The sequence below is a fragment of the Erinaceus europaeus genome (genome assembly GCF_950295315.1).
Source record: "Erinaceus europaeus chromosome 6 unlocalized genomic scaffold, mEriEur2.1 SUPER_6_unloc_3, whole genome shotgun sequence".
Taxonomy (NCBI): domain Eukaryota; kingdom Metazoa; phylum Chordata; class Mammalia; order Eulipotyphla; family Erinaceidae; genus Erinaceus; species Erinaceus europaeus.
Genome location: NW_026647136.1, coordinates 286,509 through 430,687, shown reverse-complemented (window position 1 = coordinate 430,687; position 144,179 = coordinate 286,509). Strand labels below are relative to the sequence as shown.

Sequence of the window (144,179 nt, the reverse complement as noted above, 5' to 3'; positions counted from 1 at the left end):
CAAGGAAGTAGAAAAATAATAGGAAGAATTAGCATCATCAAAATGAATATGTTATCCAGGACCAAGTACAATTTATTTTTATTTTTAAAAGTTTTTTATAATCTTTATTACTGCATAGAGACAGAGAGAAATTGAGAGGGGAGGGGGATGTAGAGAGGGAGACAGATACAGAGAGACACCCTCAGCCATGTTTCACCACCTGTGAAGCTTGCCCCCTGCAGGTGGGGGTCAGGAGCTTGAACCTGTGTCCTTGTGCACTGTAATGTGTGCTCTCAACTGGCTGTGCCATCACCCTGCCGTTCATTTTTAATACTTTGAGGAACTTCCCATTTGCTTTATCTAGAGCCTGGACCAGTTTACATATCTCTGCATAAGGGATCCTTTTTTTTTCATACCCTCACCAATAACTGCTGTTGCTGGTCTTTTTGATGTTGGGGATTTGGTAGTGTGATTTTACTTATTTATTAAATTTATTTTAATAAATAAGTGGAGATATGAAGAGAAAGATATGACGAGAGAAAGACTGCTCAGGTCTGGCTTATGAAGGTGATAAGGACATGAAACTTAGACCTTGAATCCTCAAAATATCAGTCTTTTTTATAACCATTATGCCCTCTCCCCTATTCAAGATTTTTAAAAATAGTAATTAAATGAAAAAAAGTGATCCATTTCTGATTTTATTTTACATGTGTTAAGGATAAGAATAATGAAGCTATAGAAATTTCCTTAGGTGATCTTAATTATTTTAAATGAAAAATATCATTTGACCTAAAAAATAATTGAGATGTAGTTGTAGTCTTACTTTGTTTGATTTATAGTACCCTTCATTCTCATTATTTGCCCGAGATAGCTCAGATTCAAAATGAAGTATCTTATGCCTTATAAGTTACATACAGACATGCACAAAAACCCACAGTTACCTGTAAGATGTATGTAAATTTTCTACCATAAGAAAAATCAAAATAATTGTGGAGTTTGGGGCTGTTGGCTATTTGGCTGTTGACCAAGACTAAAGTTGTTCAGTTTAGGAAATTTTTTCCCCCAGTACTAAGAGAGGAGCTGCCGCTGGAGGGCACTTAGCACTTTTTTTTTATTGTTTGACAATTAAAAAAAATATCAGAGTCTAGTTTCCTTGCCTTTCTTTTAAAGAGAAGACATTTTTCCCCCTCCTCCGGAGTTATTGCTGGGTTTGGTGCCTGCACCATGAATCCACCACTCCTGGAGGCCATTTTTTTCCCACTTTTTTGTTGTCCTTGTTGTTGTAGCCTCATTGTGGTTATTATTATTACCATTGTTGATGTTGTTCATTGTTGGACAGGAAAGAGAGAAATGGAGAGAGGAGGGGAAGACAGAAAGGGGGACTCCCCTGCAGATGGGGAGCCGGGGGCTCGAACTGGGATCTTTATGCTGGTCCTTGCACTTTGCGCCACCTGTGCTTAACCCACTGCACCACCACCCGACCCCCAGAGAGAAGACATTTTACCAACACTACAGATACAGTTATCTTCTCATTCAACTGCATGAGTTTGACCTCAGGTTATTTACCACTTTTGTCTCTAGTCTTTGCAGTCCATAGAACTCAGCTCTTCTAAACACCCCCCACCCCCGGGAGCCCCAGTGATTTCACCTACAGGTTATTTAGGAAACCGGAGTCTATGTATCTGCTGCTTTCTGACTTGAACTGCCTTGTCTTCAGCACTCAGATAATTAATAAAGGAATGCTGCCTCAGGTGTTACTGTGAGTCTGGTTTTGAGAGGCTTCCTTGTGCCCGTATGAATGAGATACTCTTTCTAGAGAGCTTACACAACAAGATTTCTTTCACTGCCCACGATGACATCTTTGGATTGCTCCCAAATCTTTCCTGCATCCTAAAATTGTCTATTTCTCCCTCCTTGAATATATGTGGATATATATATCCAGGGTTATTGCTGGGGCTCAGTGCCTGCGCTATGAATCCACTGCTTCTGGAAACCATTTCCCCCATTTTTGCTGCCTTTGTTGATGCCCTTGTTGTTGGTATTTTTATTGTTGCCATTGCTATTGTTGTTGCTGCTGCACAGGACAGAGAGAAATCAAGAAAGGAGGGGAAGATAGGGGGACAGAAAGACAGATACCTGAAGACCTACTTCCCTGACTGTGAAGCAACTCCCCTATAAGTGGGGAGCTGGGGGCTTGAACTGGGGTCCTTACGCAGGTCCTTGCGTTTCACACCATGTGTGCTTAACCCACTGCACTGCTACCGCCTAGCTCTCTATTTTCTAGTTTTAAGGTCTTCCTTGCAAGTATATGGGTATGCTTACATGCTGTTTTTACAATGAGTGGTAATTTTAGGAATATACAATATCTCATCTTAAAATACATTTTCAATTTAAAACTCATCCCTGGAGATGATTAATACGTGTATTTATATACTATTTGCATTTATGTTTCGTTTGTCTCTTACTTTTTTTTTGCCTCCAGTGTTGTTGCTGGGGCTCAGTGCCTGCACCATGGATCCACTGCTCCTGCAGGCATTTTTTCTGTTATTAGACAGGACAGAGAGAAATTGAGAGAGCAGGGGGAGATAGAGAGGAAGAGAGAAAGATAGACACCTGCAGACTAGCTGATTGTGAAGTGCAGTGACCCCCCCCTGCAGGAGGGGAGCCAGGGGCTTGAACTGGGAACCTTGTGCAGGTCCTTGCACTTTGTACTATGTGCGCTTAACCTGGTGAAGCACCGCCTGGCCTGGCCTTTACTCTTTAACTAATATTAAAGTATGGTTTTCATTATGATTGCCACTGTCCAGTCAGTAAGGTGGTCCTGACTTTAATCTTGTGATACAGCTATTATCACTATCATTCAAATTAGCAGTTGAAATTGCAGCACGAGATATGTTTTTAACCAATCAGACACTGAAGAAATGTGACCACTAGCTAATTAAAGATTGTGTTCATGTAATTGGCAGAGCTGCTCTTGCTGACACTGAAGTTGATTTCACTCAACTGTTAGACTTTCTGTAGATTCTGACTTAGAAAGGTACATCAAAACTCTGGTGACTGGTATGTGCCAAATAGGTATTCATAGGCTTATTAATATTTTCTCAGTAGTGTAAAGCCACCTGTATTCTAAGGCTCATTGGATCAGTCAGTCAGATGTGTACCATACTGGTAGGATCTGAAGGTTCACAAATGAGTAGGAGCACAGCACAGCGTCTGCTTGATGACTTAGCTTCCTACCCACAGCAGCATGTCCTGCTTAAGAAAGGCAACTCCCCAACCTGCAACATCCTGCTGACCAGGCAGAAGGGAAGATAACCAAAAGTCGCAACCCCTACCCCCCTGCTTCCTCCTGCTATGGCTTGGGAACACTTTTTTTTTAACTAAACTAACACGATGCTTGTCACGTAGCCCCCCTGCCCTAAACCCTATATAATCTCAATAGAAACTATAGAGGGGGTCAAGCATTTCTGACCACCACTGCGTGGTGGCTCAGGGTGTTCGTCCCTGGCGCCAGCTAATAAAGACTGTTGATTTTACATCACTCTGGTCTCTTGGTAATTTCTGTGGATTACCGGACCCTAACACACGGAGGGCGCCTAGTGGGGTGCCGCGGAGGTGCGACGGTCCCTCCTCGGCCCTGTGAGCCCAGTAGCCGGGAGACCCATGGAGGGGCTGACCAGCAAGAGGGCTACATGCTGACTGGGACTCGGGTTCTGGCGCCGGAGGGGCAGCTGCGGTGGTGGTGGCGGTGGCGGTGGCGGTGGCGGTGGCGGTGGCAGCACATTGCATCCCCCCAACCTCCCTGGTCAATTCCCTGTGGTGACGCTCTCTGGGACCCGCGGGAAAGGAGAGGTGTGGGGTCACTGGTGTAGTGTGGCCTCGGCTGCAGCTGCTGGGGTGGGGGGAAGGTGTGCGCCAACAGGGGGTGGCTGATGCCCTGCTCTCCAAGTGCCAGCTAGCGCGCCAGGCTTTCTTAGGGGTGGTTGCTAATCGAGGGGCTACCAGGCGCAGGATTTTATAACCAAGCCTTTTGTAACAAAAGCAAATTAATATGTAAAATATGATAGATTCCTTGTGCAGGCACCAATACCCAGAAATAACCCTGGTGAGGAAAACAAAACACAGAACGTAAAAAATAAATAAATAAATAAACAATGATGTTGAGAGAAAAAAGTTAAAAGAATCTGGAGGAGCTGGGCGGTAGTGCAGCAGGTTAAACGCAGGTGGCACTAAGCACAAGGACCGGCCTAAGGATCCCTGTTCGAGCCCCAGGTTCCCCACCTGCAGGGGAGTCCTTCACAGATGGTGCAGCAGGTCTGCAGGTGTCTATCTTTATCCCCACCCCCGCTGTCTTCCCCTCCTCTGTCCATTTCTCTCTGTCCTTTTTAACAATGACGACATCAATAATTACAGTAATAACTGCAACAATAAAAATGAACCAGGGCAAAAAAGGGAAAATAAAAAACATATATATTTTTAAAAAGCACATTTAAAATATCTTGGAGTTGGGCGGTAGCCCAGTGGGTTTAGCACAGATGGCACAAAGCACAAGGACTGGCCTAAGGATCCCGGTTTGAGCCCCCAACTCCCCACCTACAGTGGAGTTGCTTCACGGGCTGTGAAATAGGTCTGCAGGTGTCTATCTTTCTCTCCCCTCTCTGTCTTTCCCTCCTCTCTCTATTTCTCTGTCCTATCCAACAAGGGCAACAATAACAACAACAATAGTAACTACAACAATTAAACAAGGGCAACAAAAGGGAATAAATATTTTTAAAAAAGAAGTTAAAAGAATCTTTAAATCTGTAGCAAACAGGTAAACAGTAACAATTCAGTGTACATATCCTTGTAGACACTATATGGAAGCCAATGTGCAGACATCAGAGGAAACAACACTGCTGTTTGGGGATGGTCTAGATGTGAAGTGATATAGTCCCAGAATGAAAAAAATGTTTCTGGACTGAGGTTAGTAGTCTTTCTTAGTTACGTAGCCTTTCCTCTCTTTGTACACATTTGAGAATATTAATAATAGGGTCAGTTATTATTAAGAACTTGAAACAACAAGGGCAACAAAAGGATAAATGAATAAATAAAAATTTAATAGAAGAATTTGAAGGCATCTTGTAAATTAACAAGTGTTATACATATATGTATATATATATAAGATTTATATAAATATAAAGCAAATTCAGGGCCTGGCGGTAGTGCAGTGGATTATGTGTACACAGTACAAGGTGCAAAGACTGGCCTAAGGATCCTGGTTGGAACCCCTGGATCCCCACCTGTGGGGGGGTCACTTCACAAGTGGTGAAGCAGGTCTGTAGGTGTTGCTCTCCTTTTCAGTCTCTGTCTTCCTGTCCTCTCTGTTTCTCTCTGTCCTATCCAACAGCAATAGCAATGGCAACAATAACCACAGCAGTAACAACTAGGACAAAAGAATGGGAAATAATGACCTCCAGGAGCAGTGGACTGTAGTGCAGGCACCAAGCCCCAGCTATAAGCCTGGAGGCAAAAAGAAGAAATCTTTTGTCCATTCTCCCAGAGGGATAAGGATTAGGGAACCTTCCAGTGGAGGGGAGTGTATAGGGAACTCTGGTGACTGGAATTGTATGGGATTGTACTCCTCTTATCCCACAATCTTCTTAATCATTATTAAATCACTAATTTAAAGAAAGCAAGAGAAAAAAATCTATAAAAACACAGAAGCACACTATCTGCTAGCTACCTTCTTAGTAACTTTCTGAAGCTCCACATTCATTCTGTAGTATATTTAGAAAAGAGTTTAGCTTAGCTAGCTTAACAAAAATACTAAAGAAAACATGTTCTCTATACACTTGGTGAGGGAGGAACATTGCTTGTTTTTTTTCCTATTTTTATTAGTGATTTAATAATGGGTTTAATTGTTTTGTTGTTATTGTTGAGTCATATGATTGATTTATTGTCATTTGTGATCAGTCTCTTGTCAGTTTTGTGACATCCAGGTATCTGCTCCCAATTTCCAGTTTACCTTTGTGTGTGTGTGTGTGTGTGTGTGTGTGTGTGTGTGTGTGCATGTGTGTGTGAAGTTTTCTTTTAATGTGTAGAAGCTGTTAAATTTGATATAGTCCCAGTAATTTAACCTTATTTTAGTTTTGCTTACCCATAGTGTGATGAGTCTCCATATAGAGCCTGATGTTAAATTGTGGATGTGTTTCACCAATGTTTTCTTCTCTATATTTTTTAGTCTCAGTTCTAACAACAAGGTCTTTGGTCCATTTTGAGTTAATTTGGCATATGGTGTTAAAGGCTGGTGCAGATTCATTTTTCTGCAATTGACTACCCAGTATCAGCTATTGAAGAGGCCTTCTTTCCCCCCACTGAAAAGGTTTTAGTCCTTTATTAGTACACACATAGGGGTTTATTTATGGAATTTCAATTTTGTTTTGTTGGTCTATAAATTGGTTTTGTTACAGTGCTATAACTTTTTAATTGCTATTGTTTTGTAGCATCAATGGAAGTCAGGAATGTTATATATGCATTGTTTGGTTTTTGCTAGACTGCTATGGTGCTGACTCCCCTCTGGACATCTTTAATAAAATATTTTCAATAAATGTGAAAACACATACTTTGGGATTCATAGTGTGATTATTAATACATGATTTTTAGTTTCTATACTTAGCATATTTAAGATTAAAGTAGATTTTTAAATTAATTCAACTATAAATAATTAAATGTTTATATGGCAAATTTAGTAAAAATGTAAAACCAAGGTCTCTTTTGCAGTCTTCTCCTTGGGAAACAGAAGATGGCTTGTCATTTTTTTTTATTTAAGACCTTTATTAACAGATGCTTGCAGCTTGTTGCCTTTTTTTTTTTTAAAAAAAATCAAGTTGTAAACTTTTATTACAAATTCAAAATGAGGTTCTTAAAAATCTCAACTTGACCAGATATGAAACAATTTAAAAACCTTTAAAGGTGTATTGAGAAAAACCAGGCCTTTTTTTTTAAAAAAAAAAACAAACATGTTTGACATTACCAAAAAGAGACATCTTTAGGTAAAAATAATAAAAACCCCCTTGCTGCATAGATAATGCAGATAGTTCTGGTTATCTGGTCAAGGGGCAAACAGCAAGCACTTAAGGTCTTCAGCTCATTCCTGTTGTTGAAACCATATCTGCTCCTTACATTGACCATTTTACTGTTCCCATAACCTTCATTGCCTTGATCTTCTTGTCCCTGCCAGCAGGCGCCACCGATATGAGGCTGCCTGGGCAGCCGCTCCCTGTACCACTACCCGTGGCACCAGGCTTGGTGTCGGTGGTGCTGAGGGCGGGGGCGGCCTGCGGCTGCTGGGTCTAGGCCACTCTGCTCATGGTTGCCATGATGGTGACTGGGGCCAGCTGCTGCAGCTGCAGCTCCTCCCAGGGTGTGATGGCAACTAGGAGGCGGTGCAGGGCTCTCTGGGGTCCGCTCTCAGCTTGTCATTTTTAAACCAGGTTCTAGTAGGAATGAACATGTCTGGCTCCACTCAGAAACATTTCTTTTTAATATTTACTATGGTTTTCAATTTCCCATCCTTTCCCATCCAAGTTCAGCTCATTAGCAAATCTTAGCAAAGATCTTGTTTAATATTTTGGCATCTATGTTCATCAGAGATATTGGTCTGTAGTTTTCCTTTTTTGTTCTGTCCCTATCAGCTTTTGGTATCAGGGTGATGTTGGCTTCATAGAAGGTGGAAGGGACTATACCTGTTTCTTCAATCTTATGGAAAAGCTTAAGAAGTATGGGTACTAACTGTTTCCTGAAAGTTTTAAGGAGAATGTTGTTTAGTTTCCAACTTCTGTGACTTTTAATAATCTTCTGTTTGTTGTTAAATGTTAGTTTTACTCCACTGTGGTCTGAAAGATACGTGGCATGATTTTGATGCTCTTGAATTTATTGATCCTGTCTTTGTGGCCTAATATGTGGTCTATCCTTGAGTATGTATTATGTGGATTTGAAAAGAAGGTGTATGCCAGTTTTTTGGGGTGAAGGACTCTGAAAATGTCCAAGAGGTCTAGTCTGTCTATCTCTTCATTCAATTCTCTTGTATCTTTGTTGGTTCTCTGCTTTGTTGATCTATGTGTGAGAGTGGGGTATTGAAGTCTCCCACTATTACTGTATTATTATTGATGTATTATTGAAATTCTTTCAGTAAGCACTTGACATATTTAGATGGCCCCTTCACTGGGTACATAGATGTTAATAATTGTTATGTCTTCTTGGCTGATTGATCCTCTAATCATTATGTAATGTCCTTGCCTATCTTTTGTTATTTTTTTTAACCTAAAATCTATAGTGTCTGAGATGAGAATGGCTGTTCCTGCCCTTTTTTGTAGTCCATTATCCTTTATGATAGTTTTCCATCCTTTCACTTTAAGTCTGTGTTTATCTTGTTGTGACAGATGTGATTCTTGCATGCAGCATATGGTTGGGTTATGCTTTCTGATCCATCCCCCCACTCTGTGCCTTTTGATGGGTGAGTTTAAACCATTGACATTTATTGATATTATGGATTTAATGTATTGTAGTGCCATTGTTCAAATAAAAATTTTTGTTTGCTCTGATATATTGCAAGTATTTATAGTGATGTTCTTGTTTATAAGAGGTCTTTTAGAACCTCTTTCAGGGCCGGCTTGGTGATGGTTGCCTCCTTTAACTGTTGTTTGTCTAAGAAGGTTTTGATCCCTCCATCTAGTTTGAATGAAAGTCTAGCAGGATATATTATCCTTGGTTGAACCCCTTTTTCATTCAGGGCTCGATAGATATCTTGCCATTCTCTTCTGGCTTTTAGAGTTTGATTGGAGAAGTCTGCAGATAATCTTATGGCATTTCCCCTGTATGTGACTTTTTGTTTCTCTCTTGCAGCCTTTAGGATCCTTTGTTTATCCTTACTTATTCTCATAGTGACTATGATGTGTCTTAGTGTCTTCAGGTCTGGGTTGTATCTGTTTGGAACTCTCTGGACCTCTTGAATCTCGATGTCCTTTCTGTTATTCAGGTCTGGGAAGTTTTCTTCTATTATTTCCTCTAGAATGTTTGCTTCCCCTTCCTCTCTTTCTTCCTCTGGCAGGCCAATTAAACGAATGTTACTTCTTTTGAGATCATCCCATATGTCTCTGTTGTTGTTTCCAGTGTCTCTCAGTCTCTTTTTGAGCTCTTTCACCTCTTTCTTAGTTTTCTCTAACTTATCCTCTGTCTGACTAATTCTGTTTTCTGCTTCTGTTAGTCTGCTTTCCCTTGCCTCAGCTTTTTTCTTCATTAGAGCTATTTGAGGTTTCAGTTCTCTAATTGCCTCAAGATGATCAGTATTTTCCTTGGGGGTCTCAACTTGTTTTCCGAATAGTGCCATTCCTTTCCTCCAAAGTTGTTTTCATTTCTGTCATTAATAAGTTTATTATTGCTTGTATCCTTTTCTTATCTATGGTTACTTCTGGCTGATTTGTAGTTTCTTCTGGGCTCTTGTCTTCATTCATTGGAGTAGCAGTTTTATTTGTTTTTGATCTACCCATTTTTAATGTGTTTCTTTTTTTATGCTCTGTTTTTCCTCTTTTGTTGTGTCTTCAGTACAATTAACACTGTACTAAATACCTTTATGACAATTGCACTCACCAACCTCAGGAATTACAATAGCAACTGTAGCAAGTATTGAAGCAGTTTAATCACTACCAGTTAGCCAAACAATATCTCCAGTCTGTGAAAAAATAGTAACCAAATCCCAGTGAAGAAGAAAGAGTAAAAAAAAAGGGATAACAAGAATAGACAGTTATGCAAATCTACTATCCACTGTATATTCTAGGGGTAACAAGAGGGGAAAGGGAACTAGAGCAGAGATAGACACATAGAGAGTCCACTCTGAGTCAGATTTCTTCCCCGAAATAATTCACAAATTCATAAAGGCAAAGAAGAAGGAAGGAAGAAGTGTATGACAAGATAAAAAAAGAAACAAGAGAGAGAAAAGATAAAAGATAAAAAAGAGCTGTAATTAAAGAGCAGTGAAATGAAAGTTTTTTTTGATTACTTTATTTTTAATTTAATTTTTTTAATTAGCTAGGAGAAGGAAGGCGAGAGTCTGTAGAGGAGGTAGGAGTAATGAGACAAGTTCCTCCCACAATAGATAAGATGCCCACTACCCTAGCAATGAAAGATACCCTAAGAGTTAATTCTGATCAACCTAAAGGGGGGGGAGATATATGCCTTTACATAATATTAATAATAAAATAGAGCAGGGTAAAAAAAACACCCTGTCCCAGATTACCTCAAACCTCGTGAGCAGAGGTAGCTGATTGTTAAGAAAGAAGAAGAAAAATAATAATAAAAAAACCTCAGGACTAGACAAGGATAGCTGGGATAGACAATTATACAAATCTATTATCCACTGTATATTCTAGTGGTAGCTAAAGGAGGAAGGGAAGTTGATCAGAGATACTCATAGTGAGAGTCCACTCTGAGTCAGATTTCATCCCAAAAATAATTCCCAAACGTGTATCAGTGAATTCAGTGAAAGCACACTGTTTGGTGATGTAGGGGATGGGGCCTGTGGCTTTGGAAGCCACAAAAAAAAGAGAGAGAGAGAAAAGAAAAAGACAAGAAAAAGAACAGTAATAAAAGAGCAGTTAAAGGAAAGAGTTTTTTACTTGTTTATTTTTTATTATTTAATTATCTATGTGGGGGAGGGGTGGCTACTTAGAAAGAAAAAAGGCCAGAGGTTTCAGAAGGGAATAGACTTAGAATGAATGGTACTCCCTGGTGGGACAGGAATCTTGGTAAAGAAAGAAGCTCAGCAGAGGAGCCTGCTAGGAGGTGGTCCCCCGGGATTGGTTATGGGGGGGGTGAGGGGGCGGAGGTTCGCTTTGGGAATAATAATTTAAAAGAAAAAAAAATTTTCCTTTTTTTCTACTCTATTTTTAACCCAAATTAAGTTATAGTCACCTCCTTGGTAGGCCTATTTTAGTTGTATTCCAAAGGGATATATATTCCAAAGGGATATTATATTCCAAGGGATATATATTCCAAAGGGACATTATATTCCTACTGCTTTGTCCTCCTCTCACGCAGTCTCATCGTGCAGGTAGCAGGGATGGGTCTGGGCAAAGCCCTATTTCTTTTCCTGGCTCTGAGATTTTGAACTTTACATCCTGTCTCTAGATTTTATTCAAACTTAAGTCTGTCTCTAAACCCTAACACCATCAACACAAAATGAGTTGAGTTAGATTCTTTAAATTTATTTTGGATTTGAGTCCCCACCACACCTGCAGAGGAAAAGATTTGTGAATGGTGAAGCAGTGCTGCAGGTTTCTCTCTCTCTCTCTCTTTCTCTCTCTTCTCCCTCTTTACTTCCCATTTCCTTTTTGATTTCTTCTGTTACTATCCAATAAACAAAGATAATAAAAATATTTTTATTTTTTAATTTTTAAAATATTTATTTCCCTTTTGTTACCCTTGTTGTTTTATTGTTGTAGTTATTATTGATATCCTTGTAGTTGGATAGGACAGAGAAAAATGGAGAGAGGAGGGGAAGACAGAGGGGGAGAGAAAGATATGCAGTGAAGCAGGTCTGCAGGTGTCTATCTTTCTCTCCCCCTGTCTTCCATTCTTCTCTTCTTCCCTTTGTCCCAGCTGCATCCACAGCAGCACCATGGAGCCCTGAGGCCCGCGCCCTGAGACCCTGTCGCCCCCTGTCACATTGAGTAGCATAGCATCGCATCACCTCCAGGCAGCATTGAGCCATGCCGCGTTGTGTCGCACCCATGGGCCCCAGTGCTGGGGCCTGGGCCCTGCGCCCAGAGCGCCCAGCAAGAACTGTGCGGAGTCCCTGTGTGGAAGTACTGCTGGGGACTCCCCAAGGTGCTGTGCCAGACAGCAGCCAGTGGCCAGGTCCATAGTGCTGGAGCCCATCTAGTGAGATTCCTCCAATTCCAAGTAAGTGGCCCCTGGTTCCTGTGCCCTTGAAGGCTTGGTTGTTGTGCCCACCTGGGAAGGTGCTGGGTGGGGTGAGGGGCAAAGTCGGGGTACAGCCGCAGAGGGGCCAGCACCCCCGGACCCAGTACCCCGGGACAGGCGCACCCCTTAGAGGTGGCTGCGCACCCCCCCAAACCTCCAGCACCCAGCGGCCTTGAGCAGGGCGCTCCCGGAGATGGAGCCATGCGCACCCCCAGGGGAGGTGTCCGCGAGCCCCCAGACCCCGCACCCCTGGCAGGGACACCCTGGAAGGGTGGCTGTGCGCCCCCAGATCGTGCTGCTTTTGGCTTCCGTGAGCATGAGCGTAGGGACCCCGCCGGAGAGTCTGGGCAGCCGGCCTTCCCTTTCCTTCTACCTGGGAGAGGGGTCCTAGGTCCCTGGGCCTCACCCAGCGTGTCAGTGCTGGTGGCACCAAGTGCCCCGAGGGTGAGGACCCGCCAGTGCAGCTGGAGTCCAGGCAGTGCGCCTCCCGCCCACCCCAAGCACCCTGGCAGGAGGGGACCCCGGAACCCACCGACCTGGCTTCAGGGGCAGCCAGGTCCAGAAAACTTTCCGTGTGTCCGCCCACCCGAAATGTGCACCCGCTGTCCTTCCTCTCGGTGTGGCCCACGACGAGGTCCTCTGGGTACGGCTGTTTGGAATCCTGAACTTCGAGTTTGGTCTGGGGAAACATGGCGAGCCAAGCTCCCAAATTAGGGTGAAGGAGGCTGGGGCACGGGGTGCGGGTCCAGGTTGGGGGTCTCCTCGCACTACTAGAACTGGAGTGTTTTCTCTGCCTCTGTCTCTCTCAGAAGAGACATGCATTTCAGAGGGGTGCCCCAAGCCAGCTGGCTCCAACCCTTGTTGAGCCCTGGGCCCGGGCTGTGGATTGGGTCTGGGCTGAAGGTCTGGCACTTTGCAACCTGCTGGTCCTGGAGGGTACTGCCAACACCCACCCCCAACCCCCCTCGTCCCGGTGGCCTGGGCCTGGCAGGGCTTCGTGTGTGGTCGGGGGTGGGCAGGGGTCGCCTGGGGTTCTTGTGTCTGTGGGGACAGTCCTGGGGAGACTGCAGTCTGCCTAGTCACACAATGGGGCAGCCAGGATGCTGGCAGGTGGGAGCTGCACTAGGAGCCCCACAGAGCCAGGCAGCAGCCGATCTTGGAGCTGGGTAGGAACCGCGGTTTTTTTAAAAAAAATGAAATTAAAAAAAGGAAAAATGTTATTTATTAATACAAAAAAGAGAAGCAGAGCATGAATATGGCACATGCAAATCTGAGGATTGAATTCAGGACTTAATTCGTACAGAGCCATTGCCCTAGCCATTCTGCAATTCTAAAGTATATATAGGTTATTTTATTTTTGTTGTTGTTGTTGTCACCAAGGTCTCATTGTCTCCCTTTCTTTTTTTTTTCTTGTCTATTCTTTTCCACTCTTTTTTATTTTTATTTATTTTTCCATTTTGTTGCCCTTGTTGCTTAACATTGTGTGGTGATTAATGTCGTTGTTGTTGGATAGGACAGAGAGAAATGGAGAGAAGAGGGGAAGACATAGAGGGGGAGAGAAAGACAGACACCTGCAGACCTGCTTCACCACCTGTGAAGGGACTCCCGGGCAGGTGGGGAGCCAGGGGCTAGAACCGCGATCTTTCCTCTGGTCCATGAGCTTTGCGCCATGTGCGCTTAACCCGCTGGGCCACTGCCTGACTCCAACTGTCTCCATCTCTTAACACTTTTTAAGTAAGATTATAATATAGTCCTAGCTTCCGTAGTACATATACTAAAATTGGCATGATACATAGAAGATTAGCATGGCCCCTGCTCAAGGATTACACACAGATTCATGAGGCATACCATATTTTTTTCAAAAAAAGGATTATAAAATATATGTACACACATATAAATAATTATAATCTTTTAAAGAGCCAGTTAATGCAACCTGGGAGGCGGTTCAGTGGCAAGAGATCTGGATTTGTATGTGTGGGATCCCAGGTCTGTCTGAACTCTGGTTCTACATATGCTGAAGCTCTTTTAAAAGATTTATTAATCAGTGAGGGAGAAAGGGAGGAGAGAGAGAGAGAGAGAGAGGAAAAACACTATAGCATCAGTCTGGAACATGTGATGCTGGAGGTAGAATTCAGGACCTCATGCTTGAGTCCAAAACTCCAACCACTCTGCCAGCCTCCAGGACTGCAGATTGACTTTTTTGAATAAAATCATGGTAATATTGTTCTCTTAACTGTACATATTTTAAATAATACAAAGTCTTTTTAAAATTTTTTCTCAAATATTGTGCCTGGGGATCAATCCCACCCAGAACCTTGCACCTGCATGGGACAGCTGAGAGGCCTCCCTGCCAGTCTCCATTCTGTATCCTTTAAGAGAGGGAGACATGCAAAGCACTGCTCCTCTATGCAAGGAGTCCCGCCCATTGCCTGCCTGTGTTTTCACTTGCAGTGTGGAGGATCAGACCCCCAGCCACATGCTATGCTATGTTTTCTTTTTAAGAAACAGACAACCTGCGCCTAGATTTAGGCGGGTAACTGGACTCAACAGTAGGCCAGGCCCATTTAAAATCCAAATTCAACAAATTTAGAACCAAGGCAAAGGAAAGAACAGTCACTATAATTTTTTTAAGACACTAGGTAGCTTCTTTGCATTGGTCTCTCTATATAAACATGTTATTTTCAACATCTCTGTATTGATGATTGAAGTGGGTCAAGCTGACTTAGTTCTCCTTGAGACAGACAACGTGTGTATCTACATTTGGGTCACAATACCCTGCTGTATGTTGATCTTTGAAAGTAAATGAATGTGCTGGGGTGGGATTGGGAGGCAGAACTTGGAGAAAGAATCATCCTCATCAATAGGTGTTGCTACATTCAGCCTTCATATAGGAAACACCTCAAGATATCAGTATCAGAGCAACCATTTACAAGTATTTTTTCAAGATTTATTTTACTTTACTTGTTTATTGAATAAAGACAGAGAAACTGAGATCGTAGGGGGAGGTAGAGAGAAAGACACCAACAGCACTGCTTAACCGCCTATGAAGCTTCCTTCTTTACAGGTGAGTCAACAGTTATTACATCTTAAGCTAGGTATCATTTCTTCCTTTCTTTCTCTCTTTTTCTTTTTAATTTCTTTATTGGGGAATTAATGTTTTACATTCCACATTAAATACAATAGTTTGTATTTGCAGAACAATTTCCAGTTTTCCATATAGCAATCTATGTATCATTTCTTTTCTTTCTTTTTTTTTGTTGTTATTGGATAGCGACAAAGAGAAATTGAGAGAGAAGGGGGAGATAGAGAGGAATAGAGACAGAGAGACACCTGCAGACCTGCTTTACTACCTGTGAAGTGACTCCACTGCAGGTGGGGAGCAGGGGGCTTGAACTAGGATCCTAAATGGTCCTTGCTCTTTGTGCCATGTGGGCTTAGCCCACTGTGCTACCTTCTGGCTCCCTTAGGTATCATTTCTAAAGCCTGTTAAATCTAAAATGTTCTTAACCTTTTGTAGTAATTTCCTGATTCATGTTTGCTTGTCGTAAATATCTTGGTTCTGTTTTGTTTGCCTTGTGGGAACTCCCATCTGTCTTTGGTCTTGGTAATTTTCCAGGGCTTGTAGTTGAATGCCAGCAAGGACGCTCCCAGAAAAAAAAACAAAGAAATCGCTCTGCATGTGCTTCGAGATAGGCTTTACCAGAAGATTATAGAGAAAGACGTGTCGACAGCAAAATACCAGAAGAATGCAGGTATATATGTACATTTAAATAAAAGAAAAAAAGAAAGGTGGGTGTCAGGTGGTAGTGCAGGAGGTTGAGTGCAGGTGGTGCAAATCACAAGGATTGGTGCAAGGAACCAGGGTTGAGTTCGTGGCTCCCCACCTGCAGGTTGTCTCTTCATAAGTGGTGAATCAGGTTTGCAGATGTCTTATCTTTCTCTCACCCTCTATCTTCCCCTCCTCTCTCGAGTTCTGTCTGTCCTATCCACAATGACATCAATAACAATAATAATAACCATAATAATGATAAAACAACAAGGGCAACAAAATGGAAAGGAAAAAAAATGATTTATTTATTAATGAGAAGGTGTGAGGGAAGAACTAGAGCATCACTGTGACCTATGGAATGCCAGAGATTAAACTCAGAACTTCATGCTTGAGAGTCCAATGTCTTATGCACTGCACCACCTGTCAGGACACTGCGGATAAGATTTATTTAGTAGAATAACTTAACAACTGTTCGAAGAGTCATTCTGCACATGCCTTACATATGGGAGTCCCTCGGATTGATTCCTGGCACCACTGAACAGCAACACAGACACAGCAAGCCAAGTTCAGTGGATGGTAGATCTATGCTTAGGTCTCTATCTCAAAATCATAAGCATTGAACTGAGAGGTAGCTTATTGGTAAATTGCATACTGCACATTCATAAGGCCCCAAGATTGATCCCCAGCATACAGAAGTTCTGAGTGGTGCTCTATCCATAAAAATAAATAAACGAAGGGGTCCAGAGCTTGCTCCCCCAGTAGAGTGCACATCACATCACCATGCTTGCAGACCTGGTGTTGAGCCCTAACACAACATGGGAGCACCAGGCATGATGGCAGGTACTGTGATGTTTCTCACATGCTCTTTATCCCACTTTTTCTATTTCATTTTTAAAAAATTTTAAAGTCAATTTTCATTTATATATATTAATATATTTAGTTATTATCGGACAGAGACAGAGAAATAGGGAGGGGAGGGGGAGATAGAACAGGAGAGAGACAGAGAACCACCTACAGCCTTGCTTTACCACTTGTGAAGCTTCCCCTACACCCTGCAGCTTAGGACCAAGGGCTTGAACCTGGTTCCTTATGCACTGTAATTTGTGTGCTTAACCAGATGCACCACTGCTGGCCCCCTGTATATTTTATTCATTTATTATTTCCTGGATAGAAATTGAGAGGGAACAGAAGATCTAGAAGGGGAGACAAAGAGAGACACCTGCAGTGCTACCTCACCACTTGTGAAGCTTCTCCTCAGCTGGTTGTATCTTGGGCTTGAACCTTAGTCCTTGTGCATTGTAACATGTGCACTCCACTGGTTACACCACCTCCTGGACCCCATTTTTTCATTTTTAAATTTAAAAGGAGAAAACAACTGTTGACAACAGTAGAATTATGTAAGTATGAAACTCTGGTGTAAGTATGAAACTCTGGCGTACTAAAATACATCAATATATTCATCTTTTTGTAAAGGTCACTTTGTGAGTGCACATGTTATAGTGTGAGAGGACCAAGGTTCAAGCCCCTGATCCCCACTTGCAGGTGGAAGCTTCACAAGCAGTGAAACAGTATCTTAATGTGTCTCACTTTCTTTTGCCACTCTATCTCCCCTTTCCATCTCCATTTCTTTCTTTCTTACCAAGCAAAAAGAAAAAAAACTTTTTAAAAGGTTTCTTTATATTAAAAATGTTTTTTCATTATTCTTGACCAAGTAAAAATCTCAGGACATATAGAAAATATACTCCGCTGTGAATAAGAAATAACTTGAATGTTTAGGCTCTCTGTGTGTGTGCCAGAAGGGGTTTGCTAAGAAGTAGTGGTTTTTAAATGCAAATTCCTATCTTCAAGTCTACCTACTGATGCTCCTCTGCAATCTGAGACCATCGCAGGCAAGGGATAAATATATTATTTGCACTGTCACTTACACTACAGAAGGCTAAAACAAGCGTAGGGAAAGTGGAAAGGCCAAAAGTAGGGAAAACTAAGATATCTAAATCAAAGTGACTTGTGACAGTTATTATAATGCTTACTGTTATGCAGCCCAATTTTCCTAAAATGCTACAAGGTTTACTGCAAATAACTCAAAAACATGGCTATTTTGGGCTTCCAACTCCAAAATTCTCTTTCAACCCCATTCAGGTTTTACTTTTGTTTGTAAAGAATTATTTATTAATGAGAGAGATAGGGGAGAGGAAGAAGGAGAACCGCAGCATCACTCTGACACATCTGATGCCGGAGATCAATCTTGAGACCTTACACCTAAGAACCCCAAAGCTTTATCCACTGCACAATCTCCCAGACAGTGGCAGCCTTTATTTTTATTTTTTATATTTATTTTATTTATTTATTCCCTTTTGTTGCCATTGTTGTTTTATTGTTGTAGTTATTATTGTTGTTGTCGTTGTTGGATAGGACAGAGAGAAATGGAGAGAGGAGGAGAGATAGACACCTGGAGATCTGCTTCACCGCCTGTGAAGCGACTCCCCTGCAGGTGGGGAGCCGGGGTTCGAACCGGGATCCTTATGCCGGTCCTTGTGCTTTGCGCCACCTGCGCTTAACCTGCTGCGTTACAGCCCGACTCCCGGCAGCCTTTACTTTTTTATAATTTAAAATATTATGATACTTTGCTCACTTAAGAGGCAAAATATTTATACAATCTGAAGAGAACAAGAGTATACATACTTTGCTTATTTAAATGATACATACACTTTAGTAGAACTTATACATTTGAATAAAACTACATACATATGTAATTCAAAATCTAGTAAATAGAGAAAATGAAGTGGGGGGAAAACCCTTTCCTGACCCTCGACCTTAGACTCTATCAGTAGTATGGTGTTTTTAAATGAATTAATTTATTTTCCCTTTTTAGTTGCCCTTGTTTAACATTGTTGTAGTTATTGATGTTGTTGTTGTTGGATAGGACAGAGAGAAATGGAGATAGCAGGGGAAGACAGAGGGGGAGAGAAAGACAGATACCTGCAGACCTGCTTCACTGCTTGTGAAGTACCTTTCCTGCAGGTGGAGAGCTGGGGGCCAGAACCAGGATCCTTCTGCTGGTCCTTGTGCTTTGCAGTATGGTTTTGGCAGAGCTATTTATTTCTGAACCCACAGGGAGTCGTAATAAATTTATGTAATAATATGTTTTATTTTACAACTTGAAAGTATCTTAATTTCCATAAAAAATTTCATAAAAATGACCTTTAAACCAATTTTCTCTTTAGAGAGTTATGATACAAATCCTGAATAGAAACAGCTTGAGAAAGAAGTTTGAGTTAACACATTAGTAAACTTGCTGGAGAACGGACTGATGGGGGTAAAATATAGCTTTTTAATTATTTTTAATTTCATGAACTACAGAAGGGGGTAGAGGGGCCCAGAAGCAGCACTCTAGCATATGCAGTGCTTGGGATTGGACTCAGGACCTACAATTTAGAAGCTCTAATTTCTTCCATGCTGCAACCTACCCATCTTCAGAGATATTTTTCTTTTGTTCTAAAGATCTAATTTATTCATTAATGAGAGAGAGAGAGGAGCAGGGAGGATCTGCACGTTACTCTGGTATATGTGGCACTGGGGATTGAACTTGGGACCTCATGCCTGAGAATCCTATACTTTATCCACTCTACCTCTTCCTCCCAGTACCACTGATAATTTGGCTTTGATTGGAATTGGAACTACTGAAGAAGCACTATTGGGTGCTGGGTGGTAGTGCAGTGAGCAGGTTAAGCGCACATGGCACAAAGCTCAAGGATAGGGGTTGGGATCCCAGTTCGAGCTCCCCACCTGCAGGGATGTCACTTCACAAGTGGTGAAGCAGGTCTGCAGGTGTCTGTCTTTCTCTCCCACTCATTGTCTCCCCCCCACCCTCAATTTCTCTGTCCTATCCAGCAACAATGATAAACAAAAAGAACAACAAAAGGCGGCGGGGGGGGGGGTGATGGCCTGCAGGAGCAGTGGATTTGTAGTTCAGGTAGAAAAAAAAAGAGAAAAAGAAACACTATTACTCCATAAGTAAACCTGAGAAAACAAGAGTCTTAAACAATTAAATTCCTTCCACTCTTGCTCTTTGTCAATTGTATGTGCCTGACGTTCAGAAATAGAAATCCTTAGAAAAGAATTTGCGGTGCCTTTTCCATTGTAGTAAAGATAGTAATTATATTAAAATGTGAATTCCTTTCTATCTCTGCACAGGTTGGAACAAGAACCTAGTCAGAAAGAATCCAGACCTACAATTTCACCCAGAATAGTGTCACTGACCACAGGGTAGGATATGAAGTCCATGATATTAAGGTAATATTACTGAATGTGCTTACTGTATCTTTGATTTATTAAGGAATCAAATTTTGGGGCCTGGTTTATTAAGGAATCAAATTTGGGGGCCTGGTTTATTAAGGAATTTGGGGGGCTGGTTTATTAAGGAATCAAATTTGGGGGCTCTAGCCGGTATCCTTAGGCTGATCCTTGTGCTTTGCACCACCTGTGCTTAACCCACTGTGCTACAGCCCAACCCCTGTTAATATTCGATTATCTTCCTTTCCTTCTTGGCTTGGTCCCTTTATCTTGCTTGTAAATCTGTCATCTGAACTGAGAAGGTTGAAAGAGGAGGGGAGGGGGCCCACTGAGGTGGAAGGATCCAGGGCACATGTATGCCCTGCCCACTTCACTCCCAGGTCAGACTGGCTTCCTCTGCCCCCTGGAGCCTGTCTGTGCATGTGTGTGTGGGGGGCTGGGGTGTTTACAAGTGTTTCCTGATGCTAGAACAGTCTCGTTGGAGTGTGACTGCTAACTGCTTTTTGGCAAGATACTATTTTAAATAGTCCTGGGGTCCTGATTGTGGTACACCTGGTTGAGCACACATGTTACAGTGCACAAGGATCCAAGTTCAAGCCCCTGGCCCCCATCTGCAAGGGGAAAACTTTTTGAGTGGTGAAGCCGTGTTGCAGGTGTCTCTGTCTCTCTCCCTATCACCTACCTTCCCTCTGAATTTATGGCTGTTTCTATCCATTAAATAAATAAAGATAATAATAGAAAAATTAATTTACATGACAGAAGTCTACATCAAATTGGCATTTGAAATAAGAAAGCTCTTTTTTGAGGTCCCCTGTTACAGAGCACATGAGTGGAAACAAACTGCTACTGGAAAGCCTGTTTTTAGTAGCTTAACTTTTTCCTTTCTTTAATTTTCTTTTCTTTTTAAACTATCTTTATTTATTGGATAGAGACAGCCATAACTTGAGATGTGATGGAAGGGGGAGAGAGAGGGAGGGAGAGACAGAGACACTTGCAGCCTGCTTAGTCACTTTTGAAGCTTTCCTCCTGCAGTGAGGATCAGGGGCTTGAATCCATGTCCCTGTGCATTGTTGTGTGTTTAACCAAGTATACCACTGCCTGACTCCCCCCTTTTTTCTCTTGGCTTTTCTTTCTTTGTTTATTTTTCCTTTCTTTCTTTCTTGCTTTTGGGCTTATCACCAGGTTTCAGGGCCAGCACTATGAATCCACTGGTGCTGGCAGCCATATATTTATTGATTCATTTACTTATTTATTTTGGCTAAGACAGAGAGAAACTGAGAGGGGAGGGGGTATATAGAGAGGGATAGAGACCTGTTTCTCTGCTTGTGAAGTGTCCCTCTGCAGGTGAGGAGCCAGGGCTCCAACCAAGATCCTTGCATGGGTCTTTGTGCTTTTATACTATGTGCACTAAACCCAGTGCACCCCCACCTACCGCACTGTCCCATTTGCATTCCTTTATAGGTGAGAGGAAATACAAAATAAGAGGCAAAATCTTCACCGAGCACTTTGTTTAGGCCAGAAGAAACTCTGAAAATGTCTCCCCTCAGCTTAGAGGGAGAGGGGAGTTTCTCTGCATGTGATGCCTCTTTTTTTTAATTATTTATGTCTGGATTGACTGATTGATTAGATAGAAAGAGAAATTGATAAGGGAGGAGCATATAGAAAGGGAAAGAGATAGAGACACCTGTAGCTATATTCCACCACTTGTGAAGTTTTCCCCCTGCAGGTAGGGGGCCAGGGGCTTGAACCCAGGTCCTTGTGCACTATGATTTATGCACTTAACCAGGTGCACCACCACCTGCCCCTATTTTTTTTGCTTTTAAAGAAGCTTCCACTGATTTTTTTGCATACAACTATCTATATATGCTATTCTTTTTTAAAGGTTTATTTATAAAATGGAAACATTGACAAGGCCATAGGATAAGAGGGGTATAATTCCCACCACCAGAACTCAGTATCCCATCCCCTCCCAATGGCTTTCCTATTCTTTAACCCTCTGGGAGTATGGACTCAGGGACATTATGGTGTGCAGAGGTAGAAGGTCTGGCTTCTGTAACTGCTTCCATGCTGAACATGGGTGTTTACAGGTGGATCCATATTCTCAGTCTGTCTTTCTCTTTCCCTAGTGGGGCAGAGTTCTGGAGAAGTGGGGCTCCAGGACACATTGGTGGAATCTTCTGTCCAGGGAAGTCCAGTAGGCATCTTGGTAGCATCTGAAACCTGGTGGCTAAAAAAAGAGTTGACATATAAAGCCAAACAAATTGTTGACCCATCATGAACCTAAAGGCTGGAATATTGCAGATGAAGATTTGGGGTCTCTGTTTTGAAGATAGCTAGTAGGCCTATTTTTAAAATGTTATATTCCAAAGGGATATATATTCCAAAGGGATATTATATTCCAAGGGATATATATTCCAAAGGGACATTATATTCCTACTGCTTTGTCCTCCTCTCACGCAGTCTCATCCTGCAGGTAGCAGGGATGGGTCTGGGCAAAGCCCTATTTCTTTTTCTGGCTCTGAGATTTTGAACTTTACATCCTGTCTCTAGATTTTATTCAAACTTAAGTCTGTCTCTAAACCCTAACACCATCAACACAAAATGAGTTGAGTTAGATTCTTAAAATTTATTTTGGATTTGAGTCCCCACCACACCTGCAGAGGAAAATCTTTGTGAATGGTGAAGCAGTGCTGCAGGTCTCTCTCTCTCTCTCTCTCTCTCTCTCTCTCTCTCTTCTCCCTCTTTACTTCCCCTTTCCCTTTTGATTTCTGCTGTTACTATGCAATAAATAAAGATAATAAAAATATTTTTAAATTTTTAAAATATTTATTTTCCCTTTTGTTGCCCTTGTTATTTTATTGTTGTAGTTATTATTGTTCTTATTGATGTCCTTGTAGTTGGATAGGACAGAGAGAAATGGAGAGAGGAGGAGAAAACAGAGAGGGGGAGAGAAAGATAGACACCTGCAGACCTGCTTCACTGCCTGTGAAGGAAACCCTCTGTAGTTTGAGAGCCGGTGTACTTAACCCACTGTGCTACCTCCTGACTTCGCTTAGATTATTTTTAAGGAATTTGTATTTACAATTAAATTTTGATTTGATAGAACAAGGCAATTCATACAAGGAAGGGAGATAATGGAGAGAGAGAAAGACACGTACAGCTCTGCTTGCTTGTCAAGCTTAACCCCACCCCCTAGCAGGTAGGCACTGGGGCCTTGAACCTGGGTTCTTAGTCATGGTTATGTGCATGCTCAACTGAGATCACCACCACCTGTGCCTATTTTAAAATTATTAAAGAATTTCTTAAGAATCCCCTCAACACTATATCTGTTCTATTCCAGCTTAGGTCCATGATTGGTCAACAATTTGTTCGGCTTTGTATATTAACTCTTTTCAACCACCAGGTTCCAGATGCTAGCATAATGCTGACCAGACTTCCCTGGACAGACAACACCACCAATGTGTCCTGGAGCTCTGCTTCCCCAGAGCCCTTGCCCACTAGGACAAGGGAGAGACAGGCTGGGAGTATGGATCAACCAGTCAACGCCCATGTTCAGCGGGGAAGCAATTGCAGAAGCCAGACCTTCAGTCTTCTGCATCCCACAATGACCTTGGGTCCATACTCCCAGGGTTAAAAAACAAGAAAGCTATCAGGGGAGAGGATGGGATACAGAGTTCTGGTGGTGGGAATTGTGTGGAGTTGTACCCCTCTTTTTTTAAAAAATATTTTATTTTATTTATTTATTCCCTTTTGTTGCCCTTGTTGATTTATTGTTGTAGTTATTATTGTTGTTGTCGTTGTTGAAAGTTGTACCCCTCTTATCCTATGGTTTACTCAATGTTTCCTTTTTATAAATAAAACATTAAAAAAAAGGGAGTTCGGAGGTGGCGCAGCGGGTTTATCGCAGGTCGCACAGTGTAAGGATCCTGGTTCGAGCCCCCAGCTCCCCACCTGCAGGGGCCTGGCCTCACAGTAGGTGAAGCAGGTCTGCAGGTGTGTCTATCTTTCTCTCCCCCTGTCTTCCCTTCTTCTCTTTGTCCCAGCTGTGTCCAGCTCAGCGCCATGGAGCCCTGCGGCCCTCGCCCTGAGGCCCCGTCGCCCCCACGCCGCATTGCGTTGAGTTGCGTCGCACCCATAGGCCCCAGCGGGGTCTGAGACTTGAGCGCCAGGCCAGGACTGTGCGGAGGCTCCCGGTGTGGAAGTACTGCTGGGGAGTCATGACGGTGCTGTGCTGGACAGCAGCGGCCATGTCCATCGTGCTCGGCCCATCTACTGCCATTCCTCCAATTCCAAGTAAGTGGCCCCCGTGCCACCCGTCCTGGAAGGCTCGGGTGTCGCGCCCGCCCAGGAAGGTGCTGGGTGGGGGGAGGGGCGAAGTCGGGGTACAGCCACAGAGGCGCCAGCGCCGCTGGACCCCTTACCCCGGGCCAGGCACACCCCGAAGAGGTGGCTGCGCCCCCCCCCCCAACCCCCAGGATCCAGCGGCCTTGAGCGGGGCAGTCCCCGGATAACGGCCATGCGCACCCCCGGCAGGGGCGCACCCGGGGGAGGTGTGCGCGAGTCCCCAGACCCCACACCCCGGGCAGGGACACCCTGGAAGGGTGGCTGCGCGCCTCAAATCCTGCTGTTTTCGGCTTCCAGGAGCGCAAGCACAGGGACCCCGTCGGAGAGTCTGGGCAGCCGGCCTTCCCTTTCCTTCCAGCCAGGAGAGGGGTCCTGGGGTCCCAGGGCCTCGCCCAGCATGTCCATGCCTGCAGCTCCGAGAGCCCTGAGGGTGAGGACCCGCCCGGGCAGCTCAAGGCCAGGCAGTGAGCCTCCCGCCCACCCCAACCGCCCGGGCAGGAGGGGACCCCGGTGGAACCCACCAGCCTGCCTTGGCTTCGGGAGTGGCCAGGCCCAGAGAAATTTCCACGCGCCCGCCCATCGAAATGTGCGCCCGCTGTCCTTCCTCGGTGTGGCCCACGAGGAGGTCCTCAGGGGACTGCTGTTTGGAATCCTGAACCTGGAGTTTGGCCTGGGGCAACATGGCGAGCCGGGCTCCCAGACTAAGGTGAAGGCCTGGGTGCGGGGTGTGGGTCCAGGTTGGGGGGTCTCCTCACACTTCTAGAACTGGAGTGTTTTCTCTGCCTCTGTCTCTCTCGAAGAGACATGCATTTCAGAGCTGTGCCCCATGCTGGCTGGCTGGAACCCCTGTTGAGCCATTTGCCAGGCTGCGGGTTGGGTCTGGGCTGAGGGTCTGGCACTTTGCAAACTGCTGGTCCGGGGAGGCCACTCCCAGCGCCCCCCCACCCCCTACCCCTTTCAGGAGGCCTGGGCCTGGCTGGGCTCCTTGTGCCATGGGGGGTGGGCGGGGGGCGCCTGGGGCTCTTGTGTCTGCAAGGATAGTCCTGGGGGGACTGCAGTCCGCCTGCGCACAACAGGGCGGCCAGGGCACTGGCAGGTGGGAGCTGCAATAGGAGCTGGGCAGAGCCAGGCAGGAGCCAATCTTGGAGCTGGGTAGGAACCGGACAGGAACTGTGGTTTAAAAAAAAAAGGAAATTAAAAAAAAGAAAAAAAATGTTACTTATTAATACCAAAAAGAGAAGCAGAGCATGACTATGGCACATGCAATGCTGGGGATTGAATTCAGGACTTAATGCCTACAGATCCACTGCCCTAGCCATTTTGCAATTCTAGAGTATAAATAGGTTATTTTATTTTTTTGTTGTTGTTGTCACCAAGGTCTCATTGTCTCCCTTTCTTTTTTTTTCTTTTCTATTCTTTTCCACTCTATTTTAATTTTTATTTATTTTTCCTTTTGGTTTCCCTGGTTGCTTAACATTGTTGTGGTTATTAATGTCGTTGTTGTTGGATAGGACAGAGAGAAATGGAGAGAGGAGGGGAAGACAGAGAGGGGGAGAGAAAGACAGACACCTGCAGACCTGCTTCACCACCTGTAAAGGGACTCCCCGGCAGGTGGGGAGCCAGGAGCTCGAACCACAAACCGCGACCTTTCCTCCCGTCCTTGAGCTTTGCGCCATGTGCGCTTAACCCGCTGTGCCACCACCCGACTCCAACTGTCTCCATCTCTTAACACTTTTTAAATAAGATTATAATATAGTCCTAGCTTTGGTAGTACATATACTGAAATTGGCATGATACAGAGAAGATTAGCATGGCCCCTGCTCAAGGATTACACACAAATTCATGAAGTGTACCATATTTTTTCAAAAAAAAGTTTATAAAATATATGTACACATATAAATAATTAAAATCTTTTAAAGAACCAGTTAATGCAAGCTGGGAGGTGGTTCAGTGGTAAGAGGTCAGGATTTGCATGTGTTGGATCCTAGGTCTGTCTGAACCCTTTTTCTACATATGCTGGAGCTCTTTTAAAAGATTTATTAGTGAGGGAGAAAGGGAGAAGAAAGAGATATATATATATATATAGAGAAAACACTGTAGCATCAGTCTGTAACATGTGATGCTGGTGGTAGAATTCAGGACCTCATGCTTGAGTCCAAAGCTCCAACCATTGTGCCAGCCTCCAGAGCTGCAGATTGGCTTTTTTGAAAAAAATCATGGTAATATTGTTCTCTTAACTGTACATCTTTTAAGTAATACAAAGACTTTTAAAAAAATTTTCTCAAATATTGTGCCTGGGGATCAATCCCACCCAGAACCTTGCACCTGCATGGGACAGCTGAGAAGCCTCCCCGCCAGTCTCCATTCTGTATCCTTTAAGAGAGGGAGACATGCAAAGCACTGCTCCTCTATACACGGAGTCCCTCCCATTGCCTGCCTGTGGTGTTCACTTGCGGTGTCCAGGATCAGACCCCCAGCCACATGCTACATAAAGCATGTGCTTTACCCCCTGAGCCGCCTTCTGGTCCTGAGTTTGATTCCTGGCATTGCATGTACCATAATGATGCTCTCATTCTCTTTTATGAATAAAAAAGTTATGTTATGTATGTACTTGCATAACAATTCCCAGTTTTCCATAAAGCAATCTATGTATCTTTTTTTTGTTTGTTATTGGATAGTGACAGAGAGAAATTGAGAGAGAAGGGGGAGATAGAGAGGAATAGAGACAGAGAGACACCTGCAGACCTGCTTTACTACCTGTGAAGCGACTCCTCTGCAGGTGGAGAGCAGGGGGCTTGAACCAGGATCCTAAACGGTCCTTGCTCTTTGTGCCATGTGGGCTTAGCCCACTGTGCTACCTTCTGGCTCCCTTAGGCATCATTTCTAAAGCCTGTTAAATCTAAAATGTTCTTAATCTTTTGTAGTAATTTCCTGATTCATGTTTCCTTGTCTTAAACATCTTGCTTCTGTTTAAGTTTGCCTTGTGGGAAGTCCCTTTGGTCTTGGTAATTTTCCAGGGCTTGTAGTTGAATGCCAGCAAGAACGCTCCCAGATAAAAAACAAAGAAATTGCTCTGCATGTGCTTCAAGGTAGGCTTTACCAGAAGATTATAGAGAAAGGTGTGAGGGAAGAACTAGAGTATCACTGTGACCTATGCAATGCCAGAGATTAAACTGAGAACTTCATGCTTTAGAGTCCAATGTCTTATACACTGTACCACCTCTCAGGACACTGCAGATAAGATTTATTTAGTAGAATCACTTAACAACTGTTCGAAGAGTCACTCTGCACATGCCTTACATATGGGAGTCCCTGGGCTTGATTCCTGGCCCCACTGAACAGCAACACAGATACAGCAAGCCAAGTTCAGTGGATAGTAGATCTGTGCTTAGGTCTCTATCTCAAAATTGTAAGCATTTAACTGAGAGATAGGTTAGTGGTAAACTGCATACTACACATGCAGGAGGCCCCAAGTTTGATCCCCAGCATACAGAAGTTCTGAGTAGTGCTCTATCCATAAAAATAAATAAACGAAGGGGTACAGAGCTTGCTCCCCCAGTAGAGTGCACATCACATCACCATGCTTGCAGACTTGGTGTTGAGCCCTAACACAACATGGGAGCACCAGGCATGATGGCAGGTACTGTGATGTTTCTCACATGCTCTTTATCCCACTTTTTCTATTTCATTTTTAAAAATTTTTAAAGTCAATTTTCTTTTATATATATTAATATATTTATTTTTTATTGGACCGAGACAGAGGAATTGGGAGGAGAGGAGGAGTTAGAAAAGAGAGAGACAGAGAAACACCTGCAGCCTTGCTTTACCACTTGTGAAGCTTCCCCTACCCCCTGAAGCTGGGGACCAGGGACTTGAACATGATTCCTTATGCACTGAAATTTCTGTGCTTAAACAGATGCACCACTGCTGGCCCCCTGTATATTTTATTCATTAATTATTTCCTGGATAGAAGTTGAGAGGGAACAGAAGATGTAGAGGGGGAGACACAGAGAGACACCTGCAGCGTTGCCTCACCACTTGTGAAGCTTCTCCTCAGCTGGTTGTATCTTGGGCTTGAACCTTAGTCCTTGTGAATTGTAACATGTTCACTCCACTGGTTACATCACCTCCCAGACCCCATTTTTTTCATTTTAAAGTTAAAAGGAGAAAACATCTGTTGGCAATAGTAGAATTATGTAGTATAAAACTGTTGTACTAAAATACATCGATATATTCATCTTTTTTTAAAGGTCATTTTGTGAGTGCACATGTATAGTGTGAGAGGACCAATGTTCAAGCCCTTCATCCCCACTTGCAGGCAGAAGCTTCACAAGCAGTGAAACACCATCTTAATGTGTCTCACTTTCTTTTTCCACTCTATCTCCCCTTTCCATCTCTATTTCTTTCTCTCTTACCAAACAAAAAAAAGACTTTTTAAAGGTTACTTTATATTAAAAATGTTATTTCATTATTCTTGACCAAGTAAAAATATCTCAGGACATATAGAAAATATATTCCATTGAGAATAAGAAATAACTTGAATGTTTAGGCTCTCTGTGTCTGTGCCAGAAGGGGTTTGCTAAGAAGTAATGGTTGGGAAATGTGAATTCCTAGCTTCAAGTTTACCTACTGATGCTCCTCTGCAATCTGAGACCATCGCAGGCAAGGGATTAATATATCATTTGCACTGTCACTTACACTACTGCAGGCTAAAACAAGGGTAGGGAAAGTGGAAAGGACAAGAGTAGGGAAAACTAAGATATCTAAATCAAAGTGACTAGTGACAGTTATTATAATGCTTACTGTTATGCAACCCACTTTTCCTAAAATGCTACAAGGTTTACTGCAAATAACTCAAAAACATGTCTATTTTGGGCTTCCACATTCTCTTTCAACCCCATTCAGGTTTTACTTTTGTTTGTAAAGATTTATTTATTAATGAGAGAAATAGGGGAGAGGAAGAAGGAGAACCACAGCATCACTCTGACTCATGTGATGCCGGAGATCAAACTTGAGAACTCACACCTAAGAACTCCAAAGCTTTATCCACTGCACAACCTCCCAGACAGTGGCAGCCTTTATTTTTTTTTAAATTTAAAATATTATGATACATTGCTTACTTAAGAGGCAAAAGATTTATACAATCTGAAGAGAACAAGAGTATACATACTTTGCTTATTTAAATGATACATACACTTTAGTAGAACTTACACATTTGAATAAAACTACATACATATGTAATTCAAAATCTAGGAAATATCGAAAAATGTAGTGGGGGAAAAACCCTTTCTTGCCCCTTGACCTTAGACTCTATAAGCAGAAAATATTAGAGTATGGTTTTTTTAATGAATTAATTTATTTTCCCTTTTTTGTTGCCCTTGTTTAACATTGTTGTAGTTATTGATGTTGTTGTTGGATAGGACAGATAGAAATGGAGAGAGGAGGGGAAGACAGGGGGAGAGAAAGACAGATACCTGCAGACCTGCTTCACTGCTTGTGAAGTACCTTTCCTGCAGGTGGAGAGCTGGGGGCCAGAACCAGGATCCTTCTGCTGGTCCTTGTGCTTTGCAGTATGGTTTTGGCAGAGCTATTTATTTCTGAACCCACAGGGAGTCGTAATAAATTTATGTAATAATATGTTTTATTTTACAACTTGAAAGTATCTTAATTTCCATAAAAAATTTCATAAAAATGACCTTTAAACCAATTTTCTCTTTAGAGAGTTATGATACAAATCCTGAATAGAAACAGCTTGAGAAAGAAGTTTGAGTTAACACATTAGTAAACTTGCTGGAGAACGGACTGATGGGGGTAAAATATAGCTTTTTAATTATTTTTAATTTCATGAACTACAGAAGGGGGTAGAGGGGCCCAGAAGCAGCACTCTAGCATATGCAGTGCTTGGGATTGGACTCAGGACCTACAATTTAGAAGCTCTAATTTCTTCCATGCTGCAACCTACCCATCTTCAGAGATATTTTTCTTTTGTTCTAAAGATCTAATTTATTCATTAATGAGAGAGAGAGAAGCAGGGAGAATCTGCACGTTACTCTGGTATATGTGGCACTGGGGATTGAACTTGGGACCTCATGCCTGAGAATCCTGTACTTTATCCACTCTGCCTCCTTCTCTCAGACCACTGATAATTTGGCTTTGATTGGAACTGGAACTACTGAAGAAGCACTATTGGGTGCTGGGTGGTAGTGCAGCGGTTCAGCACCCATGTCACAAAGCTTAAGGTTAGGGGTTGGGATCCTGGTTTGAGCTCCCCACCTGCAGGGATGTAACTCCACAAGAAGTGAAGCAGGTCTGCAGGTGTCTGTATTTCTCTCCTACTCCTTGTCTCCCCCCCACCCTTAATTTCTCTGTCCTATCCAGCAACAATGATAAACAAAAAGAACAACAAAGGGCGGGGGGGGGATGGCCTCCAGGAGCAGTGGATTTGTAGTGCAGGAGGCAAAAGAAAAAGAAACACTCTTACTCCATAAGTAAACCTGAGATAACAAGAGTCTTAAACAATTAAGTTCCTTCTGCTCTTGCTCTTGTCAATTGTATGTGTCTGACCTTCAGAAATAGAAATCCTTAGAAGAAAATTTACAAGTGCCTTTTCCATTGTAGTAAAGATAGTGATTGTGTTAAAATGTGAATTCCTTTCTATCTCTGCACAGGTTGGAACAGGAGCCCAGTCAGAAAGAATTCGGACCTACAATTTGACCCAGAAGAGAGTCACTGACCACAGGGTAGGATATGAAGTCCAAGATATTAAGGTAATATTACTGAATGTGCTTACTGTATCTTTGATTTATTAAGGAATCAAATTTCGGGGCCTGGTGGTAGCACAACAGGTTAAGCATACATGGTGCAAAGAAGCCACCTGGCAGCGGTCCCAGTTCATGCAGATGCATGTGGTCCTGGTGATACTGCGGGGCCCATCCATGCTGGCTCTGGGCACAGCTCAGTGCCCCCCATCTGTGCAGTACTTAGGGGCCGGGGACCCACAGTGGACCACAGGACAGCAGCAAGACCCCTGTGTCGCCCTAGTTACAACATCTTCACTGGAGTGACTGTCAGTATCACCTAGAGATGCCTGCTAGCCATATGCTGCTGGGCATTTCAGTGTTTGTTTTGCCTTTCTTTTATATTATTTTTATATAGTCTCTTTTGTTGCCCTTTTTTATTGTTGTTGTATTTATTAGTATTGATGTCATCCTTGTTAGACAGGACAGAGAAAAATTGAGAAAGGAGGGGAAGACAGACGGGGAGAGAAAGACAACTGTAGATCTGCCTCACTGCCTGTGAAGCAACTCCCCTACAAGCAGGGAGCTGGGGGCTCGAACTGTGATCCTTCAGAAGGCCTTGCGTTTTTGCCCCACTTGGCTTAACTGGCTGAGCTACTGCTCAGTTCCCTTTTTCCCCGCTTTTTTAAAAAAAATTATTTATTTATTCCCTTTTGTTGCCCTTGTTTTATTGTTGTTATTATTTTATTTTTAAATATCTATTTATTCGGTTTTGTTGCCCTTTGGTTTTTTTTGTTGTTGTTGTTGTAGTTATTGTTGTTTTGTTGGGTGGGACAGAGAGAAATGGAGAGAGGAGGGGAAGACAGAGAGGGGGAGAGAAAGATAGACACCTGCAGACCTGCTTCACTGCCTGTGAAGCGACTCCCCTGCAGGTGGGGAGCCGGGGGCTGAAACCGGGATCCACATGGTGATCCTTCTGCTTGTGCACTTGTGCTTAACCTGCTGCACTACCAACCAAATCCCCTGTTGTAGTTGTTGTTACTGATGTCGTCATTGTTGGATAGGACAGACAGAAATGAGGAGAGGAGGGGGTCGGGCGGTGGCGCAGTGGGTTAAGCGCACGTGGCGCAAAGCGCAGGGACTGGCGTAAGGATCCTGGTTCGAGCCCCCGGCCCCCCACCTGCAGGGGAGTCGCTTCACGGGCGGTGTTGTAGGTCTGCAGGTGTCTGTCTTTCTCTCCCCCTCTCTCTGTCTTCCCCTTCTCTCTCCATTTCTCTCTGTCCTATCCAAGAACAAAGCAATGTCAACAATGGCAATAATAACCGCAATGAGGCTGCAACAACTAGGGCAACAAAAAGGGAGAAAAATGGCCTCCAGGAGCGGTGGATTCATGGTGCAGGCACCGAGCACAGCAATAACCATGGAGGAAAAAAAAAAAAGAAATGAGGAGAGGAGGGGAAGACAGAGAGGGGAGAGAAACATAGACACCTACAGACCTGCTTCACTGCTTGTGAAGCAACTCCCCTACAGGTGGGAAGCCAGGGGCTCCAACCTGGATCATTACCCCCATCCTTGCACTTTGAGCCATGGGCGCATAATCAGCTGCACTACCACCCAAGTCTCCTCTTTTCCCTTTCTATATGCACTGAGTATGTGCTTGTCTCTGAAGGTCATGTATACCCTATGAGTTTTAGTCTTTTTTTTTTTTACCTCCATAGTTATCATTGGGCTTGGTGGCAGCACTAGGAACCCACTGCTCCTGGAGGCTATTTTTACCATTTCATTGCCCTTGTTGTTGTTGTTGTTGTTGCTATACCTGTTGTTGTTGGACAGGACAGAGAGAAACTGAGAGAGGACAGGAAGACAGAGGGGGAGAGAAAGACAGAAACCTGCAGACCTACTTCACTGCTAGTGAAGCGACCTTCCCCACACACATAAGGAAGTGGGGGCTCAAACTGGGATCTTTATGCCCATCCTAGTGCTTTGAGCCATGTGTGCTTCTCCCGCTGTGTACGGCCCAGCCCCCGGTATTTGCCTTTAATGACTTTGGTGTACCTTACTAATAATGAGACTATTTCTCATATAGACTCAGAATAATATTTTGATCGGACTTTTCAGGAAGCATTTCTTTAGATCATGTTCAGAGTTATACTTCTCTTTTTAAATATTTTTCATGACATGCCCGATTTTATATATATGGAGACAGAGATAGAGGCAAAGGCAGGGACTGAGAGACAGAGAGACAGCTTCCCAGCATATACAGAACCTATCTGGCTGGAATGATCACCTAATCTGGCACTCTCTCCGTCTCAGGAGATGTTCTCATCCCTACTCCCAGCCTGTCCTGGGACCCTCTTCCTAGTAATTGCTACCTCTGCATTTTTCCTAGTTAACATTAATTTTTGATCATTTGAGAGTTGGTCTCTATTCTTGTAAGTTGCTCACACTTTCAAGGTGTTTCTCTCCTCCCCCCTACATTAAGGAGCACTTTAACTGCTATGTGGATACAATATATTTCCTTGCAAGGGAGTATTTGAAACTATGATCTGTATTTAAAGTTGATTTACAAAGTGCTGAGTTTGCTAGAATATATATCTGTCATTTACAAGGAAACAGTCACTGTGCAAGAAGAAATACAGTGTTGACAGTAATGTTTCAAATATATAGTGTTCTTATGCACTCTGTCCAAGAGTTACTGAAATCAACAATGTTTACTCTCAAACTGTAGTCAAGTCTGTGGAGCTAAGATAATTTACATTTTTACTTGATTCATTTTTTGTGAACCTTTGGGAAGATAAAGACAGGTTTTCTTCAAGTATATCCTGTGAAACGTGGGTTGTAACCCCAGTTTTTTAAAAATTATTATTCAATGTTGCACAGCATCAGATGTGTCTGACTTCTAAGGAAAATGAGACCCCAGACACATTGATGGGTGAGTGTGAAGATATTTAAGTTGGGATGGTTGGATTTAAAATAGCAGTTACAAACTCTCTCAATAGCAGCTGTTTAGTATTAAGCTTAATTGTCTTCACACATTTCATCCATCCTGACCAGCCCTTACTGTGGCACAAAACTCAGACCTGCCTTGCTAAAAGTTTTCTTTAATACACTAAAGAATATACTGATTTGTACATCTGGGGAACAATATAGTTGCTGGGTCTTTCTATTTGTTTTGTCATCTCAGTGTAATCTGTTTTAGGTAAAATAATGAAAATAGAAAACAGGCATTGTACAATGTAAAGGCATCAATACCCCTGTCCCAAACTCACCTGTTCCCAGTGTCTATTTCATCCCATTTTCCATGTTTTCAGCTACATGTTCTCTGGGAAAAAAACAAAACTCAGACCTGCTCCTCTGCACCTCTAACCACACTTGATGGTGTTGTTAGCCAGAGAGGTGAAGTCTCCTATTTTTTTCACCAAGAAGTGCTGTCTTGAAAAAAATATTTTGAGGGAGAGGCTAGGTGGTGGCTCACCTAGTTGAGAGCACATGTTACAGTGCTAAAGGACTCAGGTTCAAGCCCCTGTTCCCCACCTGCAGGGGGAAAGCTTCATGAGTGGTGAAGCTGTGCTGCAGGTGTCTCCCTCCCTATCACCCCCATTCCTTCTCAATTTTAGGCTGTCTATCCCATCAATAAATATATAAAGATAATAAAATATTTTTAAATATGTATATTGAAGGGGCTGGCAGTGTACCTGGTTAAGCACACATAGTACTCAGAACAAGGACCCATGCAAGGATCAAGTTTCAAACCCCACTCCCCACCTTCAGGGGGGTCGCTTCACAAGAGTCGAAGCAGGTCTGCTAGTGTGTCCTTCGTTCTCCCTCCTCTCACCTCTCAATTTCTTTTTTTTTATTTTTTTTATATTTACTTATTTATTCCCTTTTGTTGCCCTTGGTGTTTTATTGTTGTAGTTATTATCAATGTCATTGTTGGATAGGACAGAGAGAAATGGAGAGAGGAGGGAAAGACAGAGAAGAGGAGAGAAAGATAGACACCTGCAGACCTGCTTCACCACCTGTGAAGCAAGTCCCTTGCAGGTGGGGAGCCGGGGCTCAAACCGGGATCCTTTCGCTGGTCCTTGCATTTGGAGCCACATGCGCTTAACCCACTGTGCTACCGCCCGACTCCCACCTCTCAATTTCTGTATTATCCAATAAAATGAAAAAATAGGCCACCAGGAAAAGTGGATTCTTATTGAGCCCCAGCAATAAATAACCCTGGAGGCAAAAAAAGGAAAAATCTGTTAATTGATTTATTCATTTACTTCACTAATCATATATTTCTCTCCCCCCTCTGTCTTCCCCTCCTCTCAATTTCTCTCTGTCCTGTCCAACAACAATGACAGAAATAAAAATCAATAATAACTACAACAAAGATAAAAAACAAGGTCAAAAAAAAAGGAAAAAATACCCTCCAGGAGCAGTGGATTTGTAGCATAGGCACTGAGCCACAGCAATTCCACGGGGGGGGGAATTAAAGAAAAAAAGAAAAATAGAGAGAGAGGGGGACTTTTAAACCTACTTCACCACTCATTAAAAATCCTTCCTGCTGGTGGGGAGTAGGGGCTCAAACCCAGGTCCCTGTGTATGGTAAGAGCACTCTCAGCTATGTGCATCACCAGCCATGCCCCACTCTAACATAGTTATCTAGTTGTCTGTGTTTAGGTTGCTTCCATATTTTGACTTACCAACTATATATCTATATAAACATAGCTGTGCATATGTCTTGGGACTAGCATACAATTAAATATTAGAAATTAAAGTACATATATATGTTTTTTAACAGACTATTATTATTGGAAAGGGCAGAGAGAAATTTAGAAGGGAGGGGGAGGTGGAGAAGGCGAGAGACACATATGCACCTGCAGCCCTGCTTCACCACTCTTGAAGCTTTCTCCAACTCAGGCGGAGATCAGAGGCCTCAACCTGGGTCACTGTGCACTGTAACATGTGGGCTCAACCAGATGTGTCACTACCCGGACCCTAAAAATATATATATATTCTTTATATATTTTAAAAATATTTTAATTAATATTTCTTTATTCCCTTTTGTTGCCCTTGTTTTATTGCTGTAGTTATTACCGTTGTAGCCGTTGTTGGAAAGAACAGAGCGAAATGGAGAGAGGAGGGGAATACGGGGGAGAGAAAGATAGACACCTGCAGATGTGCTTCACACCTGTGAAGCAAACCCCCTGCAGGTGGGGAGCCTGAGGCTCTAACTGGGATCCTGATGCCTGTCCTTGTGCTTTGCACCACGTACACTTAACCAGATGCACTACCAGCGGACTCCCAATTCTTTATATTTTAATGAGAGAGATACAAAAAGAGAAAGATCAGAGCACTGCTCAGCTCTGGGTTATGGTGGAGCTGAAAATTGATCCTGGGACTTCAGAGCCTCAGGCATGGAAGCCTTTGACATACAGAACCATTATGCTGGCTCCCCAGCAGGGTCAGTGGAAGATAAGGAAGTTAGATGAGTGACATGCCTGGAGACAATCTGAGTATTCAAGACTATGGGAAGTTCTCAAAAATTGAGAAAAGTGGGCAGTTAGTGTGTCACCCAGTAGAGCACTTAAGTTGCCATGTTGGTGACCCGGGTTCCAGCTCCAGTCCCCACTCGCTAGGTGGGGATGGCGGAAAGTTTTAGAAATAGTAGAACAGTTCCGCATCTCGGTTCTTCATCTTTGTCTCTACATACATTCAAAATGAATAAATAAAATAAAGACAGCTGATGATGATGTTAGAGTCCTGTAGGTAATAATAAAAATAAGATAAATGATATATTTATTATATATGAATAAAATAAATTAAATGAAGACAGCTGATAATGATGATAGAGTCCTATAGCTAATGAGCAGGAGCCGTAGCATTAGCAACAACAATGAAACATCAAAAAGAAAACGACACATGGGCCTTTAGAGTTTTTCAAATATTATGAATAGGGTACAGAAAAAGTACAGGTAGTCAATAAATACATAAAAAGTACAGGTAGTCAATAAATACATAAAAATATTACACTTGTTATTAGGGAGGTGCAAAAGAAACTATAATGTTTATTGTATTTATAAGTAGCTTAAAAAAAGTGGGTCACTATTGAAAAGTTACTGTTTTTATTGTTGTTGTAATTATTGTTGTCTTCGTTATTAGATAGAATAGAGAGAAAAGGAGAGAGGAGGGGAAGACGGGTGGAGAGAAAGATAGACACCTGCAGACTTGCTTCACCGCCTGTGAAGTGACTCCCCTGCATGTGGGTAGCTGGGGATCCTTACGCCACTCCTTGCATTTCACGCCATGTGCCCTTAACCCTTGCGCTATTGCCCAACTCCCTGTTTCTATCTTTTTTTTTCCTTTCAGAGAGTTTAAACTATTAAAAATGTATTTATTCCCATTATTGCACTTTTTAATTTTTTATAGTTATTGTTGTTGTTGACCTTGTCAGATAGGATAGAGAGAAATGGAGAGAGGAGGGGAAGACAGAGACGTGAAGGGAAAGATAGACACCTGCAGACCTGCTTCACCAATTGTGAATCAACTCCCCTGCAGGTGGGGAGCTGGCAGGTCTAACCGGGATCCTTACCCCGGTCCTTCTGCTTTGTGCCACCTGTGCTTTACCAGCTGTGCTACTGCCCAACTCCTGACCTTAAACTTTTATAATTATCAGGTGTGGTCCTAGTGTACACAGGTTTTCATTTTTTAAATTTTGACAAAAGCATACTCTGATATTTTAGAAAATGTGTGCTTTTTATTTTGGAAATGCGTACTTGCTTGTTTAAAAATGTCACTTCTCTTGAAAGAATGTTGGGTGTTATATTTTCTAAAGTTCTTAGTAGGCAGTGTAGTACTAAGTTTTCCTAAAAAGAGAAAGGGCAGTCAGGTTGAACAGTGACCTTCGTTTCCCCAGGATGCCAGTTTTGACCTGTGACCTTCTGATCTACATGTGGTGTTCAGATGCCAGTGTCAGCATAATGAGTGGCTATTCCATGACCATTTGTCCCCACAATTGGTGACTGTCTGGGAAGTGCTGGGCTAAGGAGTCTTTAAAAGGCTAGTAGCTGAGGGCCTATGGCAGTAGAGGTGTCACCTTGAACTTTGCAGTGAAATGTGCTGATCACAGTAACAGCCATCCAGAAGCCCGAAGTGCGCCATCTTTAGTCTCTGCTACTGTCTCCTCCTGGGCTGACTGTAGACTCAGCCATGTCCTTGCTCTGGCACATGGAACATGAACAAATGGGAAGCAGGCAGAGACCTCAGTGGCTGTCTGGCTATGGTATGGGAGCCCTTCTTCGGCACTGAAGAAGCTAGGTGCCACCCTGTGGAGATTTGGGGAACAGGCAACACACAGAAAATAGATCCAGTTGAGCTATGAGCTGCCTGCAGACACGTGGGACGTCAGCTAATGCAGAGCTGCCCAGAGGAGCCCACCAAGGTTTCATCTGAGCCCTGAGCAAAGAGAGGGGCCATATAAGGTACAGAGTCAGGGAGTGATATTTATTATAGTAATACAATCAACAAGAAAATACAATAAAAGACTCTATAACTACATACATACAGTGAAAGGAATAAGAGAGAGATTTCTGTGAAAAGACCTTCAAAGCAGGATGTAAGAAGGGATCAAGGAGGATGCCTCAAATGAAATGAGCTGGATGTGAGATGTTGACATTTTTCATTGTGACCCCACTAGACAAAAAGTTTAAAAGAACTGCCTTAGTCAGAGGGCTTCATGTCTTCCACCAGGAAGTTTACACATAGATGGCAGGACTGAGAACTAACTCAAAATCCTGCAAAGGATTAAGAAAATAATTGTTCTCAGTTGGATATCATAAAGTAACAGGGAAAAGAAAGGGTCAGTTCTAGAAAGGGGAAGCTGTCTGTCGGCATTTCAGCAGACACCCAGGTGGCCTCACTGATTATAGATTTGCCAGGGGAGCCCTGAGCCATTATCAGCTGAGTAGGTTGTAGGTAGGGGGCTCTCTGAATCCTATTTGGAGAGACCTGAGATGTTCCATCACTGAGCCTTTCTGGAGGTGTCACTCTCCCAGATTGGAATTAGCAGTCTGTCTTACTGTCATGCCTGAAATGAAAAACAGAGAGCTGTCTTAGTTAAATCACATTGTCATATACTAGCTTCTTCTTGATTCCTGAAGAAATAAGTTAAGCCAAAGAGAGTATTTCTCCATGGAGATAAATATATGAAAGGGCTAAGTGGTGCCCACCTGGTGAGCACACATGCCACAGTGAACAAGGACCTAGGTTTTTGCCCCTATCCCCACCTGCAGGGGGGAAGCTTCAGGAGCCGAAAAGCAAAGCTGTAGGTATCTCTCAATTTCTCCCCCACTGTCTCTCCCTCCCATCTGAATTTCTATCACTAGCAATTAGGTAAATTGAATTATTATCAGAAGAGTTAAATATATTAAAACCTAGTCAACATTTCCTCTCAACACAGCAAGATTCTGCAGCCTCCACCCAGAATGTGCTGTCACCAGGAGAATGAGTCAAGTCCTGCCATTGATGGGATGAGATTCTCTTGTCCTGTTTTAATCAGCCAGAAACCTTTGTCTCACACAGACTAGTTGCTCGAATTAATCTCACATGGCCTAAGCTCACCCAGACTCATGGTGTAGATGAGGTGTGTCCAGGAGCCTGGTCACCTTTGTACCACTGGCATCAGTCAGGAAGGAGGTGCCTACCTCTAGCAGGATCAGGGGACTTGGATGGAGGGCCTCACTCCTCCCTGTCTTCCTTGTTAAGCTCTGTGTGGCTGCTGGTGCACAACAGGGACATGATGCAGGAGAACTGAGTGATGGTGGCCTTATCCTTCTGGTGTAGCAGATAGACACAGTCCATGATGTCCTCCACTGCCAGATTCACGGGGATGATGGGGTGGCTCAGGGCATAGCTGTAGAGTGACAGCTTGTGGGTGGCCCTGTCTCCACAGCCCATCAGGTATTCAGTACTGAGCTCAGAGGCAGTGAGCTCTAGCAGAGGCAGCCATGAGGGGGCACTGTGCAGACGGTTGAACACAGACCTCTGCCTGATACTTTCCACATCATGGAGGGTGGTGTCAGAGTCATCCCTCTGGTCCACAGCCACCAAGATGCTCTTGTGGTGGCCTCTGTAAACAGAGCTGCCCAGGGTCCACGTAGAGTCACCCCCAGTGCAGAGACCTGTGATCATAGCAGTGGGATTAGCAATGGACAAATAGGGGCCCTAGGGAGCAGAGCAGAGGCAGTGAGAGCATTAAGGACGTGGAAAACCAAGGGGTCGAGCGTCCACTTTCTAACTGAAACCTTTGTAGAGGGACAGATGGAGGTAGCAAACCCAGTTATAAGAGTATGACATGATTCCTGCATATTAGCAGGAAAATCTTTGAGGATTTGAGAAAGGAGACCTGGACTCCCTACTTTTGATTGAATTTGAAGGTGTATATAACTGGCCTTGGCTTTTTATTGGAGAACTTAAGAGGTTTCTAGAAACTTGGAAGTAGAAGTTATCATGCTGTGTCACTATTAGTTCTGGTGTATATTCTGATCCCATTTCCATAGTGAGGCTGGTTTTCAGTATCATGAGCTTGATTTCAAGAGGGGAGAAATGTCCAGAGAGGTGGCACTAGCAGCAAAGTGTTCAATTTCCCTCTCCTCTGCTGGCCCTGACCTGAGGTCTGGGCTTGTGGAGGAACTAACCTGGGGTGTCCTCAAAGAGCTGCTCCAAAAGGAAGGACTCCTGGTGGCTGGAAGCCAAGCCAGAGATTTCCTGATCCTGTGACTGGTCCTTGGTCACCTGTAGTGGAGCCATTCCATTTTCATAGTGATATTCTCTGTCTGTATGGAGAGGAATCCAAAATAGTTACAGGCTGAAGTGGTCGTGATGAGCCCATCGTGACCACAGGATGTAGCTAGAGCATGGCAAGGGAGCTGTGTCTTCCTTGGAGATGTGCATGTTTTTCTGTGGGACTACTGGGTCCCTGCCAATCTCCCCACCCCCTTGGGATTGATTTTCAGTGTCATGAGCTTGTTTCAAAAAGGAGGTATGACTCGGCAGGAGGCATGTACAGGAACCCAGCTGGTCTCCACATGTGAGGCTGTGGGAGTCATGTGCTTCTAGTGGAAGCCCCTCAGTGGCTGGCGTTTGACCCCCTTCATGTTTATGCAGATGTTTGACACCTACATGTAGAGAAACTCCCATCTAGGTCCAGGCTGACCATAAAGAGACTCACCTCACTGTAGAAGATGACACATGGGCCTTCTTTGGACCTTCTGTGCAAAGAAGGCTGTGTCTCTGTGTCTCTGTGTCCAAGAGTCTGACAGGAAACCCTGCCCTAATATTTGCTCAAGAAAAGAGTTGACAAAGTAAAGAGGAAGATGCTCTTATACATCCCTGTGTCTGGAATGCAATGAATTCCTCATGAGGAAGAGCTTTATATAGCAGTCCTGTCTGCCACAGAGAAGTAGAGAAGCAAGGACTGTCATTAGAGCCTGTTAGAGTAGTAGTTGGTCAGTGTCTGTTGAATTCATGGAGGCCTACTGCCTGCACTTTTCCCTGTCAGAAGGTATTGAAGCTAAGCTGGAACCCATTCTCCCTGAGCCTTTGTAGTTAATGTCTCACTCCAGTCAGCCTCTTAGATTGCCCTGACACTCACCTGCAGGTGGCTCTGTGGTTTCTTCCATCCTTGAACTCACAGACCCCTGACCAGTTTCTGCAGAGTCCTGGGAGAGAAAGAAGTCAGGGTCACAATAAGCCTTTGGAGTGAGCAGTGGAAGAACACATTTCCCAGCAGCTCTGTTTCCCCCAGAGAGAGAGACAGAGAGAGAGAGAGAGAGCCCCGTGTCCAGTATCAAACTACTTGACCCCTGGGGGTGACTGTGGTTTAGAATCACCACTGTAGATTTACATGAATACTTGGATTTTCAGTGCATGTTTAGAAGTGTGATGACAAGGGTATTTGGATTCGTTCCTGCATGCTCTCTAGTCTCAGGATACGCACACAGGGAACTCTCAGTTGAGAGTAATTTGTAATTTAAAATGTCAGCTATCTAATCAAATACTTTTAAAAAAATATATCTTCCCCCCACTAGAGGAGAAGAATTTCCTGGTGTTTGAAGAGGCAGGAAACTGGCATCAATGCTGCAGAGTGAAGGCCAACCCTGACATGATGCAGATTTCAAATTATGCAAAAGAAGAAATAAAAAAAAGAGAGAGGGCTAGGCAGTGTTGCAGCTGTTTTGGCACACACCTTACCAAGTGCAAGAACCAAGGATTGGGTGCCACTACCCTGTCAGAAAGCCTTATTATTGACATACTAAGCTGATAATGAAGATGAAAATTAAGGAGGAATTGGTTTGAGATAGGTCATTAAAAATGATACCATTCTAATGCAGTAAAGAATTGTAAAAAGAGCACACAGTATACAAGGGAAATGCAGACAGTATCCATAGGTCAAGTATATATGTAAGTGGATCTTATGAGAATATCATAGTGGGATCTCCTAGCATAATGGTCATGCAAAGAGACTGTCATGCCTGAGGCTCCAAAATCCCAGGTACAACACCCTGGATGACCATAAGCATTAAGCCAAAGCTGAGCAGTGCTCTGGAAAAAAAAAAGAGAAAGAAAGAAAGAAAGGAAGGAAGAAAGAAAGAAAGAAAGAAAGAATCCTCCTCAGGGCCAGGCAAGGCAGTACACCTAGTTAAGTACACACATTACTATGGACAAGGACTCATGTTCTAACCCTGGGCCCCACCTGTAGGGTGACAGCTTCATGAGTAGTTAAGCAGTGCTGTAGGTGACTCTGTCTCTTTCCTTCTCTATCTCCCCTCCCCTCTCAGTTTCTTTCTGTATCTATCCATAGTAAAACAAAGAAAAAAACTCCAAGGGAAGAATATGGTGTCCCATATCTGAAAATGGGGAAAGATTTAAGATGGGAAAGAAAAGATATCCGAGGTCACATGATGGAAAGACTCTAACTGAATGAAAAGTGCATTTACAAATTTGAGAAGATACTCAGATTTACTTTGTTCAAATTCACATGACTCAGTTCTTTAGCCCTCACCTCCTCAATTCATTAAGCATAATCAGCTCCAGGCCCTGCCCCCAAATGGAAGTTCCAATGTATCTCAAGGTTTGTGAGAACTATGAAGTTATCTCTTATGGGAGACACAGGGATTTGGAGTGGGGTGAGCATGGAACTCTACCCGTATACTTGGATAAGCCTATTAACCATTATTCAGTCACTGCTGAAAATGTGGGTAAGAGAATGTCTTAGTTCTCCATAGTAAATGTCTTAGCTATTGTACTGCAATTCCAGAAACCAAATGATACGCAGAGCTCCTGGCTGTCATTCTCTTCTTTTTCGTTTTCTTTGATAGCGGGGAAACGGGGGAGAAAGGGGCAAAGAAAGAGAGAGAAACCTGAAGTACTGCCTCACCACTCATGAAGCTCCCCTGCCACAAGTAGGTCTCAGAGACTTGAACCCAGGTCCTCTTGCATGGTAATGTGCACTCTACCAGGTACACCAATGCCTGGTACTTCCTAGCTTGCTTTTGGTCCAGTAGCATAAAAGTGAGGTTGTTATTTTTTCTTTAATTAGTAGAGTCACCTATTCCAGGAGGAAAAAATCCACAGGGAGCAATGCAAACCACTCTGTATATGCAAGATAGGGTTGCATCCAGTCTCTGCTCCCTTTTTTGTGTCTATAGAGAAGTGTGTGTAAATAGGAAAATACATCCTTCCGGGTGGTATGTGCTTAATTCTTCCCACATCTCTAGACCACTTTCTGTGTAAAGCAGGAACTTGAAATGTAAGTTCTAGTCTTAGAAACACTCACACAGGTGCGTTCTGCCTCCTTTTGGTTGATATCTAGGTAGTCCAGAATGGCGGTATAAATTTTGCTAATAGATTCCACAGTGACCCAAAAGAGAGAAGGAGAAATGAGCTGTTAGACTGTTATCAAATGAACTTGTGTTTTGGCTAATCATTTCAGCATTTTTCAATGCTTTTTCAAGATATCAAGTTTTTTAAGATACATGCAAGACTTAATGAGAATAACAGTATGCAAATATATTTCTGGAGAATGAGACAGATCCCAGAAAACATGTCTGTGGTGTCAGGTCTCTGAGACCAGGGCTGAACACCCCATCCAGAGTCCAGGCCAGAACCTCCCTGGGCTGTAGCTCTGGCAGGTTCATTTGCTTTGAGAACCAGCCCATGGAGAAACCTGCCCTTAAGTCAGGGCCATTTAATACATGGTGCAGGGTGATGTTAGCTCCCATCACAGCATGAAGAGAAGGGGGACAAGAGGGAGGGGCATTGACTGCTTGGACTCTGCATTCTGAGAACTTGAAAATTTGAAATACATGAAATAAGGACATAATCAGAAAGCTCGTTATACCATTGCTCCATCTTCTCAACTGATCTGAAATCCAAGAGAAGGGGAGAAAAACAGTTAAAATGCACATTCACACAAACATAGTATGAGTGTTGGCCAGTGTAAACAGCATCATTGATTGTTATTGGTGGGACTGTGTGATCCAGGAGTCCTGTCCTGGTCACGGTGCTGAGGGGCCCTGCTCTTTGACAGTTTGCTGGGTTGGCAAGGAAATCTTCTAAATGGAGGAGAAATTGTGTTTAGGGCCCTTTGGTGGTGCTGGTGGTTAACTGCACATGCTACCATGCACAAGGACCCGGGTTCAAGCCCCTGGCCCCCACCTGCAAAGGGCTTAGCAGCTACATGTGTTTGCCTGTATCAGAGCCAGTGGGAGCCAATGGAGAGCACAGAGCTGTCCTTGTGGGGGTCAGAGCACCTGTGGCTAATAGACCCCCAGATGGAGCTGTGCTCCCCCTAAGAGTCATGAGGAGACAGGCAGGGCTTGGCTGCAGTCTTACTGAAAAGAGACCACGAAGCTGAGGTCAGCCCAGCCTAAGACCAGTGATGTGCAGGCTCTTGCGGCTTTCCTCATGTTGGGTTCCACCCACATGTCCATCAGGGATGCCAAGTACTTGATTCGGAAGTGACTCTTGTACCTGGAGAGGGAATAGAGCACAGCACTGTTAGCTTGCATCCCAGCAATCTGGGAGTAGCTGGGTTTCTCCTGAGGAGATGGTGGGTGTGTTTCTTTCTTTAATTTTTTTTATTGGGGAATTAATGTTTTACAGTTGACAATAACTACAATAGTTTGTACATGCATAACATTTATCAGTTTACCCTGAGATTTTTTCACATAACAATACAACCCCCACTAGGTCCTCTGTCATCCTTTTCCAGGATGTGTACTCCCCCCACTCCTCCACCCCAGAGTCTTTGACTTTGGTGCATTATACCAACTCCTTGGAGGGAGGTACATACTTTGTATTGGAGATGAGCAGCACGTTGGAATATAGGATCAGCTGCCTTTTCTGCCACTTCCGACCCTTCTGGAATTTGCCAGTGCCCATGAACTGGATATGGCCATAAGGCAACACTAGGATGTTCTCTTCCAAACTGCCCTCCTCCATAGAAGAGCTGCAACACAGCAGACCCACAGAGCAGTTTGTCTCTGGCAGGCAGGACACGGGCTCATTCTGATGTCAGCCCTCACAGAGCATTACAGAGGAGTCTCAGTCCCCCAGAAGGGCTCAGTAGCCAAATTCAGGAGTCTTGAGCTAGACAGAGCTCCAGTGATAGTTGAGGTCACTCAGAGCTGGTGGTAATGGAGGGCTGCTTCAAGGAGAGGGCACAGGGCCTGTCACTTCAGTGTCAGAGGACAAGAAAGTAGCAGAGTCTCAGGACCTGGTAGAAAGGAGACACTAAAGGGAGTGAGGGGGAATGAGGGTATTGGGGCCCTGGTGCTTGGTGCTGGGAGAGGACCTGAGTGGGGGTGAGAGTATTCTGCAGACACCCTGTGTCAACAAATCACACTGTAGTAAATTAACACTGACCCCCAATATAAGGATAAAAAATGTAAGGGGACACTAAGAGGTCAAAGGAGAGAGGATGAGAAATGTTTTAAAGAACCAACTCAGGGACACAGGGCCAAGGCCTGAAGGCAGCACAGTGTCTAAAGCGTTGTCAGAGCATAATCAACCACAGTATCATCTGCGGTTTTAGCCTTTGTGACTCTGCTTCTTTCCCTACCCATTCTTCTACCCCTTTCTTTCCTCTTTTCTCTTCTTTTTTATTCACTCTTCCTCTCTCATAAAAATAATTTTAAACAGATCTATGTGTGACCTATAGGGGTCAGATAGCATCGATCCAAGAGTGTGAAGAAGTCATTCCATTGTGGTCTCAGGTTAACATACACACTTAGATAACAGGATTCTGGAAAACTGACTCTAATCTTCTTTAAACCAGTCATCACTTTGGGGTGGAGGGGGGCAGGAATCCCATGATCAGCCGAGAATAAACCAAACATTCAAATGTTTCTCAACTCAAGAAGTACTAAGCTATTCCTTGGCTGTGCCCGGTGTAAGCCCACAAGACTCTGATGCTAAGGGGTCAAGCCTGCTCTCTGTCGTCAGCAGAAGGGAATCTCATGAGCACAAGTAACTGTTGATGACTAGGGCTGAAGCTGAGATTCTGTCAGTGGGAATCACACAGAGCACCTCCTGGGACCACCCTCCTCCTCCTCTGCTGGTCACACAGGCCATGTGAACAGACTCTACCTTAAGCAGGGCAGCCAGCACAGACACGCTGAAAGCCTCGAAGACTTTCTGGTAGACGCAGACATCCTCTACTCTTCACTCCTTGACACAAAAGTGAGAGCTGGGCACAGCACTTTGTGCACTGTTCATCTCAGTCTCCAAGACTGAAGATTCCACTGTAGCCAGGGATCCTGGCCTGTGATGTCAGTGGTCAAAGGTCAGCATCATAACTGACAGCTGACAGAGTGCCCCTCTAAAGCCAGTTACACCTACAGCTTTGAGTCTTTTAATCTTTTCCTTTTGAGATGACTATAGACTTCCAGGCTTTTATTGGAAATAATAGAGATGCTACAAGCCTAGCCCCTATTTCATGCAGTGGTCATCTAATTATATAATTCTAAACAGAGTAAATATCACTGTAGGATATTCACATGGATGCTGTCAGAGACACACTATTTCCAGGAGCATGTGTGTGTGTGTGTGTGTGTGTGTGTGTGTGTGTGCGCGCACACACACACACAAAGGCAATGTTATCCTCATAAAACCATTTTTGAAAGAATGAATCTATTGGCAAATGAGTTGTGGACATTCTTTGATGTCCTTCAACTCTAGTGTAAAAGACCCACATTCAAGGAACCATTGGAGGACTTGATGTAGCCTAGAATAGATGCCTTAGCTTCTTGGTATGTTTTCTCTTTTATTAATTAATTTATTTATCTTAATGAGAAAGATAAGTGCAATGCTCAGCTCTTGCCTTTGGCAATGGGATTGAACCTCTGAAAGGACCCCAGATCCTCACACATGAAAGTCTTTCACTTTCTTTTTTTATTATTTTATTCATAGTTCACTGGACAGAGATAGAAAAAGTAGAGTGACGGAGATGGAGGGAGAGAGGAGAGACATCTGCAGCCCTGCTTCAAATGCTTGTGAAGCTCTTTCTCTTTAGGGTGGACCCGTGTCTGGAACCCAGCATGTTGTAACTAGTGCTCTGAGCTAGGTGCATCCCAGCCTTCTATTACTTCTTGTCTTAAACAGCTCTGTAGGATGCACTCCATCTGATCACAGACAAGAAACATCCAGATTAACATCAGTGAGAGAATCACTGTTCAGAAAAAACAGGGTGTTGAGCACCAGACAGTGTGCTTGTGTCTGTGTCTGCTTGTGTGGAGAGAGAGGTGGGGAGAAGCCTGTTCTCACTGTCCTGCTGCATCATCTGAGTGCTTGACCAGGCTGAGTGGTTCCTCAGACTTTTCTTTCTTTCTTACCTTCCCTTAATATAAACTGTTTGAAGGAAAATATGACATTCTTACTAATGATGTGATGGTTGAACAATGCTTTTCCTCACTCAGTCCAGGGAAAGTGAGACCGATGTTTGTCTTTGCCATAAGGAACAATTAAAAGATTAAGGAAGCAATGGATCACAAGATTTCCCTCATGCTGCTGGCACACTGGTAAAGTACAGTCAGGTGGCCGTGATGTCATTCACTTCCCTTGTCTGTCAGAGACTCATTGGCACTTCACCTCTAAAAGGTTCAGGCAGATTGGCTTTAGCTGCAGTTTTGGAATTCAGCCTCTTGAGGGCACTCATCACCTACACAGGGAAGCAAAATGAACAAAACTCACTCAGTTTTTTTCTTCAAGTACTTACTTAGAAAGGAGATTCTTCTAACAGATCCATTCACATAATTTAATTGTGAATGATCAACTTATAACAGTGCATAATGTTGAATAAGAATCAGAAATTCAACATACATGTAGATTGATATTAACTGTCAGATGAAGGCAGTCCACAATATTTAGTAAAATGATTTTTTCTATGGATTATGCTTTTCAGAACTTTGGAATTATCCCATTCCATACTTTAGAGATGCATGTGGATCTAAATTTACACAACACTTTTTTGGTTTTTTTTATATTTGTTTTCTCTTATTTTGCCCTTGTTTTTTATTGTTGTTGTAGTTATTATTGTTGTTGTTATTGATATTGTTGTTGTCAGGACAGAGAGAATGTATAGAGGAGAGGAAGACAAAGAGGGGAGAAGAAAGATAGACACCTGCAGACCTGTTTCACCGCCTGTGAAGTGTCTCCAGCAGTGAGGAGCTGGTGCTTGAACTGGGATCCTTAGCCAGTCTTTGCGCTTTGTGCCACATGAGCTGAACCCACTGTGCTCTCACCTGACTCCCTACACCACACTTTTTATGTGTCCGGCATTAACGACCACAATAATAGTTTGAGTTTCCTTAGGACGTTTGGGGTCAGTTCTCTTCCTTGTGTCCAGGGTTATAACCGCTGGGGCTTATTGCAGGCACAGGAATCCACTGCAGCTGGTTGCCATTTTTTTACCTTTTTTTTTTTTTTTTAACTAATTCACTATTTTTTTTTGGATAGGACAGAAAGAAATTCAGAAGAGAAAGGAAGGATATATATGTATATGTATATGTAGAGAGAGAGAGAGAGACCTACAGACATGCTTCTCCACTTGTGAAGCCTCCTTGCTGCAGGGATGAGCAGGACCTGGAAGGACCTTGACCATGTACTGTGTGTGCTTATCTGGGTGCACTACCGCCAGCCCCATAATGAAGTGATTAAATGCACAGCTTTTTACCCTACGGCCTAGAGAAACACCAGTAAGTGCTCTCTTACATCTTAATATGTCATTCATATAGCCATTGAGTAATAACTTTGTCTCATACATTTGGGGCCAAGATTGGAACATGCATTTTTCTTTACATAGTTCTGTCTGCAAAGGAGATTCTGCAGATGAGAAAGAGGGAAAGGATCCAGCAGGAGGCAGCCTTTTCTGGCCTCAAGTTTCAAGATTGAGCCCCAGGGGCTGGTCAGGTCCTGACAGCCAACTCCAGAGAATCTCCACAGGGGTGCTGGGTGGTGGCTCACCCTGATGAGAGCACATGTTTTCATGCCCAGGAACCTATAACAAGTTAGGACAGTAAATATCCAGGAGTCTGGAGTTGGGCTGTAGCACAGCAGGTTAAGCACACGTGGCAGGAAGTACAAGGACTGGCATAAGAATCCTGGTTCAAGCCCCTGGCTCCCCATCGTGAAGTGACAAGGGAGTCACTTCACAATTGGTGAAGTAGGTCTGCAGGTGTCTGTCTTTGTCTTCCCCCTCTGTCTTCTTCTCTCTCCATTTCTTTCTGTCCTAACCAACAACAAGGACATCAACAACAACAACAATAGTAACTACAACAATAAAAGAAGGGCAACAAAAGGGAATAAGTAAATATAAAAAAAAATAAGACAGTAAATGTCCAGGAGCACTGGCTTCCCTATGGCTCTGGTTTTTACAGTTATGTGTGAGAAATAGTCAGATAGCTTGCTGGAAACAGTTTTTCAGGTACTGGCTTAGATAGCAATCCTAAACTCTTGGACATCTGATGTGATGTTCCCCCAAGTTTGAAGGTAGACAGTCTACAGGGCCTGATAGAAGGTTAAGGATGTACTGGTGGCCTTCAACTTCTCTAGAACCAGAATGAAACAGCTTATGTCCTCCACCACTATGTTCTCAGGGAAGAAGGGGGTCTCCTGGATAGTAGCTACTGTACAGGAGCAGTTTGGGGTGGCCCTGTCCCCAGAAGCCATCACAGATTCAGGGGTGAGCTCAAGGCACTGAGGAGGAGTAGATTTGGCCAAGTTGGGACCATGGGCGTGTGGTATATGGTGGAGTGCTTGCAGCTAAGTTTCCATATCATTGATGGTGGTGATGATGTCACTGTTCTGGTCCACTGCCACCAAGAAACTGTGATGGATGGTGTCTGATGACAGATCGTACAAGGGCCGGGGATAACCCACCCTCTCCCAGCAAATAGACCTGTGACATAGCAGTGTGTGTAATGATGAGCTCAAGTGGCCACTCTGTGTGCTGAGAGGAGGTGGAGAGCCAGGAGGCCACCAGGCCCACTTTCTAGTTGAGAGCATTATAGAAGGAGAGAAGGAAGAAAGCCCAACCAGTCTTACGTCCAGGAGGCGAATGATGTACCTCACCATGGAAATACCTGTGCATGGGCTGATGTCTGAGTTTTGCCTTTGCTACTTTTAACAGAATTTAAGAATTCGAAGGTGGAATCCAGATATATTGTGTTATTCATCTTTCACAGGCAGAATGCCTGTAGAAAGAACGCCCTGTCCCTTGACATACAGTCCTACCTCCAAGGACACCTCTATGAGCAAAGACAGAAAGCAGAGAGGGCACTGAGTCTTGTCTCATACTGTCTGTCAGGCTTCAGCCTTTTGAATGGACAGTATTTGTTGCAAGAATCACCAGGGGCCTAGCAGTGGTGCACCTGGAGCCCAGGCACTACCTGGCTTTAAGTCCCTGGACCCTAATCCTGGGTGGAGGGAGGGAGTGTAGAACACCTCCCTGTTGGGAACATGTGTGAGCCTGATAGAGCTTAGGGAGAACCACCCCCATCTTTGGATGGAAGTCTGAGAAGATAACCTCTTGGTAAATCTCTCTCAACCGAGGTGAGCATAAGGGGGGAAACTCAGACTTGGTTCTTTCCTTCTTGACTCTCAGGCCCACAGATACCCCACTACTTCCCTCCATTAACTGCAGGCCACATGGCCACAGATTCACTCATTCAAAGTCACCTTCTGATCACAGAAGAACACATCTTATCACACACTTCATCACACACCTCAGACCCCAGACAAGAGAAATGCCAAACTATATGGCCTTTTGATATCCATCTTCTCTCTCTCTCACCCTACGGGTTTAACCCCTATGCTTCTCTCAAATACCTTTGGATAATTAAGTTGCTTGTGTTATGGAAAATAACTGTCTTGTATCTCATCAATTCCTGTCATACCAACCCCCTACCTTAGGGGCATGCTGACTGTTAAGAAACCTGTAATTGCTGTCATATTGCAACAATAATTACCTCCATTGCTTTTCTATTTAACTCATGTCAGTTTTGCTAATAAACGGACTCTAGGATTCTGGGACTCTAAGGACTCAGATTCTAGATTCACGCTAAGAGTCCCCTGGTGTCTTTTACTTCGTGTCACCCCTGTCGTGAGCGAGAAAGAACCAGCCCGTTACCTTTCCCCTGGAGGACACCCTGCCTGAGAAAGAGAGAGACACCCCGAAACCTCCCAAGTGGGTGAGCAGTGCTGCTGATGTCTGCCTTTATCCTTCTCTCCCCATCTCTGTATCTCTCTGGCGCAGCAAATTAGAAAAGATGACTGTGGAGAGCAATGGAGTCATTGTGCAGCCAAGAGCCCCAGCAATAACCCTGGTGGTAAAAAAAAAAGTCATAATAATAAATTATTTAATTAGACATTTTAGTCTGGCTATACTACAAAGCAAGCCAATACACTTTTTTCAACATATAATTATTGATGGGAGAGTATTAGAATGGTATGGATAAAATGTCTCCTAAGAAATTTAAAAATAATAGTAAAAAACATTCCTGTCTTCCTTAAGGGGAGGGAATGGGATATAGAGATCTGGTGTTGGAAATTGTGTGGAGTTGTACCCCTCCTATCCTATGGTTTTGTTAACATATCCTTTTTTAAATAAATAAATAAATAGAAATTTAAAAAAATACTGGTCAAAAACACTCCTGTCTTCTTTCAGCATAACCTGGCTCTGAGGCAGGTAGGGATGCTAAGACACTGTGGGATGAAATGGAGTTTCTTTCTAATGGGAATCCCAATTCTACCACCTCCCACTATCATAGTAGACTCCATGCCTAATCCAGACACTGACTGCATCACTTCCTAGATTGTCTGAGACACTAGAGAAATCTAAAAACATCCCCAATCCATCCATCAACACAGATACAGCATCACTGTAAACAATTTGAGTCTTCCTTTTAGGTCAGTCTTCCAGGATCTTCTCTGCTTTTTCTTGCCACTCTTGCCGAAATCAGTTCAGTCCATTTTCTCCTAGTAGGTCAACTGTGACAGCTCATCCTTGTTTCTGGACACAGAGGCCAACAGGCCAACAACTTTTGATCCCACAGACAGTTCTGTCCTAGTTAGTTTCTGGTTCAGAAATGTTCCTGTACAAGGAATGGCGACTGGAGCTTCAGAGGCATGTGGCCATTAGTCCCCCCTGGGCATTGCTGGGCTCCTGCCTCTCCTCCCATGGGTGTTAAGCCTGGATATTTTAGGATCCAGTGGGAGGCTGTCTGGGGCAGAGTTGTCCAGCAGCAGGGAAGTGACCATGTCCAGCAGGGCCTCGGGACAGAAGTGAAGCCTCAGCCAGGCCAGCTCAGCGCTGGTGAGAAGGGAGCCTAGTGTAGATGCTGCAGACAAGGCAGGCAGACAGGCTTCTCCCTGCCCTAGAGAGCCCACCTGGCTGTGTCCAGTTTGCAGATGTTGTGGTGCTCATTCATGCATTTGAAATGCTGTCTCCTAAGTATTTCTGCCTGTGACCATTGAGTTTAGTGAACCTGCTGGAACCTGCGGGGACTGGTGTTTTTCCAGAGGTGACCCCAGGAATGCAGGACCTCAGTCTGCTAGGGGAAGAAGCTGCTCAGCTGTGTGGCAGATGGGCACTGACTGAGGTGTTGTGAAAGTAGAAAGCTTAGTTCATGAGGAGAGAAGCTGCTGTCAGCAGGTTTCTTTTTGGCGACAGGAACACTGAGCTGGATGGTTGAGGACTGAGGTGGATTTGGGCAGTTGCGCAAGAACTATCCTTCAGAAGTCACAGGCAGCAGTTGCAGAGGTAGCACAGCATGGAACTGGATGGTGTGAGAAGATGTTGAACATAGATATTTTAAGCACCTGAACAGAGGCTGTGGTATAAAAGCCAGCCATAACAGGATTCATTCAGAAATATTCAGAAGGTAATTTCAAAAGAATAGAGAGTGTGTTGGGCTGGGGAGATGGTACTAGCATTAAAGCTCCAAACATTCAGTCCCAAGATACATGAAGCCCTAAGTTTAATTCCCAATAAGCCATGGCTGATCAGTGCTCTGTTTGAAACAAAAACAACAAAAAAGCAAGCAAGCAAACAAAAACTAAATTAAATAATACTCTGTAGAGGTAGCCATGAGGGGGCTTTAAACAAAGTGAAATCAAATCTCCTACAGCTAATGGTTCTCTGTCACTACCAGTGCCGGCACCTGCCACCTCCTTGCAGCTCTTTGCCTGCATGATTTTCTCTCTTCAGATACTGGCCTACAAGTAGAGCTGCACAGAGGATATATAAACAGATCACCAGTGCCTCCTTTCAAAATACCCAGTTAATGTATTTGTTTCTCTAAACTGGTCGGTAGGCCTGCATCCATGAAAGCTAAATCGTAAAATCACGGGTTTCTTGTTTTTTACTCAAAGAGATAGAATAAAAATATTTTTGAGGCCTACAACCCCACAGAGTCTATTCTTCAAAGCTCTTTCTGGACTTTCTCAGATTGATTTACACTGATGGGACCTTGCTTGTGACTACTGGGGACATTCTAACCTTCCCTTCAGTTATCTTTTTGCCTTTCTGTCATCCCATTAACTCAGTCCTCCAAAGTTTTACAGAATACTTTCTCTAGAAGTCAGTTATAGTTGGAAAGGCTTCTTCTAAACCCTGGAATCACCTTCTCCTATTCCCATATTTCAATTACCAGAAGCCAGGCTCTAAGGACTGCAGGGTAAGCTCTGCACCTTAGTGCTTATTTTGTTAATTCAATATTTATGTTTCTAGAGAAGGAAATTGAGAAGAAGGAGACAGAGACTCCCATATCCCTGCTTTAGAATCTGTGAAGCTTTCCCCCTGCAGGCAAGGTCACGGGGCTTACTCCCTGGTATCCTTAGGCACTGTAGTGTATGTATTTGTATGTGGCAGCCGGGCCATGCAATGTATTGTTTAAATTTCATGGTGAAAGGGTGAGCAGCCCCACAGTCCTGGCACAGTAGTTAGTGCTCAGACTACCTCTGGGCCTCTTAATCCTTTCTCACCTAGGCACATCCACAGTGTGGATTTGTAGTGCAGGCACTGAGCCCTAGAAGTTACCCTGGAAGCCAAAAAAAAAAAATCTCTGCAGGGAGGCAATTTTCAAAATGTTTATTTTTTAAAAATTTCTTCACGTTCTTAATTTATTTAAAAAAGGAAATATTCACAAAATCATAGGATAAGAGGGGTACAACTCCACACAATTCCTACCACCAGTACTCCATATCCCATCCCCTCCCCTGCCAGCTTTCCTATTCCTTATCCCTCTGGGAGTATGGACCAAAGATCACTGTGGGATGCAGAAGGTGGAAGGTCTGTTTTCTGTAATTGCTTCCCCGCTGAACATGGGAGTTGAATGGTCGATCCAGATCCATACTCCCAGCCAGCTTCTCTCTTTCCCTATTAGGGTGGAGCTCTGGGGAAGCAGAGATCCAGGACACATTGGTGGGGTTGTCTGTCCAGGGAAGTCTGGTCAGCATCATGCTGACATCTGGAACCTGGTGGCAGAAAAGAGAACTAACATACAAAGCCAAACAAATTGTTGACAGTCATGGACCTAAAGGCTGGAATAGTGCAGATGAAGTGTTGGGGGGTACTCACTGCAGACTCTTGTGTACTTCTGCTTTCAGGTATATATTTTCCCTAGTTTATGGATACATGTGAAAGGCTGGAATAGTGCAGATGGCGTGTTGGGGAGGCGGGCCCTCCATTTTGGAGATAGCTAATAGGCATATTTTAGTAATATTTCAAAGGTCCTGTAGCTATACTAGTTTGTTTTTAATTTTTCCTCTGAGCCTGAAATCTGATATGCAAGTGGATCCCAGTATTGTCTGGGGAGGTGATGTCATGGCTGGAAAAGGGACAGAAAGCTGGATCAGGGAAGAGAGTAGTTCCCTAATATGGGAAAGGGGTATAAATATTGTTGACTGTAAACCCCATCAATTTGATATGGACTGGGGCCAATATTCAACTTAGGAGCCTATGTGAATTCTGCATCCCTGTAGATCTGAGCTCACATTCTGTGGTCACGGGGGGGGGGTGGGTTAAAGAAAAAAAGAAAAAAAAGAGAGAGGGGGACTTTTAAACCTACTTCACCACTCATTAAAAATCCTTCCTGCTGGTGGGGAGTAGGGGCTCAAACACAGGTCCCTGTGTATGGTAAGAGCACTCTCAGCTATGTGCATCACCAGCCATGCCCCATTCTAACATAGTTATCCAGTTGTCTGTGTTTAGGTTGCTTCTATATTTTGACTTACCAACTATATAGCTATATAAACATAGCTGTGCATATGTCTTGGGACTAGCATATAATTAAATATTAGAAATTAAAGTACATATATATGTTTTTTAACGGACTATTATTATTGGAAAGGGCAGAGAGAAATTTAGAAGGGAGGGGGAGGTGGAGAAGGCGAGAGACAGATATGCACCTGCAGCCCTGCTTCACCACTCTTGAAGCTTTCTCCAACTCAGGCAGAGATCAGAGGCCTGAACCTGGTTCAATGTGCACTGTAACATGTGGGCTCAACCAGATGTGTCACTGCCCAGACCATAAAAATATATATATATATTCTTTATATATTTTAAAAATATTTTAATTAATATTTCTTTATTCCCTTTTGTTGCCCTTGTTTATTGCTGTAGTTATTACTGTTGTAGCCGTTGTTGGAAAGAACAGAGCGAAATTGGGAGAGGAGGGGAATACAGGGGAGAGAAAGATAGACACCTGCAGATGTGCTTCACACCTGTGAAGCAAACCCCCTGCAGGTGGGGAGCCTGAGGCTCTAACTGGGATCCTGATGCCTGTCCTTGTGCTTTGCACCACGTACACTTAACCAGATGCACTACCAGCGAACTCCCGATTCTTTATATTTTGATGAGAGAGATACAAAAAGAGAAAGATCAGAGCACTGATCAGCTCTGGGTTATGGTGGAGCTGAAAATTGATCCTGGGACTTCAGAGCCTCAGGCATGGAAGCCTTTGACATACAGAACCATTATGCTGGCTCCCCAGCAGGGTCAGTGGAAAATAAGGAAGTTCGATGAGTGACATGCCTGGAGACAATCTGAGTATTCAAGACTATGGGAAGTTCTCAAAAATTGAGAAAAGTGGGCAGTTAGTGTGTCACCCAGTAGAGCACTTAAGTTGCCATGTTGGTGACCCGGGTTCCAGCTCCAGTCCCCACTCGCTAGGTGGGGATGGCGGAAAGTTTTAGAAATAGTAGAACAGTTCCGCACCTCGGTTCTTCATCTTTGTCTCTACATACATTCAAAATGAATAAATAAAATAAAGACAGCTGATGATGATGTTAGAGTCCTGTAGGTAATAATAAAAATAAGATAAATGATATATTTATTATATATGAATAAAATAAATTAAATGAAGACAGCTGATAATGATGATAGAGTCCTATAGCTAATGAGCAGGAGCCGTAGCATTAGCAACAACAATGAAACATCAAAAAGAAAACGACACATGGGCCTTTAGAGTTTTTCAAATATTATGAATAGGGTACAGAAAAAGTACAGGTAGTCAATAAATACATAAAAATATTACACTTGTTATTAGGGAGGTGCAAAAGAAACTATAATGTTGATTGTATTTATAAGTAGCTTAAAAGAAGTGGGTCACTATTGAAAAATAGTTACTGTTTTTATTGTTGTTGCAATTATTGTTGTCTTCGTTATTAGATAGAATAGAGAGAAAAGGAGAGAGGAGGGGAAGACGGGTGGAGAGAAAGATAGACACCTGCAGACTTGCTTCACTGCCTGTGAAGTGACTCCCCTGCATGTGGGTAGCTGGGGATCCTTACGCCACTCCTTGCATTTCACGCCATGTGCCCTTAACCCTTGCGCTATTGCCCAAATCCCTGTTTCTATCTTTTTTATTTCCTTTCAGAGAGTTTAAACTTTTAAAAATTTATTTATTCCCATTATTGCATTTTTAAATTTTTTATAGTTATTGTTGTTGTTGACCTTGTCAGATAGGATAGAGAGAAATGGAGAGAGGAGGGGAAGACAGAGACGTGAAGGGAAAGATAGACACCTGCAGACCTGCTTCACCAATTGTGTATCAACTCCCCTGCAGGTGGGGAGCTGGCAGGTCTAACCGGGATCCTTACCCCGGTCCTTCTGCTTTGTGCCACCTGTGCTTTACCAGCTGTGCTACTGCCCAACTCCTGACCTTAAACTTTTATAATTATCAGGTGTGGTCCTAGTGTACACAGGTTTTCATTTTTTAAATTTTGACAAAAGCATACTCTGATATTTTAGAAAATGTGTGCTTTTTATTTTGGAAATGCGTACTTGCTTGTTTAAAAATGTCACTTCTCTTGAAAGAATGTTGGGTGTTATATTTTCTAAAGTTCTTAGTAGGCAGTGTAGTACTAAGTTTTCCCAAAAAGAGAAAGGGCAGTCAGGTTGAACAGTGACCTTCGTTTCCCCAGGATGCCAGTTTTGACCTGTGACCTTCTGATCTACATGTGGTGTACAGATGCCAGTGTCAGCATAATGAGTGGCTATTCCATGACCATTTGTCCCCACAATTGGTGACTGTCTGGGAAGTGCTGGGCTAAGGAGTCTTTAAAAGGCTAGTAGCTGAGGGCCTATGGCAGTAGAGGTGTCACCTTGAACTTTTCAGTGAAATGTGTTGATCACAGTAACAGCCATCCAGAAGCCCGAAGTGCGCCATCTTTAGTCTCTGCTACTGTCTCCTCCTGGGCTGACTGTAGACTCAGCCATGTCCTTGCTCTGGCACATGGAACATGAACAAATGGGAAGCAGGCAGAGACCTCAGTGGCTGTCTGGCTATGGTATGGGAGCCCTTCTTCTGGCACTGAAGCAGCTAGGTGCCACCCCGTGGAGATTTGGGGAACAGGCAACACACAGAAAATAGATCCAGTTGAGCTATGAGCTGCCTGCAGACACGTGGGACGTCAGCTAATGCAGAGCTGCCCAGAGGAGCCCACCAAGGTTTCATCTGAGCCCTGAGCAAAGAGAGGGGCCATATAAGGTACAGAGTCAGGGAGTGATATTTATTATAGTAATACAATCAACAAGAAAATACAATAAAAGACTCTATAACTACATACATACAGTGAAAGGAATAAGAGAGAGATTTCTGTGAAAAGACCTTCAAAGCAGGATGTAAGAAGGGATCAAGGAAGATGCCTCAAATGAAATGAGCTGGATGTGAGATGTTGACATTTTTCATTGTGACCCCACTAGACAAAAAGTTTAAAAGAACTGCCTTAGTCCAGAGGGCTTCATGTCTTCCACCAGGAAGTTTACACATAGATGGCAGGACTGAGAACTAACTCAAAATCCTGCAAAGGATTAAGAAAATAATTGTTCTCAGTTGGATATCATAAAGTAACAGGGAAAAGAAAGGGTCAGTTCTAGAAAGGGGAAGCTGTCTGTTGGCATTTCAGCAGACACCCAGGTGGCCTCACTGATTGTAGATTTGCCAGGGGAGCCCTGAGCCATTATCAGCTGAGTAGGTTGTAGGTAGGGGCTCTCTGAATCCCATTTGGAGAGACTTGAGATGTTCATCACTGAGCCTTTCTGGAGGCGTCACTCTCCCGGATTGGAATTAGCAATCTGTCTTACTGTCATGCCTGAAATGAAAAACAGAGAGCTGTCTTAGTTAAATCACATTGTCATATACTAGCTCCTTCTTGATTCCTGAAGAAATAAGTTAAGCCAAAGAGAGTATTTCTCCATGGAGATAAATATATGAAAGGGCTAAGTGGTGCCCACCTGGTGAGCACACATGCCACAGTGAACAAGGACCTAGGTTTTTGCCCCTATCCCCACCTGCAGGGGGGAAGCTTCAGGAGCCGAAAAGCAAAGCTGTAGGTATCTCTCAATTTCTCCCCACTGTCTCTCCCTCCCATCTGAATTTCTATCGCTAGCAATTAGGTAAATTGAATTATTATCAGAAGAGTTAAATATATTAAAACCTAGTCAACATTTCCTCTCAACACAGCAAGATTCTGCAGCCTCCACCCAGAATGTGCTGTCACCAGGAGAATGAGTCAAGTCCTGCCATTGATGGGATGAGATTCTCTTGTCCTGTTTTAATCAGCCAGAAACCTTTGTCTCACAGAGACTAGTTGCTCGAATTAATCTCACATGGCCTAAGCTCACCCAGACTCATGGTGTAGATGAGGTGTGTCCAGGAGCCTGGTCACCTTTGTACCACTGGCATCAGTCAGGAAGGAGGTGCCTACCTCTAGCAGGATCAGGGGACTTGGATGTAGGGCCTCACTCCTCCCTGTCTTCCTTGTTAAGCTCTGTGTGGCTGCTGGTGCACAACACGGACATGATGCAGGAGAACTGAGTGATGGTGGCTTTCTCCTTCTGGTGTAGCAGATAGACACAGTCCATGATGTCCTCCACTGCCAGATTCACGGGGATGATGGGGTGGCTCAGGGCATAGCTGTAGAGTGACAGCTTGTGGGTGGCCCTGTCTCCACAGCCCATCAGGTATTCATTACTGAGCTCAGAGGCAGTGAGCTCTAGCAGAGGCAGCCATGAGGGGGCACTGTGCAGAAGGTTGAACACAGAGCTCTGCCTGATGCTTTCCACATCATGGAGGGTGGCGTCAGAGTCATCCCTCTGGTCCACAGCCACCAAGATGCTCTTGTGGTGGCCTCTGTAAACAGAGCTGCCCAGGGTCCACGTAGAGTCACCCCCAGTGCAGAGACCTGTGATCATAGCAGTGGGATTAGCAATGGACAAAGTAGGGGCCCTAGGGAGCAGAGCAGAGGCAGTGAGAGCATGAAGGACGTGGAAAACCAAGGGGTCGAGCGTCCACTTTCTAACTGAAACCTTTGTAGAGGGACAGATGGAGGTAGCAAACCCAGTTATAAGAGTATGATATGATTCCTGCATATTAGCAGGAAAATCTTTGAGGATTTGAGAAAGGAGACCTGGACTCCCTACTTTTGATTGAATTTGAAGGTGTATATAACTGGCCTTGGCTTTTTATTGGAGAACTTAAGAGGTTTCTAGAAACTTGGAAGTAGAAGTTATCATGCTGTGTCACTATTAGTTCTGGTGTATATTCTGATCCCATTTCCATAGTGAGGCTGGTTTTCAGTATCATGAGCTTGATTTCAAGAGGGGAGAAATGTCCAGAGAGGTGGCACTGGCAGCAAAGTGTTCAATTTCCCTCTCCTCTGCTGGCCCTGACCTGAGGTCTGGGCTTGTGGAGGAACTAACCTGGGGTGTCCTCAAATAGCTGCTCCAAAAGGAAGGACTCCTGGTGGCTGGAAGCCAAGCCAGAGATTTCCTGATCCTGTGACTGGTCCTCAGTCACCTGTAGTGGAGCCATTCCATTTTCATAGTGATATTCTCTGTCTGTATGGAGAGGAATCCAAAATAGGTTCAGGCTGAAGTGGTCGTGATGAGCCCATCGTGACCACAGGATGTAGCTAGAGCATGGCAAGGGAGCTGTGTCTTCCTTGGAGATGTGCATGTTTTTCTGTGGGACTACTGGGTCCCTGCCAATCTCCCCACCCCCTTGGGATTGATTTTCAGTGTCATGAGCTTGTTTCAAAAAGGAGGTATGACTTGGCAGGAGGCGTGTACAGGAACCCAGCTGGTCTCCACATGTGAGGCTGTGGGAGTCATCTGCTTCTAGTGGAAGCCCCTCAGTGGCTGGCATTTGACCCCCTTCATGTTTATGCAGATGTTTGACACCTACATGTAGAGAAATCTGAATCTAGATCCAGGCTGACCATAAAGAGACTCATCTCACTGTAGAAGATGACACATGGGCCTTCTTTGGACCTTCTTTGCAAAGAAGGCTGTGTCTCTGTGTCCAAGAGTCTGACAGGAAACCCTGCCCTAGCATGTGCCAAAGAAAAGAGTTGACAAAGTAAAGAGGAAGATGTTCTTATACATCCCTGTGCCTGGAATGCAATGAATTCCTCATGAGGAAGAGCTTTATATAGCAGTCCTGTCTGCCACAGAGAAGGAGAGAAGCAAGGACTGTCATTAGAGCCTGTTACAGAGTAGTAGTTGGTCAGTGTCTGTTGAATTCATGGAGGCCTACTGATTGCACTTTTCCCTGTCAGAAGGTATTGAAGCTAAGCTGGAACCCATTTTCCCTGAGCCTTTGTAGTTAATGTCTCACTCCAGTCAGCCTCTTTGTAGATTGCCCTGACACTCACCTGCAGGTGGCTCTGTGGTTTCTTCCATCCTAGAACTCACAGACCCCTGACCAGTTTCTGCAGAGTCCTGGGAGAGAAAGAAGTTAGGGTCACAATAAGCTTTTGGAGTGAGCAGTGGAAGAACACATTTCCCAGCAGCTCTGTTTCCCCCAGAGAGAGAGAGAGAGAGAGAGAGAGAGAGAGCCCCGTGTCCAGTATCAAACTACTTGACCCCTGGGGGTGACTGTGGTTTAGAATCACCACTGTAGATTTACATGAATACTTGGATTTTCAGTGCATGTTTAGAAGTGTGATGACAAGGGTATTTGGATTCGTTCCTGCATGCTCTCTAGTCTCAGGATACGCACACAGGGAACTCTCAGTTGAGAGTAATTTGTAATTTAAAATGTCAGCTATCTAATCAAATACTTTTAAAAATATATATCTTCCCCCCACTAGAGGAGAAGAATTTCCTGGTGTTTGAAGAGGCAGGAAACTGGCATCAATGCTGCAGAGTGAAGGCCAACCCTGACATGATGCAGATTTGAAATTATGCAAAAGAAGAAATAAAAAAAGATAGAGGGCTAGGCGGTGTTGCAGCTGTTTTGGCACACACCTTACCAAGTGCAAGAACCAAGGATTGGGTGCCACTACCCTGCCAGAAAGCCTTATTATTGACATACTAAGCTGATAATGAAGATGAAAATTAAGGAGGAATTGGTTTGAGATAGGTCATTAAAAATGATCCCATTCTAATGCAGTAAAGAATTGTAAAAAGAGCACACAGAGTACAAGTGAAATGCAGACAGTATCCATAGATTGAGTATATATGTAAGTGGATCTTATGAGAATATCATAGTGGGATCTCCTAGCATAATGGTCATGCAAAGAGACTGTCATGCCTGAGGCTCCAAAATCCCAGGTACAACACCCTGGATGACCATAAGCATTAAGCCAAAGCTGAGCAGTGCTCTGGGAAAAAAAAAAAAAGAGAGAAAGAAAGAAAGAATGAATGAATCCTCCTCAGGGCCAGGCAAGGCAGTACACCTAGTTACGTACACACATTACTATGGACAAGGACTCATGTTCTAACCCTGGGCCCCACCTGTAGGGTGACAGCTTCATGAGTAGTTAAGCAGTGCTGTAGGTGATTCTGTCTCTTTCCTTCTCTATCTCCCCTCCCCTCTCAGTTTCTTTCTGTATCTATCCATAGTAAAACAAAGAAACAAAAAAACTCCAAGGGAAGAATATGGTGTCCCATATCTGAAAATGGGGAAAGATTTAAGATGGGAAAGAAAAGATATCTGAGGTCACATGATGGAAAGACTCTAATTGAATGAAAAGTGCATTTACAAATTTGAGAAGATACTCAGAATTACTTTGTTCAAATTCACATGACTCAGTTCTTTAGCCCTCACCTCCTCAATTCATTAAGCATAATCAGCTCCAGGCCCTGCCCCCAAATGGAAGTTCCAGTGTATCTCAAGGTTTGTGAGAACTATGAAGTTATCTCTTATGGGAGACACAGGGATTTGGAGTGGGGTGAGCATGGAACTCTACCCGTATACGTGGATAAGCCTATTAACCATTATTCAGTCACTGCTGAAAATGTGGTTAAGAGAATGTCTTAGTTCTCCATAGTAAATGTCTTAGCTATTGTACTGCAATTCCAGAAACCAAATGATACGCAGAGCTCCTGGCTGTCATTCTCTTCTTTTTCGTTTTCTTTGATAGCGGGGAAACGGGGGAGAAAGGGGCAGAGAAAGAGAGAGAAACCTGAAGTACTGCCTCACCACTCATGAAGCTCCCCTGCCACAAGTAGGTCTCAGGGACTTGAACCCAGGTCCTCTTGCATGGTAATGTGCACTCTACCGGGTACACCACTGCCTGGTCCCTCCTAGCTTGTTTTTGGTCCAGTAGCATAAAGAAAAGTGAGGTTGTTATTTTTTCTTTAATTAGTAGAGTCACCCATTCCAGGAAGAAAACATCCACAGGGAGCAATGCAGACCACTCTGTATATGCAAGATAGGGTTGCATTCAGTCTAAGCTCCCTTTTTTGTGTCTATAGAGAAGTGTGTGTAAATAGGAAAATACATCCTTCCAGGTGGTATGTGCTGAATTCTTCCATCATCTCTAGACCACTTTCTGTGTAAAGCAGGAACTTGGAATGTAAGTTCTAGTCTTAGAAACACTCACACAGGTGCGTTCTGCCTCCTTTTGGTTGATATCCAGGTAGTCCAGAATGGCGGTATAAATTTTGCTAATAGATTCCACAGTGACCCAAAAGAGAGAAGGAGAAATGAGCTGTTAGACTATTATCAAATGAACTTGTGTTTTGGCTAATCATTTCAGCATTTTTCAATGGTTTTTCAAGATATCAAGTTTTTAAAGATACGTGCAAGACTTAATGAGAATAACAGTATGCAAATGTATTTCTGGAGAATGAGACAGATCCCAGAAAACATGTCTGTGGTGTCAGGTCTCTGAGACCAGGGCTGAACACCCCATCCAGAGTCCAGGCCAGAACCTCCCTGGGCTGTAGCTCTGGCAGGTTCATTTGTTTTGAGAACCAGCCCATGGAGAAACCTGCCCTTAAGTCAGGGCCATTTAATACATGGTGCAGGGTGATGTTAGCTTCCATCACAGCATGAAGAGAAGGGGGACAAGAGGGAGGGGCATTGACTGCTTGGACTCTGTATTCTGAGAACTTGAAAATTTGAAATACATGAAATAAGGACATACTCAGAAAGCTCGTTATACCATTGCTCCATCTTCTCAACTGATCTGAAATCCAAGAGAAGGGGAGAAAAACAGTTAAAATGCACATTCACACAAACATATTATGAGTGTTGGCCAGTGTAAACAGCATCATTGATTGTTATTGGTGGGACTGTGTGATCCAGGAGTCCTGTCCTGGTCATGGTGCTGAGGGGCCCTGCTCTTTGACAGTTTGCTGGGTTGGCAAGGAAATCTTCTAAATGGAGGAGAAATTGTGTTTAGGGCCCTTTGGTGGTGCTGGTGGTTAACTGCACATGCTACCATGCACAAGGACCCGGGTTCAAGCCCCTGGCCCCCACCTGCAAAGGGCTTAGCAGCTACATGTGTTTGCCTGTATCAGAGCCAGTGGGAGCCAATGGAGAGCACAGAGCTGTCCTTGTGGGGGTCAGAGCACCTGTGGCTAATAGACCCCCAGATGGAGCTGTGCTCCCCCTAAGAGTCATGAGGAGACAGGCAGGGCCTGGCTGCAGTCTTACTGAAAAGAGACCACGAAGCTGCGGTCAGCCCAGCCTAAGACCAGTGATGTGCGGGCTCTTGCGGCTTTCTTCATGTTGGGTTCCACCCACATGTCCATCAGGGGTGCCAAGTACTTGATTAGGAAGTGACTCTTGTACCTGGAGAGGGAATAGAGCACAGCGCTGTTAGCTTGCATCCCAGCGATCTGGGAGTAGCTGGGTTTCTCCTGAGGAGATGGTGGGTGTGTTTCTTTCTTTAATTTTTTTATTGGGGAATTAATGTTTTACAGTTGACAATAACTACAATAGTTTGTGCATGCATAACATTTCTCAGTTTACCCTGAGATTTTTTCACATAACAATACAACCCCCCCACTAGGTCCTCTGTCATCCTTTTCCAGGATGTGTATGTACTCCCCCCACTCCTCCACCCCAGAGTCTTTGACTTTGGTGCATTATACCAACTCCTTGGAGGGAGGTACATATTTTGTGTTGGAGATGAGCAGCACGTTGGAATATAGGATCAGCTGCCTTTTCTGTCACTTCCAACCCTTCTGGAATTTGCCAGTGCCCATAAACTGGATATGGCCATAAGGCAACACTAGGATGTTCTCTTCCAGACTGCCCTCCTCCATAGAAGAGCTGCAACACAGCAGACCCACAGGGCAGTTTGTCTCTGGCAGGCAGGACAGGGGCTCATTCTGATGTCAGCCCTCACAGAGCATTACAGAGGAGTCTCAGTCCCCCATAATGGCTCAGTAGCCAAATTCAGGAGTCTTGAGCTCGACAGAGCTCCTGTGATAGTTGAGGTCACTCAGGGCTGGTGGTAATGGAGGGCTGCTTCAAGGAGAGGGCACAGGGCCTGTCACTTCAGTGTCAGGGGACAAGAAAGTAGCAGAGTCTCAGGACCTGGTAGAAAGGAGACACTTAAGGGAGTGAGGGGGAGTGAGGGTATTGGGGCCCTGGTGCTTGGTGCTGGGAGAGGACCTGAGTGGGGGTGAGAGTATTCTGCAGACACGCTGTGTCAACAAATCACACTGTAGTGAATTAACACTGACCCCCAATATAAGGATAAAAAAATGTAAGGGGACACTAAGAGGTCAAAGGAGAGAGGATGAGAAATGTTTTAAAGAACCAACTCAGGGACACAGGGCCAAGGCCTGAAGGAAGCACAGTGTCTACAGCGTTATCAGAGCATAATCAACCACAGTATCATCTGCGGTTTTAGCCTTTGTGACTCTGCTTCTTTCCCTACCCATTCTTCTACCTCTTTCTTTCCTCTTTTCTTCTCTTCTTTTTATTCACTCTTCCTCTCTCATAAAAATAATTTTAAACAGATATATGTGTGACCTATAGGGGTCAGATAGCATCGATCCAAGAGTGTGAAGAAGTCATTCCATTGTGGCCTCAGGTTAACATACACACTTAGATAACAGGATTCTGGAAAACTGACTCTAATCTTAAGTCAGTCATCACTTTGGGGTGGAGTGGGGCAGGAATCCCATGATCAGCTGAGAATAAACCAAACATTCAAATGTTTCTCAACTCAAGGAAGTACTAAGCTATTCCTTGGCTGTGCCCTGAGTAAGCCCACAAGACTCTGATGCCTAGGGGTCAAGCCTGCTCTCTGTCATCAGCAGAAGGGAATCTCATGAGCAAAAGTAACTGTTGATGACTAGGGCTGAAGCTGAGATTCTGTCAGTGGGAATCACACAGAGCACCTTCTGGGACCACCCTCCTCCTCCTCTGCTGGTCACACAGGGTATGTGAACAGACTCTACCTTAAGCAGGGCAGCCAGCGCAGACACGCTGAAAGCCTCAAAGACTTTCTGGTAGATGCAGACATCCTCTACTCTTCACTCCTTGACACGAAAGTGAGAGCTGGGCACAGCACTGTGTACACTGTTCAGCTCAGTCTCCAAGACTGAAGATTCCACTGTAGCCAGGGACCTGGCCTGTGATATCAGTGGTCAAAGGTCATCATCATAACTGGCAGCTGACAGAGTGCCCCTTTAAAGCCAGTTACACCTACAGCTTTTGAGTCTTTTAATATTTTTCCTTTTGAGATGACTATAGACTTCCAGGCTTTTATTGGAAATAATAGAGATTCTACAAGCCTGGCCCCTATTTCATGCAGTGGTCATCTAATTATATAATTCTAAACAGAGTAAATATCACTGTAGGATATTCACATGGATGCTGTCAGAGACACACTATTTCCAGTAGCGTGTGTGTGTGTGTATACACACACACACACACAAAGGCAATGTTATCCTCATAAAACCATTTTTGAAAGAATGAATCCATTGGCAAATGAGTTGTGGACATTCTTTGATGTCCTTCAACTCTAGTGTAAAAGTCCCACATGAAAGGAACCATTGGAGGACTTGATGTAGCCTAGAATAGATGCCTTAGCTTCTTGGTATGTTTTCTCTTTTATTAATTAATTAATTTATCTTAATGAGAAAGATAAGTGCAATGCTCAGCTCTTGCCTTTGGCAATGGGATTGAACCTCTGAAAGGACCCCAGATCCTCACACATGAAAGTCTTTCACTTTCTTTTTTTATTATTTTATTCATAGTTCACTGGATAGAGATAGAAAAAGTAGAGTGACGGAGATGGAGGGAGAGAGGAGAGACATCTGCAGCCCTGCTTCAACTGCTTGTGAAGCTCTTCCTCTTTAGGGTGGACCCGTGTCTGGAACCCAGCATGTTGTAACTAGTGCTCTGAGCTAGGTGCATCCCAGCCTTCTATTACTTCTTGTCTTAAACAGCTCTGTAGGATGCACTCCATCTGATCACAGACAAGAAACATCCAGATTAACATCAGTGAGAGAATCACTGTTCAGAAAAAAAACAGGGTGTTGAGCACCAGAAAGTGTGCTTGTGTCTGTGTCTGCTTGTGTGGAGAGAGAGGTGGGAGAAGCCTGTTCTCACTGTCCTGCTGCATCATCTGAGTGCTTGACCAGGCTGAGTGGTTCCTCAGACTTTTCTTTCTTTCTTACCTTCCCTTAATATAAACTGTTTGAAGGAAAATATGACATTCTTACTAATGATGTGATGGTTGAACAATGCTTTTCCTCACTCAGTCCAGGGAAAGTGAGACAGATGTTTGTCTTTGCCATAAGGAACAATTAAAAGATTAGGGAAGCAATGGATCACATGTACAAGATTTCCCTCATGCTGCTGGCACACTGGTAAAGTACAGTCAGGTGGCCGTGATGTCATTCACTTCCCTTGTCTGTCAGAGACTCATTGGCACTTCACCTCTAAAAGGTTCAGGCAGATTGGCTTTAGCTGCAGTTTTGGAATTCAGCCTCTTGAGGGCACTCATCACCTACACAGGGAAGCAAAATGAACAAAACTCACTCAGTTTTTTTCTTCAAGTACTTACTTAGAAAGGAGATTCTTCTAACAGATCCATTCACATAATTTAATTGTGAATGATCAACTTATAACAGTGCATAATGTTGAATAAGAATCAGAAATTCAACATACATGTAGATTGATATTAACTGTCAGATGAAGGCAGTCCACAATATTTTGTAAAATGATTTTTTCTATGGATTATGCTTTTCAGAACTTTGGAATTATCCCATTGCATACTTTAGAGATGCGTGTGGATCTAAATTTACACAGCACTTTTTTGGTTTTTTTAATATTTATTTGTTTTCTCTTGTTTTGCCCTTGTTTTTTATTGTTGTTGTAGTTATTATTATTGTTGTTAATGATGTTGTTGTTAGGACAGAGAGAATGTATAGAGGAGAGGAAGACAAAGAGGGGAGAAGAAAGATAGACACCTGCAGACCTGTTTCACCGCCTGTGAAGTGTCTCCAGCAGTGAGGAGCTGGGGCTTGAACTGGGATCCTTAGCCAGTCTTTGCGCTTTGTGCCACATGAGCTGAACCCACTGTGCTCTCACCTGACTCCCTACACCACACTTTTTATGTGTCCAGCATTAACTACCACAATAATAGTTTGAGTTTCCTTAGGACATTTGGGGTCAGTTCTCTTCCTTGTGTCCAGGGTTATAACCGCTGGGGCTTATTGCAGGCACAGGAATCCACTGCAGCTGGTTGCCATTTTTTTACTTTTTTTTTTTTTTACTAATTCCCTATTTTTTTGGATAGGACAGAAAGAAATTCAGAAGAGAAAGGAAGGATGTATATGTATATGTATATGTATATGTAGAGAGAGAGAGACCTACAGACATGCTTCTCCATTTGTGAAGCCTCCTTGCTGCAGGGATGAGCAGGACCTGGAAGGACCTTGAACATGTACTGTGTGTGCTTATCTGGGTGCACTACCGCCAGCCCCATAATGAAGTGATTAAATGCACAGCTTTTTACCCTACAGCCTAGAGAAACACCAGTAAGTGCTCTCTTACATCTTAATATGTCATTCATATAGCCATTGATTAATAACTTTGTCTCATACATTTGGGGCCAAGATTGGAACATGCATTTTTCTTTACATAGTTGTCTGCAAAGGAGATTCTGCAGATGAGAAAGAGGGAAAGGATCCAGCAGGAGGCAGCCTTTTCTAGCCTCAAGTTTCAAGATTGAGCCCCAGGGGCTGGTCAGCTCCTGACAGCCAACTCCAGAGAATCTCCACAGGGGTGCTGGGTGGTGGCTCACCCTGATGAGAGCACATGTTTTCATGCCCAGGAACCTATAAAAGGTTAGGACAGTAAATATCCGGGAGTCTGGAGTTAGGCTGTTGTTGTTAAAATTTCCGGAGGCTCTAGCCGGGCCGGCTAGCTTCACGGTGGTGAACAGAGACGCGGAGACAACGGCTGGGCAGGGCAGCTGTATTTCTTTATTCAGGAACAACGATTCACAAACTAAGACAAACTAATCACCAAACAGAACTCGGCTGTCTCTTTGCGGCGGCGCAAGCACTCTTTCTTTTTCTCTCGAACTCAGGAACCCTCTCCCTTACTCTCGAACTCAGAAACTCTCGCACTCTCGCACTCTCGAACTCCCGAACTCAGGAACTCTGTCACTGGGGAACTCAGGAACTCTCAGACTCAGGAAATCAGGAACTCTGGCTAACTCTGGCACTCTCGAACTCCGGAACTCTCTCCCAGGGTCCCTTGGGGCGGGGCCAAGCAGGCCCGCGAAATTAACAGGACTCATCCAATTCTCTTGGAGGGGGAGGGCTAGAACAAGTCAATGTAAAGCATATGACAATTCCCCCTTTTCTTTTTAACTAAATGACTATAGTATCAAGGGTGTGGGGTGAACAGAAACATATATAACAAAAACCAGCATGTTGCCAAGGGAAGGCCTGAGGGGGCCATATCTGCCTCTGGGGGGCTACTTGCCTCGACAGGCATTAGCATGGGGGCGGGGACGGCCTAGAGTCCCACAGGCAGCTGGCTGCAACTTACTTACTATGAAACAAAACTTGTTATTAGCATATCTACTGCAGGATCCAACGTTTCTAATAGAGAAGGAATTTGAGACTTTTACATATCAACAACGTCTTTTAACCTTTTGTTACACCCATTCAAGATGGAGACACACCCTAGGTGTGGGCCGGAGAGGAAACCTCAGGCATGAGAATAATTAGCATAGCCATTGTGCGATCTACCATTTCTAATAGAGAAGGTAGTGTTTTACATATCAACAAGTCTATTTAACCTTTTGTTTAGACCAACTTAGTTAAAATATATTGATTGTTAACTAATTTTTACCTTAGACTTTAAATGTAAGTTAATTTTATCTTTATGAGAATTACATTGAAAACCTTTTTCATTTAACTTTGACTAGTAAGAATTTAGCCTTAAAGCTACTGTTTACCAAACTTTAAACATACACATAAACATGGTCATTAATACACAAGGAGAGAAACCTTTGTTACGAAGACATGTCATTTTAAACACGAATTTAAATCTATATTGTCTTAGTTGTTGGGGGGGGGGTTCACCATCCGGAGGTGGCTTCCCGCGCAGCTCCACTTCTAGGAATTGCAGGTTGCGATCTCTGCACAAATCTCTGCGTACTCCAGCTTGTCTGTCTTCAGACCGGACCGGCGGCTGGAGATCTCATGTGCCCAGTTTTGGCAGGGAGCCCGGGGGTCCGGGAGGCCCGGGATGGTTCCAGAATTCATAGAAAGAGGGCAGGCAGGCCATCTTTGTAGAAGGCGTGAGCCTAGGTGCCCAGGGGTGGCAGCCATGATAGAACACCGCGGCCCTGCCCCATGGCCCTGCCATGTCTGCTGCCCTGTTCGCAGTGGCCGAGCAGCGTGGAGGGATCACGCGTCCAGTGCCCTGCACCACGCGGTGGAGAGCCGGCTCCTGTGGGCTGGCCTCAGGCTCCAGCATGTTGGCATCGGGCTCCAGCATGTTGGCCTCAGGCTCCAGCATGTTGGCATCGGGCTCCAGCATGTTGGCATCGGGCTCTAGCGTGCTGGCATCAGGCTCTTGCATGGTGGCGTAGGCCTCCTGCGGGCTGCGGGGCTGCGGGGTTGCTGGCGCGGTGCGCGGGGTTGTCTGGGCGCAGCCGGCTGGCTGGCTGTTTAACCAGGTGGAAACGGCAGCTCCGCGCCTCGCCTCCCGCCCGCTGACTCTTCCCGCTGGCTGTTCTGAGTTCGCCCGAGCGAGTGGAAACCACAGAGTGGTCCAGAGATAAATGTTCCAGAAACAGCAAAACAGTCTCGTGAAGAAAGAGCAGAGGCCTTTGGAGATCTCTTCACAAGCAGAAGAGAAGGCCATCGTGCATAGGTAGCCAAATTGTCTTTACTTATCTGAGAGATGCGCAGGTCAGGTCTACGTGGGCGCCATTTGTTGTCTTTGGGACCCTAGACCGTTCCCCGCCCCCATGCAAATGCCCGTCGAGGCAAGTAGCCCCCCAGAGGCAAGAAATGGTTTTTTTTCAGATATGGCCCCCTCAGGCCTTCCCTTGACAACATGCTGGTTTTGGTTATATATGTTTCTGTTCACCCCACACCCTTGATACTATAGTCATTTAGTTAAAAAGAAAAGGGGGAATTGTCGTATGCTTTACATTGGCTTGTTCTAGCCCTCCCCCTCCAAGAGAATTGGATGAGTCCTGTTAATTTCGCAGGCCTGCTTGGCCCCGCCCCAAGGGACCCTGGGAAAGGGTTCCGGAGTCCGAGAGTTCCTGAGTTCCAGAGTTCGAGAGTTTGAGGGTTACAGAGTAAGAGAGAGTTCCAGTGTGCCAGAGTTTCAGAGGGTTCCCGAGTACGAGAGTTCATGAGTTCGAGAGTAAGGGAGAGGGTTCCTGAGTTCGAGAGTGCCAGAGTTCCTGAGTTCCTGAGTTCGAGAGTTTCAGGGTTACAGAGTAAGAGAGAGTGCCAGAGTGACAGAGTTCCTGAGTTCCGGAGTTCGAGAGTGCGAGAGTGCGAGAGTTTCTGAGTTCGAGAGTAAGGGAGAGGGTTCCTGAGTTCCAGAGTAAAAGAGAGAGTGCTTGCGCCGCTGCAAAGAGACAGCAGAGTTCTGTTTGGTGATTAGTTTGTCTTAGTTTGTGAATCGTTGTTCCTGAATAAAGAAATACAGCTGCCCTGCCCAGCCGTTGTCTCCGCGTCTCTGTTACCAGCCGTGAAGCAAGCCAGCCCGGCAAGAGCCTCCGAATTTTAACAACAGGCTGTAGCGCAGCAGGTTAAGCACACGTGACAGGAAGTACATGAACTGGCATAAGAATCCTGGTTCAAGCCCCCGGCTCCCCATCGTGAAGTGACAGGGGAGTCACTTCACAATTGGTGAAGCAGGTCTGCAGGTGTCTATCTTTGTCTTCCCCCTCTGTCTTCTTCTCTCTCCATTTCTTTCTGTCCTATCCAACAACAAGGGCATCAACAACAACAACAATAGTAACTACAACAATAAAAGAAGGGAATAAGTAAATATAAAAAAAAAATAAGACAGTAAATGTCCAGGAGCACTGGCTTCCCTATGGCTCTGGTTTTTACAGTTATGTGGGAGAAATAGTCAGATAGCTTGCTGGAAACAGTCTTTCAGGTACTGCCTTAGATAGCAATCCTAAACTCTTGGACATCTGATGTGATGTTCCCCCAAGTTTGAAGGTAGACAGTCTACAGGGCCTGATAGAAGGTTAAGGATGTGCTGGTGGCCTTCAACTTCTCTAGAACCAGAATGAAACAGCTTATGTCCTCCACCACTATGTTCTCAGGGAAGAAGGGGGTCTCCTGGATAGTAGCTACTGTACAGGAGCAGTTTGGGGTGGCCCTGTCCCCAGAAGCCATCACAGATTCAGGGGTGAGCTCAAGGCACTGAGGAGGAGTAGATTTGGCCAAGTTGGGACCATGGGCGTGTGGTATATGGTGGAGTGCTTGCAGCTAAGTTTCCATATCATTGATGATGGTGATGATGTCACTGTTCTGGTCCACTGCCACCAAGAAACTGTGATGGATGGTGTCTGATGACAGATTGTACAAGGGCCGGGGATAACCCACCCTCTCCCAGCAAATAGACCTGTGACATAGCAGTGTGTGTAATGATGAGCTCAAGTGGCCACTCTGTGTGCTGAGAGGAGGTGGAGAGCCAGGAGGCCACCAGGCCCACTTTCTAGTTGAGAGCATTATAGAAGGAGAGAAGGAAGAAAGCCCAACCAGTCTTACGTCCAGGAGGCGAATGATGTACCTCACCATGGAAATACCTGTGCATGGGCTGATGTCTGAGTTTTGCCTTTGCTACTTTTAACAGAATTTAAGAATTCGAAGGTGGAATCCAGATATATTGTGTTATTCATCTTTCACAGGCAGAATGCCTGTAGAAAGAACGCCCTGTCCCTTGACATACAGTCCTACCTCCAAGGACACCTCTATGAGCAAAGACAGAAAGCAGAGAGGGCACTGAGTCTTGTCTCATACTGTCTGTCAGGCTTCAGCCTTTTGAATGGACAGTATTTGTTGCAAGAATCACCAGGGGCCTAGCAGTGGTGCACCTGGAGCCCAGGCACTACCTGGCTTTAAGTCCCTGGACCCTAATCCTGGGTGGAGGGAGGGAGTGTAGAACACCTCCCTGTTGGGAACATGTGTGAGCCTGATAGAGCTTAGGGAGAACCACCCCCATCTTTGGATGGAGGTCTGAGAAGATAACCTCTTGGTAAATCTCTCTCAACCGAGGTGAGCATAAGGGGGGAAACTCAGACTTGGTTCTTTCCTTCTTGACTCTCAGGCCCACAGATACCCCACTACTTCCCTCCATTAACTGCAGGCCACATGGCCACAGATTCACTCATTCAAAGTCACCTTCTGATCACAGAAGAACACATCTTATCACACACTTCATCACACACCTCAGACCCCAGACAAGAGAAATGCCAAACTATATGGCCTTTTGATATCCATCTTCTCTCTCTCTCACCCTACGGGTTTAACCCCTATGCTTCTCTCAAATACCTTTGGATAATTAAGTTGCTTGTGTTATGGAAAATAACTGTCTTGTATCTCATCAATTCCTGTCATACCAACCCCCTACCTTAGGGGCATGCTGACTGTTAAGAAACCTGTAATTGCTGTCATATTGCAACAATAATTACCTCCATTGCTTTTCTATTTAACTCATGTCAGTTTTGCTAATAAACGGACTCTAGGATTCTGGGACTCTAAGGACTCAGATTCTAGATTCACGCTAAGAGTCCCCTGGTGTCTTTTACTTCGTGTCACCCCTGTCGTGAGCGAGAAAGAACCAGCCTGTTACCTTTCCCCTGGAGAACATCCTGCCTGAGAAGGAGAGAGACACCCCGAAACCTCCCAAGTGGGTGAGCAGTGCTGCTGATGTCTGCCTTTATCCTTCTCTCCCCATCTCTGTATCTCTCTGGCGCAGCAAATTAGAAAAGGGAAAAATGACTGTGGAGAGCAATGGAGTCATCGTGCAGCCAAGAGCCCCAGCAATAACCCTGGTGGTAAAAAAAAAAAGTCATAATAATAAATTATTTAATTAGACATTTTAGTCTGGTTATACTACAAAGCAAGCCAATACACTTTTTTCAACATATAATTATTGATGGGAGAGTATTAGAATGGTATGGATAAAATGTCTCCTAAGAAATTTAAAAATAATAGTAAAAAACATTCCTGTCTTCCTTAAGGGGAGGGAATGGGATATAGAGATCTGGTGTTGGAAATTGTGTGGAGTTGTACCCCTCCTATCCTATGGTTTTGTTAACATATCCTTTTTTAAATAAATAAATAAATAGAAATTTAAAAAAATACTGGTCAAAAACATTCCTGTCTTCTTTCAGCATAACCTGGCTCTGAGGCAGGTAGGGATGCTAAGACACTGTGGGATGAAATGGAGTTTCTTTCTAATGGGAATCCCAATTCTACCACCTCCCACTATCATAGTAGACTCCATGCCTAATCCAGACACTGACTGCATCACTTCCTGGATTGTCTGAGACACTAGAGAAATCTAAAAACATCCCCAATCCATCCATCAACACAGATACAGCATCACTGTAAACAATTTGAGTCTTCCTTTTAGGTCAGTATTCCAGGATCTTCTCTGCTTTTTCTTGCCACTCTTGCCGAAATCAGTTCAGTCCATTTTCTCCTAGTAGGTCAACTGTGACAGCTCATCCTTGTTTCTGGACACAGAGGCCAACAGGCCAACAACTTTTGATCCCACAGACAGTTCTGTCCTAGTTAGTTTCTGGTTCAGAAATGTTCCTGTACAAGGAATGGCGACTGGAGCTTCAGAGGCATGTGGCCATTAGTCCCCCCTGGGCATTGCTGGGCTCCTGCCTCTCCTCCCATGGGTGTTAAGCCTGGATATTTTAGGATCCAGTGGGAGGCTGTCTGGGGCAGAGTTGTCCAGCAGCAGGGAAGTGACCATGTCCAGCAGGGCCTCGGGACAGAAGTGAAGCCTCAGCCAGGCCAGCTCAGCGCTGGTGAGAAGGGAGCCTAGTGTAGATGCTGCAGACAAGGCAGGCAGACAGGCTTCTCCCTGCCCTAGAGAGCCCACCTGGCTGTGTCCAGTTTGCAGATGTTGTGGTGCTCATTCATGCATTTGAAATGCTGTCTCCTAAGTATTTCTGCCTGTGACCATTGAGTTTAGTGAACCTGCTGGAACCTGCGGGGACTGGTGTTTTTCCAGAGGTGACCCCAGGAATGCAGGACGTCAGTCTGCTAGGGGAAGAAGCTGCTCAGCTGTGTGGCAGATGGGCACTGACTGAGGTGTTGTGAAAAGTAGAAAGCTTAGTTCATGAGGAGAGAAGCTGCTGTCAGCAGGTTTCTTTTTGACGACAGGAACACTGAGCTGGATGGTTGAGGAATGAGGTGGATTTGGGCAGTTGCGCAAGAACTATCCTTCAGAAGTCACAGGCAGCAGTTGCAGAGGTAGCACAGCATGGAACTGGATGGTGTGAGAAGATGTTGAACATAGATATTTTAAGCACCTGAACAGAGGCTGTGGTATAAAAGCCAGCCATAACAGGATTCATTCAGAAATATTCAGAAGGTAATTTCAAAAGAATAGAGAGTGTGTTGGGCTGGGGAGATGGTACTAGCATTAAAGCTCCAAACATTCAGTCCCAAGATACATGAAGCCCTAAGTTTAATTCCCAATAAGCCGTGGCTGATCAGTGCTCTGTTTGAAACAAAAACAACAAAAAAGCAAGCAAGCAAACAAAAACTAAATTAAATAATACTCTGTAGAGGTAGCCATGAGGGGGCTTTAAACAAAGTGAAATCAAATCTCCTACAGCTAATGGTTCTCTGTCACTACCAGTGCCGGCACCTGCCACCTCCTTGCAGCTCTTTGCCTGCATGATTTTCTCTCTTCAGATACTGGCCTACAAATAGAGCTGCACAGAGGATATATAAACAGATCACCAGTGCCTCCTTTCAAAATACCCAGTTAATGTATTTGTTTCTCTAAACTGGTCGGTAGGCCTGCATCCATGAAAGCTAAATCGTAAAATCACGGGTTTCTTGTTTTTTACTCAAAGAGATAGAATAAAAATATTTTTGAGGCCTACAACCCCACAGAGTCTATTCTTCAAAGCTCTTTCTGGACTTTCTCAGATTGATTTACACTGATGGGACCTTGCTTGTGACGACTGGGGACATTCTAACCTTCCCTTCACTTATCTTTTTGCCTTTCTGTCATCCCATTAACTCAATCCTCCAAAGTTTTACAGAATACTTTCTCTAGAAGTCAGTTATAGTTGGAAAGGCTTCTTCTAAACCCTGGAATCACCTTCTCCTATTCCCATATTTCAATTACCAGAAGCCAGGCTCTAAGGACTGCAGGGTAAGCTCTGCACCTTAGTGCTTATTTTGTTAATTCAATATTTATGTTTCTAGAGAAGGAAATTGAGAAGAAGGAGACAGAGACTCCCATATCCCTGCTTTAGAATCTGTGAAGCTTCCCCCCCTGCAGGCAAGGTCACGGGGCTTACTCCCTGGTATCCTTAGGCACTGTAGTGTATGTATTTGTATGTGGCAGCCGGGCCATGCAATGTATTGTTTAAATTTCATGGTGAAAGGGTGAGCAGCCCCACAGTCCTGGCACAGTAGTTAGTGCTCAGACTACCTCTGGGCCTCTTAATCCTTTCTCACCTATGCACATCCACAGTGAGGATTTGTAGTGCAGGCACTGAGCCCTAGAAGTTACCCTGGAAGCCAAAAAAAAAAAAACTCTGCAGGGAGGCAATTTTCAAAATGTTTAATTTTTAAAAATTTCTTCACGTTCTTAATTTATTTAAAAAAGGAAATATTCACAAAATCATAGGATAAGAGGGGTACAACTCCACACAATTCCTACCACCAGTACTCCATATCCCATCCCCTCCCCTGCCAGCTTTCCTATTCCTTATCCCTCTGGGAGTATGGACCAAAGATCACTGTGGGATGCAGAAGGTGGAAGGTCTGTTTTCTGTAATTGCTTCCCCGCTGAACATGGGAGTTGAATGGTCGATCCAGATCCATACTCCCAGCCAGCTTCTCTCTTTCCCTATTAGGGTGGAGCTCTGGGGAAGCAGAGATCCAGGACACATTGGTGGGGTTGTCTGTCCAGGGAAGTCTGGTCAGCATCATGCTGACATCTGGAACCTGGTGGCAGAAAAGAGAACTAACATACAAAGCCAAACAAATTGTTGACAGTCATGGACCTAAAGGCTGGAGTAGTGCAGATGAAGTGTTGGGGGGGATACTCACTGCAGACTCTTGTGTACTTCTGCTTTCAGGTATATATTTTCCCTAGTTTATGGATACATGTGAAAGGCTGGAATAGTGCAGATGGCGTGTTGGGGAGGCGGGCCCTCCATTTTGGAGATAGCTAATAGGCATATTTTAGTAATATTTCAAAGGTCCTGTAGCTATACTAGTTTGTTTTTAATTTTTCCTCTGAGCCTGAAATCTGATATGCAAGTGGATCCCAGTATTGTCTGGGGAGGTGATGTCATGGCTGGAAAAGGGACAGAAAGCTGGATCAGGGAAGAGAGTAGTTCCCTAATATGGGAAAGGGGTATAAATATTGTTGACTGTAAACCCCATCAATTTGATATGGACTGGGGCCAGTATTCAACTTAGGAGCCTATGTGAATTCTGCATCCCTGTAGATCTGAGCTCACATTCTGTGGTCACGAGTAGGAGCATTCCAAGCTGCCCCAATATCAGGACCGATCTTCCTTAGGTGTAGCATAGCTTATGTTGTCCATCCTCCAAAGGGAGGATAGAACATTCTCTACCATTGTTGATCCAAGGTGAGGACAAGGTCCAATGGGGGGCCCACATAGGGTTGTTTTTGATAGAGATGACTGGTAACAATGGAGAGAGGGAATTATTTGATGTCTAGGCCCATCATGTCTGTTTGAGAATCTCAGGACTCCCCGAATAGGGCCCCAGCTGATGGGATGGCCTGATAGTGACTAAAGAGTCATCATTAACATAAGCCAGTCTCTTGCCCTTATTCAGGTTTGCAGTCCTTGCTTTGTTAAGGTTAGCTTTGGAGTGAGTAAGAGAACTGTAATAGGAAGGAGGTGAGGAGGGTATCTAAGTCTAATTAGATACTATTTCATTAGGAACTTTATACTGACTCACTGCAGACAGTTGTGTACTTATGCTTTCAGGTATATATTTTGCCCTAGTTTAAGGATGGTGTGAAAATATGCTCTATCTAATGGGACCTGATCTATATCTAGGTTTCGGGACTTTGTTGGGAGTGAACCTCCTGGGATGGAATTAGAGAATACTATGGAAGGAAAGGTCTCACCCAAGTTATGAAGCTGAAGGTTGTCATTCCACACCTGGTCTCTTGACACAGTCTGAAGTGAAGCATGCTGAGGTGGTACTCGTTACATTGATTAGGTTGGGACTGGCAAATGCAATATTATCATTATTGTTGTTAGTAGTATTGTTGTTGGATAGGACAGCCAGAAATGGAGAAAGGAGGGGAAGATAGAGGGGGAGAACAAGATAGACACCTGCAGACCTGTTTTACCATCTGTGAAGTGACCCCCTGTAGGGGCACAAACCCAGATCCTTATGCTGGTCCTTGCACTTCAGGTCATGTGCACTTAACTGGCTGTGCTGCTGCTCAGCACCCAGGATCCTTTCTTTATCCTTACTTCTTTTCATTGTAACTACGATGTGTCATGGTGTCTTCAGGTTTGGGTTTATCCTGTTTGGGACTCTCCTGGCCTCTGAAATCTTAATGTCCTTTCTGTTGTTGAGAGCTGGGAAGTTTTTCTCTCTTAATTCCTCTAGGATATTTTCTTCCCCTTCCTCTCTTTTTTCCTCTGGTAGGCCAATTATGAAGTGTTACTCTTTTTGAGATCATCCCATATGTCTCTGTTATTGTTTTCAGTGTCTCTCAATCTCTCTTTTAGCTCTTTTACATCCTTCTTATATTTCTCTAGCTCATCCTCTCTGTCTGGTAATTCTTTCTTCTGCTTCTGTTAATCTTCGTTCCCTTCCTTTACCTTCCTTCTTCAGCTCAGTAACTTGTTCTGCTAGTTGGCCTTTTAGCTCAGCTATGTCAGCTTTCAGTTCTCTAATTACCTTGAGGTAGCTGGTATTTTCCTTGAGGGTCTCCTCTGTTGTTTCCCTATTTCTGATTGTCCTTTCCTCCATAGTTGTCTTCATTTCTGTGATCATCAGGTCTATTAGTGTTTGCATACCTTTCTAATCTAGAATTACTTCTGATTTATCTGGACTCTCTTCTGGGGTCTTGTCCTGATTCATTGTGCTAACAGTTTTATTTGCTCTCAATTTTACCTTCTTTATTTTTTCATTGACGTGGTTTGTAGTTTTCTGTCCTGTCATTCTTAAGTTGTTGTGTGTGTGAGTATAAGGGCACACTAGAGTCTTTTCTCAGATGAAGTCACAAACCCCAGAGTGTATAATAGCAGCTGAAGCAGAGATTGATGCAGTTCAATCAAAACCAGTTAGCCAGACAACACCACCACTGTAAAAACAACAACAGACATTATGAAAAGAAGAGAAATGAAAAATGGAAAGGCAAGAATAGACAATTACAAAAATAAGCCATCAACTATAAATTCTGAGATAGTGGGAAGGGAGAGTGAAGGAAGGGGAAAGAGGCACAGGGAGAGAGATAGAATCATAGAGAGAGTCCACTCCGCTACTGCTATAAGCTCACCCATCTCTGACTCGTTTCAGGAGTCAGATCCTGGCATCTGCTTTGAAGGATTCTGAGCAATGAGTCAATCCTATTTCTGAATTATGCCATTTCCCAGAATAACCATAATGATTCTTTGTTGTGATAGAGATAGATGATACATAGGTAGATTGATTGATAGATAGATAGATTGTTAGATAGATAGATAGATAGATAGATTACATACAGCACTAAAGCTTGCTTCAGTGAAGTGGGGGCAGGGTTCAAACCTGCATTAGACACATGGAAAAGCCAATGCACTATTCAAGTGAGCTATTTCACCTGCCTAGCAAAATCTTTCTTAGTCTTTTTAAAAGTTTTTTTTTAATATTTATTTATGGGAGTTGGCAGTACTGCAGTGGGTTAATTGCATGTGGGACAAAGCACTAGGACCAGCATAAAGATATCGGTTTGAGCCCCTGGCTCCTCACCTGTAGGGGAGTCACTTCACAGGTGGTAAAGCAGGTCTGCAGGTGTCTTTCTCTCCCCATCTCTGTCTTCCCATCCTCTTTCCATTTCTCTCTGCCCTATCTAACAATGCTGGCGTCAATAACAACAATAATAAGTACACAAACAATAAAAAACAACAAGGGCAACAGAAGGGGAAATAAATAAAAATCTAAAAAAAATATTTATTTACTTTCTTCTTTGTAGAGACAGAGAGAAATTGAAAATGAAAGGGGATATAGGGAGAGAAATATACCTGCTACACTGCTTCTCCTCTCATGAAACCTCCCCCCAGAGGTGGGGACCTGGGCCTTGAACCCAGGTCACTGTACATGGTAACCTGTGTGCTCAACTGGCTGCACCACCGACCATGCTCTGCTCCATATAATATTTAAATATCTTTGCTAGGGGCTGAGAGAGGTCGGATGCATACCTAGTAGGGTGCTCCTGGCCCAGATGAACCCTGGTACCACATAGGAGTACCATAGAACCAGGGGCTGGGCAGAGGTACACCCAGTAGAGTGTATATGTTACCATGTGCAAGGACCCTAGTTCAATCCCTCAGCCCCTACCTGCAGGGGTTAAAGCTTTAGGAGTGGTGAAGCAGTGCTATAGGTGTGTTTCTGTCTCTCCCCTCTCTATTTCTCCTTCCTTCTTAATTTCTCTCTGTGCTATTAAATCAAATACATTTATTTAAAAATGAGAGTCACAGCACCAAGGGGGAGTGCCTGTCTCTGAGTGAAATTGGGGGGACTACTTAGTAGTTCATGCAGAAGACTTTAGTGCTTGAGGCACCAGAGATTCCAGATTCAGTCTCCAACAGCATAAGCCAGAGTTAAGCAGTGGTCAGCTAAAGAAGGAAAAGGAAGGGAAGGGAAATACAGAAAAGGAGAGGAAGGAGAAGGAGAGATATATGGAGTATAGTGGTGCTTTTGTATGACCATTATGCTATCTCCTCAGTCTTTTTTTTTCAGTTTTTTTTACCACTTATAGACCAAATTAGAAAAAACCACAAATCCCCATTCATCCACCCTCCAAATATAAACAATAATCGTACTCTGTCTCTCACAGTTTGTTCTTTCCTACTCCTATTTTTTTTTAAAAAAACTATTTTCTCTGTTATTGTTATTGTTGTTGGATAGGACAGAGAGAAATGCATAGAGGAGGGGATGGCAGAGAGGGGGATAGAAAGATAGACAACTGTTAACCTGCTTCACTGCCTGTGAAGCGACCCCCCCTGCAGGTGGGGAGTTAGGGGCTTGGACCAGGATCCTTATGCTGGTACTTGTGCTTTGTGCCATGTGTGCTTAACCCACTGTGCTACCGCTGACTCCCCAGATGTCTTTTCTTAACATAATGGCGTTACCACTATAATCGATTTTACTTTTTTTTCTTCTTAATATTGTGTTCAGGATCTTTGCCAGTTAATAACATCTAAACTTGGAGGCTGGGGAGCTAACTTAAAGTTTACATAGAAAGCTTTCATGCTTCAGGTTCCAAGGCTTCAGGTTGAATCCCCAGCTCTCCAGCATAAGTCTGAGCTGAGCAGTGCTGTGCTTTCACTCTTTAATACACACACACACACACACACACACACACACACACACACACACACACACACTTATTTATTAAGTATTTATTTTTTTACCAGAGCCTTGCTCAGCTCTGCATCATGGTGAGGCAGGAACCCTAGAGCTTCCAGAATGAGTCTCTTTCCATCAGCATTATGTTATTTAACCCTGCCCATTCTCACTCTTTTTGTATCATTCCATTTCTCTAGCTTTAATTACTAAACATAACAATAAATAAAATGTGGTAAAGTAGAAAATAAATAAGTAGAGCTGGGCAGAAGTGACTGCCTAGTTATCATCTTTTTGTCTTTATACCTATCTCTCATTAGTAAAGCTATTTAAGAAAGTAATGGAAAATAAAAATATTTTTCAAAGAAGTCCTTCGACTGGGAGAGCTTTGACATCTTTCTCTCTCTCCATAACTAAATATAATAATACAATAAAATACAACTATTTAAAATAAAAGAGAGTGGAGGTAGATAGCGTAGTGGTTATGCAAAAATACATTCATGCCTGAGGCTCCAAGGTCACATTTTCAATCCCTAACACTACCATAATCCAGAGCTGATCAGTGCCCTTGTTATAAAAAAGAAGAAGTAGAAGGAGAAGGAGAATAAGAAACATACCTTGTGTGACCCATATTTGAATGTGGTATAAAACTTTGTGAGTTCTTTAAATAAAATAAAGTAAAATAAAATAAGAAGAACTTGTGCTTAGGAGTTCTGCTGAAGCCTGTCATACCTGTGCCTTTAAGAGCCCAGTTTCAGTTCCCCCACACCCCTTGAGCTTGAGCTGACAGTGTTCTGGTGTTTCTCTGTATGTTTTTCTCCCTGGATCTGTGTCTGGAAAAGAAAGTGAAGAGAAATTTGGGAGAAATATGGGAGCCCTTTGGTTGGCTGTAAGGTGCATTCTGCTCTGTGTCCACAAGGTGGCGACATAACACAGCAGGGCCCCTCCTGGGCTGGCCTTGCTCTCATTGCACTGCCCCTTGGTCTAGAATAGTTGTTACTTTGGGCAGGGTGTTTGCAGTCTGTCCCCAGGATCTGTTCCTGGGAGCTTCCTTCCCAGGGGCTAGAGAGAGGTAAAAGACGGTTCACTGGGCATGGCACCAGGTTTACGAGGCTGAGGCGCCAAGTTCCCTGTCCTGGTGAGGTGGCCACAGAGACAGAAGGGTCTTGGAGCTCTGCCTTTGCTCCCCCTGTGTTTGTGTCATGGGTGTATCCCCTTCCATGCACTGCTCCAACCCCTTCCTGGAAAAATGATTTGAACACCTGTGCTGGGCTGCTGGGCTGTGAGGAACCTGCTGGAGTTCCCAGACTTCCCTGCACAAGGACCAGGGTTGGAGCCCTGGTGGTTCCCCACCTGCATGGGGAGGAAAGGTGAGGCAGGTCTGTGGGGGTCTCTTTCTCTCCACATCTCTGTCTCTCCCCTTCCTCTCAATTTCTCAGTCGACTTTAAATTCAGAGAGAAAGAACAAATGGAATGTGGTTACATGGCAGGAGTGGGGTGAGCCATCAGCATCTCTGGATTCCTAGTTGGAAATGATGTCCAATTAAAAATAGTTGTCAAGGCAAAAAATAGGAATTGAAGCAAGGCATTTATTTATTCTTTTGCAAAAGGGCGTGCCACCAACAGTGGCCTTCAGGCAGCAGCATGTCCCCTCAGCCTTCTCCCATCTTTTATATCTGAAGCAGAACTGTCTCCTCCACCCCTGGGCTGGGCTTCAGAGCTCACAATCTCTCCATTGTCTAAAGGAGGAAAGGAGGAAGGGAGTATGAGGGTCTCTGCTGGAGGACTGGGAGGCACTGCAGGGAGCTGACCTAAAGAATACAAAACTACTGGCCACAGGTGGTCACAGATAACAATTTATAAAAAGAATGTTTGTACTAAACAGTTGTTCTATTCGTGTTCTTTTGAAGAGAACACCTAACCATCTCTCACAGTCGATTGACTTTTTCTCTGCATGTTCTTTCTTTGATAACCACAGGAAGGCTCCCTTAACCTCCATGAAAATAAAGAGGGAAAAAATGTAGATGGGAAAGAGCTGCAGTTCAAGTCACAGCAATTCTGCTGATCCTCAGATTCCTTAGAATAAAGCAGAAGTGTCTAAACTTCTAGTTCAAAAATGTATCAGAAGTACAAGACATAAAGTTTCTGAAATATGTTTTCCTAGTAGATAAATAACGACATAGTATTGCTTTAACGTTCCCTATTTCTACATGTCTCTATCTATCCATACAAATGCAGTTATTTCTCTACCTCTCTGCCCATTTGTGTACTACAAGAGAGAAATTGAGTAATGAACAGCAAGGTAGGAAGCAAACTCTCACAAGAATATACTAAAAAGTTACGTGTCACACTGTTTATTTGGAGTTATTCATGACTTTAATCATAAAAGAGGACTGGGAAAAAAAGCAATGGATGGGACTTGGCTGGTATAGTTTATTGGGTTAAGTACAGGTGGCATGAAGCATGAGGACCTGCATAAGGATCCTGCTTTGACCACCACTGCCTGCCGGGTTCCCCACCTGCAGGGGAGTCCCTTTACAAGCTTTGAAGCAGGTCTGCAGGTGTGTATCTTTCTCTGCCACTCTGTCTTCCACTCCTCTCTCCATTTCTATCTTATCCAACAATGACGGCATCAATAACAACAACAACTAGAACAAGGGCAATAAAAAGGGAAAAATAAATAAAAAGGGAAAATATAAAATAAACATAAATAAATTTTAAAAATTGAAGAAAAAATAAAAAAGCACTTGATACCAGGTCTCACTATTAGATATTTTCACTATTAGGCCAGATTTCACTATTAAACATCCGTGATCAATGTTGGTAAGTTTGCTTAATAACCCAGTGGACCAGAAGTCATTCTGCTTGTGTTCCTACATTAATGACTGGAAACAACACTATTCATTTTTTCCAGTAAAAAAAAAAAAAAGATTCATTTGATTCTACAGAACTTTCAAGGAATGATTAATACCTATTCCCATAACTTCTTATTCAGTGATCTGTTATTGGCTATTTGCTTTCCTGTTTGGCTACTGTAAGCAGTGCAGCTGAGAACATGGGGCTCAGATACCTTTTTTTTTAATGTGTTTGCCTCTAGGGTTATCTGTGGGGCTGGGTGCCTGGACTACAAATCCACTGCTCCTGGAGGACATTTTTCCAACTTTGATGCCATTGTTGCATTGCTGTTGTTGGAAAGGACAAAGAGAAATTGAGAGAGGAGGGGGAAGAGAGAGTGGAGAGAGAAAGACAGACACCAGCAGACCAGCTTCACCCCCAGTGAAGCAACCCCTCCCTGCATGTGTGGAGCAGGGGGCCTGGGGCTCAAGCCAGGATCCTTGTGCTGCCATGTAAGGTTAACCTGCTGCAATACCACCTGGCCCCCGGGCTCAGATATCTTTGAGAACCAGTGCTTCCATGTCTTTGGATAGAAGCCTAGGGATGGTATTGCTGGATCTTAAGGCACTGCCCTTTTTGTTTGAGGACTCTCCCTGCAGCTTTCCAAAGGGGCTGCACCAGTTTGCACTCCCAACAGCAGTGTCACTTCTCAGGGCTCCCTTTGCCCACACCTTCCCAGACCCCAAATCTTAAAGGTATGTTGATGTGTGCTGGGAGTCTCACTGTGATCCCAATCTGCATTGCCAATGTCCCTGTAATGGGTTGGCCAGTCAGCAGAATTGTTGTGCAAATGACTTGAAAGCCTGGGGCTCTGAGATCCCAAATCCTGTTTCAGCACCAGAATCAGCCAGAGCTGAGCAGGGAGTGAGCAGCTGAGAAAAAAAAATCAAAGGCCCCTGTAACCTCTGAGGTCATGACCTTGGTGTCTTCCTGGCCCTTGGGCCAGTGCTGATTGGGGACCTGGGTCTCCCCTTCACAGGAGCTCTTGGGGGAGCTGCTGGGCTTTGACACAAGACCTGCCCCTGCTTGCAGCAGCCCCTCAGTCTTCCCTGTGACGGTGGCCAGGAGGACACAGTCCAGGTCACCTGAGTGAAGTGACACTGCTGGGCCTTTATTGGGGATCCCAACACTGACTCACAGCCCCTCCATCCCACACAATTGTTAAACAGATAATGTGGGGGGCATCTGCCCCCATTCTGAAAGTGCCTCATGCCAATCTCAACAATGAATTAAAAAGAGAGCATGATTATCCAAGTAAACTAAACTGTAGAGAAAACAAAACATGTTAGTGTACAAGAGAGGGAGAGGGAGAGGAATGAACTCACTCACTTTCTCCTTGATCACATGGTATTCCCCAGAAAGAGAGCAAGCCCCACAAGGTTCACCACTTTTAAAGCCAAAGGCCCCACCTATAGCTGTAACCACTCCCATTTCTGGGTGGTGCCTTCTCTCCCTCAACACCATGACTCATCCAGGAAAGACTCACCCCTGCTCTCTCTATGCCCTGAGCCTCTGCCTCCTGCTCCTGCTCCCACTCCTGCTCCTGCCTGATTTCATGGTTCCACATGGGTCTGCACTTCTGCTCTGAGACGAGGCACCAGGACCCGGGTTGGAGACCACACCCCAAGTCCACCAGGAGTCACAGTGCACAGGGGGATCCTGTCCTGCTGGATGGTAAGAAGGGGTGCACTCAGTGATGTGGGTCTGAGACCTCAGCCACATGCCTATGACCTTGACGTCACTGCTTCCCACCTGGAGCTTCCAGAAGCTTCTTCAAAGGCGCTTCTGCTTTCTGAGGGCAGGAGACCGGGTATCTCCATAGGTTACAGAGACAGTGATTGGGATTGTGCCCTTATGTCAACTCTCCCATAAACCTGGAGGCCCCCATTAAGATGATGGCAAAAGGAAAACAGACAAACAGCAAAAGCTAGAAGGAAGGCAACAGTGAGGTGAACACTGAACCTTTGAAAGTTCACGGAAATGTTTAGTGTGAGACGGCCTTTACTCTGTGCTTCATTTTGTCCCTCCAGGGCTGGAACTCCACACCTGCCCAACTCCACCATTCCTAGAGGCCGTTCTTTATCTTCTTCTTTTCCCATTTTTCATTCGATGGAGCACCCAGATGGATGGGGGAAACAGTGTCACACACTATAGAGCTCAGCTAAGATAATGTACAAGGACCCAGGTTTAAGCCTCCGGTCCTCACCCGGGGGGAAAGGAGGCTTCACAGAGCAGTTAAGCAGATCAGCAGGTGTCTCTCCCTTTCTATAATCTCTCTTTCCACTTTCAGTTTCTCTCTCTATTCAAAATAAAGAGAGAAGATGATCGCATGCAACACTGCTCACCTGCTCCTGAGTTCTTACGCCTTCAAGAGGGAACCAGAGACTTGAACCCAGGTCCTCTACTATGGTATCATGTGCTCTCTACCAGATGAGCTAGCACCTGAGCCATGGCTTTTGCCCTGAGCCCTCTCATCACACAAGCCAGGGGTAGTGAAGTGTGGATGTAGACACACACATATGCACACACAGAGCCCAAACCTTTTGATTCCTACTGAGTTAGCTTCTGATGTTGGAGTCCTACAGGCCTTACCTATGAACATGACACAGCATAGCCAGGACTGAACACGTTAGGGAAATAACTGAACAGTCTGGGGCCTGGGATTCAGCATCCAAGATACACGCAGATGCACTTGCATTTTCCCAGCAGCTGTTAGAAGTTCTCTTCCGTCAGAATGAACTGCATATTAGAATTTAAACATACTTCTGAAGGAAGCTCAGAGTTACTATTATTGAGGTGAGGGAGCAGAGATTAGTGCAGAGCACAGCGTTCTTAGCACATCATTGTGCAGAGATGAAGCCTGGCTGCAGGTGGGCACCATCTGAGGAGTTTTTAGACCCCAGAGATTCTGTTCTGTCACAGGATGGACTTCCTCTGGGGGACTGAGCTCAGTGCTGAATAGCTCCAGGTGAAACTCCCTGTGCTGCACATTTATTTGGAGGGACAGCCTCGGGGCTTCAGGGACATTGACATCAACTTAGAGAAGTAGGGTCAGTTAGTCCTGTGAGTGCCCACACACATCTGGTTTGGTAAGAGCATGCTCAGTGAATATGAAGATAAGATTAAGACAGAGCATTGCCTGTGGTGGTGGCCAGGCTGGTGAGAAAGCCGAGATGTGGAGATCGGCACCACAGTAACTGTGTGGATTGTTGTTCTGGGGACCCTTCTGAGCAGCTCATGTTCTTTGGAAGCACATGTCAGGCTGTTCTGTAACTTAGAGTCTTTCCATTTTTCCTTTAAAAACAGAACCTGATGTGACTGACTTGAACCATGTCTAAATGAAGGAGTGGGGCTTGTCTCACTGACACTGTGGACATAAACATGTTCATGTCTGGGTCCAGGACGTAACACCAATTTTAGCTAAAAATATCAGTGAGAAGTGTAATTTTCCCCCTCAATTTTATATCGTTCCTGCAGTTATTCACAGTGGCATTTTAGATGAATTCAAAGTGTGTTTACATTTTGGTGACTGGAGATAGCTCATCTCTTAGAGTGCATGCCTCCCATGTTTGAATCCCTGCATTTGAGCATCAGCACCATACATGGCCTCAGTCTCATCATGGGTGGTGACAGGTGCTGTGATGATTCTGACTCTCTTTCTCCAACTGCTCTCTCTAAAAAATTATTTTAAATATTATACAGTTGGGCATTAGGGCCATTCAGTGGCACTGTGCAGATGGCAGGGCCAGGGTTATTCCCTGCAGTGATTAAAATAAATCAAGAGCCAGGGAGAGAGCATAATGGCTATGCAAATGACATTTATGTCAGAAGCTTCAGGGTCCCAGGTTCAAACCCTGCTACCACCATAAGCCAGATCTGAGCAGAGCTCTGAAAAAAAAAAAAGAAATTAAATTCAAATAAGTCTCCTTTCAAATGAGCTCTTCCAAGGAGCCTTCCTTGTTTGTCCTCTCCACAGTGTCATTCAGGTTTCATCTTTCACCTTTACTCCCTCACTTCCCTCTTTGTTTTTTTCTGGGTAATATTTCCAGGAGTCTAGAATCACATTGTGATTGGTAGTCTCTTCTGTTGAATTTCTGTCTTCCCCATTCAAAAGTTGGTTGCATGAGAATTGGGCCTTTTTTTCTTTTCTTTTTTTTTTTAGTTCTTACAATAGGACACTGTTTCATTTCCTCAGGAAAATAACTTAAATATGTAGGCCAATCTGAAGATGCAGATAAGAATTCATTAGTAGCCACTTGTGGTGGACGGTCATTAGCACCTAGGGGTCCGGGACCTGGACAGTGTTGGAAACTTCCCCTGGAAGCTGCATGGACATGTCTGAAACATATAGTCTTGCAAACCAAGGTCTCATCCAAAACTGTGAATGATGCCTGGCAGAGGCATAATGTTGAGGTGGTTGTGTGATAAATAAAAGACAGGCGTCCATCAAGCTTCCTGAACAACTAGAAAAACCACAGCCCACATTTCTCCAGTTTAGGACCTATATAGCCCCCATTTGGAAGCAACCCAAATGCCCTTTGACAGATGACTGGATAAAAAAGTTATGGGACGGGGGTCGGGCGGTGGCGCAGTGGGTTAAGCGCATGTGGCGCAAAGCGCAGGAACCGGCGCAAGGATCCCAGTTCGAGCCCCCGGCTCCCCACCTGCAGGGGAGTCGCTTCACAGGCGGTGAAGCAGGTCTGCAGGTGTCTATCTTTCTCTCCCCTTCTCTGTCTTCCCCTCCTCTCTCCATTTCTCTCTGTCCTATCCAACAACGGATTGCGTCAACAAGGGCAATAATAATAACCACAACGAAGCTACAACAAGGGCAACAAAAGGGGGAAAAAATGGCCTCCAGGAACGGTGGATTCATGGTGCAGGCACCGAGCCCAGCAATAACCCTGGAGGAGGGGAAAAAAAAGTTATGGGACATATACTCAATGAAGTATCCCCTAGGAAAGTAAAGATGATGTTGTATCCTTTGGGATAAATAGGATTATGCTTGGTGGATAAGTACAGAGGTAAGTGACAGCTGCAGAATGGTTTTTGGCACTGGGTAGAAACAACTCAGCAACATAAATCTCAGGTCTTGTCTGTGGCACTGCATACGCTTGTGTCATGTGTCATTCTATCTCTTGTCTCTCTCATCAATCAACAAATGGAGCTTTGAAATAGGCTACCTGGTGATCTATTCCTCTCATCCTAAATAAATACTTGAAAGAAACTCTAAATAAATTTAATTATTTCATTCTTTTATGAAAAAGCTATTGAAATATTTTTTTCAATCGTGTGTTCTTTTCTGTGAAGGCCTGAAATAATTTAGAAGGCCCGAATTAAAAAGTTCATCATTTCTACTAATGTATGAGGTTTAGTAATGTAGTATATACATTAAGTGTAACAAAGTATAAATATCAGAAATTCAGCAACAGGAAAGGAACGCTCAGCATTCTCTGAATGACATTTGTAAACCCAGAAGTGAAGAGTGCAGCCACACTTGAGCCTCAGCTCTGAGGGCAGGACCTTCCTGCCTGTGGTGTGGTGTTTCCAGGGTCAGTCAGCACACACAGTGCTCAGGCCCCTCTCCCCACCCTTGCTGAGCTGCCAGATGAGGACAGAGCTGCAGAAGCTCATGGGTTGGGCTAAGAGTAGAGGGGAGAATGACAGAGTGCTTCTCTCTGTCTCTCCAAGTTTGAAAGGAGCTTCAGGATCAAGCACTCAGTGTCCCTGCTTAGCCTGTGGGTGTCTGCCTACTTGCACAGATCCAGGAGAGCCACCAGCAGAGACAAGAAGTCACTGGTTCTAGGCTGGCCCAGGAACAGCTTCGTGGTTACTTTCTCCTAAGACCTCCATCTTGGTTTTCCATGTGGTCATGACTTTTACATTTAAAACCTTTTCATCTACTTGTCTGTAAAGCCAATGGCTCAAGCATGAAGCTTTAGTCTTTGTTATTCTCTCTCGTTCTCTTCTGAACATTAAAAGGGAAAAACAAAAGAAAACACGGGTCATCTGGCACAGTGTAATCATGCACAGGAGGCCCACAGATAAAAAAAGGAAATATGGACATCAGTATTTTGTGGAGTTGAACTTATTTCTTCCCAATTTCTTGCACTGCAGGTCTGTGCAGCAAAAACAAGAGTGGCATTCCTGTCTGGAGAGGGTGGAGAGGAAGAGAGTCAGACACCTATAGCACCGCGTCATAGCCCATGAAGCTTCTCCAGAGCAGGTGGAAGCAGGGAAAGGAACCCAGGTCCTTGCTCTTGATAACATTTGTACTCTAATGGGTATACCACCTGCATGCTGTGCAGTTGGTTTACTAGGGAAACTATAGATATTTATGTTTATGGGAAACTGTAAAGGCATAGGAAGCAAAAGGAATTCTTAGTGGCTCTACAGCCTAAATATAGAAATAATGTTGCTTATTAAATTCCATAATGTTGATCAGGCTCTTCCTGATGTCAGTCATCATACTCCTTGTAAGGAAGTGAGTTTGAGGGCCAGGTGGCCATGTCCTGAAAAAGCACACACATTACAGTGCACAAGCACACAGGTTCAAGCCCCTGTTGAAGCTTCTGGAGTAGTGAAGCAGGCCTGCAAATGTCTCTGGCTCTCTCCTTCTCTGTATCCCCTCCTCTCTCAATTTATCTCTGTCTCTATCCAATGATACATATTTTTTTTAAAAAAGGGAGTGATGTTTACTAACTGGAAATTCCTACAAGAATCAAAGAAATTTTCTAAAAGCAGGGGAGAGGCCCAAAGCCCTGTGTTCAAGGGAGATAGCATATGGCTCAGGGTGAGAGTTTCTACACGTAGTTTAGGGAGATATGAATGTGAACCCATCAGATGACTACAGTCTTGCAAAACATCATTCCTGGGGGCCAAGAGGTAGCACAGCAGGTTAAGCGCACATGGTAAGAAGTGCAAGGACCAGGTTAAGGATCCAGGTTCTAGTTGCAGGCTCCCCACCTGCAGGGGCCACGCTTCACAGGCAGTGAAGCAGGTCTGCAGGTGTCTGTCTTTCTTTCTCTCCCCCTCTGTCTTCCCCTCCTCTCTCGATTTCTCTATGCCCTATCCAACAACAGCAACTATAACAACTACAACAATGGGAAAAATGGCCTCTAGGAACAATGGATTCATAGTGCAGGCACCAAGCCCCAGCAACAGCCCTTGGGGGAAAAATAAAAAGTTCCTCAGCATAAACAAATAACAGTTTCCCTCAGTTAATTGTCATCCTTACAAATGGTGTTTTCACAGGTCCCTGTCCCTTATGATTTACTGAGGTAACCTAGAAAAAAATGGTAAATGTAAAAGGATCATTCAGAATCCCCTCAGGTACTGTATCTGGACTCACCATTTCATGGTCTTTTCCCACCCTCAAGGAGCCCTTCCATCTGGAGCAGATGACTTCAGAGACCCCAGGGCAGCAGGTCTGCAAGGCCAGGCAGTAGAGAAGGAGCCAGCAGGGGAGAGGTGAGCCCCAGCCTTCCCAAAGTGCCTCCTCTGGGATGTCTCCCTTTCTGAAGCAGGATCATGACACAGGACCATTCGCATGTGGGGGGTGCGGGGGTTCAGGGAAGGTTACAGGCAGGGACCCAATTCTCATCCCAAGTCATTTCTAGAAAGGTATTTTATTTTGGGAATTGCTCTAGGTCAGTGTGGCCAACCCTTTTTCTGCCAGGGGTGACATGGATATTTAAGAGATAATTTACAGGCCCTACAATTATCAGCTTGAACATGAGCATTGGATGCTATGTGCTGACTTTGATTCCCAGATGAAATGACTCCCTGGGTCTCGTGTTGTCCACAGGCTAGAGGTGGCTTTTATTCCAGATGCCCAGATCCTGTCCTCCATGGGCTGCTCTGTAGGTGCATTGTTCTGTCATTAGAGCAGGACCTTTAGGGCCTGGGAAGACACCTTCCCCACCCCAGTGTGTGTCCAGTATCCTGGCCACCCTGGGAGCAGATGCACTGCCAGGCCTGTCAATCCATACTTGTAGTGGGGAACTCCCATGCACAGAGAGTATTGGGGGGGGTGAAATGGACTGAGCACAGCCTGGGCTGAAGTGGCCTTGACTCAGCTAGAATGTGGCTCTGACCTCACTCCACTGACTTACTTCTCACATATTGACTGGATGTTGATTGTCAGGACTATTTGTTTTTAATTCAACAGCTTCATATTCCCCCATGATTCCATGTTATGCTTCTAATATTCCTACTACAGAAAAAAAAAAAGATTCGATAAGCTTTTGCATCAGTGGAAGGGCAAAAGGCTCTCTTAGATAAAGCACTACCTTGCTTTTGTATGACAAAGCCTCAAGCCTAGACCCTCCATGTTGAAAAAAGCTTTGGCACCATCTCTCTCTCTCTGTCTCTCTGTCTGTCTATTTGTCTGTCTCTTCGCCCCTCTGTTTTTCTGTCTCTATCTTGAGAAAAAAGATCTTACACCAAGAATGAAAATCGTATAACATACCTTTTATTAAGATGACTCTTACTTTATTAACATATAGTTCAGCTTTTTGTTCTTGTTGTTGTTGTCAATAACATTCTTACTTCACTGAAACCTGAGGAAACTGTACTTGAATCTTGCCTTAACAGATGATGAAGGATGAAGTTGCATTAAATTAACTTGTTTAATCATCTCCATTTGCCCTGCCCCCGCAAAAATAAAATAGACCATCTATTGTCATCAGTCACAGAAAATCAGAGTCTACACCAGGGCATGTCTATCTGTAATTAACAATACAGCTGAGCCTGACAGTCCTTCTCGGGATGAGACTCCTTTTCTGACTGTCTGTGTTCTGGAGTCACTATTGTAAGATTGCACAAAGGCTCTGTTCCATCAAGGAATAGAGCGTTCTTGCCGAAAGCCTTTGTAAGAGACTATATTTGGGTTCCATTTTAGAAGTCTTGGGTCTCAGGTAGGAAAACCAGGATGCGTGTATCAACTCATCTATAAACAAATATTCCCATGATGATGTAGGAGAATCCCCTGATGTATTAAATAGGAGTTTGCTGTCCCCTCCTGTCTGTCCTACTGAGCCTCAGTAGGAAGTGGACCTGCCCCAGGCCCCATATTTAGCTGTCCTCCATTCTCTCCAAGCCTCTACTGAGCAGACAGGAACCTCCTCCTCTGCTCCTCCCAGAGCTCAGTGTCTTGTTCACAGGTGTCCTTGCTGATGGGCGAGTCCCCTGGTTGGGATTCCATGGCATTACCAGGAACTCCCAGGCCCTGGGAACCCTGTTGGATGAGCAGAACTTCTCCCCTTGTATCAGCAAGAAGCCACCTGACAGCAATCCCTGTTCATGCAGATGCGCGTGGCCCTGGTGATACTGCGGTGCCCGTCCATGCTGGCCCTGGGTGCAGCTCAGTGTCCCCCATCCGTGCGGGTCTGTAGTAGCCTGGGTGCCACAGTGCACCACAGTACAGCGGGATGGCCCTGCATCGCCCCAGTTACATCTTCATTGCGGTGACTGGCCTCATAATATGTGTCAGTATCCCCTAGAGATGCCCGCTAGCCATATGCTGCTGGGCATTTCAGTGTATCTTTTCCCATTTGTTTTTATTATTTTTTTTTTATATTTTCCCTTTGGTTGCCCTTTTTTATTGTTGTTGTAGTTATTAGTATTGATGTCGTCATTGTTACACAGGACAGAGAGAAATAGAGGAGGGGAACAGACGGGGAAAGACACCTGGAGATCTGCTTCACCGCCTGTGAAGCGACTCCCCTACAGGCAGGGAGCTGGGGGCTCGAACTGGGATCCTTCAGCAGGTCCTTGCATTTTGCGCCACATTGGTATAGATTGCACTGCATCCTGCATGAATAAAGAGATACTGCATACAGCTCAACCATGAGTCCCTTGTCATCTGTTACAAATCCACTGCTCCTGGAAGCTGTTTTTCACATTTCATTGCCCTTGTTGTTGTTGTTGTTGTTGTTATAGCTGTTGTTGTTGGATTAGACAAGAGAATCTTAAAGAGGACAGGAAGCAGAAAGGGGGAGAGAAAGACACCTGCAGACCTGCTTCACTGTTTGTGAAGTGACCTCCCACATACTCAGGTTGTTGTTTTCGAAGGGCTGGCTTCACGGGCGGGTAACAGATGACAAGGGACTCATGGTTGAGCTGTATGCAGTATCTCTTTATTCATGCAGGATGCAGCGCAATCTATACCAAGCTAAGCTAAACTAACACAACTACCAACTCACAACTCACTAAAACGAACAATGTTGTCTTTATATACTTTCCAAGTAGGGTGTAAACAAGATGTGACATACAGAGGGTGGAGAGAAAAGTGACTGGTGAAAATCAGGGTATGACAAGGAGAGGGGGCGGAGCAGGCAAGAATTCTACCACTGAACCACCAATGCCCTGGAGGGAGGGTGGTGCATGTTAACAGAGGTTATGTAAATAGAATACAGTGTTATGTAAATAGAATGCAGTGTTAAGCAGGGGGTATTTAAACCAAATGAAACAGAAAAGATTTTTAGAAGTAGAATTAGAAACATACCAACAACAGGTGAGGTTCTGGGGCCTCAAACTGGGATCTTTATGCCAGTCCTTGTGCTTTGAGCCATATGTGTTTTACCTACTGTGTACCACCAGCCCCCAGTATTTGCCTTTAATGACTTTGGTGTACCTTACTAATAATGAGACTATTTCTCATATAGACTCAGATTAATAATTTGATCAGTTTTTTCAGAAATGCATTTCTTTAGATCATACTCAGAGCTATATTTATCTTTTAAAATATTTTTTATGAGATGCCTGATTTTATATATATGGAGACAGAGGCAAAGGCAAGGATAGAGAAACAGAGAGACGGCATACCCAGCACCCATCTGGCTGGAATGATTCCCTAAACTCTCTCCCCTCTCTCCAACCAAGGAGATGTCCTCATCCCTACTCCCTGCCTGTCCTGGGACCCTCTGCCTAGTAATTACCACCTCAGTTTTTTGCCTAGTTAACATTAATTCTAGATCATTTGAGACATGGTCTCTACTCTTGAAAGTTGCTCACACTTTCAAGGCATTTACTCCTCGCCCCTACAATAAGGAGCACTTTGACTGCTATGTGGATACAATATATTTCCTTGCAAGAAAATATTTTAAACTATGATCCATATTTAAACTTGATTTGCAAAGATGCTAGAATATATATCTCTCATTTACAAGGAAACAGTCACACTGCAAGAAGAAATACAAGTGTTGACATTAGTCTTTTAAACATATATTGTTCTTATGCATTCAGTTAAAGAGTTACTGAAATCAGCAATGTTTACTCTCCAACCATAGTGAAGTCTGTGGAGCTAAAAGAATTTATATTTTTAGTTGATTCATTCTTTGTGAACTTTAGGGAAGCTAAATACAAGTTTTCTTCAAGTAGATCTTGTGAAAGGTGGGTTGTAACTCCAGTTTTTTTTTTTTTTTTTTTAATTCAAGGTTCCTGCACAGCATTAGATGTGTCTGACTTCTAAGGAAAATGAGACTCCAGACACATTGATGGGTAAGTGTCAAGATATTCTAAGTTAGGATGGTTAGATTTAAAATAGCAGTTCAAAACTCTCTCAATAGCTGCTGTTTAGTATTAAGCTTAATTGTCTTCACACATTTCATCCATCCTGACCAGCCCTTACTGTGGCACAAAAGTCAAACCTGACTTCCTAAAAGTTTTCTTTAATACAGTGAAGAATATACCAATTTGTAAATCTTGGGAACAATATAGTTGTTGGGTCTTTCTATTCATTTTGTCATCACAGTGTAATTTGTTTTAGGTAAAATGCTTTATTAAAATAATGAAAATAGAAAACAGGCATTGTACAATGTAAAGGCATCAATACCCCTGTCCCAAATTCACCTGTTCCCAGTGTCTTTTTCATCCCCTTTCCACATTTTTGGCTACATGTTCTCAGGAAAAAAAAAAAAAAAACCTCAGACCTGCACCTCTGCACCTCTAGCCATGCTTGATGGTTGCTAGCCAGAGAGGTGAAGTCTTCTCTCTATTTTTTTTCACCAAGAAGTGCTGTCTTGAAAAAATGTTTTGAGAGAGAGGCTGGGTGGTGGCACACCCATTAGAGAGCACATGTTACAATGCTAAAGGACTCAGGTTCAAGCCCCTGTTCCCCACCTACAGGGGGAAAGCTTCATGAGTGGTGAAGCTGTGCTGCAGGTGTCTTCCTGCATATCACCCCTTTCCCTCTCAATTTTTGACTGTCTTTATCCCATCAATAAATAAATAAAGATAATAAAAATTTAAAAAACATATATGTTGAGGGGGCTGGCGCTGTACCCTGTTAAGCACACATAGTAGTCAGCACAAGGACCTATGCAAGAATCAAGGTTTATCCCACTCCCCACCTCAGGGGGGTTGCTTCACAATAGTGGAAGCTGGTCTGCAGTTGTGTCCATCTTTCTCCCTCTCTCTCCACTCTCAATTTCTGTATTATCCAATAAAATTAAAAAATAGGCCGCCAGAAAATGTGGATTCTTATTAAGCCCAAGGAATAAATAACCCTGGAGGCAAAAAAAAAACAGGAAAAGAAAAAAAATGTTAATTGATTTATTCATTTACTTCACTAATCATGTCTTTCTTTCTTGATGTTTAAAGAAATACAGATTACACTCTCTATTCCTCACAGCTTTTTATTTTCAGTATGGGATTCCGCTAGTCTATTTATTTATTCCTTTTGGTTGCCCTTGCTAGTATATTTCTTTACAAAAAAGGCCCTTGTATTTCTGAGACTCCTTTCAAATGAGGTCACACCTCTGAGTCTACACAGAAGTATTTCTTGAACCCCGGTTCCATGGGAAATTGTCCTCAGCATTTGAACATAGCGAGAGGCTAGTGTCCAGGCTCAGGTGTTCATGTGCTGAACACCTACACTTGGTGTTTCTCAGACTGAGTTCCCAGCCCTCTTAGTGATGTGCATTTACAGTCCAAGTTAAATTCTCAAGAAGATCAGAGTTGAAAGATACTTTCCTCTCTATACCTCAGAAATGAGCTCCATTTCCCAGACTGCAAGCTAGAGCAATGTCAGAGGACTGTGAGCTGCTTAGTGCAGCATCCTCAGTGCCCATCTGCCAGGAGCCATTTCTCTGCTTAATAGATGATAAGCTTTGAGACAATGGAATCCCTGGAGACAAGTGTTAATTCCCCCATGGGCAGGCCATTTTCCCTCAGGTAAACCATTTATCAGTAATCAAGTGAGTCAACACACAGTTTGGTTTCTGCCATTTGTTGCAAGGAACATTCTGCTTTGAAGTTTGCTCCCCCTCCCCCTCCTCCAGCATTCCCTCTCCTTCCCTAAAGCCTTATAATGCCTGTGAACACAATCAAATTTTGCAGCTTGATCAGAAACCTGTCTTGCTTCGTTGTTCGTGTCTTGTGTCCCTTTCATGGCAGGTTTTTTAGGTTCCTAGCCCCTGTTCACCGCCCTGCTGGTCGGGGCACCCATCCAGAATGATGTTCTGCAACTTTCTTTCCTTCTCCTCCTCCTCCTTTCTCTACTCTCTCTCTTTCTCTCATTAAGAAATGAACCGTCCCACCTACAAAGGAGTCACTTCACAGGTAGTGAAGCAGGTCTGCAGGTGTCTGTCCTTCTCTCCCCCTCTCTGTCTTCCCCTCCTCTCTCCATTTCTCTATCCTATCCAACAATGACAACATCAACAATAATAACTACTACAACAATAAAAACAACAAGGGCAAGAAAAAGGAAATAAATAAATAAATAATTTAAAATGTCTTTAAGAAAACATTTTAGGAAAAAAAAAGAAAAAGAAATGTACCACATTTTTAAAACTCAAATCCACACCACAGCAAACTGTCTTTCTCTAATTTGGGAAGGGCAAGGGAAAGCAATCCTGAGCATGAAGTACTAGCCACTGTTTTTATGCACAGTTACTCCCTGTGTCAGCTCTGGCTTTGTACTTGGCTTCTGGGTTTTCAGTCCCCTGTGTTCTCTCTTTGGTGACTTCATGGGCTGGGAGGAGCAGTGGGATGGGAGCATAGAGCAAGGTGCCTGCTGTTCTTTTGTAGCCCTGACAAGGAGAAGGACACTCTAGGACTGGCACAGAGCTCCCACAGCAAAGTTCATTTTATTGTGTAGGTAGCCCCAGGTTCACACCCTAGGTGCACATCAGATCAGCTCAAACAGCACAGAGGGGAGACTCCATGATCAGTGGAGGCTTGCAGTGAGCCTGGATCTCTTATCTCAAAACCTCTGTCTCTCTCTCTCTTTCTCTGCCTCCAGGGCTATTGCTGGGGCTCTGTGCTCTGCACTATGAATCCACTGCTCCTAGAGGCTATTTTCTCTTTTGTTGCTCTTGTTCTTTATTGTTATTATAATAGTTTTTGTTATTACTATCATTGTTGTTAGACAGGACAGAGAGAAATCTAGTGAGGAGAGGAAGAGAGAGAGGGCAGAGAAAGACATACACCTTCAGACCCGCTTCTCCACTTATGGGCCAGGGGCTCGAACCGGGATCCTTAGGCCAGTCCTAGAGCTTCACACCATGTGCACTTAACCTGCTGCACTAGCGCCCGGCCACCTTGTCTCTTTTTAAAGGATTCAAAAGAAAAGATCTTCTGGAATAGTGGGTCACAAGACATAGCAGTTAAGTAAATAATAAAAGAAAAGAAACATTTAAAGTCTCTTAGACTGACCTCATGTGTCAGTATAGTGAGCAGAGCAATTAGACACAATGCATTGCAGTTATTTAATCACAGCAGCCATCAGTGTTCCTACCTTCATTTGTTTGACTTCTTAACAGATCTCTGTAAAGGAACAGTTTAGAAGGGCAATGTAAGTTTACAGGCAGTGGCATATCTGGTAGAGCGCACAGATTACAGTGCACAAGCATCCAGGTTCAAGTCCCTAGCCCCCACCTGCAACAGGGAACCTTGATGAACAGTGAAACAGAACTACAGGCTCCAGTCTATCTCTCTACCCCCCTATCTCTCCTCTCAATATCTCTTATCTTTATTCACAAGAAATAATAAATCAAATCTTTTCTAAAGAAGGACACATTTAGTGTCAGAACTGACAATAATCTGCCATAGATATAAAGCTCTCAATGGTATTGGGCATGGATGAGCAGGAGTGTTCTCAGGCACGATCCTATCAGAAGTTACTAATGGGCCCAGGAGAAGAGCCCTATTACTGCACAGTCACCTGCTTTTCCTGTGCCAGATCCAGGTTCAAGCTTAATCCTCATCACATGATGGAAATAATTGTCAGTGTTGTGTTGCTGCTTTTCTCTCTCTCCCTCTCCCTCTCCCTATCTTTATCTTTCTCCCTCTCTCTCTCTCTGCTATCCTGTAACTCAGTGGAGCTGGTTACTGGCACCATGAATTCACTGGTCCTGTCAGTCATTTTCCTTTTTTTTGTCTATTTTATTGAATAAAGATATATTGGAGGGGAAAAAAGAGAATAGAGAATGATAGACACCTGCAGCGTGTTTCATCTCTAAGCATGTTGGGAACTTGGACTCAAACCCAGATCCTTGCACATGGTCATGTGTGCACTCAGCCTGGTGCCCCACCTCCCAGCCTCTTGTTGTTATTTTTGATCTATCTCCCTCCTCTACTGGAAGAAAGACAAACTCAGTGCAATGTCACCCCAGATATCACGTAATATAAAGTTCCTATTGCACCCTGTACCAAGGGATGTCTGCATTCTAAGCAAGGGAACCTGGGAAGCCTGCTCCCATGGACTCAGCAATTTCTATGCCTGGGCACCTGCTTTCTGTAGGGTTTCCCTGGCTGAGTGCAGTGATCCTCCCACAGACACAGTGGCTCCATCCTGAGGCCCAGTGGGAGGACCTAAGGCACCATGTGGGCACTAGCTTAAGGTGAGTTGGCCTGATTGGTACCATTCTTCAGCCTGAGTCTGCATGTTGACTGTTCTCGCTGTAGGGCATCAACAAGACTGTGGATAGGAAATGAGTGAGCTGCCAACTATTGAGCTGCTGAGCCGGAGACCACAAGACTCCACTTCTGTCCCCATCATCGCAGAGCCCTGCCATCTGGAGCAGACCTCTGAGGAGAACTCAGGTCAGTGTGTCCTCAGGCCCAGACACTGAGTAGGAACCAGCAGGGAGCACTGGTGAACCCCAGCCATTCTGCAAGTGTCCCCTCTGGGCCCATGACTGCCATCCTGATGTGGCTCCTGACATTGAAAGCCACCTGTAGGGGTGAGGGGGTGGTACAGGCAGGGACCAAGACCCACCCACAGTCCAACTTGGGGACACTTCCTGTTGTGAAATCAGACCCAGCTCACTGCTAGGGAGGGTGTTTATTTTTCAGTGGCTGTAGGTAGATAGTGGCTCCTCCTCTTTGTCTCTGGAGCCTCTCTCACACAGGACTCTGTCTCTGTGCACTGTGTCTCTTACCAGACCAGAGTGCAAGAAAGTGAAATGTATACATATCATAAATCCTCGCATTTCCCCTTGTAAAGGGCCCAGGGATTTGTACTCAGTCTTCATGCTGGGGAACATGTACTCTCTGTTATCCCAGATTCACCCTGGTCCCTTTTGGAATTTCTGAAAGCAGCAAGGTGTTCATCACCTCCTGTTCGTGAAAGGCTCAGGCTGTAGCTAGAGGACCGACAAGTCCAGGCTCCCACAGTGGATTAAGTTCAGACATCACAGAATATTAAGGGAGCCATTGTGTTAAAACCTTGGCTGTTCAACTTCAGTTGAGAAGTCACCATAAACAACCTGTCTGCATTGCCTGTCCTGACCAGTCTGAACACTTGCTAGAGTCTGCTGGTGACTGGTAACTTTGCAATAGTTACTCAACTCACACAAGGTAGCAAAGGGTATTGATGAGGTGCTTTCTGGTCATAAATACATGTGGCAGTATACAAATATATATATAGAGAGAGAGAGAGAGGAAGAGAGAGAGGGAGAGGGAGAGAGACATGAAGGAGGGAAGAGAAGGAAAGTATAAAAAAAACAAAAGAAATGAGAACTAAGGAACAATCTGGCCCATTTGATGTCAAAGAGAGGAATCTGACTGATCCCCACTAAAGAGAGACCAGGTGGCAGTGCTGGCCTTGTGATTGCAGACAGATAGACACTGTGTCACACAGGGACTGTGGGCCCTTTCCCACATTGGAAGCCCAGAGCGGGCCAGTCAGAGTCAATGTTACATTAGAAGCATTTGAATGAAATGTTGGTGTCAGGTAAGTTGAGACAGCAATGCCTTCTAGCTGTGGGAAATACACATACAAAGACACACACACACACACACGCGCGCGCACGAGCGCGCGCCCAACTTAGGCACACACAGAAAGGAAATAAGCAGAGGAATTAAAAAACTGCCATGCAAAAGGAGACAAATAGGTCTCCAAAGTGATGAGTGCACAGGTGGGTCCAAATCCGGGAGCAACCCCGAAGGTTAACAGAGGGGAGTGTTTTAAATGCTTGTGGTCCATATACACAAGGGAAGTCTACTCACCCATTGAAGATGGAGAAATCATCCTCTTGCGTCCTGCTGTATGGAACTTCAGGTGGCCATGTTTAGTACCATTTGTTGGAAGGAGAAAGATGAGTATTTGGCAATCTCACTTATAGATGGAACTTAAGAAATAAGGAAGAGTTTCAAGGCCCTGGCTCCCCACCTGCAGGGGAGTCTCTTCACAGTCAGTGAAGCAATTCTGCCAGTGTCTATCTTTCTCTCCCCCTCTCTGTCTTCCCCTCCTCTCTCCATTTCTCTCTGTTGTATCCCACAACAACATCAACATTAACTACAACAATAAAACAAAAAGGGCAACAAAAGGGAATAAACCAATAATTATATTTTTTAAATGCCCTTTCCCTTCATTTAAAAAAAAATTAGCAAGAAAAAAGCCAGATACATGGCAGAATTTAGACTGGGCTTGGCCTGTTGCAACAAGACCAGGCCTTGTGCTGTAACAGGAAGAGGAAGAGTGGGTGCTGGAGATACCCACTCTGCCCAAGGGTGGCAGAAAGGCTAAGATGGCTGTGGAGTCAGTGTGCAGGTGACTGTCAGAGACGGGGAGAAATTGTGCCCACTTGATAACTACTATTTTTAAATCATTCTTTCTCAAGTAGAAAAAAAAAACTGAAAGGAATTTTGAAGATTAACAATAGGCTGTTTTGAGTTGAGGTAGATTCATAAACCAGTGTTTCAGAAATTGATATCTTCCCTTTTTCAAAATGTGTTGCAACACCTTGTCTTCCACCGGAGTCCACTGAACTCCCTGCACCCCATCTGCAGACTCTGGGGACTAAGCACTAAACTCTAGTTTTCCACACAAAGAACTTCTACTGTCCTTAATTTAAACTAGATTTTATGGACAGATGTTACTTTCCTAATTCAGGTGGCTCACTTATGTATTGTTAGGATTAAACTGAAGTTATGTAGAATACAGTTTTTAGATCAGTATATAGTGCATAGTAATAGCCTCTCAGTCATTTATTTTTATTTCCCTAAATGTATTGTTCTTAATTTTACAAATACCTCATGTGTTTTAGATTTTGCCCATTTGGCTTTGGCTGGAATTCAATTACTCTGCCGGTCCTTGTCTCATCATCTAGTGGGTAACAACCTTTTCCAAAATGGGCCAGGGAGTGAGTTACTGTTGTTTCCTTTCTCTTAAAGTTAATAATACCGGGTGGGGGAGAGAGCATAATGGTTATGCAAACAGAATCTCATACCTGAGGCTCCTAAGTCCCAGGTTCAATCCCCCATGCCACCATAAGCCAGAACTGAGCAGTGCTCTGGTGTTTCTCTGTGTGTGTGTGTGTGTCTCTCTCTCTGCATTGCTCTCAAAAAATAAATAAAATTAATTTAAAAAAAAAGATTAGAATACCATTCCAGGCACACATGAGAAAACTCCATTTATTCTGGACTATGAATGCCCTAACACAGTAAGGATTAATACTCTTCTGAAATCGCTTCTAGAAAGGTTTTGCAGTACATCTGGTGTCTCTGCTAGAATTATTTTATCTCCAAGAATTTAAAGTATTAACTTAGTGCTATTAGTCATAGGAAATATTCAAAGGCTGTAGCAATACAAAAACCATCCTTGATTAGGTAGCATCATGAATGAATCTCAGCTTGTAAGGAAGTGTGTATCTGTATATATACACATACACATAGTTGTATGAGAAGTTTTTGCTAAGGAACTCAGTGTTCTAAGAAACATTTAAGATTGTTTTATGTACTGCATAATCCTGAAGTGTGAGGGCTTTATTTACATTTATGGTTTTTCATTCCATCAGTGAATGTCCCTCTCTAGTTAAGTGGAATTGTACTGCATTTATACTTCAAGCATTATTAACTTTGTGGATCTAGGACCTCCTGTATGCTTGATTTCACCACTTCTAGGCTGCTTTTTTCATTCAGACAGAGGGACAAGAGAGGTGAAGAGAGACAGATGGTGTACTGACTACATTCAAACTTCTCCTGGTCCATTCTCTTCCCATGTAGGGCCAGGGCCCAATTCTGGGCAGCCTGCTCTACTTGGTGAACTATGTGTGTTAAAGGGTTCATTTTCCACATTATTTTAAACTGTTTTTCACAGGTAGCATTTGCAAAACAGTGTCTTGGAATGAGGATAGGTTGACTTTAGATGCCAGTTATAGGCATAGCTGCTCTTTACAAATTAGTGAAAATTCAGTTTTCTACATCATGGATATTACTTTTCTTTATTATAAATTCCCTTTTCTTTATTATTCCTCACTCCTTCTCTCTGTCTCTCTGTATTATTTGTTTGTTTGTTTGTTTTACCAGAGCACTGCTCAACTCTGGCTCATTTTATGATGGTATGAGCTGCTGAGCCTGGGACTTTGGAGTGTCAGGTGTGAGAGTATTTTTGCAGAACCAATGTGCTATCTACACCTGCTGGAACAGTGACTTCTTTGTGTCAAATTCTTCTCAAGAGAACATACCAGAGCATCATTCTGGCACATTCAGTGCTGGAACCAAATTCAGGATCCTCTGCTTGCAGGTCCTGCTTTCTGACTTCTGAGCTCCCTCCTGGGTCACAGTAATTCTGCTTTTAAAAACAACCAGAGCACCTCTGAGCTTTGCTTGTGGTCATGCCAGAGGTTCCACTGGGACTCCAGAGCCTCAGGCATGAAAACCTTTTGTATAACCACTATGATGCCTCCCAGTCGCTGCAGTTGTGTTTGCAAAATGGACTTGTAGCACCAAGGTTTGGTGCAGGGACCTGAAGGAGCAAGGAGCAGCCCTGAGTGCTGCCATGTAGCTGTTGTGAGCTGAAGCTGGGTTTGGAGGTTAGTTTACCATGTCAGGAAAGCTTCATGGAACTCATTGAGACACCTGTGCTTTTCCTCCCTTTATTATGCTTTCATCAAAGTCTAAGTGTCCTTTAAAGGAGGCTTGGTACTCTTCTCTTTTCAGACCCACTAGAATTCCTTTCGTCATGGTACTCTCAGCATCATGACTGCCATTGGTTTGAAGCTCATCAGTAACTCTTTAGAATCACTGCTGCTTGAATGTTGCTAACATTATGCTTGTTTACACTTGAATTGTGGCTTCTGGTGGGCAGAAGATGTGTGCTTTCTTTCCTCTCTCAGAGGAAAAAGTCGTGTCTGATACTACGCAGTTGTAAAATCACTAGTAGCCACAAACAACTTTTCATGCTTCTCTTTTCTGTTTTCATATTAGTATAAGTAGAGATTGTTCTGGCTCTGTGCATGTCTTTTTTCCTTCCCAAGGTATTTTCTGATTGAGTATGATATGTAGTTATTTTCTGTTGTTTTCATTTTTATAACTTACAGGTTTAAATTTATTCTGCTTTGCAATGGCACTTAGTCTTCCTGAGTTAAAACTGCAAAAACTGTTTTAAAAAGACCAGAGGCATAAAGGAGGAAAATGATAGTTATAACTAAATATCTTTTTTAACATTTGTATTAGGGATTTAGTAATGCTTTATAAGATTATAAGATGCACAGCCATGATGTGACACCAGACCTATTGCCAAAGTTCTGTACTGCTGTCCACAAGAGGAACAACCATAGTTTTCACAAAATCTTAGAAGTTAGCTTGGCTGCTGCCGTTTCTTTCACTTTTTTCCAAGTTCATTTGTTTCAGTTTTCTATATTCCTTGTCCAAAAGGACATGGTGCTATCTCTTTTTTTAAATTAGAAAATATTTTTCTATTAACTATATACCTGAAATTATTATTATTATTTATTATCACCAAGTTTATCAGTGGTGTGGTAGAATGAGTAATGGTCATTATTTTTCTGTTTTATGGGTTAGAACAGAGAGAAATTAAGAGGTGATTGGGAAGAAAAAAAGGAAGGGGACAGGTGTAGTGGGTTAAGAGCCCATGGTAGGAAGTTCATGGACCAGTTTAGGAATCTACATTGGTGCCACCCACTCCCAACCTACAGAAGGGTCACTTTACATGGGGATGAAGCAGGTCTGCATGTGTCTGTGTTTCTCTCCCCCTCTCTGTCTTCTCCTCTCAATTTCTCTTTGTCCTGTCCAAAAACAATGACAGAAATAACAATAATATTAACTACAACAAAGATAAACAACAAGGGCAACAAAAGGAAAAAATAGCCTCCAGGAACAGTGGATTTGTAGTACAGGCACTGAGCCCCAGCAATTATCTTGGGGGGGGTAATTAAATAAAAAGAGAAAAAAGAGAGAGATGGACTTTTAAACGTACTTCACCACTCATTAAACATTCTTCTTGCTGGTGGGGAGCAGGGGCTCAAACCCAGGTTCCTGTGTATGGTAAGAGCAGTGTCAGCTGTGTGCATCACCAGCCATGCCCCATTCTAACATAGTTATCTAGTTGTCTGTTTTAGGTTGGTTCCATATTTTGACTTACCAACTATATAGCTATATAAGCATAGCTGTGTGTCTTGAGATTAGCATACAATTTAATATTAGAAATTAAAGTGCATATATATGTTTTTAACAGACTATTTACTTATTATTGGACAGGGCAGAGAGAAATCTAGAGGGGTGGGGGAGATGGAGAAGGCGAGAGACAGAGAGGCACCTGCAGCCCCGCTTCACTGCTCTTGAAGCTTTCCCCACCTCAGGCAGAGACCAGAGGCTTGCACCTGGGTCATTGTGCACTGTAACATATGCGCTCAACCAGGTGTGCCACTGCCTGCACCCTAAAAATATAAATATGTAATTTATATTTTTAATGAGAGAGAAAGAAAAAGAAAAAACAGAGCACTGCTCAGCTCCAGGTTATGGTGGAGCTGATAATTGAACCAGGGACTTCAGAGCCTCAGGCATGAAAGCCTGTGACATGCAGAACCATTATGCTGGCTCCCCAGCAGGGACAGTGAAAGATAAGGAAGTCAGATGAGTGACATGCCTGGAGACAATCTGAGTATTCAAGACTATGGGAAGTTCTTAAAAATTGAGAAAAGTGGGCAGTTTGTGTATCACCCAGTAGAGCACTTAAGTTGCCATGTTGGTAACTTTGGTTCCAACCCCAGTTTCCACCCGTGAGGCGGGGAGGGGGAAAGTTTTATAAATAGTAGAACAATTCTGCACCTCGGTTCTTCATCTTTGTCTCTACATACATTCAAAATGAATAAATAAAGTAAAGACAGCTGATTATGATGTTAGAGTCCTGTAGCTAATAAAAAATGACATAAATGATATATAAATTATATATGAATAAAATGAATAGCTGATAATGATGATAGAGTCCTATAGCTAATGAGCAGAAGCCATAGCATTAACGACAACAATGAAACATCAAGAAGAAAATGACACATTGGCCTCTAGAGGATTTCAAATATTATGAATAGGGTACAGAAAAAGTACAGGTAGTCAATAAATACATAAAAATATTACACTTGTTCATTTACTATCTAGGAGGTGCAAAAGAAACTCTAATGTTGATTGTATTTATAAGTAGCATAAAAATGTGCGTCACTATTGAAAAATATTAAAAAAAAAACTCCCATGCTCAGTGATTTGGGACTGAAATAATTGTTTCCATCTTTTTTTAAAGAAGATTTTTTAAGGTGCATTTAAAAAATTTTTATTTTCCCTTTTGTTGCCTTTGTTGTGTTTATTTTTGTAGTTATTATTGTTGTTGTCCTTGTTAGATAGGTTAGAGAGAAATGGACAGAGAAGGTGAAGACAGAGAGGGGGACAGAAAGACACCTGCAGACTTGCTTCACCGCCTGTGAAGTGATTCCCCTGCAGGTGGGGAGCTGGGGTCTAGAACCCAGATCATTACGCCACTCCTTGCATTTCAGCCACATGCCCTTAACCCACTGCTCTACTACCCGTCTCCCTGTTTCTATCTTTTTTATTGCCTTTCTGAGCTTTTTAACTTTTTATTTATTTATTCTTTTGTGTCCATGTTTAGTTGTAGTTGGTATTCTTGTTGATGTTGGATAGGACAGAGAGAAATGGAGAGAAGAGGGGAAGACAGAGATGAGGAGGGAGAGATAGACATCTGCAGACCTGCTTCACCACTTGTGAATAGACTCCACTGCACGTGGGGAGCTGGGATCCTTACACTCGTCCTTCTGCTTTGTGCCACCTGTGCTTTACCCACTGTGCTACCGCCCGACTCCCGACCTTAAACTTGTATAATTTTCAGGTGTGGTAGTAGTGTACACAGGTTTTCATTTTTTAACTATGATAAAAGCATATTCTGACATTTTAGAAATTTTGTACTTTTTATTTTGGAAAATGTGCACTTGCTTGTTTAAAAATGTCACTTATCTTTGAAAGACCATTCATTGAATGTTATATTTTCTGAAGTTCTTAGTAGACAGTGTAGCACTAAATCATCCTAAAAAGAGAAAGGGCAGTCAGGTTGAACAGTGACCTTCATTTCCCCAGGAGGCCAGTTTTGACCTGTGACCTTCTGACATGCACATGTTGCACAGATACCAGTGTCAGCATAATGAGTGGCTATTCCATGACCATTTGTCCCCACACTTGGCATCTGTCTGGGAAGTGCTGGGCTAAGGAGTAAAAGGCTAGTAGCTGAGGTCCTATGGTAGTAGAGGTGTCACCTTGAATTTTGCAGTGAAATGTGCTGATCACAGTAATAGCCATCCAGAAATCGGAAATGCGCCATCTTTAGTCTCTGCTACTGTCTCCTCCTGGGCTGACAGCAGACTCAGCCATGTCCTTGCTCTGGCCCATGGAACATGGACAAGTGGGAAGGAGGTAGAGACCTCAGTGGCTGTCTGGCTGTGGGAACTCTTCTTCCAGCATTGAAGAAGCTCAGTGCCACCCTGTAGAGGCTTGGGGAACAGGCAACACACAGAAAGTAGATCCAGTTGAGCTGTTAGCTGCCTGCAGACACATGGGACCTCAGCTAATGTAGAGCTGCCCAGAGGAGGCCACCAAGGTTTCATGTGAGCCCTGAGCAAAGAGAGGGGTCATATAAGGCACAGAGTCAGGGATTGATATTTATTATAGCAATACAATCAACAAGAAGATACATTAAAAGATTCTATAACTACATACATACAGTGAAAGGAATAAGAGAGAGATTTCTGTGAAAAGACTCTCAAACTAGGATGTAAGAAGGCATCAGGGAAGATGACTCAAATGAAATGAGCTGGATGTGGAATGTTGACATTTTTCATATTGACCCCACTAGACAAAAAGTTTAAAAGAACTGCCTAGTCAGAGGGCTTCATGTCTTCCACCAGGAAGCTTACACATAGATTCCAGGACTGAGAACTAAGTCAAAATCCTGCAAAGGATTAGGAAAATAATTGTTGTCAGTTGGATATCATAAACTGACAGGGAAAAGAAGTGGTCAGTCCTTCAAAGGGGAAGGCTGGCTGTAGGCATTCCAACAGACACCCAGGTGGCCTCACTGATTGCAGACTTCCCAGGGGAGCCCCCAGCAAGGTGCTGAGAGGAGCCCTGAGCCCTTATCAGCTGAGCAGGGTGTAGACAGGGGGCTGTCTGGATCCTGCTCAGAGAGGCCTGAGATGGTCCATCAGTGAGCCTTTCTGTAGGGGTCACTCTCCTGGCTTGGAATTAGGAGGCTGTCTTCTTTTCATGCCTGAAATGAAACACAGAGAACTGTTTTAGTCAAATCAGAATCTCATATACTAGCTACCTCTTGATTCCTGAAGAAGTAAGCCAAAGAGTGAATTTCTCCAAGGAGATAAATACATGAAGGGTCTAAGTGGTGCCCACCTGGTGAGCACACATGCCACAGTGAGCAAGGACATGGGTTCTCGCCCCAGTTCCCACCTCCAAGGGGGAGGCTTCAGGAGCTGAAAAGCAGAGCTGTAGGTGTCTCTCCCCCTCTGTCTCTCCCTCCTGTCTTAATTTCTGTGTCTAGCAATTAGGTAAATTGAATTATTATGAAAAGAATTAAATATATTAAAGCCTAGTCAGCATATAGTAGAAACCTTTCCTCTCTATACAGCAAAAATCTGCAGCCTCCACCCAGACTGTGCTGCCACCAGGAGAATGAGCAAAGTCCTGCCATTGTTGGGATGGGATTCTCTTCTCCTGTTTTAATCAGCCAGAACACCTTGTGTCTCACACAGACTAGTTGCTCGAATTAATCTCACATGGCCTAGGTTCATCCAGACTCATGGTGTAGATGAGGTGTGTCCAGGAGCCTGGTCACCTTTTAACCACTGGCATCAGTCAGGAAGGAGGCACCTACATCTAGCAGGAAGGGGACCAGGATGGAGGGCCTCACTTCTCCGTGTCTTCCTTGTTAAGCTCTTTGTGGTTGCCAGTACAAAGCACGGACATGATGCAGGAGAACTGAGTGGATGATGGGGTGGCTCAGGGCATAGTTGTAGAGTGACAGCTTGTGGGTGGCCCTGTCCCCACAACCCATCAAGTATTCAATTATGAGCTCAGAGGCAGTGAGGTCCAGCAAAGGTGGCCATGAGGGGCCCCCGTGCAGATAATTGAACACGGAGCTCTGCCTGATGCTTTCCACATCATGGAAGGTGGAGACAGTGTCATCCCTCTGGTCCACAGCCACCAAGATGCTCTTGTGGTGGCCTCTGTCTCAACAGAGATGCCCAGGGTCCTGGTAGAGTCACCCCCAGTGCAGAGACCTGTGAACATACTAGTGGGATTAGCAATGGACAAAGGAGGGGCCCTAGGGAGCTGAGTCAGTGAGAGGATGAAGGACATAGAGAACCAAGGGGCGGAGGGTCTACTTCCTAACTGAAACCTTTGTAGAGGGACTGATGAAGAAAGCAAATCGAGTCTTTAGTGTAGGAGATGATTCCGCATATCAGCAGGAAAATCTTTGAGGATTTGAGAAAGGAGACCTGGACTCCCTACTTTTTATTGATTTGAAGGTGTTAACTGGCCTTGTCTTTTTTTTTTTTTTTTTTTTTTGAGAAATAAGATGTTTCTAGAAACTTGGAAGTAGAATTTATGCTAGGTCACTATTCTGATGTATATTCTGGTCCCATTTCCCCCGTGAGGCTGGTTTTCAGTGTCATGAGCTTGTTTTCAGGAGGGGAGAAATTTCCAGAGAGGTGGCACTTGCAGCAAAGTGTTCAATTTCCCTCTCCTTTGCTGGTCCTGACCTGGGATCTGGGCTTGAGGAGGAACTAACCTGGGGTGTCTTCAAATAGCTGCTCCAACAGGAAGGACTCCTGGCAGCTGGAATCCAAGCCAGAGACTTCCTGTTCCTTTGACTGGTCCTCAGTTACAGGCAGTGGAGCCATTCCATTGTCATGGTGGTATTCACCATCTGTATGGAGAGAAATCCAAGCATATGTTTAGGCTGAGGTGGTTGGGATGAGCCCATAATGACCACAGGATTTAGCTAGAGTATGGCAAGGAAGCAGTGTCTTCCGGGGAGACGTGCATGGCTTTCTCTGGGGCTACTGGGTCCTTGCCAATCCTGCCCCCCACTCCCTCCTTGAGATTGATTTTCAGTGTCATGAGCTTGTTTCATGAAGGAGATATGACATGGCAGGAGGCATATGCAGGAACCCAGCAGGTCCCCTCTCCCCTGCTGGTCTCCACATTCGAGGCTGCAGGAGTCATGTGCTTCTAATGGAAGCCCCTCCGTGGCTGGCATTTGGCCCACTTCGTGTTCATTCAGATGTTTGCCACCTACATGGAGAGAAACTGAATCTAGGTCCAGGATGACCATGAAGAGACTCACCTCACTGTAGAAGATGACAGAAGGGCCTTCTTTGGACCATCTGTGCAAAGAAGGCTGTGTTTCTGTGTCCATGAATCTGACAAGAGACCCTGCCCTAGCATGTGCCCAAGAGAAGAGTTGACAAAGTAAAGAGGAAGATTCTCTTATACATTCCTATGCCTAGAATGCAATGAATTCCTCATGAGGAAGACCTCTATAGAGCAGCCCTGTCTGCCACAGAGAAGTAAAGAAGCAAGGGCTGTCATTAGAGCCTGTTACAGAGCAGTGAGTTGGTCAGTGTCTGCTGAATGCATGGAGGCCTATTGCCTGCACTTTTCCCTGTCAGAAGGTATTGAAGCTAAGCTGGAAACCATTTTCCCTGAGCCTTTGCAGTTAATGTCTCACTCCAGTCAGCCTCTTTGTAGATTGCCCTGACACTCACCTGCAGGTGGCTCTGTGGTTTCTTCCATCCTGGAACTCACAGACCCCTGATCAGGTTCCTCAAACTCCTGGGAGAGAAAGAAGTCAGGGTCACAATAAGCCTATGGAGTGAGCAGTGGAACAACATATTTCCCAGCAGCTCTGTTTCCCTAGAGAGAGATAGAGCCCTGTGTCCAGTAACAAAGCTACCTGACCCCTGGGAGTGACTGTGGTTTTGAGTCAACACTGTAGATTTTAGTGAATCCTTGGATTTTCAGTGCATGTTTAGAAGTGTGTTGACAAGGATATGTGGATTTCTTCCTGCTTGCTTTCTAGACTCGGTATATACACACAGGTAACTCCCAGCTGATTAAATACTTTTTAATTTAAAATGTCAACTATCTAATCAAATGCTTTGAACTGCCCCCTCCACGTGAGAAGCATTGGCTGGTGTATGAAGAAGCAGGAAAATGGCATCAATGCTGCAGAGTGAAGGCCAACCCTGATATGATGCAGTTTTCAAATTATGCAAAAGAAGAAATAAAAAAAAGAGGGTTAGGCAGTTGTGCTGCTAGTTCGGCACACACCTTACCAAGTTCAGAAGCCAGGATTGGGTGCCACTGCCCTGCCAGAAAGCCTTATTGACATACTAAGCTGTTAATGAAGATGAGAAATTAAGGAGGAATTGGTTTGTGATAGATCATTAAAAATGATCCCATCCTAATGCAATAAAGAATTGTAAAAAGAGCACACAGTATCCAAGGGACATGCAGACAGAATCCATAGGTGTAGTATATCTGTAAGTGGGATCTCATGAGAATAACATAGTGGGACCTCTTAGCATAATGTTTTTGCAAAGAGACTGTCATGCCTGAGGCTCCAAAGTCCCTGGTTCAATCCCCCAGACCACTATAAGCCATAAGTCAAAGCTGATCAGTGCTCTGGAAAAAAGAAAGAAAGAGAGAAAGAAAGAAAGAACCCTCCTCAGGGCCAGGCAAGGCAGTATACCTAATTAAGCACACACATTACCATGGACAAGGACCCACATTCAACACTTAGGCCCCACCTGTAAGGGGAATACTTCATGAGTAGTTAAGCAGTGCTCTAGGTGATTCTGTGTCTTTCCTTTTCTATCTCCCCATCCCACTCAATTTCTTTCTGTATTTATCAATAGTAAAACAAACAAAAGAACTCCAAGGGAAGAAGATGGTGTCCATACCTGAAAATGGGGAAAGATTTAAGATGGGAAAGAAAAAATATCCAAGGTCACATGACTGAAAGATTCTAACTTAATGAAAGAAGTACATTTACAAATTGGAGATGATGAGCATGGAACTCTACCCCTATAGTTGTATAAGCTTATTAACCATTATTCAGTCACTACTGAAATTGTGGGTAAGAGAATGTCTTAGTTCCCCATAGTAAATATCTTAGATATTGTACTGCAATTCCAGAAAACAAATGATACTCAATGTACTTTCTTTTGCCACTGGGCTTGGTGGCTGCATCATGACTCCACAGCTCCTGGCTGTCATTGTCTTCTTTTTTCATATTATTTGATAAAGGGGAAGCAGAAGGGGGAGAAAGGGGCATAGACGTAGAGAGACACCTGCAGTACTGCCTCACCACTCATGAACCTCCCCCTGCCACAAGTAGGACTCAGAGACTTGAACCCAGGTCATCTTGCATGGTAACATGTGCACTCTACCAGATACACCACTGCCTGGTCCCTCCTAGCTTTCTTTTGATCCAGTAGCATAAAGAAAACTGAGCTTGTTATTTTCTCTTTAATTAGTAGAGTCACCCATTCCAGGGGGAAATAATCCACAGGGAGCAATGCAAACCACTCTGTATATGCAAGAGAATGTTGCATACAGTTTTGACTCCCTTTTTTTGTGTCTATAGAGATGTCTGTAAGTAGGAAAACACATCTTTCTGGATGATAAGTGTTGGATTCTTCCGTCATCTCTAGAGCACTTTCTATGTAAAGCAGGAACATGGGATGTGAGTTCTAGTGTTAGAAACACTCACACAGTTGCCTTCTGCCTCCTCTAGGATGGTGTCCAGGTAGTCGAGAACGGCAGTGCAAATTTTTCTAATGGATTCCACAGTGACCCAAAAGAGAGAAGGAAAAATGATCTGTTAAACTATTTTCAAATGAACTTGTGTTTGGCTAATCATTTCAGCATTTTTCAATGCTTTTTCAACATAGCAACTTTTTGAAGATATATGCAAGATCTAATGAGAGAAACAGTATGCAAATATATTTCCAGAGAATGAGACAGATCCAAGAAAACATGTCTATGGTGTCAGGTCTCTGAGACCAGGGCTGCAGATCCCATCCTCCTGGCAGCTTTCCTGCCTGGAGTCCAGGCCAGAACCTCCCTGGGCTGTAGGGCTGGCAGGTATATTTCCTTTGAGAACCAGCCCATGAAGAAATTTGCCCTTAAGTCAGGGCCATTTAATACATGGTGCAGGGTGATGTTAGCTCCCATCACAGCGTGGAGAGAAGGGGGACAAGAGCGATGGGCATTGACTGCTAGGACTCTGCATTCTGAGAACTTGAAGATTTGAAATACATGAAATAAGGACATACTCATAAAGCTTGTTGTACCATTGCTCCATCTTCTCAACTGACCTGAAATCAAAGAGAAGGGGAGAAAAAAAGTTAAAATGCACAAAATTCAAACAAACATATTATAATGCCGGCCAATATAAACAGCATCATTGATTGTTATCGGTGGGACTGTGTGATCCAGGATGCCTGTCCTGGTCACTGGGTGCTGAGGGGTCCTGCTCTTTAACAGTTTGCTGGGATGACGAGGAAATCTTCTAAATGGAGGAGAAATTGGGTTTGGGATCAGTTGGTGGTGCAGATGGTTAACTGCACATGCTACCATGCACAAGGACCTGGTTTAAATCCCCGGGTCCCTACTTGCAGAGATCTTAGCAGCTACATGTGTTTGCCTGAATCAGAGCCATTGGAGGACAATGGAGAGCACAGAGCTGTCCTTGTGGGGGTCAGAGAACATGTGGCTAATAGACCCCCAGATGGAGCTGTGCTCCCCCTAAGAGTCATGAGGAGACAGGCAGGGCCTGGCTGCAGTCTTACTGAAAAGAGATCACGAAGCTGCGCTCAGCCCAACCCAGGACCAGTGATGTGTGGGCTCTCGCGGCTTTCTTCATGCTGGTTCCACCCTCATGTCCATCAGGGGCACCAAGTACTTGATTCTGAAGTGACTCTTGTACCTGGAGAGGGAATAGAGCACAGCACTGTAAGCTTCTATCCCAGCGATCTGCGAGCATCTGGGTTTCTCCTAAGGAGATGGTGGGTGTATTTCTTGCTTTTAGTCATTTTTTATTGGGGGATTAATGCTGTATAGTCAACAGTAACTACAATAGTTTGTACATATATAATATTTCTCAGTTTTCCCTGAGAGTTCCCCATAATAATACAACCCCCACTAGGTCCTCTGCCATCCTTTTCCAGGACCTGTATCCCCCCCCCCACTCCTCCACCCCAGAGTTTTTTACTTTGGTGCATTACACCAACTTCAGGTTGAGCAGGTACATACTTTGTGTTGGAGATGAGCAAAACCTTGGAATATAAGATCAGTTGCCTTTTCTGCCACCTCCGACCCTTCTGGAATTTGCCAGAGCCGAAGAACTGGATATGGCCATGAGGCAACACTAGGTTCTTCTCTTCTGGACTACCCTCCTCCACAGAAGAGCTGCAACACAGCAGACCCACAAGGCAGTTTGTCACTGGCAGGTGGAACACAGGGGCTCCTGCTGATGTCAGCACTCACAGAGCATTACAGAGGAGTCTAGTTCCCCAGAAGGGCTCAGCAACCCAATTCAGGAGTCTTGAGCTAGACAGAGCTCCTGTGAGAGTTGAGGTCACTCAGGGCTTGGTGGTAATGGAGGGAAGCTTAAAGGACAGGGCACAGGGCCTGTCATTTCAGTGTCAGGGGACAAGGAAGTAGCAGAGTCTCAGGACCTGGTAAAAAGGAGACACTGAGAGGGAGTGAGGGGGAGTGAGGGTATAGGGGCCCTGGTGCTTGGTGCTGGGAGAGGACCTGAGTGGGGGTGAGAGTGTTGTGCAGACACCCCATGTCAGCAAATCACACTGTAGTGAATTAACACTGACCCCAAAATATAAGGATAAAAAAATGTAAGGGGACACTAAGAGGTCAAAGGAGAGAGGATGAGAAATGTTTCAAAGAACCAATTCAGGGACACAGGGCCAAGGCCTGAAGGCAGCACAGTGTCTAGAGTGTTGTGGAGCATAATCAACCCCAAGTATCATTTGCAGTTTTTGCCTCAGTGACTCTGCCTCTCTCCCTACCCATTCCTCTCCCCCTTTTCATTTCTCTCTGCTTCTTTTTTCTTATTTTTTGTTCTCTCTCTATTCCTTTCTAATAAAAATAATTTTAAACAGATCTATGTGTGACCTATAGGGGTCAGATTGCATAGATCCAAGAGTGTGAAGAAGTCATTCCATTGTGGTCTCAGGTTAACATACACACTTAGATAACAGGATTCTGGAAAACTGACTCTAATCTTCTTTAAGTCAGTCATCACTTTGGGGTTGAGGGGGGCAGGAATCCATGATCAGCCGAGAATAAACCAAACATTCAAATGTTTCTCAACTCAAGGAAGTACTAAGCTATTCCTTGGCTGTGCCCATAGTAAGCCCACAGGACTCAGATGCTAACAGTTCAAGCCTGCTCTCTGGCATCAGCAGAAGGGAATCTCATGAGCACAATTAACTGTTGATAACTATGGCTGAAGCTGAGTATTCTGTCTGTGGGCATCACACAGAGCACGTCCTGGGACCACCCTCCTCCTCCTCTGCTGGTCACACAGGCCATGTGAACAGACTATACCTTAAGCAGGGCAGCCAGCCCAGACACCCTGAAAGCCTCGAAGACTTTCTGATAGACACAGACATCCTCTACTCTTCACTCCTTGATGTGAAAGAGAAAGCTGGGCACAGCACTGTGCGCACTGTTCAGCTCAGTCTCCGAGACTGAAGATTCCGCTGTAGCCAAGGAACCTGGGCTGTGATGTCAGTGGTCAAAGGTCAGTGTCATAACTGAGAGTTGACAGAGTTACCCTCTGAAGCCAGTTGCACCTACAGCTTTGAGTCTTTTAATCTTTTTCTTTAGAGATGACTATAGACTTCCAGGCTGTTATTGGAAATAATAGAGATTGCACAAGCCTTGCCCCTATTTCATGCAGTGGTCATCGTCATCTAATTATATAATTCTAAACAGTAAATATCACTGTAGGATATCCACATGGATGCTGTCACAGACACACTATTTCCAGGAGCATAAGTGTGTGTGTGTGTGTGTGTGTGTGTGTGTGTGTGTGTGTGTCTGTGTGTACATACACAAAGGCAATGTTATCCTCATAAAACCATTTTTGAAAGAATGAATCCATTGGCAAATGAGTTGTGGACATTCTTTGATGACCTGTGTGCTGAGAGGAGGTGGAGAGCCAGGAGGCCACCTGGCCCACTTTCTAGTTGAGAGCATTATAGAAGGAGAAAAGGAAGAAAGCCCAACCAGTCTTAAGTCCAGGAGGAGAATGATGTACCTCACCATGGAAATGTTTCCTTTACATACAGTCCTACATCAAGGATGCCTCTATGAGCAAAGACAGAAAGCAGAGAGGGCACTGAGCCTTGTCACATACTGTCTGTCAGACTTCTGCCTTTTAATGGACAGTATTTGTTTTAAGAGTCACCAGGGGCCTGGCAGTGGTGCACCTGGTAGCGCACACAAGGAGCCAGGGGCAGGACCTTGTTTTAAGTCCCTGGACCCTATTTCTGGGTGGGGAAGGGAGTGGAGAACACCTCCCAAGTGGTGGAGCAGTGCTGCTGATGTCTGCCTTTATCCTTCTCTCCCCATGTCTATATCTCTCTGGCGTGGCAAATTAGAAAAGGAAAAAGTGACTGCGGAGAGCAATGGAATCATAGTGCAAGCGTGAGCCCCAGCAATAACACTGGTGGTTAAAAAATAAAAAAGTCAGAATAATAAAATTATTTAACTAGACATCCTAGTCTGGTCATACTACATAGCAAGCTAATACAGTTTCTCAATATATAATTATTGATGGGAGAGTATTAGAATGGTATGGAGAAAATGGCTACTAAGAAATTAAAAAAAAAAAAGAAACTGGTCAAAAACATCCCTGTCGGGAGTCGGGCGGTGGCGCAGTGGGTTAAGCGCAGGTGGCGCAAAGCGCAGGGACCAGCGTAAGGATCCCGGTTCGAGCCCCTGGCTCCCCACCTGCAGGGGAGTCGCTTCACAGGCGGTGAAGCAGGTCTGCAGGTGTCTATCTTTCTCTCCCCTTCTCCGTCTTTCCCTCCTCTCTCCATTTCTCTCTGTCCTATCCAACAACAAATTGCGTCAACAAGGGCAATAATAATAGCTACAACAAGGGCAACAAAAGGGGGAAAAAATAAATGGCCTCCAGGAGCGGTGGATTCATGCTGCAGGCACCGAGCCCAGCAATAACCCTGGAGGAGGGAAAAAAATCCCTGTCTTCTTTCAAAATAACCTGGTTCTGAAGCAGGTATTCATGGTTAGGCACTGTGGGATGAAACAGAGAGTTTCTTTCAAATGGGAATTTGAATCCTACCTCATCCCAGTCTCAGAATAGAGTCCATGCCTAATACATACACTTACTGCATCACTTCCTGGATTGCCTGAGACAATAGAGAAATCTAAAAACATCCCCGATCCATCCAGCAACATATCCAGCATCATTGTACACAGTTTGAGTCTTCTTTTAAGGTCAGTCTTCCAGCATTTTCTCTCCTTTTTCTTACCACTCTCTTTTTCCTTCCCTTAGGCTCTCAGTCTTCCTCAATATATTCTAAGACAGTAATAATAGAAGTGAATGAAAACAGATGTACAAAAATTTACAGATCTACTTATATCCCTCTATATAACACACTTGTGCTTGTACTGCATGAACAATCTCTATACATTTAGAAATAAGTAATATTATAAGTCATTATCAAGACAATATATTAGATTCACTAAAACGGGTTATTTCAGTTTTTCTAGGAAGGAAAGGTATCTCAGGTATATTATCTTTTTGTTTATCTGGTACTATTATTTAAATTCTAGACACCGCTTTTTTTGTGTGTGCATTAAGTATCTGAGTGTCAAAGGAACTGAAAGGACTAGTTTATACCCCTTTGCCTTCATTATTTCTTTCTTCTCTTTCCTTTCAAAGAAATATTTTCCTTTAAGCAAAATGTACTTTTGGTTATCACAAATATAGTAATGAGAAAATGAATACATAGTATCTAGACAGAAAAGTCAATATTTTTATGCATGGTGTGTGTGTGTGTGTGTGTGTGTGTGTGTGTGTGTGGTGTAATAGAGAGAGGGAGAGAAACATGGAGAAGGCCTGTGAGTTTCCTGAGTCATAATCAGCTCTAATAATGATGCCTGATGACCCTGTCCCCAGAGAGGTTGCAAACCTGGCTCTAGACTAGCCAAGTTGGATTCATGTCTTGCTGTCCTGGTGTCAGACCAGTTCCTCTATAGGCCTCCAGCTTTATAAAGGCAAAGCCCTTCACAGAGATTGAACCCATTCTTCCAGGCCCTGGCAAATATGAAGAGGGCTGCACCCTAGTGTTTGAATTAAAACACCAGCCTTAATCCTGTTTCCCAAATCCAGAGGCCAGAATCTCATAGTAGGTCTTCTGTGGCGGCTCACCCTTGCTTCTGAACACTGAGACCAACAGGCCAACAACTTTCAATCCCACAGACAGTTCTGTCCTAGTTATTTTCTGGCTCAGATATGTTCCTTGTAGAAGGAATGGTAACTGGAGCTTCAGAGGCATGTGGCCATCAGTCCCCCTGGGCATTGCTGGGCTCCTACCTCTCCTCCCATGGGTGTTATGCCTGGACATTTCAGGACCCAGTGGGAGGTTGTCTGAGGACAGAGTTGTCCAGCAGCAGGGAAGGAGAGGAAAGAGCAGAACATGCTCAGTGTGGCCATGTCTGAGGTTTCTCAAGTGGTCCTTGTTACAGTGCACACAGGCAGAGACATCATGAGCAATGAGGGTGCAGCTCTGTGGGCTGCATCAAGGGTGCCATCACGGCCACCCATCCCGGAGCCCAGCCCCTCCCTGGGCCATGTCCCCCATGACAGTAGAGTTGTGCTGTAGGTCTGTGGATTGAACTAGAGTGAGGTTGCTGAGGAACACTATTAATAATCAAGATAACTGAAGTCGAGGTGGGTGGAGGAGGAAAGGAGCCTTTTATTTATGCTTGAGGCAGGGTCTCAGGTCTTTCTCATAAGTCTGGCACAAGACAAAGGGGCGGTACAGCCTTATATCAGGGCACAGGCTGGAGAACAAAAGGAGTCATCCCAGAAGCAGAGGCTGCAAGGTTAAGGGGTGGGACTTGGACCCACTGCTCAAGGTCTGTTTTCCTTAGTTATTATTATCTTTCAGCAGAGCTGTGCCTGGGAAAAAAAAGTTTAGCCTCCACAAGAGAGAACCCACTGGTGGTGGGGGAGGGTGTCTAGTTGGGCAGGAGTTAGTGGGGTTATTGAAGCCTCTTCTTAGCAAACATTCAGTCTGTGTCCCCATCCCCACACCCGTAGATAAACCACTAGAGTGCTCACACAGTCTTAGAAATAGGTTTACAGTTTGTTTTTTTCCCCACACATTTAGACTCAATATCCCATGTATGAGTGAAACCATTCTGTAGTTGTCCTTACTCCTAACTTGCTTCACTGAGCATCATCTTCTCCAGTTTCAGCCACTTTATCCCAAGGGACACAAGGATATCCTTTTTGATTACTGCATGATACTCTTTTTTTAATCTAGGCATCTGTCAAAAGGACATTTTGGTTGTTTCCAGGTCTTTGCTATTGTGACTAAAGCAGCTGTGAACATGGGGGTGCACATATCCCTCTGAACCAGTGCTTTTCTGTCTTTGGGGTATATACCTAAGAGTGGAATTGCTGTGTCATGTGGTATTTCCTTTTTTATTTGTTTAAGGATTCTCCATACTTAGTTCACCAGTTTGCATCCCACAGGCAGTGCAGTAGAGTTCCCCTCTCTCCACATCCTCTCTAACACTTACCTTCTGTTGTTTGACTTATGGAGTCCATATCAAAGGTGTGATGGGGTATCTCAAAGTGGTTTTGATTTGCACATTTCTGATGATGAGTGAACTGGAGCATTTCTGCCTATGTCTGTGGGCCAGGGGTATCTCTAGAGAGTCACCTACTTGTATATTCTGACCACATTTTATTGTGTTCTTTTTGTTGAGTTTTCATCTCACCTTTCTCAATTTCTCTCTATATACATCAAAAATAAAACAAAAATGACCACTAGTAGGGCAACAAAATTGAAAATAAGTAAATATAAATTTTTTAAAATAAGACCACTAGCAGCTGTGGATTCGTCGTTCATGAAGTTACCAAGTCCTAGTGGTAATCCTGGTGTCAAAATAAATAAATGCCTTTAGAGAAAATCCTGGAGTCCTTGCACTTAAACATCATTATTCCTACTATGCAGGAAGAGCGCACCTAATAAAATTCAGGGCGCTGGGTGGAGATGGGCCCTTCTCCATGTGAGGGTAATGGAGAACTGCAGCCCCTGTCCCTGTCCTGCCCCTTGGGCTCAGAGCAGATTCACCACTGCCCTTGGCGTGGGTCACACTCCCAGCTCATGCTCATCCTCACCCAGAGACAACTTTTCCCTCAATCCACAGCCCGCAGTGACCATGTTCAGCAGGGCCTCGAGACAGAAGTGCATCCTTAGCCAGGCCAGCTCAGCGCTGGGGAGAAGCAAGCCCAGAGAAGATGCTGCAGACAAGGTAGGCAGACAAGCTTCTCCCTGCCTGGTAGAGACAACCTGGCTTTGTCCAGTTTGCAGATGTGGTGGTGCTCATTCATGCACTTGAAATGCTGTCTCCTAAGTATTCGTTCCAGTGACTGGCGAGGTCAGTGAACCTGCCAGAACCCTGCAGGGACTGTTGTTTTCCCAGATTTGACCCCTTGAAAGCAGGACCTTAGTCTGCTAGGGGAGGAAACCGCTCAGCCGTGTGGCAGATGTGCACTGAGGTGTTGTGAAAAGTAGAAAGCTTACACCTTGAGGAGAGAAGCTGCTGGCAGTGGGTTCCTTTTTGGCGACAAGAACACTGAGGTGGATGGTTGAGGACTGAGGTGGATTTGGGCATTTGGGCAAGAGCTATCCCTCAGAAGTCATAGGCAGCAAATGCAGAGGCAGCAAGGCATGCAACTGGATGGTGTGAGAAGACACAACTGACATCCTGAGGACAGTGTGAAGGGGTCAGCTGAAAGGGGGTTAGGGTGGGGTTGTCCTTGTGCCTTGGCAGTAACTCAGCAAGAAGAGCCTCAGGCTTGCCTTTGTGACACTGAACTTGGATGTGTGAGGTCTTCTAAACCAGCACTGCTTGTGTGAGAGATGAGTTGCTTTGCCAGAGGATGTCTTTCTCCTTAAGTAAGTGCTTAAAACTGGAAAACAGAGTTTTTTTAAATGAACTGTAATTCAGGGAGCCTATGGCCATTGGAAGGTGTGTAAGATAAGAAGGATGTTGTAGCTGTGAATCTCAATGTTATGTGTATTTTTCTCCCTTTTAAAATGATTTAATTATGAAGGTCAAGTCCATTGGATAAGAGGGGTACAATTCCACACACAATTCCCAACACCAGATATCTCCAAACTACCCCCTCTCTTGGAAGTTTTCCTATTCTTTATTCCTCTTGGAGTATGGGCCCAGGATCATTTTGGGGTGCAGAAGGTGGAACGTCTGGCTTCTGTAATTGCTTCTCTGCTGGACATGGGCATTGACAGGTGGATCCATACTCCCAGCCTGTCTCTCTCTTTCCCTGGTGGAACATGGATATGGGGATTTGGGGCTCCAGGACACATTGGTAGAGTTGTCTGCCGAGGGAAGTGAGGTTGGCATCATGGTGTGTGTATTTTTTTTAATGAAATGATACATATAGTAGTGCCTGTGGATAGTAAGTTGTATCTTTACACCTCCATGTGGATGGGTTTAGCACTGTATCAGATCACTCTGAGTGTTGAACCTAGTTATTTTAAGCATCTAAACAGAGGCTGTGGTAGAAAAGCCAACCATAACAGGATTCATTCAGAAATATCCAGAAGATAATTGCAAAAGAATAGAGAGTGTGTCAGGCTGGAGAGAGAGATGGAACTAGAATTAAAGCTCCAGACTTTCAGTCCCAAGATACATAAGGCACTTAATTCCATGGTGAATGGGTGAAGAGCCCCACAGCCCTGGCACAGTAGTTAGTGCTCAGACTACCTCTGGGCCTCTTACTCCTTTCTCACCAAGGCACATCCACAGTGGGGATTTGTGGTGCAGGCACTGAATCCCAGCAGTAAACGTGTCATTTATGACAAAGAGATGATGCAGACACATGGGAAAGCTCCTTTTCCCTAAACACAGATTCCCTCCCCCATTTTATTTAATAGGAGTGAGAAAAATTGAGAGGTTAGGGGATATAGAAAGGGAGAAAGATTGACACCTGTAGACCTGCCTTGCCACTTGTGAAGCATTCCCCCCTGCAGGTGGAGAGTGGGGGCTAGAAACTGGATTCTTTAATTTAGTTTAATTAATTTATTTATTCCCTTTTGTTGCCCTTGTTGTTTTATTTTTGTAGTTATTATTGTTGTCATTCTTGTTGGATAGGACAGAGAGAAATGGAGAGAGGAGGGGAAGACAGAGGGGGAGAGAGAGAGATACCTGCAGACCTGTTTTACTGCCTTGAAGTGACTCCCCTGAAGGTAGGGAACTGGGGGCTTGAACTGGAATCCTTATGCAGGTCCTTGGGCTCTGCACCACCTGCGTTTAACCCACTGTGCTACAGCCCGACTGCCAGGACATTGATTCTTGCGTGGGCCTTGTGCTTAGTAATATGTGCGCTAAACTAGGTGCACCACCGCCAAATCCTGACTTTTTTTATTGTCAACTTAATACTTATTTACAAAATTGTATGATAATAGAGGTATAATTCCATACTGTTTCAACCACCAGAGGTCTGTGTCCCATTCCCTGCACTGAAAACTGCAGTCTCCCAAAGTTACCGATATGGGCTGATTCTACTACTTACCATCTGCCTGTCTGTCTGTCTATCTAAGATCTATCTTTATCTATGTATATATATTTTTCTCCATTATTTTTGTGGTCCTACCTTCACTTCCTTTCTAGGTCAGCCCTACACCTATTACCACTTAGAAGGTCTCTCCTTGTCACACCCTGATCTTCCACCAGTCACTTTTCACTCCACCCTCTCTATGTCATATCCTGTTTCCACCCTACTTGGAGAGTATAAAAACAGCTGCTCTTCTGATTAAAGACACTTGGAAATTGTTTTCCGGCTCCAAGATTTCCAGAGTGTATCTCCTGCGAAGTTAGTGTGGCAAGATTTCCTGATCCCTCTCCCACGCAGCAGCCTAGATCGGCTCCAGTTGAGATCTCTCCAAGCCAGAGAGCAATAGCTCCGGAAGAAGCACCCTCAGGCTATCTCGGCAGGTGTTGGTCTGTCAGTCTCTACCCCTGGACTGTTCTAGTAGAGTAGGGCTCTGGAGAGGTGAAGTTCTGGGAAGCATTGGTGAGATCATCTTCCCAGAGAAGTCAGGATGGAATCACAGTAGCACCTGCAATTTGGTGGCTGAAAGGCAGTAAGATGGAAAACAGGACAAAATGTTTAGTTAACAGGAACCATAAAGTAAGTATAATGCAGATGAAAGTACAGAGCTTAGGATAGAAGGGAGCTAGGAAGTCTATTTTAGGAGTGTTCCTAGGAACTTATGTCTTAGTAATCTTTGCTTGAGCTTATTAGCTAACATGGAGGTGGACTAACAATATTGTCTGAAAAGATGGTGTCAGAGTTGAGAGTAGTACTAGAAATCACGATTAGGGTAGAGAGTTGCTTGCAAATTTAACAAAAAATATATAAATGCAATTAACTGTTTACCTCAGTGAGCTAACCTGGGGCTCATATCTATTCATGTTTAGCACTAGAGCCTCTGCAACCTCCAAGTCCCTGTCAGGCTTAGCTCACAGTTGATAATCACATCTGAGAACATTCTAGGATACACTCACTTCAGAATCAGTCTTCTTTGAGTGGCAGAATAGGATAATCCAGCCTCCCTTTGGAGAGTAGTTCATAGTGAAGGTATGGTCCTGAGAAGCCCACAGAAGGGCTTATGATGTTGTTCCTAATAGATATGACCAGTGATAATAGAGAGAGGTCTAGGGGAGAATCTATGGGGTATTCAAGGATTCCCTGTCTAGGACTCCAGGTGATGATAACATGGCCTAATGGTGGCCAAAAAGGTCATAGATAAGTGAGCTAGTCTCTTGCCCTTATTTGTAGTCCCTTTATCTGATAAGATTAGACTTTCTCCCCATGTTGAGTGTAATTTGTTGTATCCAAACCAGTATTGGATTTATGGAATAGGGCCTCATGTTGGGGAGGAAATAGACCTAGGATTTTAGTGAGGTCTTAGTTAGCCTCAAGTTTTTCTTCAGTTACTTGATTAATGATTTTTTTTTTTTAATACCAGAGCAGTGCTCAGTTTTGGCTTATGGTGGTATGGGGGGTTGATCTTTGGTCATTGGAGCCTCAGGCATAGAGTCTGATTATGTAACCATTATGCTATCTCCCCCTCGTTTTTTAATGATTCTAATAATGGTTGTCATAGGGACAGTACTTGTCCTTTACTTGATGTGTAATTTTTGCCTGTATATCTCTTGGCCAGTTGTATAGTGTCTCTTCTAAAATTAACCTAAGGGTAACAATAATGCTGATGCTCTGTCAGAAGAGATTTAAAAAGATGGAAGACTATATCGTACTTAAATTCTTTTTGAGTTATTTGATACTCAACTACATAAAGTGATTGAGAGAAGTGAAGTAAGGGGTAGGAGAGGATGGTGTATAAGCCTAAATAATAAATATGTGATTGGAGAATTTATGATGCCTTCTTTAGGACATTCTACTAGAATACCAGGCTTATGCTATCTAAGTCTAATCATAAAGGGCTATTTATTAAGCACTTTTACTTTGAGGTATATAATTGTCCCTTGCTTATACTAGGTACATGTAGGCCCTTGCCTGTATTTAATATCTGTAATTTTGTTAGAATATGTGCCATCTGGAAACGAACTAGGTAGTCCCATGCAAACACAGACTTTCAAAGTTTTACTTTGCTTATTAAATGCAAGAAGCAATGGCTACTACTCAGATGGAGAACCTTAGCCATATGCCAGGAGTTCCCACCCATACAAATAGCTAGCCTGAGGAAGTCTGGAGGGATGTTCCCAGATACCTCGAGATGGGAGACTATCCAGTGTATCACTGATCAGAACTCCAGCAAAGATTTTATGGATAAAACCACATGTAAAGGAACAAGAAGATCAAAGATGTTTTTAGTTGAACATACATCAGGAACAATTGTCAAGGTACAAATTACTTTCAAGGTAGGAGAGACACCAAGAATGTGTTGGCCTTACTTATGATAGTCTTCTCTTACTATGCACTTTTTTGATGCTCCAAGAAATATTTGTTTATTCTTAGGTCATTTTCTGCACAAACCCCAAAGCCCTCATGGAAGGAGTCAAACATCAGAGTTACAGATAGTTAATATTTTTTTTAAAAAATTTAAAAATGCATTTATTTATTAATAGTGAATTTTCCTTCCTTTTATTTTATTTCTTTAATGTAATTTTTACCAGAGCATTATTCAGCTCTTGCTTACAGTGGGGCTGGGGATTGAACTTGGGTCATTGGAGCCTCAGGCATGAGAGTGATTGCATAGCCCTTATGCTATCTACCCTTTGCCCTTTTAATCTTTATTTATTGGGTAGAGACAACCAGAAGTCAAGAGGGAAGGGGGTGATAGAGAGGGAGAGAGACAGAGAGACACCTGCAGCACTGCTTCACCACTCCCAAAGCTCTCCCCCTGCAGGTGGGGACTGGGGGCTCAAACTGGGTCCTTTCACATTGTAATACATGTGCCCAACCAGGTGCACCACCACCTGGCCTCGTGACAAAGAAAAGAAAGCTTCATGGAACTCATTGTGACACCTGTGTCAGTACCCCCAGCCATTGGTACTGACCAGGAGTGGGAATATTACCTGCTCAGAGGATTCCAATGCACTGACATCATTGTTTCTTAACCAGGAGGAACAGGGGCTCCCACAGCACCCATTCCACCAACTGAGAAAGAGACCACAGGCACAGAAGAGGGCACCACAGCAGGACAGTCCAATCAGGGCTCTAGGACCACTTTACCAGGCTCTCCAGGCAGTGCCAGTGGCTCCACTGTGTCTGGATCATCTGTGGCAGGGCAACACACCAAGGCTCCATCATCCCAGGGCTCTGGCACCACTGGACCAGCACCTAATGACTCTGGAAAAACAGGGCCACCTGAAGAAAGCTCTGGGACCTCAGGCAAGCCTCAGTAAGGATGTCAGTCCACAAGCTCATCTGTCCATCGACCTGGCACCTCTCAACCAGCTGCAGTGCAGACTAGAACCACTGGGCTATCTGTCATGGAGGCAGGAACCACAGGGTAATCCGTGCAAGACTCCAGGACCACCCAGCCTGGCTCAGCAGGCAGTAGCAGTGGATCCACTGGGGCTGGAACAGCAGGAGCAGGGCGCCAGACCACGGCTCCATCAATCCAGGGCTCTGGCACCACTGGACCATCTTCTGTTGTCTCTCAGACTTCAAGCCAGTCTAAGGAAGGATCTGAATCCACAGACTCATCTGTCATAGGATCTGATTCCACTTCAACCTCCTTGGTGTACCCATGGGCACCACTGGATTCTCTTCTACCCTGCTGGGCACTACTGCTTCCTCGGTGGGCATTGTCACAACCACAAGAGTTTTTCCTCAGGGATCCTCTGCTGACACAGCTCCAGCAGGTAAGCCTACACACAGTATATACAAACGTCTTTTTTCCCTTTACATTCTCTCTTAGGTATTTTCAGGCCATTTTGAGCTGTTAATGGCTTCCTGAGTCTTCTTAAAATAATGAAGCTTTCATATTCTAAGTCAGGTCATCATATATTCATCATTTATACATCATGTTCTGTTTAGTCTTTTTTTTAATTTCATTATTAGAAACAGAAAGAAATTGAGATGGGAGAGGGCCATAGAGGAGAGAGACAGACACCTGCAGTTCTACTTCACCACTCCTGAAGCTTCCCTACTGCAGGTATGGACTAAAGGTTTGAACCTGGGTCTTGGAGCACTGTAATATGTGTGCTCAACCAGGTGCACCACGACCTGGCTCATCAGGTTCTGGTCTTTTAATTTATCAATATATTATTTAGAATTGTGCTAGTTGTTCTTATTTAACCCAACATTACAATGAAATTATTTTAAATGCTTGCAGATAATTTATCTACATAACAAGTTTATTTTTACCCTAACCCTTGTGATACATGCTCTTTAGTTTCCCCCCTCTTTCAAATGGAATTCTCGAGAAATAATATTTTTAGGTTTAATGAGGACTGAAGCTTAGGCTGTCTAGTCTCCAGTCCTGTTCTCAGCCCCTACCCTCCTCACTCCAGTGGCTATAGGAACAATCTGTGTATAGCACATACATCCAACCACACTCTGCCTCTGGAACTTGCAGTGCAAAAGCAATGATTATTAAATGTGACTCAGTTATTCTTCCATAAGTAGAATGTACTATCCACTCTGTTTTATGCTTAATAATAATAAGATGTAGCACAGACCTCACTTAGTAGCTTGGTTCACTGTGTTATCAATACTGCAGGCTTTATTTCCCCTTTTCATTTGTGATTAATGGTGGTTACAATCTATTAAGATTACAATATGTAGGTCCATGACATACTCCTTATCACTGTTTTTTTTTTTTTCACCTATTTCAAACAATTAATCACTTCTGGCCTTTCCACTGCTACTCAGTGATGGTGGAGTATAGCCAAGTTTGTTACCTACATGAGTGTAGATTTGTCACACATAAACTCAACCAAGAATTAGAAATTTCAGGCTTTTTAAAAAAAATATTTATATTTTTATTCCCTTTTATTGCCCTTGTTGTTTTATTGTTGTATTTTTTATTGATGTAATTATTGTTGGATAGGACAGAGAGAAATGGGGAGAGGAGGGGAAGACAGAGAGGGGGGAGAGAGACACCTGCAGACCTGCTTCACTGCTTGTGAAGTGACTCCCGTGCAGATGGGGAACCGAGACTGGAACTGGGATCCTTACGCTGGACCTTGCACTTGGCGTCACGTGTCCTTAACCCACTGTGCTACTGCCCAACTCCTGAAATTTCAAGCTTTATTCAGGAAAATTGAGAACAGACATTTTAGAGTACATGTGTGGAGAGAAAGAGAGAGAGAGAGAAAGAAAGAGAGAGAGAGAGATCGAGAAATGAGTGTGGGAGTAAGTTACTGATATGTTGAGGGCCCCATGTTAGCAGAGCTAGAAAGGGCCTGTAACAGAGCCTTATCAACTCCCAAGCCCTGCCTCCACCCTCTTTCTAAGCCATGCCCATACCTGTTGCCACTCCCATTTCCTGTGCATTCTTTACTTTTTTAACAATTTTATTTATTCATTTATTTTCCCTTTGTTGTCCTTGTTTTTTATTGTTGTAGTTACTATTGTTGTTGATATCATCGTTGTTAGATAGGACAGAGAGAAATGGAGAGAGGAGGGGAAGACAGAGGGGGAGGGAAAGATAGACTCCTGCAGACCTGCTTCACCTCCTGGGAAGGGACACCCCAGCAGGTGGGGAGCTGGGGGCTGGAACAGGGATCCTGACACTAATCCTTGAGCTTTGTACCACCTGTGCTTAACCTGCTGCACTACTGCCAGACTCCCCCATTCTTTCCTTTCTTCCCCACTGGCTTGGGAAACATGTTCTGGCAGTGGTGCTCCAGGGAGTGTCTATACTCCCCAGGTTCTCCCTATCCATTCTCTGACCTGAGCAGCTCTAAGGGGCAGCACACCTGAAGACACAAAGTCTGTTAATGCCCCTCCCAGAAAGTGAGAGTATCAAGGATGTAACATGGGAAGCCTCTCCTTAAAACAGGGCTGTGGTCCAGGAGTGGGCGTGGTAGGTGGAGCATCTCACCTGTGGACCTGAGGTCCTAGTTTATTCCTGCCATCTCGGGTGCTACAGGGATACTGTGCCCTCTGTATCTGTCCCTTGAGGTCCCCTTCATTAATACATATGTCACTGTAACCACAGGACTGCCATCTATACTTAAGACTCAGTTACCATTGCTATTAGAGCTGCTTCTGACCTCTGTATACTCCAGGAATCTGAGCTGTGGATGCTAGGATAGAGAGTCAGTATTCAGGGGCTGGGTGATGGTGCCTGTGGTAGAGTGCATATGTTGCTATGAACAAGGACCCCACCTGCAGGGGAAGCTTCACGAGTGGTGAAGCAGGTCTGCAGGTGACTCTTGGTCTGTCTCACTCTCTATCTCCCCATCTCTCTCAATTTCTCCTTATCTATCTGCTAGCAGAGGAAATATATATATATATTATATTTATTATATATATATATATATATATATATATATATATATATATATATATATATATATATGTCCTACAGCAAGGGCAACAAAAGGAAATAAATAATTTTTTTTAATTTCGAAAAAAAAGGTGTAAAAAAAGAAAAAGTGGACAGGGGTAGATGGCATAATGGCTATACCAAGAGACTCATGCTTGAGGCTCACAGGTCCCAGGTTCAATCCCCCACACCACCATCAGCTAGAAATGAGCAGGGTTATCTATAGTCCTATGTTTTCTAGTCAGACAAAAGAAGTGGGTTTCATGACTTGAGTGAAAATACAGCTTAACTACTGCTTCATGAAATCAGATGCTATCGACAAAAATCTTGAAAAAAATCTCAGTGATGTATATATATATTTTTTTCCTCCTCCAGGGTTATTGCTGGGCTCGGTGCCTGCACCATGAATCCACCACTCCTGGAGGCCATTTTTTTTCCCGCCTTTTGTTGCCCTTGTTGTAGCTTCGTTGTGGTTATTATTATTGCCCTTGTTGATGCAATTCGTTGTTGGATAGGACAGAGAGAAATGGAGAGAGGAGGGGAAGACAGAGAAGGGGAGAGAAAGATAGACACCTGCAGACCTGCTTCACCGCCTGTGAAGCGACTCCCCTGCAGGTGGGGAGCCGGGGGCTCGAACCGGGATCCTTACGCCGGTCCCTGCGCATTGCGCCACATGCGCTTAACCCGCTGCGCCACCGCCCGACCCCCAGTGATATTTTTAAAACTAGGTAACTTATCCCCCCCCCTTTTTAAGCCCTGAATTGTAGCAAGACACATTTGTATGGTCAGAATTTAGTTAGAAAAGACAGACACCTGCAGCCCTGCTTTACCATTCACAAAGCTTTTCCCTGCAGGTGGAGACCAGGGCCTTGAACCCAGGTCCTTGCACACAGTAGTGTGTGCGCTTAACCAGGTGGACCACTGCCTGGCCCCCTAAAGAGGACAGTTTCAACATAAGTGTTTAAAATTCACTGCTTGCCCAGAATTTGAAAACTGAGAAAGCCCTTGGAACTGATCCTTAAGAAGTCTTGGGTGACCTGTAGGTTTACAGAGGCAGAATTTGGATTGTAAAACAGTAAAAAGTGGTAGCTAGAAGATCTAGTGACCACTCCCAGAAGCAACCAAGAATTACCCTTTACTTAAAATTATAGAATAAGACATGGGGGCCAGGCAGTGGTGCGCCTGGTTAAACACACATTACAGTGCACAATGATCTGGCTCCAAGCCCCTGGTCCCCACCTGCAGGGGGGAAGCTTCACAAGTGGTGAAGCAGGGCTGCAGGTGTCTCTCTGTCTCTGTCTCTCTCTATCTCCTTCCCTCTCCCTTCTCATTTTTTCTCTGTCCAATAGTAAATAAATAAATAAAGTGGAAAAAAAGGAAGTATAAAAATAAGACATGAGGGGCCAGGTGTTGGTGCACCTGGTTAAGCACACACATTATAATTTACATGGATCTGGTCCCCACCTGCATGGGGAAAGCTTTGCCAGTACTGCAGGTGCCTCTCTATCTCTCTCTCCCTTTTTATCTCTCCCTCCCCTCAATTTCTCTGTCTCTATTCAATAATAAAAATATTTTTAAAACTGATTTTTAAAAAGATAAAGGAAAATAATAAAGGGGCCTGGGCAGTAGTACACCTGGTTAAGTGCACATAGTACTAAGTATAAGAACCCAGTGAAGGATCTGGGATTTAACCCCTGGCTCCCCACTTGCAGGGGGGAAGCTTCACAAGCAGTGAGGCAGGTCTGCTGGTCTCTTCCTCTCCTCTCAGTCTCTCTGTTCTTTTTTTTATTTTTTATTTATTTAAGAAAGGAGACATTAACAAAACCATAGAATAAGAGGGGTACAATTCCCATAACCTAATCTCCACATCCCACCCCCTCCCCTGATAGCCTTCCCACTCTCTATCTCTCTGGGAGTATGGATCCAGGGTCCTTGTGGGTTGCAGAGGGTGGAAGGTCTGGCTTCTGTAATTGCTTCCCCGCTGAACATGGGCCTTGACATGGGTTGATCCATACTCCCAGTCTCTCTGTTCTATCAAATAAAAATGGCCACTAGGAGCAGTGGATTTGTAGTGCAGGCAGAGAGCCCTAGCAATAACCCTGGAGGTAAAAATAAAAAGAAAATTAATTAAAATAAGACATGTGCTCATGCATGCTGACTAGGATGGTTTCTTCCTGGTAGATGGGTGTCATTTATGCACCTGTGGGAGCACATACTCAGGGACTCTGAAAGCCAAGGCCATTGGCCACTATCGCTGCCTGATCATTATCCACAAATAACCTGTTGCATGTTGCCAGATGTAACCTCCATTTTATTAACTTCATATTAACAGTGTGCCGTGGTCCACTGGGAGAAGAAAAAGTGGTGAGTATCCCATTTCTCTTTGCTTGAGTCCACACTTGCTGTCACCCCTCACTTGAATAACATGTGTCCACCTGACATGACCCATAGCCTGGAGACACATGGACGGCCAACTGCCACCAGTGCACCTGCATGGCTGCCAGGTCTGTGGACTGCAGACCCCGGGAGTGCCCCGCCCCACCCACATGTGGAGCCGGAGAGAAGGTGGTCACCTTCTCATCTAGTGATACATACCTGCTGTGACATTGGACACTATGGTGAGTCATACCAGCATGTTTAAAAAATATTAATAAAAACTTCAGAGGGTCATATAGCATAATGGTTCAGCAAAAAGACTTATTCCTGAGGCTCCTAGGTCCCAGGTTCAAAACCCCACACCAACATAAGCCAGAACTGAACAGTTCTTTGGTAAAACAGAAAAAGGAGGGGGCTGGTGGTGACACACTTGGTTGAGCGCACATGTTACAAGGTGCAAGGATGTGGTTCAAGTCCCCATCCCCCACCTGCAGGGGAAAGCTTTGTGTCTCTGTCTCTTTCCCTCTCTACCTCTCCTTACCCTCTCGACTTCTAGCTGCCTCTATCCAATAAATAAAAGTAATAAAAAATTAGAAATATTAAACCAGCATGTTTGAACTGAAGGGCCTAGTTTACTTTTGCATACCTAGGAGATATTTATTGAGCTACTTGTACGCGGTGCTTATGTGACGTTTACCATCCTAAGAGATGCTAATAGATGCTCTGTTTACTGGGCTCAAGACCCTGTTCCCACCTGCACAAGTGGTGGAGCTGTGCTGCTGGTGTCTCTTTCTCTCTCCCTCTCTTCTTCTGTGGCTCACCTCAAAGGGCACCAGTAGGGTTGGTCACTAAGTACCGGGCATGGAGGTTCTGAGCCAGTGTCCCAAAAAGACATGCTTTATGACATTCAGATCTGTGAGCTGGAAATCTGTGGTTGTGACTAGAGGAAATAGGTGGCCCAATTATCAGAGATCAGAGAAGAAAACCCAGAGAGACCAGAACCTCATGTTATGTAAATAACAGCACAACATCTTCAGGATTGGATTCTGACAACTGATTTGTCATCTTGGAAAGTTGTTTCATGTTTTTTTTTTTTTTGCAGTTAAAATCAGATTCCTTTATTGTATCAAAGTATAATCTGAGTTTTACAAAGTATTTTCCATATATATATATATTTTTTTCTTTCTTCCCATTTTTTTTTACCAGAGCACTGCTCAGTTCTGGATGATACTGCTGCAGGAGATTTAACCTGGTACTTTAGTGTCTCAGACATGAGAGTCTCTTTACATAACCATTAAGCCATCTACCCCACCTGTATTTTACATTTCTTAGAGGAGAAATATAATTTAACATGTTGTATAAAGGTAATATAATCTTCTAATTAATTAATTAATATTGAAAGCATATAGTTGTGAGGGAAAACATTTAATTTTTTAAGGACCACTATCAAGCAATCCTAAAAAACAGATGATTCTCAAGTTGATACCACTATAGTTTAACTCTTGATACTATCAAAACATCTAAAAGATATGTGGTGGAGCTGGGAAGACAGTTAAGTGGTTTTGCTAAAAGACTTTCACTCCTGAGGCTCCAAAGTTCCAGGTTCAGTTCCCAGCAGCAGTATCAGCGAGAACTAAACAGTATTCTAGTAATCAACAAACAAATTAAATGAAAAATAATAGCATATAAAGAAAAAAAAAGAGTGGGTGTCGGGCGGTAGCGCAGTGGGTTAAGCACACATGGCCCAAAGTGCAAGGACTGGCAGAAGGATTCCTGTTCCAGCCTCCGGCTCCCCACCTACAGGAGAGTCGCTTCACAGGCGGTGAAGCAGGTCTGCAGGTGTCTCTCTTTCTGTCCCCCTCTCTGTCTTCCCTCCTCTCTCCATTTCTCTCTGTCCTATCCAACAATGACGAGATCATCAACAACAACAATAATAACTACAACAACAGTAAAACAAGGACAAAAAATGGGAAAATCAATAATAAAAAATAAAAATGGAAAATGGAAAAAATAGCCACCAGGAGCAGTGGATATGTAGTGCCAGCACCCAGCCTGGAGGCAAAAAAAAATTTTTTTAACTGTGAAAAAAAAAACATTAAGAATGGGGAGTCGGGCAGTAGCACAGTGAGTGAAGCGGAAGCGGAGCAAAACCCAAGGACCAGCTTAAGGATCCTGGTTTGTGCCCCCAGCTCCCCACCTGCAGGGGAGTCGCTCCACAGGCAATGAAGCAGATCTGTAGGTGTCTATCTTTCTCTCCCCCTCTCTGTCTTCCCCTCCTCTCTCCCTTTCTCTCTGTCCTATCCAACAACTATGACATCTGTAACAACAACAATAATAATAACAACAAAAAACAAGGGCAGCAAAAGAGAATACATAAATAAATATTTTTAAAAATTAAAAATAAAACCCCTTGGATTTTAAATTGACAACTTATCTATCACACTGAAATTGTCATCTACCCTTCCTAATTTTTAGTTTCCAAAGGTGATCTGACTGGAGAATAGATGAGTTTGGTTTTTTATAAAATCTTTTTAATATATATATATTTATTTTCCATTTGTTGCCCTTTTTTTGTAGTTATTTGTTGTTATTGATGTCATTGTTGTTGGATAGGACAGAGAGAAATGGAGAGAGGAGGGAAAGACAGTGAGGAGAGAAAGAGAGACACCTGCAGAACCTGCTTCACTGCCTGTGAAGCATCCCCACTACAGGTGGGGAACCACGGGCTCCAACTTGGATCCTTATGCCACTCTTGTGCTTTACGCTGCCTGTGTTTAACCCACTGTGTAACAGCTAGACTCTCTGCTTTATTTTTTTTAACATAAACCTATGGTGATGTTTAGAAACTATGGAAACAGTAGGAGGTGGCTTGCAACACTGCATAGAACTTGCTGGCAGGAAACTTGATCCTAGATGCCATGTATGCCAGAGTGATGACCTGCTTCTTACTCTCACTAATAAATATAGAAGTGCATCTACTAAAAAAGAAAATGTTTTACCTCAAGTCATTTATATGAAAAAAAAAAGTTCAGATAAATAAATGTCAGTTTATTAGTCATCTTATGGTTTGAGACCCAGAAATAAATACAACTTTGATTTTCAAACAAAGATGAATAATAGGGGTCAGGTGCTGGTTCACCCAGTGAAGTGCATAGTACTGTGTGCAAGGACCCGGGTTTGAGCCCCTGCTCTGTGGCCCTGCTCCCCACTTGCAGGGGGGAAGCTTCACAAGCAGTGAAGCAGGTCTGCAGGTACCTTTCTGTCTCTCTCCCTCTCTGTCTCTCCCTCCTCGCTCTATTTCTCTCTGTCCTATTAAATAAAAAGTAGAAAAGAAAAAGCAAACAAACAAAAAATTAGGAAGCACTCTGGGGAGCTTGAAAGGGCACACAAGGAAGGAGATAATTTGTGGATCTTGCCTTTTGTTCTCATCTGATGAGACAGTTATTCTGTGCCATGTTACCCTTATTATTTGTTATCCTTAAATTTAGACCGTGGTGGCCAGGTGGTGGAGTGCCTGGTTGAGTGCTCACATTATAGTGCATAGGGACCCGGTTCAAGCTCCCAGTCCCCACCTTCAGGGGGAAAGCTTTGTGAGTGGTGAAGCAGTCTGCAGGTGTCTCTGTCTCTCTGCCTCTCTATCTCCCCCTCCCTTCTCAGTTTCTGTGTCTCTATCCAATAATAACAACAACAACAATTCAGAGTGTGGTGGTGACTGGCTGCCTGCTTACCATAAAATAACTTTCCTTGAAACCCTGGTATAGTAGAGTAACATTGTGATAAAAATAAAGATAATAATAGAAAATTAATTTACATGATAGAAGTCTACATCAAATTGGCATTTGAAATAAGAAAGCTCTTTTTTGAGGTCCCCTGTTACGGAGCACATGAGTGGAAACAAACTGCTTCTGGAAAGCTTTGTTTTCAGTAGCTTAACTTTTTCCTTTCCTTAATTTCCTTTTCTTTTTAAACTATCTCTGTGCATTGTTGTGTGTTTAACCAAGTATACCACTGCCTGACTCCCCCCTTTTTTCTCTTGGCTTTTCTTTCTTTGCTTATTTTTCCTTTCTTTCTTTTTTTGCTTTTGTGCTTATCACCAGGTTTCAGGGCCAGCACTATGATTCCACTGGTCCTGGCAGCCATATATTTATTGATTCATTTATTTATTTATTTTGGCTAAGACAGAGAGAAACTGAGAGGGGAGGGTGTATATAGAGAGGGATAGAGACCTGTTTCTCTGCTTGTGAAGTGTCCCTCTGCAGGTGAGGAGCCAGGGCCTCCAACCAAGATCCTTGCATGGATCTTTGTGCTTTTATACTATGTGCACTACACCCAGTGCACCCCCACCTACCCCACCCTCCCATTTGCATTCCTTTAGAGGTGAGAGGAAATACAAAATAAGAGGCAAAATCTTCACCCAGCACTTTGTATAGGCCAGAAGAAGCTCTGCAAATGTCCCCCCTCAACTTAGAGGGAGAGGGGAGTTTCTCTGCATGTGATGCCTCTTTTTTTTAAAATTATCTATGTCTGGATTGACTGATTAGATAGAAACAGAGAAATTGATAAGGGAGGAGCATATCGAAAGGAAAAGAGATGGAGACACCTATAGCTACATTTCACCACTTGTGAAGTTTTCCCTCTGCTGGTGGGGGTCCAGGGGCTTGAACCCAGGTCCTTGTGCACTATGATGTATGCACTTAACCAGGTGCACCACCACCTGCCCTCCTGTTTTTTTGCTTTTAAAGAAGCTCCCACTGATTTTTTTTGTATACAACTCTCTATATATGCTATTCTCTTTTAAAGTTTTATTTATAAAAAGGAAACATTGACAAGGCCATAGGATAAGAGGGGTACAGTTCCCACCACCAGAACTCCACATGCCATCCCCTCCCAATGGCTTTCCTATTCTTTATCCCTCTGGGAGTATGGACTCAGGGACATTATGGTGTGCAGAATATAGGTCTGGATTCCGTAACTGCTTACATGCTGAATATGGTTGTTTACAAGTGGATCCATACTCTCAGCCTGTCTTTCTCTTTCTCTAGTGGGGCAGAGCTCTGGGGAAGTGGGCTCCAGGACACATTGGTGGAGTCGTCTGTCCAGGGAAGTCCAGTAGGCATCTTGGTAGCATCTGAAACCTGGTGGCTGAAAGAAGAGCCAAACAAATTGTTGACCAATCATGAACCTAAAGGCTGGAATATTGCAGATGAAGATTTGGGTTCTCCATTTTGAAGATAGCTAGTAGGCCTATTTTAGTTCTATTCCAAAGGGTTATATATTCCAGTGGGATATTATATTCCAAAGGGATATTATATTCCTACTGCTTTGTCCTCCTCTCAGGCAGTCTCATCATGCAGGTAGCAAGGGTGGGTCTGGGAAAAGCCCTATTTCTTTTTCTGGCTCTGAGATTTTGAACTTTACATCCTGTCTCTAGATTTTATTCAAACTTAAGTCTGTCTCGAAACCCTAACACCATCAACACAAAATGAGTTGAGTTAGATTCTTAAAATTTATTTTGGATTTGAGTCCCCACCACACCTGCAGAGGAAAAGCTTTGTGAATGGTGAAGCAGTGCTGCAGGTCTCTCTCTCTCTCTCTTCTCCCTCTTTACTTCCCCTTTCCCTTTTGATTTCTGCTGTTACTATCCAATAAATAAAGATAATAAAATATTTTAAAATTAGTTTTTAATTTTTAAAATATTTATTCTCCCTTTTGTTGTCCTTGTTATTTTATTGTTGTAGTTATTATTGTTCTTATTGATGTCCTTGTACTTGGATAGGACAGAGAGAAATGGAGAGAGGAGGAGAAAACAGAGAGGGGGAGAGAAAGACACCTGCAGACCTGCTTCACTGCCTGGGAAGCAAACCCTCTGCAGTTTGAGAGCCAGTGTACTTAATCCACTGTGCTACCTCCTGACTTTGCTTAGATTATTTTTAAGGAATTTGTATTTACAATTAAATTTTGATTTGATAGAACAAGGAAATTCATACAAGGAAGGGAGATAATGGAGAGAGAGAAAGACACATACAGCTCTGCTTGCTTGTCAAGCTTAACCCCACCCCCTAGCAGGTAGGCACTGGGGCCTTGAACCTGGGTCATTAGTCATGGTTATGTGCATGCTCAACTGAGGTCACCACCACCTGTGCCTATTTTAAAATTATTAAACAATTTTTTAAGAATCCCCTCAACTCATCATCTGCACTATTCCAGCTTAGGTCCATGATTGGTCAATGATTTGTTTGGCTTTGAGTATTAACTCTTTTCAACCACCAGGTTCCAGGTGCTAGCATGATGCTGACCAGACTTCCCAGGACAGACAACACCACCAGTGTGTCCTGGAGCTCTGCTTCCCCAGAGCCCTTCCCCACTAGGGAAAGATAGAGACAAGCTGGGAGTATGGATCAACCAGTCAATGGCCATGTTCAGCGAGGAAGCAATTGCAGAGGCCAGACCTTCCATCTTCTGCATCCCACAATGACCTTGGGTCCATACTCCCAGGGTTAAAGAATAAGAAAGCTATCAGGGGAGGGATGGGATACAGAGTCTGGTGGTGGGAATCGTGTGGAGTTGTACCCCTGTGCTTTACTCAATGTTTCCTTTTTATAAATAAAAAATTTAAAAAAGGGAGTTCGGAGGTAGTGCAGCGGGTTTAGCGCAAGTGGTACAGCATAAGGATCCTGGTTCCAGCCCCCAGCTCCCCACCTGCAGGGGTCTGGCTTCACAGTCAGTGAAGCAGGTCTGCAAGTGTCTTTCTCTCCTGGTCTTCCCTTCTTCTCTTCTTCCCTTTGTCCCAGCTGCGTCCAGCGCGGCACCATGGAGCCCAGCGGCCTGCGCCCTAATGCCTCCTTGCCCCCACGCTGCATTGCATTGCATCGCACCCATAGGCCCCAGCGCTGGGACTCGACCCCGTGCCCTGAGCACCTGGCCACGACTGTGCGGAGGCCCCCCGCGTGGAAGTACTGCTGAGGACTCGGGACAGTGCTGTGCCGGACAGCCTCGGCCAGGTCCATCTTGCTGGAGCCCATCTACTGGGATTCCTCCAATGCCAAGTAAGTGGCCCCAGGGGCCCTGTGCCCTCAATGGCTTGGGTATTGTGCCTGCCTGGGAAGGTGCTGGGTGGGGGGAGGGGCGAAGTCAGGGTGCAGCCACTGAGGGGCCAGAGTCCCCGGGACCCTGTCCCCAGGCAGGGACACCCTAGAAGGGTGGCTGTGCACCCCCAGATCCAGCTGCTTTTGGCTTCTGGGAGCAGGAGCGCAGGGACCCCGCCCGAGAGTCTGGGAGGCTGGCCTTCCCTTTCCTTCCTGCCGGGAGAGTGGTCCTTGGGTCCCTGGGCTTCCCCAGCATGTCCATGCCAGCAGCTCCCAGCACCCCGAGGGTGAGGACCCTCCTGCGCAGGAGGATTCTGGACAGTGTGCCTCCCGCCCACCCCAACCGCCCGGGCAGGAGGGGACCCAGGAACCCACCAGCCTGCTGTGGCTTCAGGAGCGGCCAAGCCCAGAGAACTTCTGTGCGCCCCCCCCACCCGAAATGTGTGCCGGCTGTCCTTCCTCTCAGTGTGGTCCACGATGAGGTCCTCTGGGAAGATGGTTTGGAATCTTGAACTTCGAGTTTGGCCTGGGGCAACATGGCGAGCCAATCTCCCAGACTAAGGTGAAGGCTGGGGCTCGGGGTGTGGGTCCAGGTTGGGGGTCTCCTGGCATTTCTAGAAGTGGAGTGTTTTCTCTACCTCTGTCTCTCTCGGAAGAGACATGCATTTCAGAGAAGTGCCCCAGGCCTGCTGGCGTGAACCCATGTGGAGCTGTGCTGGGCTGTGAATTGAGTCTGGGCTGAGGGTCTGGCACTTTGCAACCTGCTGGTCCAGGGAGGCCACTCTCAGTGCCCCCCCTACCCCCCATCCCTTCCGGAAGGTTTGGGCCTGGCTGGGCTCCATGTGCGGTGGGGGTGGGTGGGGGGCGCCTGGGGCTCTTGTGTCTGCTGGGACAGTCCTGGGGGGACTGCGGTCCGCCTGTGCACAATGAGATGGCCAGTGTGCTGGCAAGTGGGAGCTGCACTAGGAGCTGGGCAGAGCCAGGCAGGAGCCAATATTGGAGCTGGGTAGGAACCGGGCAGAAACCGCGGTTTTAAAACAAAGGAAGTTAAAAAGGAAAAAAAATGTTACTTATTAATACAAAAAAGAGAAGCAGATCATGACTATGGCACATGCAATGCTGTGGACTGAATTCAGGACTTAATGCCGACAGATCCATTGCCGTAGCTATTCTGCAATTCTAGAGTATAAATAGGTTATTTTATTTTTTTTTGTTGTTGTTACCAAGGTCTCATTGTCTCCCTTTCTTTTTTGTTCTTTTCTATTCTTTTCCACTCTTTCTTTATTTTTATTTATTTTTCCTTTCTGTTGCCCTTGTTGCTTAACATTGTTGTGGTTATTAATGTCGTTGTTGTTGGATAGGACAGAGAGAAATGGAGAGAGGAAGGGAAGACATAGAGGGGGAGAGAAAGACAGACACCTGCAGACCTGCTTCACCACCTGTGAAGGGACTCCCGGGCAGGTAGGGAGCCAGGGACTCGAACCAGGATCTTTCCGCTAGTCCTTGAGCTTTGCGCCATGTGTGCTTAACCGGCTGTGCCACTGCCCAACTCCAACTGTCTCCATCTCTTAACACTTTTTAAATAAGATTATAATATAGTACTAGCTGCAGATGATATAAAATTTAAGATTATAATATAGTACTGGCTGCAGATTGGCTTTTTTGAAAAAAATCATGGTAATATTGTTCTCTTAACTGTACATCTTTTAAGTAATACAAAGACTTTTTAAAAATTTTTCTCAAATATTGTGCCTGGGGATCAATCCCACCCAGAACCTTGCACCTGCATGGGACAGCTAGAAGCCTCCCCGCCAGTCTCCATTCTGTATCCTTTAAGAGAGGGAGATGGGAGTCGGGCTGTAGCGCAGCAGGTTAAGCACAGGTGGCGCAAAGCACAAGGACCGGCATAAGGATCCCGGTTCGAACCCCGGCTCCCCACCTGCAGGGGAGTCGCTTCACAGGTGGTGAAGCAGGTATGTAGGTGTCTATCTTTCTCTCCTCCTCTCTGTCTTCCCCTCCTCTCTCCATTTCTCTCTGTCCTATCCAACAACGACAACAACAATAATAACTACAACAATAAAACAACAAGGGCAACAAAAGGGAATAAATAAATAAAATAAATATTTAAAAAAAAGAGAGGGAGACATGCAAAGCACTGCTCCTCTATGCACGGAGTCCCTCCCATTGCCTGCCTGTGGTGTGTACTTGCAGTGTCGAGGATCAGACCCCCAGCCACATACTATATAAAGCATGTGCTTTACCCCCTGAGCTGCCTTCAGATCCTGAGTTTGATCCCTGGCATTGCATGTACCAGAATGATGCTCTCATTCTCTCTCATGAATAAAAAGTTATGTTATGTTATATTATGTTTTTAAGAAACGTATGTTATGTTGTGTTTTCTGTTTAAGAAACAGACAACCTGCACCTATATTTAGGCTGGTAACTGGACTCAACAGTAGTCCAGGCCTACTTAAAATCCAGAATCAACAAATTTAGAACCAAGGCAAAGGAGAGAACAGTTATACAATCTTTTTTTTGAAGACACTGAGTAGCTTCTTTTCATTGGTCTACATGTACTACAGAAGGGGGTAGAGGGGCACAGAAGCAGCACTCTAGCATATGCAGTGCTTGGGATTGGACTCAGGAACTACAATTTAGAAGCTCTGAGTTCTTCCATTGTGCAACTTACCCATCTTCAGAGATAGTTTTCCTTTGTTTTGTTCTAAAGACCTTATTTATTCATTAAGGAGAGAGATACGAGCAGGAAGGATCACTGGGGATTGAACTTGGGACCTCATGCCTGAGAATCCTGTACTTTATCCACTCTACCTCCTCCTCCCAGACCACTGATAATTTGGCTTTTATTGGAATTTGAACTACTGAAGAAACACTCTTGGGGTCCAGTTGGTAGCGCAGCAGGTTAGAAGCACATGGCATGAAGCGCACGGATGGGTATTGGGATCCCGGTTTGAGCTCCCCACCTGCAGGAATGTCACTTCAGAAGAGGTGAAGCAGGCCTACAAGTGTGTATATCTTTCTCTCCCTGTCTCTGTCTTCCCCTCCTCTCTCCATTTCTCTGAACTATCC

At 44.1% G+C, this 144,179-nt stretch overlaps 1 protein-coding gene, 1 long non-coding RNA gene and 2 other non-coding genes across 4 annotated transcripts; all 4 read left to right on the top strand.

Moving 5' to 3' along the window:
- The first annotated feature begins 13,687 nt into the window (after positions 1-13,687).
- Positions 13,688-13,794, top strand: LOC132536182 (U6 spliceosomal RNA). The gene has a single exon (XR_009547847.1). It is a non-coding gene; the product is annotated as a U6 spliceosomal RNA (small nuclear RNA).
- Positions 13,795-26,098: 12,304 nt separating this feature from the next.
- Positions 26,099-26,205, top strand: LOC132536178 (U6 spliceosomal RNA). The gene has a single exon (XR_009547843.1). It is a non-coding gene; the product is annotated as a U6 spliceosomal RNA (small nuclear RNA).
- A 7,748-nt stretch (positions 26,206-33,953) lies between these two features.
- Positions 33,954-128,369, top strand: LOC132536168 (uncharacterized). Its single transcript, XR_009547836.1, has 7 exons — positions 33,954-34,012; positions 91,640-91,772; positions 92,902-92,992; positions 96,961-97,024; positions 101,432-101,569; positions 122,786-122,890; positions 128,253-128,369. It is a non-coding gene; the product is annotated as an uncharacterized LOC132536168 (long non-coding RNA).
- A 432-nt stretch (positions 128,370-128,801) lies between these two features.
- Positions 128,802-134,243, top strand: LOC132536167 (apomucin-like). The gene is made up of 3 exons (XM_060183791.1): positions 128,802-128,998; positions 133,964-133,995; positions 134,083-134,243. The coding sequence occupies exons 1-3, from the start codon at positions 128,884-128,886 to the stop codon at positions 134,233-134,235; spliced, it is 300 nt and encodes a 99-aa protein (XP_060039774.1). The 5' UTR covers positions 128,802-128,883; the 3' UTR covers positions 134,236-134,243.
- Positions 134,244-144,179: the final 9,936 nt, after the last annotated feature.

What these genes read in the sequence shown, in the direction of transcription:
- LOC132536167 (XM_060183791.1), top strand. Translation starts at nt 128,884, where the DNA reads ATGGGCACCACTGGATTCTCTTCTACCCTGCTGGGCACTACTGCTTCC. An exon ending in TGCTGACACAGCTCCAGCAG is followed by an intron (nt 128,999 to 133,963) that starts GTAAGCCTACAC and finishes TCATATTAACAG; the next exon opens with TGTGCCGTGGTCCACTGGGA. An exon ending in CACTGGGAGAAGAAAAAGTG is followed by an intron (nt 133,996 to 134,082) that starts GTGAGTATCCCA and finishes CATGACCCATAG; the next exon opens with CCTGGAGACACATGGACGGC.